This window comes from Lemur catta, chromosome 23 (genome assembly GCF_020740605.2).
Source record: "Lemur catta isolate mLemCat1 chromosome 23, mLemCat1.pri, whole genome shotgun sequence".
NCBI classification, from domain to species: domain Eukaryota; kingdom Metazoa; phylum Chordata; class Mammalia; order Primates; family Lemuridae; genus Lemur; species Lemur catta.
Window position 1 is genome coordinate 433,212 of NC_059150.1, and position 141,969 is coordinate 575,180.

Here is a 141,969-nt window from a genome sequence, read left to right on the forward strand (position 1 = left end):
TTATATAATTGTTATGTTTTATGTCTTACTTCTTCTCCAACACGAGATCAACAATCTTATAAGTGCAGGATAACATCCTTCGAGTACCCCCCATACAGCATCCCACCTCATATGGTAGCAGGATTAAGTTCAATCTCAAAACGATGGGGATTCACAGAGGAACTTCTCCCTTGCTCCATTATAAAAGGTGTTATTACTTGAAGTACGTGGCAGCAAGTCAGAGCAACTTCATAAAGAACATTTTGATTAGTCTTCTCTTAGGCATACATTTAATTATATATTTCTACATGTGACTAGAGCTTCTCTCTCCCTCCTACCTTCCATGTGGGTACTAAAGCTGAAAGTGTAGAGATGGATCACAGACTTCTTTCTGGTACTGAAAAGAAGACTGAAGTAAATCAAAAGTGGTCACTCCATGTGACAAAAACAAACACAAAAGGATCTGACGTGATACACAGAATAGTAATAGGAATGTACATGTTTCAGAATAACGTGCCTTCTATTCAAAGACTTCAGATATATTTAGATACTGTCACAAATGCATATCACGTATTTTTTATTCTTTGAAAAAAATCACTCTTTATTCGTACTAACACTGTAAAGCTAAACAGACCCTAAATTATATAATAAGCACTGTTCCTCAATAAGGAAAAAAGAATTTTTTTCAGATTCAGTACAAAAAAACACACAGGAATTCCACTCTGTTCATCCCAACTCTGTAAGTTTTACTGCCATTACCTACATGAGTGTGAGATGCTGCTGATCATTTACAACAACTCCCCATGTCCCCTGGACGGTGGCACTGCTGGCTGTCACGCAGACTGATGGTTTCCCCTGAGCAGCTCCCTATGTAAATTTCAGAATTCACTTTAACAGTCATTTGAACTGTCACAGTATGAATTATGGACTGAAGCACATTCTGCTTTGCTATTTCCAAAGGAAAGCTCCTTGTGAATATTAAACTAGATGTGGAAAAGACATTTTTAAATCAAATAACTTAAACTACAATACCTAGGGTTAGAACAGGCACAGAAAAACTATTTTGTTTCCATGGGGAGAAAAAACTTGAATTCAAATGATTTCTTATTTTTATTATAATAATGTACATATGTATATATGTAATGCCATATATATTCATAGCTATGACTTGTTTTTTTCTTTGGTTAGTATCTCCCTTATATGATAGAATTAAAATTCTTGGGGCCTTTCTATTAATATTAACATAAACCACTTGTGCTAAATAATGTAGCAAGATCCAAAATGAACTGAAGAAATGGCTTTTTCCCTATAAAGTCATATGTTATACCTGCAAAAATATAAGCATAATCATAAAACAACATAATATAGGCTATCTGGAGTAATCTGAGTGATTTCAAAAACGTCATTAGTAACTCTGGCTCTGCACCGGCTTAGGATCCAGCCATGAAGAAGGGGAAGACGTGATGCAAGACAGCCTCAGACCACGGCAGGACACAACGAAGGCACTGAAGCAGACACAGCAGAGACGAGGGATGCATGTGTTCTGTGAATGACTACCATGGCTAAATTTCAAAAAGCATTTTAGGAAGAAAAGTCAATTAATGAAGAGCAATGAATGTTGAGCTGAGCACTTCAAATTTCAAATAGCATTGACAACATACCATAGATTTTAAAACATGAATATGATATGCCTAATCATGTTTAAGAATATTATGATGAAAATACATGGGTTGAATGAGGCTTGAGTTGGGTACTGACCATCACGGGAGGTGGAGCACATAAAACAGACTCAGAATAATGGGGTCTGCTGCCAAGTGCTGTAGTATTTAAATAGGAAGGGATGAAGCACTACCAAAAAGAATAGGTGGAGCTCAGTAACCAATTAGGGAAACAAATACAAAAATAGTACAAAACTAAAGTAAACTTATGAAATAGAGGATATGGGATGATTATTGTGATACTGGTGGTGACAGAAAAATTGAAAAGATGTCTTAGTTTCAGGTTATTTATATGATATCAATTACTTAGCAACCAGAAGTTAGCTATAATAATTATGTGCTTACCATATATCTCTATCTATATACACATAGATATATTGTCACCCCCTTAGTATACACAGGGATTGGTTCTGGGGCCCCTGTGGATAGCAAAACCTGAGGATGTTCAAGTCCCAGTTACAAAATGGCATGGTATTTGCCTATAACCTAAGCACATCCTCCCATATATTTTAAATCCAGATTACTTATAATACCTAATACAGTATAAATGCTATGTAAATAGTTGTTATACTATATTGTTTTATATTTATTTATATTATTTTTATTGTTGTATTATTCTTTATTGTCGTAAGGGATTTTTTTTGATATTTTTCGTCTGCAGTTGGTTCCATGGATGCGAAACTCATGGATACGGGAGGGCGGACTCCATAGGGCTATAGAAACAACTGAATTCAGAATTCCTACAAACTTTTAATAGAGCATTAAGCTGTATGATATTTACTTTGGACAGTTGTGGAGAAAGAAAATGAATTAATTAATTCAATACATGTGAGGAAGAGAAAATAACCACAATTCAGGCTTTAGTCTTAGAATCCTAATGGAGGACACTCCATAAAAGGAGAGCCATCCTTACTTTTATTGGCTACATTTACATTTCAGGTTCTCAGCAAAGAATGTAACTCCAACCTTAATTATTAAGCAAAGCCATTTATATTTAAAAAGTATTTAAGAAAGATTACACAAAAGACTTACAATCCGCCAGCAACCTCATGTGTTCCTTTTTTTGTCCTACAAGATATATCTGAAACACATTTATGTGTGTGTCCTGTAGATCTACTTTAAGTGAATAATTCTCTCTAGTTATATCAGCAGATGGCAGTGAGAATGTCATAAGAGTCTTATGAAATTTGCTATTCTTTTATGGTAGGAGAGTGGGTAAGAATATTGTACACTAACCAAAGATCCACAGGAGCAATTTCCTTTAAATTTGAACAGAAAGGAAACCTGTATTTCTCCTGAACTACTAGTTTATTTCTCATGACTGATCATGTCTTCTTCTTTGCTCTAACTTTGTGACTCATTTCCAGTAACTATATATGAACTCACAGAATTCATATTGTGTACCAACTCTACACCTTGCTTGATTTTTCTCATTATTTTTTTATTCTTCTTTATTTTCTATTTATTTTATTCTATTGCATCTATTTCTGTTAACCACTGAAAATCTTCTTCAGAATAGATGAAACATACTAACAACACATTACAACATTTAAACTTTGTAACATCTCTACGAGAGAGTTTTCTTTATCACCATTACAGTGGTTGAGGAAAAAAATGAATTTCACACAGGTACAAATACTTTAGGGAGTATAAGTATAAATAGGAAATCCCAGGGTCCTACTGAGAAACACTGGAAAGGAAAAAAAAAATCCAACCATATCAAAAGAAAATAATTATTGTGAATTTACCGAAGTAGCAAAGACATGGATGACCCCGGCCAATTCTTTTGAAAGGGACTTTTTAAAGCAATCTTAGTTACTTATATGATCTTACATAATGCCTTTCTGATTTGTATATGCTCAGGATTCATTTATTTTTCACCTGTTTTTCTTGTTTTTTCTTTTTTTCTTTATTTTTTTTATTTCACCATATTATGGGGGTACAAAAGTTTAGGTTACGTATACTGTCCTTGTAAGCCATTATTTTTATTTTGTTCCTGGATTACTAATTACACTTAACCTATTTCAAATAAATAAATAAAGAATAAAAACACACACACAGACAAAACTTCTCCCTTAGTTGTTTTGCTAATTTGCTATTTCAATCTACTTTCTCCAGGCTGTCAAAAGCACAATGGTCTACACAATGTTTTTCTTCCAGAAAATATTACCAGCTTCAAAATTTCCATAACATTCTTTTTGAGCTAATCATTGTAATACTGGCCTATGGGGATGCAAAAACTGTGATTTTTCAGTCTTCAAAAGCCTTTACATTTGTTTGCATTTTGTTCTTTCCACTATTTAAATAACATTAAATCACATCTGCATATATTATAAACATCATTGGTAGGCATAATAATTAGATTCTGGTTCTAACTCTTATGGGTCATATGACTTGCAACAATTTATGTATTTCTGTACCTTGGGTGATTCATTTGTAAAATGGGAAAAATAACAGCATTCCCAGACTTAGTATAAAGATTAAATAAAATAATACAGGTAACATGCTTAGAAAAATGCTTGACACATAATTAAACTCTTAGTAAATGTTAACAGTCTTTATGATAAATACTATATTCACTATTATCATCCATTTTCACTTTATCTTCTACAATTTTATTAGAAATATGTGAAATAGCAAATGAACTCTTTTGAGGGGAGAAAGGCAAGAAATAGAAACAAAATACCGAAAGTTTCCATCTACAATTTGCCAATGTAATCACCACGGTGTGGCAGTGACTGAAGACATCACCATCATTCCTTAATATACTGTGCAGCTTGCTGATCACCCCATCTGATTCCTCGGGGATAGAGGAGTATTTGAATTTTTGACAGACCTGAGACAGCAGGCTGTCCATTATTACATCACACATCTGGCCTCTGTTGTTAATAACTAGTCGTTTGTGATATGTGGACAATCTACAAGTTTTCCCATACGGAGTTCAATGAGGTTGAAATGCATTAATCTGCTTTTATCCATATTCACACAGTGATTTACAAGATGAGCTAAGCGTGCCCTTGTACTAACAATTTATCATTATGATTCTGTGTAAGTCCAGTGCAAGAAAGCCAAGAACAAGCAGCAGTCCTCTATTTCTTACACTGAACTCTTTTGTTTTGTTTTTGGCTGTGTATGCAAAGTCCATTTCTTACTCATATTTATACGCTGTGAAAACTGGAAGTAATACAACTCTGAGTTCAAGGAATGCACACACAGAGGGAAATGATTCTCCCTTTTTAAAGTCGTGGCATAATTGCAATAATGCTGTGACTACTAAAGCATGGTTTGGAGAGAGGTCTAAGACTCTAAAGAGGAAAGGGGTCAAAGAGTTGGAGATCTGCTGCCAGCCACTGTCCCCTACAGACAAGCCAAGCTTGAGAACTGGATTTCTGTTTCTGTTTTCCTTCACTGCTTCTACTTGTCAGAAAAGATGAAGATAAATATGGTCTATCCGAGACAAAAGACAAAAGACAAAATTGTGGTGAGAAATCTCACTGTCCATGGTCTCCCTCTTTTGCTGATCCTCTTTTCCATCACATTCCCAAAGCATTTTCCCCTATTTCTTTCAGGCAACTAAGGCTTTCCAGGCTCTAACCTCTTCACCACCCCCCACCCCCCGACCCCAAAGCCGTGAGCTCGCCCGCCCAGGTCCCTCTCTTGGGACTCGTTACCCCCACCCGGGAGCGCTCCAATAAAGCCTCTTTACTTATCCCTTTCAACTCTGCTCGTCTTTCTTTCTCTGGCGCCGGCCACTCCAAAAAACCTTACATTTGGTGCCGAAACCCAGGAAGGTGCTTTGACTTTCGGCTGCGCCGCCCCTCTTGTGGACTCCGTTCTTAAAACGTTACAGTTCCTCCTTACCTTGAAATTACACTCCATCTAAGGCTTTCTGTGTAAGTCAGTTTATTCTAGTCTACACCTAGTTATTAAGGAGTCAAGGTCAGAAATTTCTATTAATAATTCACTCCTCTGTTTTCAGATGACCAGATACAAAGGATCCAAAGCCATTTCAGTGTTTTCTTGCCTTCATGGAGCCTAGGTTTTTATTCATCTGCTGCAAACATGTACATGATCATTCTTCTGCATGAGAGGTAGGCAATCAACTATCCCAGTAGCTCAGGGTCCTCCAGACACTGCACATACTTGGAAAAATAAATCATTAAGATAAACTAAATAAGTCAGTGCACCAGTGGTAATAGATTTATTTGTCTCTTTGGACTGGGAGGTGGAGATGGCTTTGGAGTTGGGAGGTGAAGAGATTAGAACCTGAAAAGCTCTAGTTGCCTGAAATAGGGGAAAAAATGCTTCGGGAGTGGAACAAATTATGAGGCCAAACAAACACATGAACAAAGCTTTAAGCTGGAGAGATAGTCAGGAGGTAGTTGGATACAGGGCATGCAAGGAAAGCTATGCTCCTAAGGAACTGAAGTGTTTGTTCATTGATAGGTGAGTATTTAACCAAGAAAACTACAGTGACATAATACATGATTTTAGAAAAGTTGTCGATATTAATGTTTTAGACAATAAAAACTAATAATTCTGTTTGGCTGACAAAGTAAAACTAATTATTGTGATATGGGTGGATTTCTGGTTTCTATACTAATTAGAATGAAACACAATATTTATAAATGCGTATCAGGCATAAATATTTAATATGGATTGTATTAAATGTTTGACAGATTAATGGTGTTCCATATTTTAATTACAAGAGTAAAATACATATTTATGCTCAGTATTTATAATTTGTTTGTTCATAAATTTTCATTGTTCACTTGCAACTTTAAAAGCCTGACATATACCACCAAGACCTCTACCAGAAAGAAGTTCCTGGCTCTGTTCACCCATCTCTACTATACCTAGGCAGCACACTCAACATCAGAAGGCACTTCAAGTCCCTTACCTTTACTTGCATCCCACCTTCTACAACTCCACCCAACTAATTTTGACTTTGTACTGAGGATGAAACTGTGTCAGTGCCCCAGGCCCACTCTGCTCTTCTCCAAGTGATTTTTGCCATAGCGGTGAATGACTACAGTAACGTAAGCCCTACTTTAGTCTCTTGAACTCCAGACCCGTATCTCCAAATGCCTCCTGAATTTCCTCAATTCCCTGAAAATGCCTTGCTCTCTCCTTCTACTGGCCCTTTAGGCAAGCTCCTCCTTAGCCTGAAACATTCTTTTCCCACTTCACCTACTAAGATCATCTCATCCTTAGACCTCAATCTCAGCATAGATTTCTTTGAAAACTTTACCCAAACCACCTTCTTCTCATCTGCCAGACTAGTCAAGGTCTTCCAATCATGCCCTCTGATAGCATTTTGCAATTTTTGTTTATAAGCTAGAACTGTAATTAAGTTCATATCTACATTTTTCCCAAATATAATGTCTATTTCTACTACTATACATTTCATGGAGATCTGAACGAGGTCTGTTTTGCTCACAATTTTATCCCTAGTGCTTAGGGTACTTCTTGATAATTAGTAGATGTGTAATGTTTGTGAGGGAATGATTCCAATGCTATTAAGGGTTCCTACAGAATATCTTTTAAATTTTGAAAAGGGAAGGACCAACCTCTCAAAAACTCTGTCACACTTTCTTCAGGGAGATGTTACTTAGCAAAAACAGAATTGGCTTTATTACTAAATAATATAGTGATTATTTTCACCTGTTTATTATGATGGTGCTCCACCAATTTTATATGAATCATACCAATTCTCTGACCCTGTATACTGTCCTACCCTATCTTTTTTTTAAGGTTCACCACACTGGATTACAAAAAAAAAAAAAGTTGCCCAAACTGTGTTTTTATGCCTACATAATCTAAAAATGAGATTTCTTTGAGAAGATGTCTAACATTCATATCTATTCATTCTACTTTCAAAAAGAAAAAAATTGAGCAGATAACTATAATATATTGTTATTTATGTGGATATAGTTTATCCTATTAAGTAGTTCACAATGTTTGCATAGATGTCTGTTACTTAAATTGCAACTGGCTTGCTGCCTGATGCTGAAGATTCTTGTGAAAAGAATAGTTTTTTTCATGACCCATTAAAAAATCCCACACCCAGGCCAGGTGCGGTGGCTCACGCCTGTAATCCTAGCACTCTGGGAGGCCTAGGCGGGTGGATCGCTCAAGGTCAGGAGTTCGAGACCAGCCTGAGCAAGAGCGAGACCCCATCTCTACTAAAAATAGAAAGAAATTATATGGCCAACTAAAAATATACATAGAAAAAATTAGCCAGGCATGATGGCATATGCCTGTAGTCCCAGCTACTCGGGAGGCTGAGGCAGGAGGATCCCTTAAGCCCAGGAGTTTGAGGTTGCTGTGAGCTAGGCTGATGCCACGGCACTCACACTAGCCCTGGCAACAAAGCGAGATTCTGTCTCAAAAAAAAAAAAAAAAAAAAAAAAATCCCATATCCAACCAAGGACTGTCAAAAAGTAAAATCAATTGTCTTTCTGACCATTATTTATTGTTTTGATTACTTTTGCAGAGAAAATTTTTATTACAAATTTAAAACTCAGGAAAAGCTTTAATTTGAGAACATCTTGATGAAGGATATTAAGTACTGCTCAAAAAAGACCAAGTTAACTTAATTTCATGCTGTAAGTGTATAAAGCAACTGGTTTCACCACAAAAAAAATACTGCTTTTTGCTTTATTTTCTAAAGATAACTTAGATAATCATGATGCCTAATAAGATGCCATTGACAACACAAAAATATTCTAATAAAAACAGATGAACCATCAATAACAAAATGATTTATTGCTATGGTCTGAATATTGGTGTCCCCCAAAACTTTCTATGTTACAACTTGATACTCAAACTGATAGTATTAAGAGATGGGGCCTTTGGGAAGTGATTAGGTATGAAGTATTCCACCCTCATGAATGGGATTAGTGCCCTTATAAAAGAAACTTCAGGCCGGGCGCGGTGGCTCACGCCTGTAATCCTAGCTCTGGGAGGCCGAGGCGGGTGGATCGCTCGAGGTCAGGAGTTCGAGACCAGCCTGAGTGAGACCCCGTCTCTACTAAAAATAGAAAGAAATTATCTGGCCAACTAAAAATATATATAGCAAAAAAAATTAGCCGGGCATGGTGGCACATGCCTGTAGTCCCAGCTACTCGGGAGGCTGAGGCAGTAGGATCGCTTAAGCCTAGGAGTGTGAGGTTGCTGTGAGCTAGGCTGACGCCACGGCACTCACTCTAGCCCGGGCAACAAAGTGACACTCTGTCTCAAAAAAAAAAAAAAAAAAAAAGAAACTTCAGCAAGCTCCCTTCCTCCCCTCACCCCACATAAAGATGCAGCAATAAGGTGCAGAGAGCCCTCACCAGACATGGAATCTGCTGGTGCTTTGACCTTGGACTTCTCAGCCTCAAAAACTATGAGAAATAAATTTCTGTTGTTTATAAATTATCCAGTCTAAGGTACTCTGTTATAACAGCGTAAACAGACTAAGACATTTATAAGTATATAAAACATTTTAATAAATAAGAACACAATTTGTAAAGCCATTAAACACACTGCATTCATGATTAACATCAGCAAAAAGAGAAAATCATGGTCTAGCCACTGACACATGTTATGACTAAATATATTGATAGTTTAATTTTCATTTTGTACCAGTAGTGAAGAACAAACCTATTTGTGTTTAGCCTTCATTTGTATTCAGTATTTTTCATACTATCTTTTAAATATATTTTTTGCAGAAGTTACACTGCTAACAGAGAAGCAAAAAAATGTTTAAATTGTGATAACAGCTGAAATAATTTTCTTGGTCACTCATCTGGAAGTACGTTTTTGCACCTATCCTCTAAACTAAGTTGAAGCTGCAATAGAGAGACTATTTATTAATAGCAGAAAGTTTAATCTCTTTAAAATGTTACATACCTTATGTGGAAAATGAGATTACTACATTTCAACCTCCTTGATTCAAGACTTATTACATATGGAGGTACTGTGAAAAGTTAAAAGTGCAAGACTCACAGAAGAGGTATTACTAATACACAACCAAATACAGAAAGTACATATATGATAGAGGGTAAATGGAATCAAATTTTAGAATGAATTCTAACTAATTTGAAAAGCTACATTTCAATTTATAAGAGTTAGTCAAAAGGAAAGAATCCTATGTGTTTTTATATAAAATACTGATGTTTGAATTGTTGGTAACTATTGAAAAACAATAATTTTTTTTTTTTTGAGACAGAGTCTCACTCTGTTGCCCAGGGCTAGAGTGAGTGCCACGGCATCAGCCTAGCTCACAGCAACCTCAAACTCCTGGGCTTAAGCAATCCTACTGCCTCAGCCTCCCGAGTAGCTGGGACTACAGGCATGTGCCACCATGCCCGGCTAATTTTTTTTTTCTACATAGATTTTTAGCTGTCCAAATCATTTCTTTCTATTTTTAGTAGAGACGGGCTCTCACTCTTGCTCAGGCTGGTCTCGAACTCCTGACCTCGAGCGATCCACCCGCCTTGGCCTCCCAGAGTGCTAGGATTACAGGCGTGAGCCACCGCGCCCGGCCTAATAATTATTAAATAATAATTTTTTCTGTATTCTAGCTATGGCACTATATATATCTACAATCTTTTTTTAAACACCATTACCTATTTAAGTTTTTAATTTTTATTGCCTATTTGTGGAGATTTATCTTAAGATAATTGACAGTGCTAAGAAACAGGATTGTCTGGGTTCCCCTTCTAACAATAAATATATAAGCCATTTTACAGATATTGCACGTGTGTAGTTCCACTATATAATTAAACAGTAAAAATAACATTTCATTCATTTTAATAACACTTAAAATTTAAACAGTGTATTTATTGAACTGAAGTTACAAACTGAGAATAACTACTATATAATAAATGGCTACTTTTCAAAACAATGTATAGTTTATTATGGGAAATAAAACTTGTAACTTATAAAATGTTTCAAATATCAATCTAAAACCCATTCCCACAACTGAATTTGATTATATAAAGAAATACATTTTGCAGTGTAAGATATCTAAAATTACATCTATTCTAAACGATATTCTAACATTTCCTCTATTTCATAAATACCTCAAACTGCTAATTGATTTTTACTCTTTTTTCAAACCCTTTTACGGTTTTAAGCACTACAATGCAATAGGTGACTTGCATGCATTACTTTTAAATGCCATCTATAAAATATAAAAAACATACATAAAATTATTGAAATTGAAACAAATGCCCTGATTTTTGAAAACTAGAATGGCCTTAATTAGATAAATTACCTACCCTTCTGTGGCTACAACTGATAATAGTCCATTAACAGTAATTGGAATTGTGACAATTTATTCACATCAAGCGCATTGTGTTTCAAACTTTGAAATTACTAAGTCATGATAACAAAGGAGAAAGACTTGTTTTAACTCTCTGAAACTATTTAAAACCTGAAACTCACCTGTCTTTAACTGCAGAAGAATACTCTAAATCTTTATTGTTTTATAAATCAAAGAAATAGTAAAACTGAAAACAATGGATTTTAACAATACGACTTTACATATCACAGAATGGTTTCCACATAAAACCAGTTAAATTCAGTCTCTAGTCATATTTGTTTCAATCATAGAATAACTATAAAGATACTAAATATTAGATTCAAAATATGTTGAATACCTTGAGCCATCTCTAATATAGTGACTTCAGTTATTTTATTTTCACACAAATGCTGAATATCCTATCTACAAATCCCATAGGATCTTCTTGACAGTCTTAAAATGGAAATGCTACAAGGATATCATCATAACATCAACAATACTGTCAATATTCTGGGGGGGAAATCACCTCTAATTAGATCTGTGATCACCTCCAGACAAAACACTGGTTCATATTTCAATCTACATTCTTCCCAAGACCTAACTTAATGAGGCCCTGAGATGTAGCTAGCAAGCATTTAAATATTAGCTGAATGAACAAATGGGCCATTAAAGACATTTTATACAAAACACTTGAATTAGATTTTTGGTTTTACTCAGGATTCCTAAGAAATAAATGTGCACCAAATATACAACAGATATCCCAAAGCATAAGCAATGTTCTCATTTAGTAACTCTCAAACTTACTTTATGACCTCAAAGAACTAATGTTATCCATGAACTAAATTCTCCGAACTGCTATGTCTAACTCTATTCCTTCGTGTGCTACTCAGAAAAGGATATCAGAATGCAAATGAGAGGTAATTATATAAGGATGGCATTAAGATAATAAATACATATGCATATCAGTATATATGCTTTACATATATTACAAATACAATACAGATCTATTATATGCACATTATATATATATGTTACATTTACATTATGCCTCTGTGTATGTGTGTGTGAGCATGTATACCTACCAAAAGGTGGTACAATATAAATTTAGGTGACCTACTTATCCAAGGTTGGTTTGCAGACAATCTGTGGTATGGAATACACACTTCCTGTATCCTAACAGGCCCATCAACATTCTCTCTTCAACAATACCTTTTCACCCACCTATCACAGGTCTCGCTCATTTTCACATGCCAGTCAACAATGTACTTGTAAGATTTAGTTTAATATTCTTAAAGTGATGAGCAAGGTAGAAAGCAACATTCCAGAACCCGAACACAATTCTCCCATCATTTCAAGGGTGTGACTCTCTAGATTCAGAACACAGCCATCTTGATTCAGCTTTCCCCAGAAGCTGATTTTGAGATAGGACTGAAGCATAAGTAGCTTATTTGGGACTGATCCTAGAAAATACCAGTAGGGGAGGGGAGGGTCAGAACCCAGTAAAGCTTGCAGTAGTAAGCCAGTTATCACTGTGGGCAACTAGAGCTTAGTCCCGTAGGACACAATATAGAACATGCTTCAGAATTATCCCAGCCAGGAAGCACAGGGAGCTAAGGTATTTATTTGACGACCCCCTATTTACTCAGTGGCACTCTGGTTTGTTCCCCAAGCAGGTTTAACATGCTCCTGAGGTTGGAAGGGGGTTGGGAAAACCTCAGGCAGGTCTTCACAGAAAGCAGCCCAGAGAATATGGGCAGAGCACTAAATATATCTGTTGGTGGAAATGATCTACCTATTCCTATATGAAAGAGTGCTTCCTTCTCCACTCTATAGGAATTGAGTCCAAGAAGAAAACTGAGTAGAATCAGATTACAACTAAGGCATAATTGCAAAGAGGAATTTGGGACATATTAAAGACAAAAGAGATGACTTTACTTAGCTCATATTAGTTTCGGATTTTGAAAAGAAAAAAAAAAAGAATTGCAAAGTGCAAATCAGAAGTGAGGAAGGGAGATAACAGTGAATGAGCACCTAAACTATGCTAGGAGCTGTAAAATTATTCTTCTAAAGAACTGAGCTCAAAAGTGATTTTTACACTGATAAGACATATTACCTGAGACAAGTATTCAATTTCCCAGAATCTCAATTTCCCAGTCCCTAAAATAATTACCTACTATTCAGGGTTTGTATGAGGATTGACTGAGATAACATAAAGCACTTGGCAGTGCTTAGTGCCAACTAAGTGTTAGTCCTGTACCTCCCCATCCTCCTCCTTGTCACAATTTTATAAGGCAGATAATATTATTCCCATTGAAAACATAAAATTACTGAAAGTCATAATGGCTGAATGATTTTCCCAAGGTCACTCAGCTAGTGAGGAAATAAGCAAAGGACTGAAATCTCTGATCCCAAGGATCTTGCCTTCAAAAATTAATAACAAAGGGAACCAAAATCAAATATTAATTTTTCATAAAGCCACAAAATTAGACAAATATTTTTAAACAGTTGAATGATTTTTAAATATTTAATAACCTATTTTCAGTTTTTAAGTTAAAGTTGGGCTAGCATAAACTTTTAATGTAGTAAAAATTTTAAATGATTGTGCAAAACTTTTTAAATACAGCAGCGATTCATTTAGTTAGTATTCAACTAGCTGTAATTCTTAATTAGTAAAATATTTCTGCAGCATCCTTAGAAAAATAAGGGCAACTACCTGAACAATTAACATCTTGGATACAATATTTAAAAAAAAAAAAATCAAACAACACTATTACCACTATATCCAAAGTATGTCCTCTATGTATTCAACCCATCTCACACTGTTTAAGATGAAGAATTCTATTCTATATGATCCTGAGGTTCTGAAATAAATATAAATTCAATCACTATGAACACTATGCCATATATGATAAGTCATTTAACTAGGCTACTACAGTTTATCTGAATGTCAATGCAAATTTGCTTACCTATTTTTTATCTTCAATTAACCAGAACACCTTACTTTATAAGCTTACTGATTAATTGGTATTAGTTCTTTAAATTTTAATCAATATATGTAGTTTTACCTTAAAAAAGACATTGAATCAAAATATCCCCTAGAAAATATCCATATCCCTCTAAAATATTAATACGACACCAAAGAAATCCACAATTGATGCCCAAGATAAAAATCCTCAGTGTGTAAGGACAGGAGTTGGTATTGGGAGCTGAGAAGATGAGGAAAAGAAACAGGGTGTATCATCTAGTAGTGAATGGGGCCGGGATTTTGGAATGGACCAATAATGGATCTTTATATACTTAAAATAGAACATCAATACCAAACGGAACTTCAAGGAAGCATTTTATTGAGTTGAAAGCCCCGTTAGCATACATATGTTATTCAAAACCAAGGACATGTGGCGTGTGATACATGAAATCACTATTCCAGAAAACACCAAATTCACTAAAACACAAAACGTGCTTTTTTAAATAATGAAACAGAAATAGAGGAAATTTCATAAGTTTACGCAAAACAGTGTTACTACAGATAAAACACACGAATAGTATTTTGCTAATAACGGTCTAGTTTTGAAACTGAGTTTTAATTCTGAGACATACACTGTTTAAAAACACACTAATGAGGGAAAGGCTTTGGCATGCTATGCAAACACCATATTTAACCACCCTCGCAGTTACCTGTTCCAAGTGGGCATTTTCTAGTGCAATGGCTGTCATTTTCACTGACTACCTGTTACATATTTAAACCATCGTTTACCTAAAATTCCAAATCTTTAAACAGCCCAAAATGCCTAGTGGCAAGCAGTCACCTAATCAAGACAGCACAGACAAGGAGCAGGTAAACAGACGCCGGAGATTTTAAGTTTCTGAGACGCTTTTTCCATCAACTCGGATACGTTTTCGAGTTGGATCAACCACCCCTAAGGAAAAACGGGCACATTATTTGGCACCGCCGCCGCCTGCCGTCTGGACGTGCCGCGCCTCCGACACCAGCCTCGCGCACATCCTAGGAAAGCGCTGATGGACAAAAGAACAAGCACCGGGTAAACGCAGCGAATGCATCGCAGGCATGACAAAGTGTGCAGGAAGAGAGTTCCCTGCCTACAGCACCTGCTCCAGAGTCAAGATGGAGAGACCGAGAGCCTTGCCCTCCCTCCCCCGGCCTCGCGCCCTCCTCTCCGCCTCCCCCGCGGCCCTCCCGCGTCCCCTCGTCCCCGGCGCGACCGGCCGCGCTCCGCTCACCTGTCGTCGTTCTGCCATCCCTGGTCCCCGAGCAGCAAGTCTCGAAACCGGTACCTGGGAGGCAGAGGGGGCACTTCGCTCTCCAAGTCAACCATCCTCCCTCAAAGAGTGGGAAACATCAAGCAACGAATGGAGGAGAGCGGAGGGGGAAAAAAAGAAAACGCCGCGGGGCCGAGGGAGGGAACTCCCGCAACGCCGCGGCCGAGAGCAGGGCGGGAGAAGGGGACGCGGACCGGCTGGCGGGAGGGGTCGGCGCGGAGCCGGAAGCCGAGGCTCGAAGGGGGCCGGCTCCTCTCTCCGCGGGGTGCGCCGGGGATGATGCAAACCCGGCCCGGGAGCAGAAGTCTGGCTCCGACGGGAGTCGGCGCTGCCAAGGAACCGCCCCCAGGCTCGGCACCGCCTCTGGTACCCAGGACTAGGGGGAGGCGGGAAAAAAAAGTTACTTCGCCGAAAAAAACTCGCGGTGCCTAGAAAGAGGGGACAGGGGTGGGAGTGAGCGCCGCGTGACGCTGAAGCACTTTCCTAAAAGGCAGGTAGAAGAGCCTCCCCTCAGGACTGCCTCGCGGCGGCGGTTACCTCAGGCGCGGCCAGGGCCGGCGTGAGCGGGGGGCGGTGGGTTTCAGCAGACGCTGCCGACGCCGCCCTCCCCGCAGTCGCCCTTCGGTGCCGTAGCTGGAGGCCCAGCCAATGAGACTCCCCCTCATTAGCATAACGCCGTGACGGCACGGGGGTGCCTTGGGGACGACCAATGGGGGCGCGCTAATTAGCGGGTTTCCAGGCTCCAGACCCTTCTCTGGGGGGAGGGGGCCGCAGGGTGCTTGGAGCTGTCCGGGGTGCGGCGGCGCCTTCGCTTTGGACGCCGTCAGTTTGGGTGGGCGGCGTGAAAAAATGTCCGTCTCGGAAGAGGGAATCCCCTGCTCTCAGCCCCAGGAAAGCCCCATTTTTTCTCACATTCTCAAGGAAAGGAGGTATTTCCCTCAACTCAGGAGAAAATGAAGGGCCACCTTGGGCCGCTGAAGAGAAACACTGAGGTGATGACTGGGGAAGCGCATGGAAACGCGCTCCCAGCAGCGTCGTGGGCTTCCAGGGCGGCCGGCCCCGGCCTGGCGTCCGCTGGCGGGAACCCTGCCGCCCGCTCCGGCCCACGTGCACGGAGCGCTCTTCCCGGCGGGAGCCGACTTCTCGCGGTGCCCACGGACAGGTGCCCCAGCCCGCGCCAGCCCGCGCCAGAGCACGCAGACGGGAGGACGGTGGCGCTGCCCCTGCCGACTTACCAATCGCACGGTTTTCGTAAAGGAGCAAACTTACTTAAAAAAAAAAAAAAAAAGATACCGTGTGAGAGACAATAATCAAAGAACAGGTTTGGAGACACCTGTGAGATAACCACACCTTTATGGTGGGGTCAGGGAAGACGTCGAAAATGAACTAAACCTTCTATATTCATTTGCAACCTGCTTAAGGTAAGGGAAGAAATGTGAAGCAAGTAGAGAGAATAATACAAGTAGACACAAAGTGGTTTTTTTCCTTTTTTTTATTTCAGCATATTACGGAGGGACGAAAGTTTAGGTTACGTGTATTGCCCTTGCCCCTCCCCCATCAGAGCTTCAAGCCTGCCCATCCCCCAGCTGGAGCCCATCGCACCCGCTGTGTGTGTGCGTGTGTGTGCGCGTGCGCACCATCCCCGCCCCACCTGCCCCACACCTGATTGGTGTTAGTCCCGAATGTGCTCTTGGGTGATGCTCAGGGAAACCAAGTTGCTGGTGAGCACACGTGGTGCTCATTTTCCCACTCTCGGGATACTTCACTTAGTAGAATGGGCTCCCAGCTCCATCCGGGGGAACAAAAGAGATTCTATATCACCGTTATTTCTTATAGCTGAGTAATAATACTCCATGGTGTACATATGCCACAGTTTACTAATCCACTCATGGATTGATGGGCACTTGGGTTGTTTCCACATCTTTGCGACTGTGAATTGTGCTGCTGTAAACATTCGAGTGCAGATGTCTTTTTTATAGAATGTCTTTTGTTCTTTTGGGTAGATGCCCAGTAGTGGGATTGCTGGATCAAATGGTAGGTCTACTTGAATCTGTTTCAGGTATCTCCATATTGCTTTCCACAGAGGTTGCACGAGTTTGCAGTCCCACCAGCGGTGTATGAGTGTTCCTGTCTCTCCTCATCCACACCAACAATTACTGTTTTGGGACTTTTTGAAAAAGGCCATTCTCACTGGAGATAAGTGATGCATTTCCCTGATGATTAGACATGTTGAGCATTTTTTCATATGTTTGTTGGCCATTCTTCTGTCTTCTTTTGAAAAATTTCTATTCATGTCCTTTGCCCACTTTTTGATAGGGTTGTTTGATTTTTTCTTGCTGATTTTCCTGAGTTCAAAATAGATTCTAGTTATCAGTCCTTTATCGGCTGTGTAGCCTGCGAAAATTTTTGCCATTCTGTAGGTTGTCTGTTTGCTCTCATGACAGTTTCTTTGGCTGTGCAGAAGCTTTTTAATTTGATCAGGTCCCATTTATTTATTTTTGTTGTTGTTGTGATTGCCTTTGGGGTCTTATTCATAAATTCTTTCCCTCAGCCAATGTCTATAAGAGTTTTTCCCACATTTACTTCTAGAATCTAATAGTTTCGTACCTTAGGTTTAAGTCTGTTATCCACCGTGAGTTGATTTTTGTGAGAGGTGAAAGCTGTGGGTCCTGTTTCAGTCTTCTACATGTGGCTATCCAGTTTCCCCAGCACCATTTATTGAACAAGGAATCTTTTCCCCAGTGTATGTTTTTGTCTGCTTTGTCAAAGATTAGATGGTTATAGGAGGATGATTTTATATTTGGATTTTCTGTTCTGTTCCACTGGTCTGTGTCTCTGCACTTGTGCCAATACCAAGCAGTTTTAATAACCACAGCCTTGTAGTATAGTTTGAAGGAGACAAAGTGATTTTTTAAAAATGCGTGGCTATGCAGAAAATAGTGATTACTTTGGCATAATTAATTTTCAGTGGAGGTCATGTAGCAGATGGTTTGTAAAGAAAGTTAGAAATGCAGGAAGAGATCCACAAAAAATGTAATATCAAGTAAAATAGAATGAGTATCTAAATCTGATGAATAATAGTTTCAATAGAATAATCATTCCCTTTGTCTCCATCTTCAAAATCCTACCCATGCTTCCCAACCCATCTCAAATGACATTATCCTCCATTAGGTGTCCTTATTCTTCCAGCTGTTTATGATGCCTTCTTTCTTTGAACCCCTTCCCTATGAACCCTTCATACCCCTTGTGAGTATCTTGCTTGTAATGCTTATAATATTCTCACTTGCTGTATGGTTACCGGTGCATTTTTCTTATGTCTCTTCCCCTCTCCCTGTGCCTTTTTACCACAGTACCTTCTAAATAGCCAAATCTCAACAAATATGTGTTGAGATGCCTTAAATACTGTTAGGAAATTAACATTTTTCCACATTTTCTTTCACTCCAGAGTTATGTGTTTGTTTATGACATCATTATTTAGCACGAACTCTTGTAATCACATTGCCAAATGAGAAAGTTTTATTACTACATTATTAGTTTGTGCAGATAGAAAGAGAGAAAGAAAGGGGATGGGGGAGAAAGAGAGAGAGAAGGAATATCCAATTTCTATTTTAGACCTTATCATCTCCTATTAAAATGGTTCTAAGAAGTTCCAGGTTAATATTTATATCATTATAGTCTTCCTTTATATATTTGGATGACTAAAACATCTGAAATATTTACACATCATTAACAGACTAAAAAGCCAGACAGTACAAAAAGAATAAAATAGCTATTGATTGTTAGACTCCTGAAATGCTGGTGGTTAGAGGGGAAAGCAACAACATTTTTCTTAATAGAAACTTGTGTGCCTTTATTTACACCTTTGTGACAATCTTAGGCCTTTGGCTTCCAAGTGCCGAGACAACAGTTCAGAGAGCTAAGAGTAGATTAAAAGGAAAAAAATAAATAAATAAGTAAAAACCTGCTCAGCTTATAGTGTCACAGCCTAGCTAGTAAGGATACAAATGGTACAAAGTTCCCTAATGTGCCAAGCCAAAGCAGTTGGAAACCACTGATGATACATTGATTTTCTGTGTGCCTTAAAATTGTTGACAAAGTGAAAAATCTTAAAATTCTAAATTTAAGAAAAGCAGAAGAATAATGCAATATAAGAAATGTTTTTCTGACACTTTTAAAATATAGCAATATTTGGGCATTGACACATTTAAAATTGGAAGATGCTTTTGCTCTCCTTTATATTTTTCTTTTTCAGTTTTCTGTAGGCAGACTTTTTTTGTCATTAATTTGGACTTCTAGTTCTCCCACCTGTCTTTCTACACTTTTGTTCTTGTCATGTCATGTCAGTCCCTGCTGTTAAAATACATTTTCCTTTTTCACGCTTTTTACCCTGGTTTCCTTTTTTCATTGAGCTCTTTTAATCTCCTATCTCATAGAATCTTTTTCTCCCTGTATGTGTGAAAGCTTTTATTCTACTATAACATGAGATTCAATTTTTGGAAACAATTTTAAACTTGGTTCTAAACATTACGATTTTTTTGCTTTACTCACTGGTATTCTTAAATCCCCTAATCAACATCTTGTATAGATTAGAGAAAGAGAGATTGCCCCATAATAACAAAAAAGTACTTTCCAAAATCTCCTGAATGATTATGCTTATAGGGTAGAGAGTAAGTGTTAAAAATGAGGATGAAGGAGAATGATTCCTTAGTTTTAGAAAGTTTATTATTTTTTTATTTTCTAGAAAACACATTTGAGAATATCTTCTAAATTTCTATTTTTTTAATAGAAAAAGAATTCCTTTTTTAAAAATTTCTGATTTCCATTACACTGATTGATTATACTAGTGTTTTAACATAAAAAGAAAAGATTCATTACCATGGATGAAAAATAATTTTATTAACAATTAACAAGTTACTGATACTTATCTTGTGAATAGTGAACAGAGTTGCAATCATAGAATAGGATAGGGATTTTTTATCCAAAACTCAAAAGTATGTGTACATCACATATATTATTTTTATGACAAAATTCCTCAAATTGTCAATGATTATGTTTATGCAGCCTTGTAACTACTATTTAAAAATGATATTTAAAAAGAAAAAACTTACTATATGTTAGAAAGCATCACTTCATAGATGCTTCATCTGTGTAGACAAATGATATAACCCACATCCATTCAGATAGCAACTCAGTGTAAAGGTGGATGTATGTTCTATTATTTTTTTCAGTAGAAATTTATTAAGTGGTTACTATGAATTGAACTTCTCATAGTCTAATGTGTGAGGGAGAGTAAGTGCAGGAGGACTGACAATCCAGAAGTTATGCTGGAATGTGGTAGGTCTCAATAGTGATTAGTACCGGCTGCTTTTTTGCTAAGGAGCACACAGAGACACATAATTCCAGTTTTGCAAAATCAGGGAATGCTTTATGAAAAGGCTGATATCTATATCGAAGAAGAAAAAATGAGTGGGTGAATAAGGTGGAGGCAGAAGCAGATAAAGTGTACAGGTACAAATAATAGCTAAAGCATGGAGGATTTCAGCTAATGAAAAAGTATCATGGACTTTGAGCTGGGGTGTGTATTTAAGTGGGGAGGGGGGCACAGAGGGAGGGGAAAAATGGCAAGAAGACTGGCACTTTTATTTATTAAGGACTGTGTCTGAGGAGCTTTGTGTACCACAACAACAAATTTGGGTTTTATTTTAAAGATGATGAAACTCTTAAGGATTTTAAGCAGGTAAGTGACAAAGCCCAATTCTTGCTTTAGAAAGCTCACAGTGTAGATAATTGATTGGTGGGGAGGACAAGAATGGAAGAAGGGAGACCATTTATGAGCTATACAGTATTTTAGGGGAGAGATGCCAGTAGTCTGAAATGAGGCAGTGGTTACAATGCAGATGGAAAGCAGAGGACAGACTTGTAGGAGTTAAGAAGACAGGCCTTAACAACTGAGAGATTGTGAAAGTTAATGGAGAGGGAAGAATCAATGATACTTTCCAGGCTGGGATGAGTAAGTAGGTGGAGAGTATCACTGTTGGATGAGATGGGAATACAGAAGTAGGTTTGAATGAGAAAATGATTTTGCTCTGAGCCATCTGCAAAAGGTCACATGGAGAATTCTAGAAGGCTTGAATATATAGGTCTAAATATCAGAAGCATATATACTTGTCCAAAGGTATGAAACTGGAAATCATCAATATATAGGTGGCAGCTGAAACTGAAGAAGGATAAACGCATGTGACTCTTACAACGTGAAAGAACAAGAGAGCAGAGACTGAGCCCATGAAGACGACTTGGGGAGAAAGGTGAATCAGAGAGGCGGGAACAAAGCCAGGCGGGAATTTGGGAATTCAACTTCTACTGCCAGAGTAGGCAGGCATGAGTTTCTCTATTTTCTTGATTAGTTTTATTTTTGACCCTTGATTCAAGCTTAAATAGATTGTATCTACAGAAATAAAAATGTAACAAAACCTGTCCTATATTCTAAGCATGTCTAGTTACATGAGCAGAATCATTTTTATTTCAACAATGCTGAAAAGAGGAAGTAGTAAAGAGAAAATGAAAAAGCAGAGTGTCACATTCAATTCACAAATTTCACCTTAAAGCATAGGTAGGCAAGTGATAGAAAGGAAGGCCATTTCAAGATTTATGAAGATATTCCAATAACTAACATAATTTACCCAACATTGCCAGTATTTTTTGTCAGCCATTCTAAAAACAAAACTTGTGGTCAAGGTGAAATATGTATGCAAATCTTGTGATGGAAACCTGTCAGGAGATAGTTATTGTTTTACTACATTAATAGTAATATACTCTGTGATCTTCGTGTTTCTTCTTTCCCTCTTTTCAAAACCATCTCTAAATATTTTATTCAACATTACTCTTAATGATAACACATATCACCTTCATTTATCTGCTTTTAAATCTTCTTCATAGTGACCGAATTTGGGGGAAAGAACATAGACCCAAATGGGAATTATTTAGTGCCAAATGTCTTTAATAACTTAGAAGTATGTTTTACTACAACAATCCAGAAATCATATCCACATTATTCTTCTATCTAAAAAACATATGCATTCTTTGGGAGGAAAAAAATCTCTATCTGGTTTGGAAAACTTTGGTTTTTATCTTGGATCTTCCCATATTTCTGTTGCTAGTGTCCCAAATTTTGCTCACGGATAAATTGAAGGAAACACCCTTGCTCATAATCATCCTTCCAGCCCAACCCTTGTCATCTCTGAACCTGCTAAAACAAGAAATGGCTACTACAACTTTGCCTTTCTCACGATACTTGGCAATTAGTAGATCATCAATAACTGTTTAATGAGTGAATGAGAAATTAAAACCAGTCCGTCCTCCATGTCTGTGGGTTCCTCATCAGTGGATTCAACCAATCCTGGATCAAAAATATTCAAAAAACAACAATAAAAAAATAACACAAATTAAAAACATAGTATAGCAACTATTAATATTTATACAGCATTTCATTTTATTAGGCATTATAAGTAATATAGATGTAATTTAAAGTACATGGACAGTTGTACATAGATTATATGCAAATACTGTGTTATTTTATATAAGGGACTTGAGAATACAAACTTTGCTATCTGCAGGGCCACCTGAAACCAATCTCCTATGGATACCAAGGAACAATTGTATGTGAATAGATCAAGTCAAAACTTTATGACTGTTGAAGCATAAAAACATACAACTGTTAATAATTGTGGGAAAAATTAATAGCTACAGTATAAATAACTAGTATGTGTCAGGTATAATGCTAGCAGGTTTACAACAACTCCAAAAAATAAATAACATTGTCCTAATTTGAAAGATAATGAGAAAATTTAGGCTCAAAATATGTCACCTATCGGGAAAATGCTAGGCCAAGCTTCAAATAGTTGATTTTCAAAGTATATGTCCTTCCCAACATATCGAAGAAAGAAGGTTTATGTTTCAGAACTAGCAGATATTGATGTTTACCAATTGGGAATCTAAATCATAAACTAAAATTATAAGTTTGCCCTTTTACTATCCTATTTATCCTCTGTGCTCCAGCCTCAATTACCTTCAGTCATATTGTGATGTAATAATAAATATATATTTGGTCTCAGCCCCTGGTTGCTGGCACTCAACTCCTACAAGTCTTGAAATCTCTGGAGTAGTGAGTGTCTTTTGTATGCTAGCGACTGGTGGCTGGGGGCCCCTAGTTAGTTTCAGGATGAGGGCTGGTCACTAGAAAGACCAAGCCAGTATTAGAGGGATGGAACTTTCAACCCCATCCCCCCAACCTCCAGGGAGGGAAGAGGGGCTGAAAGTTGAGTTGATCACAATGACCAATGACACAATCATGCCCAAGTAACGAAACTTCCATAAAAACCCAAAGGGACAGGTTTTGTAGAGCTTCTGAATTGCTAAACACATGGAGATACCTGAAAGGTGGCATGCTCTGAGGCGGCATGGACGCTCCCTGCCCCTTCCCACATTCCTGGTGGTCCATCCCTATCCTTTGTAATATTATTTACAGCAAACCAGTAAATATACGTAACCTGTTTCCCTCAGTTCCGTGAGCTGCTCTAGCACATTAACTAAATCAATTTATAGCCCATAGATCCGAAGCACAGGTAAAACAACCTGGGCTTACAAGTGCCATCTTAAGGATAGGGGGAGTGTTGTGAAACTGAGCCCTTAACCTGTGAGATGTGAGGCTGTATCTCCTGGTAGATGGTGTCAGGATTGAGTTAAATTATGGGACACCCAGTTGTTGTCTGCTGAAGAATAGATGGGTTGTTGGTGGGGAAAAACCTCCACACACATTTTGGTGAGCAGAGGTGAAGCATGCTGTGCTGAGTGAGAGTGTGTGAGAATAGAGAGACAAAAACCTTTTTTTTCACCTGAGAGCCTTTTCATCACTTTTTTTCCCTGGACTGTTCTTCCTCCATCCTCACATAGCCACTTCATAACTTCAGTATCACTTCATCTGACCTTCCTGATAGCACAGCACAAAGGTGCCACCTAATCACTCCCTGTTATATCACCAATTTTAATTTTATTTTAAAAACATTTATCACCTCTAATATATTGCACTTGTGTTTTTGCTTTTTTTTTTTTTTTTCCTGCTTCTCCATTCCCACTACAATACAAGAGCCACAAGGCAAGGGCCTCGTTTTATCTGGTCAGCATGCAGAACAGTGCCTGGTATATAGTATGCACTCAAAAAAAAAGTTCGCTGAGTGATCTAAAAGAAAGGAAGGAGGGACAAAGAAAGAAAAAGAGATTTGCCAAAATAATTATCAAAATTTTTAAATTCCAGCCTGAGAAAATTGTATTGTACCTGTAGACATTGTTTTTAAATGTGTACATGTGCATGTTTCCTATTTAGCTAAGTAAGGCTTGCAAATTTAAAAAGCACTTTGACAGAGCCTTATATTGAGGTGTAATGGGTCATTTCTTTTACAGGGTTTGATTTGAGAAGTAGAGTAATACTTACAAGAAGGAAAAAACATGGTATATTCTTGGCAATTGAAAGTTTTACTTCCATGTGAAATATTGTCTTTCATTTTTATTGATGATTTCTACTGAGAAATTTAATCTACAAGAGGAAAACTGTGGGTGATCCCTGAATTATGTCTGTAACGTATCAACAACTTACAGTTACTATCTATCCATTCCAATATTATAAATGACCTCAGATTCATTACTTCAGAATGTATCATAACTTGATAATATTTTATATTGATAGGATAGACACTTTCCTTATTTTGAAGATGACTAGACAGAAACAAAGAAAGCTAAAGTAAATCAGTTAGTAGCCATTTCGTATAATTAATACAAAAATCAGATTTTCCTGATTATTATTCAAGGCCCCAAAGGTACAAACTAACAGTAATTTTCATTGCAAATACTATGGTATAGACACAGAACATGACAACAAATCAAATTTTAGTAATGTTGCTTATTCATGGGAAATTAGAAAAATCTCACACTTTTTTTCATACAGTAGAGTGTTATATACATCAAGAGTGTTGGTGTACTATATATGAACCCAGAAGATCTTGACATTCATATATTTTCTTTACCTACAAAGATAGATTATAAATATTAATTATATCCCCATTATATACGAAATTTGGATAGTTATTTATTTTCAGGTATCTCACCACTTCAAGATATTAAAAGTTCCCTCTGTCTCCATTATCACCTTGATTTGTACAGTTTGTATATATAAATTATAAAAAATGTTTACTGTACATTTTTTGTTGTATAAAAATAAGACTGAAATAGAAAAATACAAATAGCGATTTTCAAGATATTGACTACTCACCCTTAGGGATTCAGAAAAGGGTGGGAGTCAGTAGGTATGGCCATAAGCAGCAACTATTTAGCCTCATGTGAAGATTATGTATTCAGTCTTCAGGAAAAGAACAAAATTATAGAACATGAGATGGTAGAGATACTTCATTGAAGAAGTTGGTATCTAAAAGGTTATATATTATTAGTTATTTGACATCTTTTTAGCTATCTGAGATTGGATTACTTCATTCATTGTGCACATCTATTATTTGAGAGTAGTGAGTCAACATGTATCTATTTTTCAATGTAAATGCTATCTTTGCACCCCAGATCACTCCAGCCTTAAAAGTATAAAAAAAATTGTATTTTACACACACACACATCTCAGCAGTTCCATCATTTAGGCTCAGAATTTCAGAAATGGGCATAGCTTTGTCTAAAACCTACCCCTACCCTTTACTTCCCTCCACACCTGGTCTCATTGCCTCCCCAGACCACCTCGCCTCCCTGCCTCACGTCAACCAACTCTCTGAGAAGCAGTTGTTTGGTGATCAATAGATGACTATAGAATCTGGACTACTTGGATGTGAATCCTGAAACTAACAATTTATCAGCTGCTTGACCTTGGGTAGTTTACTCACCGTACTTCAGTTTCCCTATCTACAAAATGGAATAATTAGAGTCCTCATTTGGGAGGATGGAATACATTAACACATCTAAATATTTTAGAATCATGCTTACCACATAGTTTGCTATTGTTATTATATGTGTTTTTAAAAATGTAGGCATCTACATTTTTAGAATTCTTATTCTTAATATAAACTCATCTTTGCTGTTTAGCAACTAATGAATTTAATTATGCTTTTCAAATTGTACACAACTGGTTGAACACCTTTGATTACCTCTGAAGAGATAAACTAAAGTATGTATCCTCCAAGCAATTGAAACAACATGAATGTACTGAAGTTAAAAAGAAAAAAAGAAAAAAATCTGGCTGCTCAGTGATTCTTCTGAACTCCCCTGGAAATAATAAATATGGATAATCACAAAAGTACCTTAAATATTCTGTAGTTTGAAGCCAGATCATGTAGGCATTTAAAATTAAAACAAGCATCTTGAATTATATTCACATGCACAGCAAAAAAAAATATATGTACCATATTGAGTTCAGATGCAACAAGCTGAACATGTGCTACAGAGCTAAATGAGTAATGCAATTTTTATACTGGTTCCACGCAAACTTTATGGTTGCAGAAAATAAGGATATGGCAAAAAAGCAATCTGGAAATGTCATAGGCAAATCAATAATTAAGATAAAAGTTCATCACCTCCTACTCAAATATCAGTACAAAATATATTGAAATACTGATTAGTATGCAGAAATACAAGATATGATATTTACAAATATTAGGACTAACATTTTTGACAAGGCATTCACCCAGATTAAGAAACAAATTAAAAAAATAACTCCAATTTGTCCTTTGCACTTTCTATTTCCTTTCTTCTTGCCTACAAGCCTACGAGCTCACTTGGACTTAAGCCCTGGGAAAAACACCAACTTGCACAGTGTGGTACAGAAATGCTGAGAGCCATTAGATGTTAATGATCTGACAGCCAAAAGTGAGTTTTCAACTAATTTCCTGGATCAGGAATAGATTATTTCCCTAGTAGTTGACTACCAAATTATCTAAGGCCATGATTTTTCTTTGGCTTATCTGTTTTATTCAGGCAACCCTTCAAAAATATTTTATACACAGAACATGGGTCAAACGAGGCCAAGATTGTGTAATGTAATAAATCAAAAAGCTTTATTTTTAAATTTCCCACCAACTGCTCTTTCTTTCTCAATTTGTTTTATTACTAAAAACTACTGCTAAGAATTAGCTCTTGATAAACTCAACAACAGAAGGACAGACTCCTAGTTCCTAGGTGAAGCTTGATCATGCTTTAAGGAGAAAACATAGATGTCCACATCATAACCCAAAGTAACAAAGAGATGCATATTAGAGATACTGCAGAAGCTGGATTGAACTCTGAAAGTATAACCAAGTTAACAAGTCCAGTAAAAAATGGAATGGGGATGCCCAATATAAGGGGAAGATTGTAAGAACAAAACTCAAGTAGACAGAGCAAAGAGCGGTCATAAGAAGAAGGACAACAACAAACATTAGGGTAAATAAGATCTATCCAATTAGCAGATTGTTAATTCTCAGACAAGGAGATTTTGCCACTATTCATAAGGGCTAGGGACCAAAATGTTCTGGTATATCACTTAGGATGTTCTTGATTATAGGTACCTGAATACTTTTTCTACAGTGTCATAAAAATTCAATAAATTTATTATTTCATATATGGAAAGATTCAGAGGTAGGGCATCTCTAGCTAAGGCTTGATGTAGTGACCTAAGAATGTCACAAAGGACTTCATTCCTCTGCATTTCATTGCCCTGCCTTCTACATCTCTCCCTGCGATTCCAAGATAGCTGTCAGAAGCTCTGAAGATTAGTTTATTCAGTTCTGACAGAAACAAGACATCTTTAAACCTAGGATTCCCAAAAAACCTGGAGCTATAAGAGTAAATCTCCCAAGTCTTGGTTTTTCAATCTACAACTAAAGAATAAAGATCGTGAAATAGTCCAGTCTGTATGATTCGGTTTTTGTCCAATCCTTTTCAGAGAAAGGCAAAACAAAATAGAATGAACTTCAGAGACCCTGGATATATTGTACTTAAAGTAGAAATGTAAAGCCTGCTCTGAGATCATATTGCAGTCAGGATATTGAGGTAGTGTATCCCAGTTAATCATATTGGACTTAACTTTTGGTTTACCAACATCCTGTCCCTGTATATAAAAGTCCTCTGCTTTTCATTTGATCATGGTGAGATTCTACCACTTGTTCCTACATGTCTGCATAAGCATGTGATCCAAGTTGGGTCAAACAGTATAAACAATGGGAAAGAGAAATATTTAATGTATGGATATCAAGAGAGAGAAAATCTTTCTTCCTGGTTTTTGACTAGGGGCTATGTGTGTCCTTATTGTGAACGGTTTGGAAATAACCAGGGTTTTGCAGCAACACAAGATTTATTTTTTAAGCCTTGGATTTTTTACTCTGGACATGACTAAATTAAGCACCACTCCTAGAATACCCAGTCACCAGTCATAGGAATCAATAAGTTCTCTTTTTGCTTAAGATGGCTCAAACTCAATTTCTATCACTTATATCTGAAAAAATTCCTAATAAAATATGACAGTCTCCTCAGTTGTGCCATGAACAATTACCAGTCATTTTTGGCCCAATGCTAGAATCTTTTCTTAGTAAAACTAAGTAGAATAACAACTGTACAATTTTTTCTCAGCAAATTTCATTGTTGTTTGGATGCTAATTTTCAAATCATTGGCATGAACTAATAATCCACTTTTAGGTCCCAGATTTTACATTCTTCAGTAATTATACACCCACTACAAAGCGTCAGACCACCTGATCCCATAGAAAAATAGAAAATTTCACAATAATAGCAGCCTTTCAAAGATAAGCAATTAAAAATATTTTACTGACCAATGTGTTTATCCAATTTTAGTGTATTATTTTTGCATCATCTTAACTGCATGAATTGAGGATTCTTTATACTTTTGCAGTTTTATCCACATTCTTCTGTTATGCCACTGAAACAACCACCAAGTATAAAAAAATATAGACTGCTACGTCATCAATAAGACTAGGAGACATCCACACCCCAAATTACAAATGACAAATAACAATTAGAAAAATGTATTGGGACTAAAATGAGAGAAAGTGTCAAGAGCAAGGGCAAACTCCTAAAAACACTTTAAAAAGTGTGAAGGTCCCTTAAAGTAGATGGCGCAGCTCTGAAAGGATCAAAGATACCTTAAGTGAAAGGTGTGAATAGGATACAGGTGTTGTAAAGTAAGATTGATGAGAGAGGGAATGCTGAATAAGAAGCTGCATAGACTTGCCATCTTTTCAGAAGGCAGTTGAGAGGAAAGCACATAAACTGCAATCACCGCAGACAGCTAATCAAAGCCCATGAGAATAAATTGGTAGATGCTAAATGATATGTCATAGACACCTGGAACATGGGGCTTTACTGTGAAAACTTGTAAAACTGTCTGCTCAGCAGACATGAAAAAAGTGAATAAGAGTGGAGACTTTTACAGAGGAGATGACAGAAAGAGATGTTGAAGCTTACATCTCTCACGCTTAATTTTATTTCATCAAATATTTAAACCAGATATATGTGTCCCATTCAAAATTAGTAAGGATCATAAAGAAATAAGCATGAATGTATACTCATAGCTAAAATTTTTTTTTTTTGGGGGGGACAGAGTGTCACTTTGTTGCCCAGGCTAGAGTGAGTGCCCTGGCGTCAGCCTCGCTCACAGCAACCTCAAACTCCTGGGCTTAAGCGATCCTACTGCCTCAGCCTCCCGAGTAGCTGGGACTACAGGCATGCGCCACCATGCCCGGCTAATTTTTTCTATATATATTTTTAGTTGTCCAGATAATTTATTTCTATTTTTAGTAGAGACGGGGTCTCGCTCAGGCTGGTCTCGAACTCCTGACCTCGAGCGATCCACCCGCCTCAGCCTCCCAGAGGGCTAGGATTATAGGCGTGAGCCACCGCGCCTGGCCTCATAGCTAAAATTTAAATAAGAAAAAAGCAATATAAGAAGAAAAAGAGGTTCAAAATATCACTAGAAGAATTACTATAAATCAAACGATAGTTTCTAATAAAGTCTTCTTAAATTCAGATGAATTAAAGAAAAAGAAAAAAAGTATAAGACCAGAAATGAAAAATAAGTTTACAGAGCTCAGAAAAGGATGGGGGAAATAAAACAAATACAGAAATAAAAAAATAAAATCAACATTAGAAGCACTGCATACATGCGCGCACACACACACACACACACACACATACACACACACACACACACTTACACATATTCTATATTTGGGGACATGAAAGGCCAACTCAATAGAATCAAAGTGGAATTTTAAAAAAGACTAATAGAACAAGAATTTTTCAGAAAAGGTATACCATGGAGTACTACTCAGCTATAAGAAATAACGATGATACGACATCTCTTTGGTTCTCCTGGAGAGAGCTGGAACCCATTATATTAAGTGAAGTATCCAAAGAATGGAAAAACAATCATCACATGTACTCACCAGAAAACTGGTTTCCCTGATCATCACCTAATGCACATCGGGGAAGGATACCAACTGGATATCAGACTGGGATGGGGGGTGGGGGGAGGGGATGGGTGTATGACTACATGATGAGTGCGTTGCACACGCTCTGGGGAATGGTCATGCTTGAAGGTGCAGACCAGGGGAGGTGGGGGGGGGAGGGGATGGAGGTATGACTACATGATGAGTGCCAGGCCCACTGTCTGGAGAATGAGAACGGACGTGCTTGGGACTCTGACTCGGGGGGATGGGCGGGACATGGACAATGTATATGACCTGAACTTATGTACCCCCATGATGAGCTGAAATAAAAAAAAAAAAAAAAAAAAAGAATTTTTCAGAAAAGGAGACAAAAAAAGGCTAATAAGTACATGAAGCCAGAGCTTTGTCCCAGAGCCATAGGAAAGGGCATTCCTCTCACTGTCACCCTATCTACTCTTTCTGTTTCACCTTGGGAAGGAAAATTGAAAAATAAAAGCTATATGGGAAAAATACACTTTGAAGGCCAAAGATACAGGCCCACCCCCCCTCCAAAAAAGAGAGAAATTTAATTGGAAGATTACAAAATGCACCCTCTCCCCACACCTTACCATCACATCAGTAGATTTCTTGTTGATTACAGAAGAAAGAATAGGAAGACACAGACTATCTTTGAGGAAGAATATTTAGGAGTGTCTGAAGTTAAGAAGGTGAACAAGAACACTAGAGGAATTGGAATCCTCTGGCACCTACAGCTGCAGCAAGCATTAAACAAAGCCTAGCTCCTAATTATAAATCGTCACAGTAGAGGCCCATTTACCTTAGTTCCTATTACCTGATATAATACATTTAGCATATGACAAAAAATTACAAGATACACCAAAAGGCAATAAGGAACACAGCCTGAAGAGACACAGCAAATACCAGAGGCACGTTCAGATAACATAAATGGTGGAGTTACTGGAAAGAATGTTTAAAATAACCGTGATTAATATGTTAAGGGTTCAGTGCAAAAAATAGACAACATGCAAGAATAGGTGAATAGCAGAAAGTTAGAAATTCAGAGAAACAATCAAAAGGAATTGCTACAAATCAACTAGAAATCAAAAACACTGTAAGAGAAATGGAGAATGGCTTTGATGAACTCATCAGTAAATTAGAATAGGCCAAGAATCACTGAGCTTGTAAATAGGTCAATAAAAACTTTCCAAACTGAAATTCAAGGAGAAAAAAAAAGTTAAAAGAAAAATAAACAAAGAACAAACAGAAGCCCATACTGGAACATTCCAGAACTCTGAGACAATTTCAAATGGAATAACATATGTGAAATTAGAATACCAGAAGGAGAAGAATCAGAGAAGGGAGCAGAAGAAATATTTGAAGTAATAATAGGCAAGAACTTTCAGAAATTAATGACAGACCTCAAGCCACAGTTCCAGGCATCTCAGACAACACCAAGCAGAATAAATACCAAAAAAGTACTTCTAAGTGTATTTCATTCAAATTTCAGAAAACTGAGGGAAAAACAAAGAGAAAAATCTTTTAAAAATCCAGAGGAAAAGGATTTTTTAAAGGAACAAGGATAAGAATTACAGCAGACTTTGCATCAGAAATTACAAAAGAAGAGAATGGAGTGAATACTTCAAGTGCTGAAAGAACAATCTACCAACCTAGAATTCTACATCCAACAAATTTATCCTTCAAAAGTGAAGGAGAAGGCTGGGCGCGGTGGCTCACGCCTGTAATCCTAGCACTCTGGGAGGCCGAGGCGGGTGGATCGCTGAAGGTCAGGAGTTCGAGACCAGCCTGAGCAAGAGCAAGACCCCGTCTCAACTAAAAATAGAAAGAAATTATATGGCCAACTAAAAATCTATATAAAAAAATATTAGCCGGGCATAGTGGCGCATGCCTGTAGTCCCAGCTACTCGGGAGGCTGAGGCAGTAGGATCGCTTAAGCCCAGGAGTCTGAGGTTGCTGTGAGCTAGGCTGATGCCACGGCACTCATTCTAGCCTGGGCAACAAAGCGAGACTCTGTCTCAAAAAAAAAAAAAAAAACAAAAGTGAAGGATAAATAAAGACTTTGTCACACAAACAAAAACTGAGGGAATTCATTAACAGTAGTTCTGCAAGAAATAAAAGATTTTCTTCAAACAGAAAGAAGATAATATAGGTCAGAAACTTGGACCTACATAAAGAAAAGAATTTTGAAGAAGGGATAAATGAAGGTACAATAAAATATTCTATTTTTGTTATTTTCAATCGATCAATTCTACAGGCTGGCAGTACTGTAAGTTACTATAGTGGTGAATACAGGATATTATGCATTCATCAAAGACCCACAAAACTTTATAGTTCAAAGAACAAACATTAATGTATCCAAATTAAAGAAAAAGATCAATTAGAAGGTTGGGGAATATCACAATGAAATGTAGATTATAACAAAAGAATTAACTGTATTCCAGATGTATGACATAACCTCACTGAAAGGTAGGGGGGAATGTGCTGACCTAAGTAACTGAACATTATTGAAAACTGTAAGTCTAAAGGCAAAAGTAACTGTATGTGAATACTATTCTAGTTGGTGAAGTTATTTTTCATGTGAATGTGGATCAATAATTCTGAAAATGCTGTATGTGTATACTGGGTTAAACAAAACAGATGTCATGTGGTAGAAACCATCTCACTGTGGGAAAGGGATGTCACAGACAAGCAAGGAGGAAAGCTAGAATAAACTATGTAGCAATGGTTAGAGTCAGAGACATTAGTCTGAACACATGTTTGGCTTTAATATAGATACAAATACATATGCAAATTTTTATAGATGTATGTGTATACATAGATTAGTATTCATACATACATTTCCTGGCTCTATTAGCTTAGAGGGCATAGAAGAAATAACACCTCAGTGTGCAACTGCACACTCAGCACCAAGCAATAAGCACACTCTGCACCCCAATCTTGGTTTCTAATACTATTCCCCAATGAGGAGGAACCAGGTTCCCAAAGGAACCAGGGCTCCCTGCAAAAATGAATGATTTTAGGGCTGAAGCATGGAACCTACAAGGTGAACCTGGATTATCTTGTAGTGTCACACAGTAAAGAAGTGCTAAAAAAGAAAATGATGGGATCAAGCCAAAAGTATGTAGAAGTCAACCTAAAAGAGTTCCCAATGGCCTAATCTGGAACAATTTGAGAAAAATAAGTAAATAACGTAGTATTGGATTATAACCCGAAGTATAAACTAAACATCCATGGGTTCATATTTAGATACATAAATGATTGAGTCAGTAAATAAATGGGAGAGAAGAAATAAATTTCCAGTACTGAAGAACTACAAATAATTTATGTAGATGCTTCCCATGCAAGGAGGTGGAGCTTAATTTCCTACCCTTTGAATATGAGCTGTGCTTAGCCACTTGCTTCCAAACAAATACAGTATGCAAAGGGGGAAAAAGTAACTTGACATTGTAAAAACCTGACAAACACTACTTCAGCCAGGAGATTCAGTTTAACATCATCAGTGATGTCATGTTGATATCATGCTACCCTTGATACGATATAATGAAAATGACACTTCACTTAGGTGATCTTCCTCCAAAAACCCATGACCCAAATTTAATCATGAAGAAAGCATCAGACCAACTTCAACTGAGGGACATTATTCCAAATGCCTGATCAATACTCTTCAAAACTGTCAAGGAAACAAGGAAAGTCTAAAAAACTGTCATAGTCCAAATGAGCCTAAGGAGGCATGATGATAATGTGATACCCCAAATGGAATTCTGGCATAGAAAAAAAGACATTAGGTAAAAACCCAAAGCATCCTTGTAAAGCATGGTGTTTAATTGATTATAACATATCGATATTGTTTCATTAACTGTGACAAATATGCCACAGTAAAATAAGATGTTAACAATAGGGGAATCCATATGAGGTATTCGGGGATTTTCTGTATTGTTTTTGCAACAGTTCTGTAAATTGAAAACTTACAGAAAATACTTGCTAAAATAAGAAAGGTTATTAAAGTTAATACAAGGAGAAATTAAAATATGAATATTCTTATGTCTATTAAAGAAATGGATTTCATAATAAAAACTGTGCCACCAGGAGAAAAAATAGTGTAATAGAAATTCACAAAAACTAGCCTGTTGAACACTTACTCACTTTTTCAAAATTTAATTTGAGTATCTTCTCTATTTTGAAGGCTTTTTTGTTCCATTATTTATGTTCCTTTTCTACTCAGTGTGGCACTTATTGGTGTATTTACATGTTTCCTTTATTTTAACATAAGTTTTGTAAGTCAGGAACTATCATTAATTTTCCTCTACATAACCAGTGCTCATCAAAAATAAGCATATGTATTTGCCAAAATGTGCTTATGGAGATTGAGGCTATGGAAGAAAAAGAACTAAGTACAAAGTATGGGAATGTTACATAGGAAAAAACAACAAGAAGACAAAACAATAAAGGAGACAATAGCCAAACAAGATTAGTGAGGAGTAAGAAGAGGAAAATTCAGTTCATGGAAGACAAGCAAGAGACATTTCAAGAGGAAAGGTCAGTAGAGTCAAATGCGTTAGAGACTATGGGGAATTTTTATCAAGTATTGTGGTTGCATTATGTACCCCACTAGGGTATATTCAAGTCCTAACTGCCAGTAATTGTGAAAGTGACCTTATTTAAAAATATGGTCCTTACACTGGAGTAGGTCTCCTTGTAAGAAAAAGAGGAGGGGGATTTAGACACAGAAATACAGAGACAAGCACACAGTGAAGAAGGCCATGTGTTGCTGAAGGCAGAGATTGTAGTGACACAACTGCAAGCCAAGGAATTACAAGGATTGATAACAATCACTACGGTCAAATCTGGAGGTGTTGTGGCCCTGCTGACATCTTTTCTTCAGAATTTTAACCTCTTGAATCCGAAGGGTGAGAAAATAAATATCTTTGTTTTAAACCACCCAGTTAGTGGTAATTTGTTACAGCAGCCCTAGGAAATTAACACATTGAAAAGGACTAAATGATTAGGGAGCTTACTGGGAGTGTCTCAAGATAATAGCTATTGAGAAACAATGGGAGACAAAACAAATTACAAATAAGTAGGAAGTGTCTGAGTGATGAAGAGATTAAGGTCATAATCATAAACCATTCTTTCAAAAATGTTTGATCAAAACAAAAACAAGTTATGCATTGTCACTTATATTAACAATTAAAAGTTTTTCATCAAGCATTTTGCAAGGTTGTGATAAAATACATGCTTTTATGTGCTATTGGGAGTTTGGGAATTAGGATAACATTCTTTAACAACCATTTGAAATGTCTTGCAACATAAAAATTCAGAGCGTCTGTGGCCTTGCAAATTTATTCTTATTTTAGAAATTTGCTTCCTAAGTATATTTTAGCCAATATTACATACATCCATTTTCACAGTTACATTCATATTGAAGTAAGAGGTACTTTTTCTCTTCTCTTCTCTTTTCTTTCCCTGCTGTGTAATGTAATTCAGCTTTTCTTTGTAGACAGCTCTATGTGCAAAGAATCAGGATACCATTTCGTGTCACTAAGGTCCATATGTAGATCAATCTTAACGTAAAGACTAGACAAATACTTCTATCTGGCTCCAACTATCCCTGAAGCCTGTACTGTTTTGGCCATTAGTTAGGTGTTGCTAGTGGAGGGATTACAACTAGCAGCTCCCATTATGTCTTAAGGATAGGTTTCAACTGACTTTAAACATTGGTTTTGTTTTTTAAAATCACTTTATCAAGATATTATTAACATATAAAAGGCTGTTTATATTTAATGTTGAGCTCATTTTTAAGAACAAAAGAAGGTATCTATTACAAATCTCATTGTAGGAATGTCTTGGTATAGCCAATATTTTTTCACTATTAATGCCTTATTAAATTTAAATAGTGTAACCATTTTAAGATGGCAATTTGTTTATGTCGAACCATCCTTTGCATCTCTGGCATGAAGCCCACTTGGTCGTGGTGGATTATTTTTTTGACATGCAGCTGAATTCTGTTTGCTAAGATTTTACTGAGAATTTGTACTTCTATATTCGTGAGGGATATTGGTCTATAGTGTTCTTTTATTGTTGCGTCCTTTCCTGGCTTTGGTATCAAGGTGATATTGGTTGCATAGAATGAGTTGAGGAGGATTCCTTCCTTCTCAGTGTTATGATGATTTGTGAAGAAGATCCCAAAGGCAATCAGGGCAACAACAAAAATAAATAAATGGGACTTGATTAAATTAAAAAGCTCTGCACACATCTAAGGAAACAATCAGTAGAGCAAATAGATAACCTATGGAATGGGAGAAAATATTTGCATGCTATACATCCCATAAAGGGCTAATAACCGGAATCTACAAAGAACTCAAATCAGCAAGAAAAAAATCAAGCAACCTCATTAAAAAGTGGGCAAAAGACATGAACAGAAGCTTTCCATTAAAAGGTAGACTGATGGCCAATAAACATATGAAAAAATGCTTAACATCTCTAATCATCAGGGAAATACAAATCAAAACCACCGTGAGATATCACCTAACTCCAGTGAGAATGGCTGTTATAAAAAAGTCCCAAAACAATAGATGCAAGTGTGGGTGCAGAAGGAAAGGAACACTTCTACACTGTTGGTGGGACTGCAAACTAGTACAATCTCTATGGACAATAGTATGGAGATCCTCAAGGAACTAAAAATAAATGTATCATTTGATTCAACAATCCCACTATTGGATATTTACCCAAAGGAAAAAAAGTCATTTTATCAAAAAAAAACCCCCAAAAAACCAAAAACAAACAAACAAACAAACAAAAAAAAACAAACCACTTGCACTTGCATTCACAATTGCAAAGATGTAAAATCAGCCCAATGCCCATCAATTCATGAGTGCATTAATAAAATGTGGTATATGTATACCATGGAGTACTACTCAGTCATTAAAAAATGGTGAAAAAAATTGTTACTTTTGTAATAAGCTGGATGGAACTGGAAACCATTATCCTAAATGAAGTGTCACAAGAATGGAAAAAAAAAACCCACCACATGTACTCATTATTAAGTTGGAGCTAATTGATCAACACTCTGTACACATAAAACTCAACAGAAATCAAGCAGATGGGAAGGGAGAAAAGGGGATGGGTAAATTCACACCTAACAGGTACAATGCACACTATCTGAGTGATGGGCACACTTATTACTTTTACTCAAATTATACAAAACTAATTCATATAACCAAAATTTTTGTACCCCCATAATATTCTGAAATTTAAAAAAAAGAAAAAGAAAAGTAAAAAAAATTATTAATGAGTAGGATTTCTCAGTAGAGTTAATACTTTAACAGTGGAACTAGCAGCAATTATATTGTTTTTGATATATAAATAGAATGTTTCATCTAATCTACTAAAACCTGGTCATGTGCCCAGTGTGATTTTTACATATGTTTTATTTCTTTTGCTTGTTAATTTAAAAATTAATTGTGGTAAAGGGAATAGACATTTTTTTATGCTGGGAGAAAATAGAAATAAAATAATAAGTATCAAAATTTAAACAAGTGTGGATTCTCAGGTATCATTTTGAATTTGAATTTCATTTAAATGATGATGTACAAGCTAATCTAATTGCTTATATTAACTAGGTTATTTACTACTTGCTTTCAACTAATAAATTATTATTAATCATTTACTTTTAGCCATTTACTAATTACACATGATAAGGCATTTTATTTTTCCCAAGAAATGATTACTTCTATCTGATATGTAGCAGTACATAATTTATTAGGTATTTTTAGAAGGATAACTTACAGAAAGCATTTATACTCTAATAAAATAGTATAATTAAACAAAATATTAAATTGTGTCCCTATGATTCCTCATTAGAGACTGGAAAATACCAGATCTAAGAGTTTCCTCTGTGTAGAACCAAAACTGGTAACAAAGTCTGGGAATAATATACACTTGGAGTCAGATAGGCAGTGAGCTTAGTGTTTAAATATTCAACTGTGGAACCGGACAGCCTTGGCTCAAATCTCAAGTGAGCTACCACCTTAAGCAAGTCACCTGAACTTCTCTGAAATTCAGCACTAAAAGGGAATGCTGTAACTATATTATAGGTTTTTGAGGGAATTAAATTAAATAATACATTTAACATAGCATCTGACACATATAATCATTACTTAGCAATTAGTAGTAGATCAGTAGAGCTTGGAAAGTTGAAGCAGTGTCAGTGCAGGACCAAGCAAGTGGCTTTGCTCAGAGATTCCTACTATAGCCTTGGAAAGACTCATAAGTTTGCATTTATGTTGTGTGTTGTACCCTGGGATGATTGTCTGAGAACCTAGGAAAGAGGATGTTAGGAGAGGCAGCTAATATAGGAAAAGGAGAAATAAATTTTCTCTGGAGGTTTATGAAGCTTTTTGCATGTGATCCAAGATAACTGGGGAAGTTGCCAAAGATATGGTAATTTTTTTCTTTCTCCTTTGGATGGTGGAATTGTTTGAGGAGCTTGCAATCTAGTTCTGGAAATGTGCCTAATAAAATAAGTGCAATAAATATGAATGTAGACCTTATGTGTTTTCAATTCCTCACAACTAGCAGTAAAAGAAATCTAAAGTCATTGTTCTTCACTCCGGTGCAAGTTATTAAGTTGGATTGTGCTAGCAGTGTCCCCTTGGGAAAAGGTAACTGTACTAGTTTCCTTAGGAGTGGGAAAAGGAACTTTAGAATGTTTAGGGCTTCTTAATACAGGTGAGGAAAAATTCTAAAATCAATCAAAAAGATGAATTTTATCTTAGGCCATGCTTATATAGGATATTCTGAGCAATATTTGTCATATGATTAAAGAGGAAAGATAACAAGGAAAGTTTTCAGGATGTTTTGAGCTCTTTTTATCAGAAAAGAAAGGAGACTATTCACATTTGAAATCAGTAAGGGGAGGAAAATTTAACCGCAAATCAGGAAAAGTGACAGAAAATGACAAGCTGATCATAGTTTGAATTAATTAGAGAAAAGATAAATGGACTCTTCACAAATCTTCTCTTCTTTTTTGTAACTGTAATTTGTATTTTGTTTTAATTGGCATTAGTGATGCTCTTAAAGTGCTGGCGGTTATGTGAAGGTGCAAACAGAAAAGCGTGAACCATGACAACTGAAAAAATAAAAATCAAACAGTGAATTACAGATGAATGAATATTCATACGTGAATTATGACATATCTGTGACATTAAAAATAAACTGTTTTACCTAACATATATACCTACTAGTTCATTATTAAAATTATAATGTGTCATATCCTGCCATTTCAAATAAATATAAAAATCAGCATATGGAAAATACTGCCTTCTTTTCCATCCCTTTTTGAACATAATAGGCACCTAGTTTAGACCACCATATCACTTAGCACTGTCTTATAAAAATTTGTATGATGATGGAAATGCTCTATAGTTTAGCTGTCTAGTTTAATAGCCACTACTCACATGTGACTATTGCATACTTGAAATGTGACTATTGAAATTGAAAAACTTATTTTTCAAAATTTAAAAAAAAATTTTTTTAAATACTGTAAAGGTGATAGTTAAATAATTTTATCTCTAATATGATAGTTCAAAGACAAAACTATTAAGCACAACTATAGCTACAGTAAATTGTTAGGGGATACAAATTACCAACAGATGTAACTTTGACATCAAAATTATAAAAGATTGGGAGGGGAGTAAAAGTGCAGAGTTTTTGTATGTGATTAAAGTTAAATTGTTTTCAGCCTACAATAGATTGTTAGAAGATGTTTTATGTAAGCCTCATGGTAAATAGCCACAAAGCAAAAAAAAAAACAAAAACAAAAAAAGAAAGGATTCAAAGAATACCACTATAGAAAACCATTAAACCACAAAGGAAGACAGCAAGAGAGGAAGATAGAAACAAAGGATTCATAAAACATCTAGATAACAAATTATAAAATGGCAGTCACAAGTCCTTTTACCTATCAATAATTACCTTAAATCTAAATGGATTAAAATCTCTAATTAATACATGAGTGGCAGAATAGATTTAAAAAAAAAGTTAAAAGATCCAACTATATGCTGCTTACCAAAGACTCACTTCACCTTTAGAGACATAGACTGCAAGAGAAGGGATGGAAAAAGATATTGCATGCAAATGGAAACCAAAAGAGACCAAGCATAGTTATACTTATGTTAGACAATATAGACCTTAAGTTAAAGACTGTAAAAAAGAGACAAATAAAATCATTATATAATAATAAAGGGGTCCATTCATCAAGAGAATGTAACAATTGTAACATTTTTGTCTGAATACTCTTTTAATTATTTCTTCATATGACACAATCTTATAATATTTTCAGTATAAATAAAATAGAAAAATAATTCAGTTTTTCCTCTAGCATGCTTGATTTAAATTTATTACTTGCTACTGAAATATTCAAAAAGTCATTTCAGGTTCACCACTCATGATTTGTAATGCCTATATATTTTTAGGATTGTTGTCAAATTTTGAAAAAAATCTGTCAGATTTCCTTAACATAATGAACTGCAAGATTTCAGGCCATTAAAAAAGTTCTCGTGATTTGATTCATATTAAATACTCTTCTTGGATTGAGTCATTGTACAGTAGCTTGTTCTCAATGTCTTCATTTCAAAGACATGTTGTAAGTTTTATGGTATCTTCATCAATGTCAATATATCATGCATGAAATGAGCAAGTTTTCATTTTTATGAGGCATCAATGAGAACTGAATCACCCACTTAAAAGTTTACACTTCTGGTCATTGTCTCCATATCTTTAAATCTTGTATCTCCTTCACGACCCACAGACTTCTGGTGTCAGACACTGTGGAACATATTCGTATGTGCTATGTCTTCAGACCCAGCACTTTTGTGTCGTGATGCCAATTATTTAGCACAAAAGTGGTAGGAATATTCTTAGAAGCCATTCGGACACTTGGAGGGATATCAGCTGTCACCAAATATAATATATAAAACTGTGGATACAAAATATACTATACTAATCTCAAACTGATAGCATACTTTTCATGACTTCTCCGTGTATTCTCGAAGTGCCAGACTCTCTAGAGTCAACTAATTTGGTGGAAGTACAATGAAGGGGAAATCAGGGTAGAATAAGACAATAGCTTATCCTCTTGCAAGTAAGACAACTTTTCAATTGTTATGAAAATATATGACCATGCAGAAACATCACTAGGAGCCCTCTCAGGTCCTTGATGATATCTGTTGAAATGAGAATCCCTGAAGCTTAAATTTTAATTGCTTCACAGGAAATCAAGCTGACTATAATTATCAGTTTTACCCCTTTTCCTTCACATTGAGATGCTGTGTAATTGTATTATGAATTCATTCATTAATCTACTTAATTTGTATCCATTCTTCTGAGGCCTTTTCCCTCCAATTATTCTAACACAACTGCCAAAGTAACGTCACATGCATTTTTTTCCTCAATTAGTTCTATCAAAGATTCTTATTGCTCATAAAATAATTCACAAATTTTTGATCTGGGATTTAAAATTCTCCTCATTCAAAGCTCCTTTTATTTCTTCCATAACTTCCTTGTGCAAAATCACTACTCTTAGCATTGATCTTCTAATCAATTCTATAGTAGTCCCTATACTTTGCTACTCTTCAGAGTCTTTACTCAGGTGTACTCTTCCCTTAAACCACAATGTAATATCCAAGTATTGTGGATGCCACCCCAGATCAAGCCCAGCGTTCAGTAATTTCTCTATCCTCCAACCTCCTTGGGAACATATTGATCATAATAGTCCTTTGTTACTTAGTATAGCTATTACTTATTTCTAATTTTTAAAATATGGAGTTTTTCTCTAATACAAATTTATATCTCTTAAGTCTTGTAAAATTTACCTAATTTCATGCCTTAAATATGCATAGTAGACATTTGTTGAGAATTTGCCAACCGGAATATTGAAAATAAATCGTATTCTGTCCAGACTTAACAGTGTTAGTAGCTAACTATTTGCTATCTGCTCTTACTAAGGGTAAAATAATACTATATAATATGTTATCAAGTAATGATATGCTGGTAATTTTCTTATGTTCTTCTAAATCTTTTTGTAATAAACCTTTTGGGTCTTAAAAATATTTATGAAAAGTAAAAAGGAAACAAAAGCACTCAACTGATGCCTTAGCCATCAGTCTTTGAAATCAAGTAGAAGAGAGAAAAAAACAGTAAAGTAATACAACAGAAATATATTTGTTGAAATTAATTCAGGACCATTATTTCTACTTGAATAGTAGAATTGCATTTTACATTCAACATTTGCAAATAAGTTAAAAATTTCTATAGTACAATCACTACATCACTCTTGCATATACTTTAAATTCTCCATAAACGTATATATGTGTGTTGTGTGTATATTAAAAACCTTTACAGTAATATATGTATAATTATAAAATAAATAGGTAAATGTGAAGCTGTGACACATACACTAGAGTACATATGTAAATATTTTACCATATTTTAAAATATGTAAAAGAGTTGGCAATTGAGTTTATATAAATATATCAGCATAGGAAGCAAATCATTTGAGAGGTAGAACTGTGCAAGTTAAAAGTAAGATTCTGGGAATCAGACTGCTGGGTTTGTTACCTGGCTCTGGCAGTGTCTTGTGACCTTAAGGGAATTGCTCAAATGTCCTGTGGTTCAGCTCATTCATCTGTACATTTGAGATAGCAATAGTCTCCTATTGTATTGTGTTGTCATAAGTATTGAGAAAATGTGCTTAGATCTGTGCCTGGTATATAATTAACATTCAATAATATTGACCTTGATAACTTTCTAGACCACTCAAGTGTTAAGTTAGTATTACTATTAGATAAGAAACCACTATTAGAAATCTAAAGCAGCTAAGATATTTGGATTCATACTCAGACAGATAAAATGAAAGAAGAAATAAAGATGAAGTTTAAATAATCTATCATGTCAACATATGTGTTACCAGTTAAATCAAATTACACTTCAGAATGATATCTAAGAATTCATAGTTGCTTGATTTTTAATATATACTATTTTATTTGTTATTTCTTTCAGAATAAAAGACTAACTCTAGCTCTACAACCCTTTTTATTTTTTTCAAATGCACAAGCAAAAAGAAAATAAATAAAACATGTAAAAAATCACACTGGGAACAAATTTAGAGATAAGGGAGGAACATTTCATATGATAAAATAACCCAATCCAAGAGATACCACAATTTTAAATATATATGCAAGCATCATCATAGCTTTAAAATATATAAAGAGTGACAGCATTAAACAGAAATATACAAATCCACATTCATAATGGGAAATTTAATATACCTTTCAATATCTGATAAAATAATCAGACAAAAACATTAATGTGAAAGACTTGAACAAAGAAATTACAAACTTGTCCTGCTGACATAGGTAGAATATTGACTATAATGGGTCATAAAGAAAGTCTCATCACATTTTAAAATTTGATAATTATTTATTAGAGTTTGTCTTTTGACTACAACAAAATTAAATAAGAAATCAATTAAAAAGATAACTAGAAACCCCAAATTCCCAGAAATTGACACTTCAGAAGAAATTAAAAAATAATAAAGAGGGATTCTAGCTATTGTAATGCAAAGAGCTTAGTGATACAGACTCACACATATCCAGTACCTGATTTATGACAAAGATGACAATGTAGCAGTGCAGTAGGAAAGAATGATATTTTCAGTAAATAAACATCATAATTGGATATCCATATTTTAAAAATGCATCTGGAGCCATTTATTACACCATACACAAAAGGCAATTACAGTTGCATTAAAAATCTTAAATGTGAAAGAAAAAATAATTGTCTTAGAAGAAAAGCATTGTGTCCTAGGAATGAGCAAGGCTTTATTAAACAGGACACAGCCAGGAGTGGCAGCTCACACCTGTAGTCCCAGCAACTTGAAGAGGTGGGAGGACAGCTTGAACCTAGGAGGTTGAGACTATAGTCAGTATGATCACACCACTGCACTCTTACCTGGGCAACAGAGTGAGATCTCTCTCTCTAAAAAAAAAAAAAACAAAGAAAGAAGAAAGGAAAAGAAAGGGAAGGGGAGGGGAGGGGAAGGGAATGGAAATGAAACAAGATACAAAGTGCACTGATCATAGGAGAAAAATTTGAAAATCTGCACTATTTTAAAAATTAAGAAATTCTGTTTATTAAAAGGCATATAACACTGACTGAAAACACAACCTATAGACTAAAAGAAGGTATTTACAATACATATGTGTAAGAATGTTCTCATATCCAGAATATATAAAGAATTCCTACAATGTAGTAAGTAAAAGACAACACAATAGAAAAAATATGCCAAAGGCTTAAATAGACACTTCATCAAAGAAGATATTTAAATGATCAATTAATACATGAAAGTTGTCCAACTTCATTAGTCATCAAGATAATTTATATTAAAACCTCAAAGAATTATTGCTATATGCTCACCAGAAAGGCTAAAATTACAAAGATTGAAATTATTAAGTGTTGTTGAAGATACAGAGCAACTCATACGTTGCTGATAGGAATGTCAGTTGTTATAATTCATTTGGAAAACTGTCTGATGTTATCTGTTACGCTTGAACATATTCATAAATTATGTCCTAATATACCACTCCTAGCTATGTACTCACCAGATATATAGAAACTTGTTTACCATGAAACGCATAATGTTCATAGGGAAACAGTGGGCCCTGCTCGATGAAGAGGCATAAGACCCAAACCAAAGTTTCTGATAAAACCAGAGGCAGTGGAGAAGCTGGCCAAAACCAGCTAGAACCAAGATGGCAACAAAAAATGACCTCAGTTACCCACACTGCTCATTGTACCCTGCTTATAACTCATTAGCATATGAAAAGAAACTCCTGTCAACACCATGACAGTTTACAAATGCTATGGCAACTCCCGGAAATTACCCTTTAAGGGGGCCCTTGGTTCTGGTAACTCTCCACCTCTTTCCCAGTAATCTTACGAATAACTCTCCCTCCCCTTAACATAAAATTAAATAGATAGTATAAAATAAGACCCCAGAAACTCACAAAGTGCTATTCTCTGTTGCTCTGAGAGATAGTCACTTGCCTATGGGGCAAGCCTTCCTTCTGTTTCTTTGGTACTTCAGTAAACTTGCTTTTGCTTTACTCTTTCTGGTTGCTCTTGAATTCTTTCTTGCACCAAGCCAAGACCCGACTTGGCCTTCAGGCCAGGCCCTGGTTTTGGGGTCCACTTTTGTGTATCAGTAGCAGCACTATTCATATTAGCTACAAACTGGAATCTACTCAAATGCTCATTAACAGGCACACAGATAAATAAAATGTGGACTATTCAAAAATGGAATATTTTAAAGCAATAAGAATTAACACATCCAACAATAAATACATTCAACAATGTGGTTGAATGGCCTAAACATAATTTTTGGTGAAGTACTCTAAACACAGGAATACATAGCTTCTTTTCTCTTTTATAAAGTCCAAAAACCAGTCAAATGTATTACACATTCTTAGAGATCACAATAGCGGTCACCGTGTTGGGGGGGTGGGAAAGAGGTCGGGTCGCAGGAATTATTGACTGAAAGAGACTGGGGTTCTCTGGGAGATAGTGATGTTCCGTGTTTTGACCTAGATACTGGTTGCATAGGTGTCTTCACCTTCTCAGTGTTCAGCAAACCTTTTGCCTATGTTTTCTTTATGCATATTGTACTTCAATATAAAGTTTTAAAAATCAGCATGAGGGGATGGGTTTGTTAACACCTAATGGGTACGGTGTGCACCGTCTGGGGGAGGGACACGCTTGTGGCTCCGACTTGGGTGGGGCAAGGGCAAGGCATGTACCCTAAACATTTGTACCCCCGTAATATGCCGAAATAAAAATAAATAAATTTTTTAAAAAGGCATTTCAGTTAACTGATTTTTGAATTCTTAAACCCATTTTTATCAAATGAGAGTGAGCCAGTTTCTTCACATGTATAAAAAGTCTTTAGAAAACTGATTTCATGAGTTGCTGGAAAAGCAACCCCCCACCAAATCAGCCAGCACTACTTTTTTGGCAAAGTTTACGCATGTTGTCTGGGTGCTGATTGTGAAAACATGGCCTAAACGGAAGTGTTGTAAGTGATTTTTTAAAAAGCCTCTGTTATTTTTTGTACAATAGACATGAATAGAGTTTGCATAGTTGGAGGGTTTATGAAATCCAGAGGATATCACCAGCTGCTGCTTTGCACATTCCGAGAACCTGAGCACGTTCCAGCGGAGAACATGCCTAGGTTTACAAAAACAGCTCCCAGAGCAGGTCGCAGCTTTAACATTCAGTGGAGGTGCAGTGGAAAGCAGGTTCAAACTCTGGCACTGCTGGGGTTTGTGGTTGATTTTCTGTTTACTTTGCAAAACTTTCTGAGGGGTGGAGCATCTAGTTTCAACTTACTTTTGGAGCAAGGACTTTCCTGCACTAATCACAATTTTCAGAAGAGAAGAACTGGACTGTGAGCAGTGTCAGCTAGTAAATGTACTCCTAAAAGATTTTAAAAAATGAAATTTCTGGGGAAGATTATTTGGCTTATATTATGGACTGTTTGTGTGGCAGAAGGTAAGATTAAAAGAGGAAGACATTTTCCTGTAATCATATTATGAAACATTTGCTAATGGTGCTTTTCACAGTGATAATAAAATTTTGATTCAGAAAATGTACTTTAATTACTATTCTGTAGCTTAGTATTTGAGTGGCTTTTGACATTAAGTTTGAAAAATATAAGTACTTTATGTGAATGGTATATCGGATTATTCATCGTAATTTTATTTAATGCAAAATTTAAGAAAATGCTATAATAAATGTGTTTGAAAAACTGTAATCTGGAATAATCATTTCCCTGTGATTATCATAAAATATGATTTACTTTCTTTGCTTAGAAATTTCACCAAAATGCTTTATGTGAAAGTATTAAGAAGTATGTGACTATACATAGTCAATGAGAGGCTTCAAATCATATAATTATTAACTTTGTTTCAGATAATTTTAACTCTTCCTAAAGAAAAACCCATTTATCATTTACAACTGATATTGGTATGGCCTTAAAAGTTTTGTAGACCAGCATGACTTGTATTATCAGAATGAAAATATATAAATTTTAAACACAATTGAATATACTATATTTATAACACCTAAGTTGTTCAATAGGCTTTTTTTCTCTGTAGTTATATATAAGATATATTCTTGAAGAGCAGTTTTTTAGAGTAGTGAATAAGAGTATAGTTTTTTTTCTAATATCCCTAAAATAATTTCTGTATTCATAATTACATTTAATTCTATCACTGCTTCTTGATAGATTAAAAAGTTTATTCTTGGAGCAAGTTTGCTTTCTTAGTTCATGATAGGTAACTAGTTATGTGATAGATATTTGATCAACATTTTTAAACCAAATAAATTACATATTATTTATAACTTCCCAAAACTTTTCACTTAGTCAACACATTTGATTGAGCACCTACTACATAGCCTCTAGGAAGTAAAGAATATTAGCAAATAACACAAAACCTCTGTCCTTAAGAGTCTTCCAATCTAGAAATGAAGGCAGATATGTTTCTTATAGTTGTGCCCTTTGGTGTTTTTTTTAAAAATTTATTTAAATGTTTAATATTTCCTGAAATATTGAGCCTGTTTTCAATTATATGTTCTAATATGTTATTGCTCGACTTCTAGCTTGTAAACCTTATATTCAGTCACTTTTTAAATGAGGAAGGCAGTCATCTTCTTACATGTATTAAGTGTTATAATTAGGATTTAAAATTTAAATATTTGTATTGGCAAAGAGTTCTAGAAAAATGTTAATGTTATCAATCATAACAAACATCTTTTTCTGTTTCTGTCCATAATGTTTTTCTCTTTTCTTACTTTATGGGAATGCTTTTAATGTTTCACTATTTACATACTGTTTGCTCAAGTTTTACGTAGATATCATTTGTCATTTAAGGGAGATTTATTTCTAACTGATTTTTAAAAATGAAGAATTAATGCCAAGTTTAATTAAACTGCTTAAGTTATTACAGAGTGGAATTTGTAATATTATTAAAATGGAGTGCAACAAAGTATATGTGATAATTAGACAACAGTGATTTGAACTCTATAATGATTATTACTGACTGTTTCACTTGTATTTTATTTTTCATCAATATGCATTTAAATGTGATATCAGTTTCTGCTGGTGAAATGAGCATTAGCACTATACATGTGATGATGGAAATGATACAAATTTGATTATTTCCTAACAAGCCCAACTTAAGAATGTAAAGCAATGCTTGGGTCAGCCTCATACTTTTCATAAAGCACATAAATGCATAAACCAGCAGAGAAAAATTCTATGAATTTTCAGTGGATATACAACTCCTATTTTATTCCCTGTTTGCCAAATAGTCTCTGAAACTAAACTACTTTAAGACGTCAATCAATTCTGTCAGTCTACCACACCTAACAGAATGTTTATGCAGCAGAGTAGTTTGATCATTAAAAATATATTCACATATATTTCAATATTTGCTTGTGTTTTTGTTTTCTACATTGAACACTGAATGCTATATGGAGATATTGAGAAAAGACAGTTTGAATACTATCACAATATGCTTTACTTAACAAGACAAAATTTTAGCATTTCATAAATTGCTTCTGCCCTGCTAAGAGTGAATGTTCTTCAAAAAATATTATTCACTCCTAAAGAAGAATAATAACCAGCAGGAATAATTTATAAATTCAGATTTCTATTTGTTTTCCCTTTTTAATTTATTGAGGACCATGTAGTAATTCTTCATGCAATGCACTCTCTGTGTTCGTATTTCCAGTTCTGTAGGAACGTTAGTTTGCCTTGTAAAAGGTCCTGGCTCAGGGAGTCACCACAGGCTACCAAGAATTGGGCCAGATTTACAGGACAAAGTTTAAAATAACAGTTTCTCAATCATATCCCATAGTTTCAGCTTTTTAGACTATGTTATGACCAAGCTTTTCAAACAGATTTTTTAGATTTAAGGTCCAACAATTGCGTAATATATGAAATTAGGCCATGGCCCAGAAATTCCAGGATGATTAAAGTGAATAAATTAAAACTTTACTGAAACATGTCCCAGTAAATACTGGCTATGTTGTTTCGGGAGATAAGTGTTCTGATCCTGGAGACTTGGAGGCAAAAAAGTTATTTCAGGCCCCTAAAGACATCACAGATCAAAGATTGAGGGATTCCATTCTAATCAGAGAAAGGACAGTTCTTTTCTTTATATTATTGTTTCACACACAAGATAGTTTCAAATTTTAGTTAACCTTAGTATGTAAGATATAATAGTATACATGTTGTAAAAATTAATTATAAATCAATAAAATTACTTATAAGGATGTGCGAATGTTACATATTATTGTCTAATTCAGAAAACTTGTGATAATGGTTTGTAATCCTAAATCTAAATTCTACGTTTGAATTTTAGTGTGATAAATAAGAATTCTCCCTCCTTCCACAAAACCCGCACATTTTCAGAGATAGTAGTATGGGTTTTTGTATGGTATGATTTAAAGCTGTGCAATGGCCCAATTTTCTTCAATATCTTCTCCCCTGCTAAAATGCTTTACAGGCTGATATTGATATTATTAAATACTATAAATTAAACCAATCTGTAATTTACATGGAATGACAAATACACTGAATAAATACTTTAGGATAATTAAATTTTATATTATTTACCATAATTTACTGTGAATTATTATAGTATGATAACTTCCCTGCAACAGTTTTGGTGGGGCAGGATAGAAATGAATGATGATGAGGGTAAGAAGAATAGGAAGAAGCGATTCTGGAAGATGAGGTGCTCCCAGATAGGACAGATCTGCCGGATGAAGTGCTTGCAGTCAGTGCTACGGAAAGGGGTAGAGAAAATGCCCACAGGAATGGCACGAGAGTGAGACGTCTGCCAAGGCAAGCCTTACTTATTTTAAGTTTAGGCATATCCTGGGAATGCATATGCTATTCTTCTGCCTGCATATAATTTTAAACTGAAACTGAAATATCTAAGTATTGCAAACTAAAATTATTCTTAGGTAAAAATAAGTTCCCAAATGTAAGTTCAAGAGCAGATTAGTAAATATTCTTCATTTGTGGCCTTTGGTTGCTAAGGGTCTGATCCGAAGTCTAAGTTGACCCACTTTTATTTGCTCAGTCCCTGATTATTCATTCTGCAGTCTTTGCCACTTTTCTTCTTCCCAGCTATGCCTCCCCCTCCTCCCTCCCCCACCATTCCCCACCTGCCTAGGCCTTTGAGATTGTGCCAACCAATCTATTCTGTGCTAAGTTAACCAATGTGTACTTTACCTATTTCTTAACAACTTTAATGAGTCTCAGAACACACTACATGAAAAGGGCATGATGTAATTGAAAAAGAAGTGTTACATTTTAGCTTAAGATTATAACGAGATATAAAAATGGCTCAGAGAAAGTAACTAAAGAGGAAGAAAAGCCCACAAAATAATATAAGAAAGAAAAAAAGAGATTAGAAAGAGCACTTTTATTTGTTTTGACATTTAACTTAGAAAGGCAAGTTTCTCATAAACCTTGTTAACTGGAAATGGATAGAAAAGCAATTACAGAAATATACTTTCAATGGTTCCTAAACGGTTTTATTTTGTGGATAAATTAAATAATTTATGACTTCAAAACCCATAACATAAGTTTAAACTTAGGACACAGAGACCAGATGTACAATGGAATTATAAATGTTAGAGTTTCCTGGGTTTATGCATCAGAGCTTTATGTGCACTAAACAGTTGTCCCCTTGTCTTCTCTTATAGTTTGCATTTGCCACTGTCTACTATTCCCTTTACACAGGTTGCCCATAATCTATAGATATAATGGAAAGTCTTCCAGATAGTTTCATTTGTATTGATTCATTCATTTGTTCTTTTGTTCATTCAATGATCACTTTTTGTGTGGGTGCTAAGTGCTAGGGACGATGACAAGCCCTTTCCAAAGGGAAGTCATTTAGTGTGGAAAACAAAAAGAATGAGTACTGTATTTTATTATATTAATATATTGTATTTTATTATATAAACTCTTGTGACTGAGATAAACAAAAGATATAAGATCATTTAGGTAAGGCAAGGAACCCAAATTGGGTTGGGCGAGTGAAGTAGGGTAGGGTTGGAGAAATGGCTTGTAAGAGGTGAAGAGAGAAATGTCAAGGATGAGATGGCATCTGAGGAGGTTTTAAGGGTTAAGTAGGAGTTAGCCAGATAAGGAGGACAAGGAAGACATTAAAGACTGAGGAAACATCAAGTCTATGTAAGAGAACTAAAAGTAGTTTTGTAAAACTGGAGGAGTAAAATCATGTCCATATTTCTAATTTTTCCATCAATTTAACTGCCACTAGTACTACTTGGTAAAACTTGGTGCAATGTGTGTTGTTTTTGTCCATTTCTTTTTTAATACTTATAGCCAAGATTCCATTGACTAATCAAATAATAAATCTTTCCTGCTACTTAATTTTCAAGGTACTCATTTTAATGTCACCCTGTGGCTAAGCTCCTTTTTGTGGCAACCAGTCAAGCCTAATGAAAACTCATTCTCTATATATTAACAATTTATTTTAAGAAGTTAACATTGTGACTGGAGCAATAATTGGCATTAGAAAATAGCTTTTCTGATACTACACATTTTAAGAAACTTGTGGAATTTCAGCCTGTGTTCTGATAGGAACTTGTTTCAACCCTAATTATGACATACTTGCTATTCTGCCTGATTTCTTATGGCTGTCACCTGTTCTCCTATTTGCTTTTTATGTTCCTGGCATTATCTTCATGCTTCTTTGCACTGTTAAAAATTTTAAAAAGAAATTGTACAATCATCTCTTTAAATTTTAAAAATATAATCCTATTTCTCCAAATGCTTATGTAATGCAGCATAAACTCTACTCTGCTTTTTCTAGAGTTTATTTCTTTAAAAAATTATTTATTGCAATTATTCTCTTCACACAGGTGTATTTATTACTTCTCAAATTACCCTTAATTATTCCTGAGTTTGTGCGGATTTTGGTATATGCAGGGGCCCTGGAACCAATCCCCTGCATATAATGAGAGATGACTGTAGAAATAATATCACTATATATCAATGAGAAGCTAGGAAAGAAATTTAATGCAAAATATCTATTTTTGCTATTTCCATTTTTTCATTTGCTTTTTTTCTAAGTTGATTTTGTAGTTTTGCTTTATAATATAATCTAAAATCTACCAAGTTTAGAAGTAGGCTGTTTCAAAAATAATATCTCCTGTTCTTTTCTCCCCAAAATAATTTTGAAGAAAATAGAGTAATTGAACACAGAGACCAACTTTAGTCTACCAAAGCAATATGTACAAATTTGATTAAAGTTTTCTCAAATATGTATTTTATCATGATATATTTCATTTGAATAAAAACACTTTTCAAAAACCAACTTAGAGACAAATTGACATTGAAATAAGTAAATAGTTCTGTTTGTATACGAATTATAAGTAATTAGCTCTGTGTTTATATGTTAATAAGTAATTAGCTCTGTATTTATATGTCAATAATATCCCCTCAAAATTTGAAAACTAGGTAAATTATCATTATTAAAATATCAAGTACATTTGTTTTTAGCTTTGACAAAAATTGTATAACCATGTCCCTCAAATTAAACGAAAAACATTACTATTCTTGTGTAACAGTCAAACACATTCACACTCTTTTTTCATGGACTGAAAATAATTTTAAATTGGAAAATAAAGCCATGTGAATAAAAAGTTCACCCAGGTAGTGTTTTGTAAACATTAATTTACAATTAAAGAACTGTAAACATGCATGAGGAAGTATTGTTTGAACCCAAGTAAATACTTACATCTGAGAAGTTCAGTTTACTCATTAACCTAGAACCAGAAAAATGAGATGGCAAATTTTTTTAAAAAAGTTTTAAGATAAATCATACCTCAAAAAATGTTTCCATATTTTTGAAAACATTTTTTATGTTGCTTATTAAATAAGCCCCTTGTCCTATTGTCTTCAAGAACTGCCAGTTTAAGTCAAGCAAATGTGGTGGTTGTACATACATGCAGACAGTTTGACTACTTGGACCAAAATAATTTTTCATTGTCTAATTAGAAATCTTTGAGAATGTGGTTTAACTGAGCTTGAACATTTGGTTCAAGTCAGGCAAATAAAAGTCATGTCATAAGATATGCCTAATTATTGTTATAACTCAATACTTTAAATATTTTTGCCTTGACATGAGCTGATGATACTCAGTACATTGAGGATTAGAACAAAAATAGACAGGAAAATATATTTGAAGTGAGAAGACCTGGACATTAATGAAAATTCTTTTACTAACTGTGAAAACCAATTCTTGGAAGCTGACATGTTGATGGTGGGAGGGATAGACAAAATCCTAGTAAACAGAAAATTAGTTGTAGAATTGTGAACAAGATTGTGAGGCAAGTAAAGTAGGAGCTAAGAAAAAAGAGAGATAGGGCAGTAGCATGTGGAGACATCAGATGGGCCCATCTTGGGGACTAGAAATAAGTGGACGTCTTCATACTGTGAGTCCTCATGCATTCCAGTCGAGGCCTGGAAGACGAGACAAAGTCAGTCATCAGAAGTCTGCAGTAAAATTGTTCCGGGAGGAGAAAACAATGTGTGTAAAAGATCTAAGACCAAAAAATATTTGAGATGCTAGACAAAATATAAACAACAAAATCAAAGTGGCTTTCGCAGGGTGAGCAAATGGGAGATGGGACAAGATAAGATTAGAGAGAATGGCAAGAGCCAGATAAGGGGTTCCCAGGCCAAGGTAGGAGTTAGGTACATCTTATAAATAATAAAAGGAGAAGTCATAGAAGAGTTTGAATCACAGGTATGATGTGATCAAATTTGCAAAAATCACTTGTGGCTCTTTGCAGAATAGACTGGAAGAACAGGGAGAATAGTTTGCAGGCTGTTTCATGATAAAGTTGGCAGACCATCTGAACTAAGATTTTAGAGATGATAGCAGAAAGGTGGGGAAATAGAGTAGGGGTGATAATATCTTTTTCTTACAAGAAGAGTCAAGAAATGCCATTTAATGTTGATGGAAAAAGCATTAGAATTTTAAGTATTATTTGAAGTAAAAAAGGTAATCAATATGAGATTTCTTTATGTATAGTAAACATATACATAAGATAAATATTGTGAGAAGCTGGTGGGAAGATTATGTGAAAGTAATATATCCTTGTCTTTTACATATGGTTGTTAAAAGCAATCAACTACATTTGAAAAATCAAGAATTAGGTGTATAAACTTATTATCTGGAAATAGCCAGAGGAAAAGCACTTGCCCCTGGGAAGTGAGAGGTCTGAAGTTTTTTTTGGTGAATGGATTAGTTCACTCTTTTGGTAGAGGCATTACTTTAATAAAAATAATTTAAATCAAATGAATTGATAAGAAAAGTTCTATTATTCTTCATTGCATTAGCTTAATAGAAGCAAAGGAACTAAATTTATCAAAATGTTAAATAGTTGTGGAAAATAGTTCTCTACTCACAATGTTGGCATCTACATTTGAAATTTAACTTATTTATTTTTCCAGTGTTCTGAACACCATCAAGCGGATATGAATTTTGAAAATAAGTAACACACATGTTACTCTGTGATTAAACAGAAGTTTTCCATGTAAAAAGGTGGACATGAAATTTGCAAACTGAAACAAAAACATGGGCTTTTGGCGGCGGTGGTGGGAGGTGGAAGGGGAATTGCATTGCTTTATGATGGGATAATGGCACCATCTAGTGGACTAAAATGTATTTACTTAAATTACAAAAATCAAAGCGTTAAGTAGAATCATATTACACAAATTCACTAACACAAATGTATTAAAATTTTGCAAAAAATTCAAGGGAAAATCAGTGTATATGACAGACTTCACATGTGTTTTTATTTCATAAAACATATATTCTAGGGAGCTTTCTGTTTTATGAAATGTTGCAAAATGTTTTTGCATGGAAATGTTTCATAATGGGAGTTGGCTCAACTGATTATGTTCTTCCTGCCTTTTTCAAAGAAATCCCATAATAGAATGTGAAACCATGGCCGGGCGCGGTGGCTCATGCCTGTAATCCTAGCCCTCTGGGAGGCCGAGGCGGGTGGATCTCTCGAGGTCAGGAGTTCGAGACCAGCCTGAGCGAGACCCCGTCTCTACTAAAAAAAAATAAGAAATAAACTATCTGGACAACTAAAAATATATATAGAAAAAATTAGCCGGGCATGGTGGCACATGCCTGTAGTCCCAGCTACTCGGGAGGCTGAGGCAGTAGGACTGCTTAAGCCCAGGAGTTTGAGGTTGCTGTGAGCGAGGCTGATGCCACGGCACTCACTCTAGCCTGGGCAACAAAGTGACACTCTGTCTCAAAAAAAAAAAAAAAAAAAGTGAAACCATTATTATAAAACCAAATAAGAAAAAACATTAGCAATTATAATAATTAACAAATGCATATAATAAGTATCTTAGAATTTGCCATTTTTAAAAGTAATTATGTTGGGGTTTTATAAGTCATTCTAATATCAGAACAGTTATACCTAAATTAAACAGTGGGCAGTATTAGACAGATTTGAAAAACTCTTCTAATATTGCTCTGCTCTTCTAGCCTCATTGACTCTTAGCTCATCTAGTGTATTTTCCAACCATTTGTGTCTCCATGTTGCACTCAGTGTTATTTTTTTTGTCTGTCCTCCAGTTCATGAATTCTTTTTTAAAATGTGTTAGTCTCCTATTAAACAGTCTATTGATGATTAAAATATTATTTTTTTATTTCTAGAAATTGTATTTGGTTCTTTTACAAATTTGTTTCTATATTATCATAGTTTCCTGTTCCCAGATATCATTAGTCAATCATTTCTCTTACATTTTTAAAACGTAATTAATATTATTGATTATATTCTATACATGTTTATTCAAATATCAAACATCTGTTCTGTTCCTTATAAAGTTTGTAGCCCTTGAGTGCTTTCTTTTTCTTTAACAATGTCTTTGACATTTGTAGGAATAATTTTATGCTTAGGAAAATATTATCTTTCTCAAGATAAAATTACAATTTATCTTTTTTGGGTCCTAGGAGCACTTTCAATCTGAGACTACCTTAAATCAAATTCAAGCTTTCAAGTTCCCTGATCGCCTAAGCAATTGAAAGCTAATTCCTAAATCTGTGTGAAGAGTGGTTTACTTCTAATATTTCCTTATCCTAAGGGTGAATCCATTTAGTTTCCCAACTTTGAATTTTGTTGCTTTAGCCTAACAGGGCTATCAAAAAGTAAGTTCATATCTTCTCCATATGACTAATGCTCTCAGTGCAGAAAAGGCCTGGCTGCCTGTTTTCCCCTCTGGGTATGCACAGAAAGGATATATACAGCGACGAATGCAGATTTTGTGAGATATTTATGTGCATGATGTTTATCCCAACATTTTCAATAATGGATATAAGTAAAATGTTAAAAAACATGAACATTGTCAAACTGTGGTTCATCCATCTGAAGAAATATTATCTGGCTTTTAAAAATTGTGTTTTGGGAAGTATTTAATAATGTGTATAAATATTTATAGCATAATTGTAAGAGGGGAAGGTAGTACAGATTTTCTTTTTAGTGAAATTACATTAGATTAGGGACCAGAAAACTGACCTGTGGGCCAAATTCGACCACTGTCTATTTCACAAAGTTTTATTAGAAGACAGCTATGCTCATGCATTTATATATTATCTATGGCTGCTGTTATGCTACAATAGAAGAGTTGAGTACAGAGACCTATGGCACACAAAATCTAAAATATTTACTATCTCGCTCTTTCCAGAAAAGGTTTGAGGACTTTGGGCTACATTATTCAGAAAAATCTTTCTCACTTAGGACACCTTAAAAACAGGAAAACATATTTTTTAAGAATAAAATCCTTCACAGAAGCATTTAGAAAGCTGACAAGATAGTGAAGAATTACCAGAAAAAAACCACCAAAACCCAAAAATCTTCAGTAAAATCAGAACACATAGAGGCAGCACATTCAGAGCAGAAATTCATTACTGGAAGAATAATAAGGGGAAGTTTCTGCCTCTCTCTGTCTCTGTCTCTCTCTCAGTGAGCACCGGGGTGGGAAGAGGTGTGTGTGATTAGCTCCTGTGAGTCAGTAGGAGCCAGCCCCAGCACGCACTGTTCATTCACATTGGAATTATTACATCTGTTAAAGTAGCCCTTTTATTAATGTGAAAGGACCCTCTTTTTATCTGGTAATACTTTCCACCTTAAATTATTATTTTGCCTGTTACTGATATATTAACATCATTCTTCTTTTGGTTAATATCCTCCTAGCATACCTGTTTTCATAATTAATTTTTAACTTGTATGTCTAATTTTATTAAAAGCATTCATCATATACTTGAGTTTTCTTTTTTGCTTTTATCCAGTCACATAATCTTTGTATGTTAATTGGAGTGGTGAATCCATTTACATTTAATGTAATTACAGATATAGTTCAGTTTAAGTCTAACATCTTGCTATTTATTTTTGTCTCTTTTTTCTTTGTTCTTTTATTCCTCCTTTCCTCCCTTTATATTAAACAAATAATCTTGACTATCTCACTATATCATTTCTACTAGTTATTTTATATATCTCAATATTATTGTTTTAGTGATTACCTATCAATTATAAGCATACTTATATTATTAGTTTATCCTAAATTAATACTTTTACCACATCCTAAATGATTCAAAAGCATCACAACAGTTTAATTTCCATTGTCTTTTTTGTTCTTTGGCATTTTTGCTACTATTTTTCCATATTTTACTCCTGAATTTATTGTAAATACTAGAAAACATGGTCATTGTTGATTTAAACAATGATCTTTTTTATTATAGTAAAATATACATACTATAATATTTATCATTTTTCAAGTCTTTTTATTTACCCATATATCTATTTTCTTCAGTTATGCTTATTTCTTCTTGTATTTCTTTGCTTATATTTGCAATCAGTTTCTGTCAACCCAGAGAACTTTCTTTAGTATTTCCCTATAGTTGTATCAGCTATTGTTGAATTCCCTCTGCTTTTGTTTAAGAATGTGTTTTTGTAAGGCAGAAGCATCAGCTAAGATTTTTTTAAAAAAGGAAAAAGAATGTGTTTTTATTCTTTCTTTTTTTTTTTTTTTTTTTTTTTGAGACAGAGTCTCACTCTGTTGCCTGGGCTAGAGTGCCGTGGCGTCAGCCTAGCTCACAGCAACCTCAAACTCCTCGGCTCAAGCGATCCTCCTGCGTCAGCCTTCCAAGTAGCTGGGACTACAGGCATGTGCCACCATGCCCGGCTAATTTTTTCTATATATATTTTTAGCTGTCCATATAATTTCTTTCTATTTTTAGTAGAGACGGGGTCTCGCTCTTATTCAGGCTGGTCTCGAACTCCTGAGCTCAAACGATCCACCTGCCTTGGCCTCCCAGAGTGCTCGGATTACAGGCGTGAGCCACCACGCGCAGCCTATTCTTTCATTTTTTAAGTATATTTTCACTGGTTATAGAGTTCTCTGCTGACATTTAACTTTCCACACTTCAGTAATGTCAAGACATCATTTTCAGGCTCCCATATTTACTCTTACAGACTTAGCTGTTATTTTTACTGTTCTGCTGGAAGAAATCTTTTTTTCTCTGTCTTCTTTTAAGATTTTTCCTTTATCTTTGGAATTCAGCAGAGTCTCAGTGTAGTTTTGCTTTGTCTGTACCATTTTGGGGATTTGCTGTGATTTTGAATCTGTGAGTTGATTTCATTTGTCAAATTTTGAAACCTTTGAGATGTTAAATATTGCTTCTGTCCCTTCTGTCCTCTACTTTTGGAATTCTAATTAGACATATGTTGTATCACTGAACAGTGAGTGCAGAGGCACCTCTCATTTTTTATACTCTGTTTTGTTTGTTGTTGTTGCTTACACACTTTTGTCTTTCTATACTTCAGTGTGGATATTTCTACATTAAACGTTCTTTAAGTTTAGTAAGTTTGTATTCTGTTGTGTCTATTTGACTTTTAAGACCATCCAATGAGTTGTTATTTCAAATATTTATTGTGCAATTTTAGGGTAGCATGTATTTTTTTTATAGAGTCCATTTTCTTTTAAATATCTTTTTCCTAATTTTGTCCATCTTTTTCCTGTGCTTCCTTTAATATAGTTAAGAAAAGCTATTTTAAGGACCTTAACACTGATTCTAACATCTGGATCTAAAGTGTCTGCTTCTAAGAGCTACTTATTTCCTCTTCTTGGTCACCTTTTTCTGCTTCTTTGCAGTCTTTCAATTTTTATCCAAAGTCATATTTTTTTTTTAGAAAATAAATGTAATGACCAAAGTTTATATTATTTACTCCCACCAGCAAGAGTGTTGGCTCTTTCATGATCCACTCAGGAATTGATCTCAGATGGGTCAGGGTAACAAGTTTAGTTTGAGTCAGTCCACTTCTGGTTTCAAAAGTCTCAAAGAAAAGATCTTCTTGAGACCCAAAAGGCAATCATGGCAACAACAAAAATAAATAAATGGGACCTTATCAAATTAAAAACTTCTGCATAGCCAAAGAAACTGTCAGAAGAGCAAACAGACAATCTATAGAATGGGAAAAAAAAATTCACATGCTACACATCCGATAAAGGACTAACTAGAATCTATTTAGAACTCAGGAAAATCAGCAAGAAAAAATCAAACAACCCTATCAAAAAGTGGGCAAAGGGCATGAACAGAAACTTTTCAAAAGAAGACAGAAGAATGCCCAACAAACACATGAAAAAATGCTCACCATCTCTAATCATCAGGGAAATGTAAATCAAAACCACAATGAGATATCACTTATCTCTAGTGAGAATGGCTGGCCTTTATCAAAAAGTCCCAAAACAATAAATGTTGACGTGGATGAAGAGAGACAGGAACACTCATACACCGCTGGTGGGACTGCAAACTAGTGCAACCTCTGTGGAAAGTAATATGGAGATACCTTAAACAGGTACAAGTAGACCTACCATTTGATCTAGCAATCCCATTACTGGGCATCTACCCAAAAGAACAAAAGATATTCTATAAAAGAGACATCTGCACTCGAATGTTTATAGCAGCACAATTCACAACTGCAAAAATGTGGAAACAACCCAAGTGCCCATCAATACATGAGTGGATTAATAAAATGTGGTATATGTATACCATGGAGTACTACTCAGCTATAAGAAACAATGATGATCCAGCACCTCTTGTGTTTTCCTGGACAGAGCTGGAACCCATTCTACTAAGTGAAGTATTTTTCCAAGAATGGAAAAATAAGCACCACATATACTCACCATCAAAATGGTTTCACTGATCATCACCTAAGAGCACATTTAGGAATAACATTAATCGGGTGTCAGGCAGATGTGAGGAGGGGAGGGGATGGGTGTATACACACATAATGAGTGCGATGGTCACCATCTGGGGATGGACATGCTTGAAGCTCTGATTCGGGGGGAGTGGAGGCAAGGGCAATATGCGTAACCTAAACTTTTGTACCCTCATAATATGCTGAAATTAAAAAAACATTAACAAAAAAGAAAAGACTTTCTTGGGTTATTTTTATCAAGAACCTGGTTGGTATCTTCTTATTCTATCCCAAAAGACTATAATATATATCTGCTTTTCTGCTGTTTTGACATGTGCTCTTAAATCCTTCCCTGAGTGACTTTCAAATATGGAATAATTTTGATGAGAATACCTTTTGTGTATTTCAGGCAGCCCCCTGCTCTTATTGTGTTTTTTTTTTTCTCCTATGAGACTATGGAAAATTTCAGTCTGCCTTTAAGAAGTTACTTAGGGTCTAGCAAAGCACCCTGATTCTGCAAAGTTTCAGAATTTTTCAAGCTAGACACAAACCTTCCAAAGTTTGCCTGGTTCTTCCTTCCCTCATTACCGTTTTTCCATCCAGGCTGAATGGAGGCCTGATCTTTGATCTATATTCAGAGCTGGCAAAGATAACCATGTAAGAAATGGCCAAAACCATGTGTTTACTTGAAACAAGTTCTTCCCACTTGGATTTTGTTCATTTAATCCTCTTTGCTCTCACAATTTGCTTTTAGACATAGATACATACAATTTGTTGTTGTTTTTTCAATTTGCAGTAGAAGCATTGTTCTTTCCATCCTATTCTACCTTATTTGGAATGTTTCCATATAATTTTATAGCATCTTACCATGCTTTACTTTTTCTAACTAGAACATGTCTATCTGTAATGCATATAACACATCTTTTTGATTACCTATTTAACAACTGGTTTCCCTACTAGAATGGAAACACTTTGAGAACAAGTACTTTGTTTTATTTTTTTTTCTTTTGAATTAGACTAGTGACCAATAAGTATTTCCCAAATTAATGAAAGAATAGTAGAATGCTCTGCAGCAATTAAGAATAATAAAGTATACCTATTGCTCTGGAAAGTTGTTTTTTTTTGTTTTTGATTTTGTTTTTGTTTTTTTTTTTGAGACAGAGTCTCGCTGTGTTGCCCAGGCTAGAATGAGTGCCGTGGCATCAGCCTAGCTCACAGCAACCTCAAACTCCTGGGCTTAAGGGATCCTACTGCCTCAGCCTCCCGAGTAGCCAGGACTACAGGCATATGCCACCATGCCCGGCTAATTTTTTCTATGTATATTTTTAGTTGGCCATATAATTTCTTTCTATTTTTAGTAGAGACGGGGGTCTCGCTCTTGCTCAGGCTGGTCTCGAACTCCTGACCTTGAGCGATCCACCCGCCTCAGCCTCCCAGAGTGCTAGGATTACAGGCGTGAGCTACCGCGACTGGCCTGGAAAGTTTTTTAGGTTATTTTTGCATAGTGGACACTCTTATAAAATTATATGGATACAACTTTTATAAAGTGAAAGGCATATATTATATATATATATATATATATATATACGTGTGTGTGTGTGTGTGTGTATATAAAGACATACATTTGGATAGACCTGTAACTGTATACATATTTTAAAGGCAAAAATGACTGAAACACACTGTATATTTAAATAGATATTTTAAGCACTTAGTTTGTTTTTATTATTTGTAGATTGTAAAGAACCTCCTCCAAGAAAAAATACAGAAATCCTGACAGGTTCCTGGCCTGACCAAACATATCCACAGGGCACTCAGGCTACCTACAGATGCCGCCCTGGATATCGAACACTTGGAACTATAATAATGCTATGCAAGAATGGAAAATGGGTGGCTGTTAACCCAGGAAGGATATGTCGGAGTAAGCACTTCACATGTTTGTGAAATTTATGAACGTTTTCAGTTGTAAAAATACTTAACATTTAATATTATAGCAATATGGGCTGAATTATATTGTTATTGTCATTTAAATGCAAAATAATGCATCATCATTTTTTGAAAAGGATGCTAATCCTCCGAAATTCAAGAAACAAACATACAGATGAATTCAATTATAAAATAACAGTTTTGCCACTTTCAATTTTCCTTATATTCAATGTTGTCCTCTAATATAATACCAAATGTGCTTGTCCCCCAGCTCCTACATAAAATGTGTTCCCTGTAGTATATACTAATAATATATCTTTTTTTTTTTTTTTCATTTTAGAAAGGCCCTGTGGACATCCTGGAGATACTCCCTTTGGTTCTTTTCAGCTCACAGTAGGAAATGAGTTTGAATATGGTGCAAAAGTTGTTTATACATGTGATGAAGGGTATGTAGTCAATATAAAAAGAGGTTCATAATTAAGATAGTAAATAGGAACTGTACTAATTAATATTTTTAAGGTTACCCTATTTATCTATGAGCATTTTATAAGTAATATACAAGTAACCAAAAAAATTAAACTATGATGGAAATGATTACATTTGTATACCATATTATATTTTTAACATTGAAAGATTTAAATTAATTATAACTCCTCTGATTGAGTGTAGTTATAGGATGGTGGGGAAACAGTATGCCCATAAATAAGGACTCACTCAACAAGTCTTCACTACATTCTTTATGTACAGAATATTACGGGAGTTCAATGTGTTAGGAAGAATGGGAATTGTAACAAAATTATATGGAAATTATTTTGACAAAACTTTTTAAAATTTAAGGGAAGCAAGATCTCTTCTTGCATATAAGTTTTACTTAGAACTAATATTACTTATTTCATGATCTATAAATTATTCTTATCACATGGACAAAAAAAACACTGGAGAAATGCAAATCAAAACCACAGTGAGATTATCACCTAACCCCAGTGAGATTGGCCTTTATCAAAAAATCCCAAAGCAAGAAATGATGGCGAGGATGTGGAGAGATAGGAATACTGTTACGCCGCTGGTGGGACTGCCAATTAATGCAACTTCTGTGGAAAAGAATTTGGACATACCTCAAAGAGCTAAAAATAGAAATACCATTTGATCCAGCAATGGCACCTTTAGGCATTTACCCAAAGGAATGGACTCAGTGAGAGTTGGGGGGGGGAGGGGCATGCCTCAAATCATGGTTTGGGTGTGGCAAAGTCATAACATGTAACCAAAATGTTTGTACACCCATGATACCCTGAAATAAAAATAAATAAATAAATAAATAAATAAATAAATAAATAAATAAAACCCTGCTCTTTCAGAATCACTGACTCTGTACCTTCTAAGCAGCCACTGGGTTTTCACAGCTAATCTCATCACTGTACCTTCTCAGTGCTCTTTCTTCCCTATTATTCTCTGACAGGTCAAAAATTATTTTGAAGAAAACTTTATCCATAGGAAAACCAGGATCAGATCACTATAATTTTATACTACATAAATATAGACAGAATCAAAGATTACAAATGATATTGTATTATTCTTGCCTCATTTATTTCTTTTTTTAAAAATTCATTTCCGAATATTATGGGGGTAGAAACATTTTGGTTACATAAATTGCTTTTGTACCATTTGAGTCAAAGTGTGCCCATCCCCCAGAGAGTGGGCATTGTACCCATTAGGTATGAATTTACCTATCTCTTCCTCCGCCCCTCACCTGCTTGATTTTTGATGAATGTTATTTTCATATGTGCACAAAAGTGTTGATTGATTAGTTCCAATTTAATGGTGAGTACATGTGGTGGTGTTTTTCCATTCTTGTGATACTTAGAAGAATGGTTTCCGTTTCCATCCAGGTTAATACAAGAGCTATTAGTTCACCATTTTTTATGGCTGAGTAGTATTCCATGGTATACATATATCACATTTTATGAATCCATTCATGTATTGATGAGCACTTGGGTTGTTTCTACATCTTTGCAATTGTGAATTGTTCTTCTATAAACATTTGAGAGCAGGTGTCTTTTTTATAGAATGTCTTTTCTTCTTTGGGTAAATACCCAGTAGTGGGATTGCTGGATCAGATGGTAGTTCTACTTTTAGTTCTTTCAAGTATCTCCATATTGCTTTCCACAGAGGTTGTACTAATTTTGAGTCCCACCAGCAGTGTATGAGTGTTCCTATCTCTCCACATTCATGCCAACATTTTTGGTTTTGGGACTTTTTGATAAAAACCATTCTCTCTAGAGTTAAGTGATATATCATTGTGGTTTTGACTTGCATTTCCCTGATGATTCAAGATGTTGAGCATTTTTTCACGTTTGTTGGCCATTAGTGTATTTTCATGTGAAAAGTTTCTGTTCATGTCTTTTGCCCACTTTTTAATGGGATTGTTTGATTTTTTCTTGTTGATTTGCTTGAGTTCTTTATAGATTCTAGTTATCAGCCCTTTATCAGATGGATAGCATGCAAATATTTTCTCCCATTCTGTAGGTTGTCTATTCCTTCTAATGATTGTTCCCTTGGCTGTGCAGAAGCTTTTTAACTTAATGAGGTCCCATTTATTTATTTTTGTTTTTGCTGTGATTGTTTTTGGGCATCTTCTTCATAAATTCTTTCCCTAGACCAATGTCTATAAGAGTTTTTCCAATACTTCCTTCTAGAATTCTTGTTTCATGCCTTAGGTTTAAGTCTGTTATCCATTGTGAGTTGATTTTTGTGAATGAGAGATGTGGATCCTGTTTAACTCTTCTACATGTTGCTATCCAATTTTCCCAGCACCACTTATTGAATAGGGATTCTTTTCCTCAGTGTACATTTTGTCTGCTTTGTCAAAGATCAGATGGCATATGAGGATGGTTTTATATCTGGGTTCTCTGGTCTGATCCATTGGTCTATTTGAAGCAATACAATATAATAGTTGAAGCTCGGGTTTTGGAGTAAGCCTGCATTTCAAAATTCTACCACTCAATATTTATGTGTTTTTTAAAAAATATCTCTTTACTCCCATTTCTTCCCTTACAAAACAGAAGCATATCATATGCATCATGGGATTGGTGGGAGAAATAAGAAAGACACACACTTGAAACCCTTAGAAGAGATCCTGGGATCCTATAGACACTGAATAAGTATTAGTTCTTAACAATTTAATCTCTCCTTGGTCATCACCTGTCAAAGTTTTTTCAGACATATTTTAGTCCAAACTTCAATCATTACTGCTGACCTTATTACACATAACCAAATAGGTTAAGATTTTTCTGAGCCTGAATTTTCTAATTTGCTACTCTTTTTACCTCTGAAATATCTCTTTTATTACAGGCTAGTCTTCCCTTTTTAGGTTATGCACTTGACCTAGTAAAAGGAATCAAAATTTATTGATCTAAATCCTCTGGCAATGATTTCAGATTTTTGCACATACCCCAAGGAACTTATATTTAAGTATAGCAGCTTATATTCGAAGGACAGGCATGACGAGATACTATCATTAGATAAATTCAACTTTGGATGGGTTGGATAAGCAGACCTGAAACATTGAGCATGCTCTAGAAAGAATCTCTAAGATGGAGATGGGAGATGTAGATAAGAACTGAAAATAAACCACACACTGGAAGCTTTTGGCTGGCACTATCTTTGGTTATGTAGAAAGACTAAAATGTCTACAAAATATCAGAATTATGGAGGGCAGGAATATGGCATAAGACTGGAGAAGGGGAAACCTATGGTTATCTATTGGTTACTATGATGTTTTTAACTTTTGTTTTGGTGGTGATTCATGGAACTTATTATATTACCGAATGTAGCTAATTAACTAATTCAACAAAAAATAAGAGTACTGTGCATGAAACAATAATTAGTCTGTTATGAACTAAGGATTATGATTATTCTAAGTCCATGCACCAGAGGGCCTACTGGCCCTGAAAGAAAGGCAGATGGGGTGGGGGATGGGGAAAGAGAAAGAAAGAGAGAAATTTACTAAATCTAAGACAGAAAGGAAGGAAGGAAGGAAGGAAGAAAGGGAGGGAGGGAGGGAGGAAGGAAGGACGTACAAAGAAGAAAAGAAAAAAGGAGGACAAAGCTACATATGATGTTAATTTTCTTTGAAATGGAGTTTCTGGGCATTCAGGATGGTATTGAGATTAAAACTGCGTATAAACACACATTATCTCACCACTCTGTTATTTTTGGGTTTTCAGGTATCAAATGATAGGTGAGATTAATTTCCGTGAATGTGGAACAGATGGATGGACCAATGATATTCCTATATGTGAAGGTAGATGTAAACTACCTAAAATATCTAAGACTTTTCAAAATGTCTTACATTAAAATATCCTTAAAGTCTCTAATTAAATATTTCTTATTCAAATTATTTTTTTGTTTTTTAGCATGGTGCAGAATGGGAATCTAGACTTTTAATTACTACCTTGTTTGTTATTTCAATAGCCAAATATGAATATAGCCTGTTTTCATACAATAATCAAAGTGTTAGACATTGGGAAATGTAAAACTAATTTTTCTTGCCTTTTGGATTCTAATGACTAGAAATACATATAAATATTACTAGCTTAATGAAGATCAGAATTTCAGGTTTAGCAGTGAAGAAGCACTCACCCAAAAACCACCCAAATGCAGGGATCTCTGGTATCAGCTGTGATAGAGAACACAATTGAGACATCTCTCCCTCATTCCTCACCAAAGGAGGTTGTCCTATGGTCTTAGCTTTACTGAAAAGAGGCATGAAGTAAGGGAGAGCTCTGATATTTTTCAGTGGTCCATAAAGCAAACAGTGAGAATGAGAAAATATAGATCCTGTCTTCACATTTTGAACTAATAATCCAAATCTCTAATCATCATGGAAATAAAGGAAATCAATCAAAATAGTATTTCCTACTTCCATGGTGAGTATTAAGTGGAGAGAGAGAGAGAGAGAGAGAGATGTGATAATCATTCAAAAATTCTGTCAACTAAAGAGAATGGAAGACTTTTCATCTATGGAAAGGAAAGGAAGGAGATTAATGTTCTAGGGAACATCTACAGCAAAATCACTGGGGATGCTTGTTAAAAAAACAAAATTTTTGGTTACTAAAAGAGATCTACTGAATCAGTATCTTTGACGTGATAGGGCAGGGAGATAGCCCAAGAATTTTCATTTTAACAAGCATCTGGGGTCATTCTATAGAAAAATAAAATTTGAATACCACAATCTGAGAAATTAGAATATATTAAGTAAAACCAAAAGAAGTACTCAAATTATTTTGAACACTGATGTCAAAGAGGATAGAAAATTAAGGACAATTTCTCTATTGAAGTAAATATTGTCAGAAAGATTGCTTTTGCATCTTTTAGGAATGTAGTGTTATATCATTCTGGGACATAAATGGAAATTTTGCATTTCAATATCCCAAGCTTCACATTTTTTAGTTACTGAAGAAACACTTATTTGTTATTACAAAAATACAAACTAGTGTTTAAAGTAGTAATTTTCTTTGTCCACTCCCACAGAAAAGAATCGGAGGTAAACATACTCGTTTTTTTTTGTTGTTGTTTCTTAGCAGTATTTACCTCTTGCCAACAGGTATGTCAAATGGTTCTAAAAACCATTTAAATAATTGCTTCCAATTTTATCTTGCTGATGATTTTATACATATACACATATTTTTCATGATAAAGCTTTAAAATTCTATTGGAAAAAGTTGCATTTATTTTTTTCAGTTATTAAGTGTCTACCAGTGACAGACCCAGAGAATGGAAGAGTTGTCAGTGGTGCAGCAGATCCAGACCGGGAGTACTCCTTTGGACAAGTGGTGCAGTTCGAGTGTAATTCAGGCTTCAAGATTGATGGACATAAAGAAACACATTGTTCAGAAAATGGTCTTTGGAGTGAAGAAAAACCAAAATGTGTGGGTAAGAGACACTTACTGTTTGAATATTTTTAATTTTTCTTGTGAAAAATGCATTTTAAAACATTGTCCCTTCTAAAGAATGTAAATAATACTACTAATAGCTAATGCTTATTTAGCACTTGCTATCTCTCTGTAATTGATCTAAGTTCTTTCTGTGTGTCATCTCATTTTACATTTAAAACAACTCTATGATTTATTTAGTCTTATCGCTTCTATTTTATAATTGAAGAAACTGGTGCAAAAAGGTTAAATTATGTACCCTAGATTACCATGGCATAAAAGTTAAGATTTAAACTTAGGTTGTCTGACATTGAAGTCCATGCTGTAACTATAATTACAGTGTGATTGTCTCTTAGGCTGAAGTAGAATGCTAAGTATTTCTGCTGCAAGTTGTAATACTGACTTCTGGAATAGACATTTGTTTTTAATTTTGAAACCCAAAGATTCATTATTTATTTCAACTGATGCATCAGGATGACATTCTGCTTTTGAATAACACTCCGAGGAAGTGGCCTTGTTTTATATTTGTACTGCAAATTTACTACAAATGTTGCTGAACTGAATTGATTGCACAAAATAAATCTTTGCCTCTTAAAAATAGTTTTATAGTAAACTGTAAGCCAACATTTCTTTAGTTATAATATTACTGACCTGTGCATTAAGATCAATAAATCAATGATTTTGGCTTTGTAAGAAACATACTCTGTTTAATAGCACCATACTTCATTTTACTAGTACTTGTTTGGCAGAAATTTCTGCCATATTTATTTTTTAATATCTAAAATGTTCAAATTATTTACACTTTTTCAGTCTAGTCTACCATATAGTCAGATGCAGACAGAAGCATTTCTCTTCTTAGGAACCCTTTTTAAAAGTATTATTTCAAAATATTAAGGGGGTACAAATGTTTTTGTTACATGGATACCTTGTATAATGCTTAAGTCAGGGCTTTTGGTGTGCCTGTCACCAAAAGGGTGTTCATTGTACCCAACAGGCAAGTTTTATCTCTTATGCACCCCCACCCTCCCCCCATCTTGGTTTCCAATATCCTTTAACTCTCTTTGTGTCCATGTGTACCCATCGTTTAGCTCCCACTTATTAGTGAGAACGTGTGGTGTTTGGTTTTCTATTTCTGAGAAACTTCACTTAGGATAATGGTCTCCAGTTCCATCCAAATTGCTGCAAAAGACACTATTTCATTCTTTTTATGACTGAGTAGTACTCCACGTTATATATATAACAACGTTTTTTATCCACTCTTGAATTGATGGGCACTTAGGTTGATTCCACATCATTGCAATTGTGAATTCTGCTGTGATAAAAATTCTAGTGCAGGTGCCTTTTTGATAAGATGACTTCTTTTTGGGGGGAGAGATATCCAGCAGTGGGACTGGTAGTCTACATTTATTTCTTTGAGGTTTTCCATAGAGGTTGTGCTCATTTGCAGTCCCACCAACAGTGCATAAGCGTTCCTTTCTGTTTGAATCCATGCTAGCATCTATTGTTTTTTGACTTTGTAGTAATAGCCATTTTGGTAGGGGTAAAGGGGTATCTCATTGTAGTATTAATTTTCATTTTCCTGATGGTTAGTGATGATGAGCATTTTTTATATGTTTGTTGACGCTTTGCCTATCTTCTTTTGAAAAACTTCTGTTTGTGTCTTTTGCCCACTTTCTGATGGGTTGGTTTTTTTCTTGCTGATTTGTTGAGTTCTTTGTAGATTCTGGATATAATCATTTGTTGGATGTATAGTTTGCAAATATTTTCTCATATTCTGTAGGTTATCTATTCACTCTATTGATTATTTCCTTTGCTGTGCATAAACTTTTTGATTTAATTAAGCCCCATTTATTGATTTTTGTAGTTGCTGAATTTGGCTCTGGGGTCCTAGTCAAAAATTCTTTGCCTAGGCCAATGTCTAGAAGAGTTGTTCCCATGTTTTCTTCAAGAAGTTTTATGGTTTCATGCCTTACATATAAGTCTTTTATCCATCGTGCACTAATTTTTGTATATGGCAAGAGATAGGGGTTCTGCTTCATTCTTCTGTGTGTGGCTGTCCAATTTTCCCAGCACCATTTATTGAATAGCGCTTCCTTTCTCCAGTGTATGTTGTTATCTGCTTTGTTGAAGATCAGTTGGTCATAGTTATATGGTTTTATTTCTGGGTTTTTTAATCTGTTCCATTTGTCTATGTCTCTACTTTTATGTCAGTAACATGCTGCAAAGTTGAAAGCATTCCACTTAAGACCTGTAACACAACAAATGTTTCCACTGTCACTGCTTCTATTCAACATAGTATTAGAAGTCTTATCCAGAGCAATCAGGCAAGAGAAAGAAATAAAGGGCATCCAAATTGGGAAGGAAGAGTTTAAACTATTCCTGTTTGCTGACAATATGATCTCGTATCTAGAAAACCCTAAAGACTCCACCAGAAGACTCCTAGAATTGATAAATAAATTCAGTAAAGTCTCAGGTTATAAAATCAATGTGCACAAATCAGTAGCATTTGTGTATACTAATAACAGTCAAACTGAGAGTCAAATCAAAGACTCAATACCACTCACCATAGCTACAAAGAATATAAAATATGTAGGAATATACTTGACCAAGGAGGTGAAAGAGCTCTACAAGGAGAACTACAAAACGCTGATGAAAGAAATTGTAGATGACACAAACAAATGGAAAAACATCCCTTGCAGAATCAACATTGTTAAAATGTTCATATTGCCTAAAGTGATTTACAGATTTATCACATTCCCCATGAAAATACCAATGTCATATATTTCACAGACTTAGAAAAAATAATCCTATGATTCATTTGGAACCAAAAAAGAGGCCTGAATAGCAAAGCAATCTAAAGCAAAAAGAACAAATCTAGAGGGATCACATGGCCTGACTTCAAATTATACTACAAGGAACTCTTTCTAACACTAGTTCTTTGTGTTAAAAACTAATATTTTTATTGGGCATAGCAAATACTGTATACTTTAGAGGTTCATGGATAGAGTTCTCATTCTTATAACTTGATTTTTGTGGTTAGTGAAACTTCTTGGAATGACTGATGCCTTAGATAAGTCTTAAAGAAAGAATAAAATTTCTTTTATTTGAAAATGAAAGCACATGCATACCAGTCAGAGGAAGTTCATGGAGAGGAAGTGGAAAGACAGTGAGGCTTCAGTGAGCAGTAAAGTCCACTGATCCTTGTTTATTGTTCATAGGGGCCGTACGTAGGAAGCAAGTAGAGCATAAGTCAGTGATGTATTGAAGAGAGGCCAGTGCTAGGTGCTGGGGTGCTACATGCACTGTGCTGAAGAACGTGGCTTTTATTCACACTATTTTGGGAATCAATGAAAGATTTCAAGTGGAGCAATTATGTGAACGATCACTAAGTTATACACATAGAGAATGGATTAGAAAAGTGGGAGAACAGGATTCGGGGAACCAGTTACCATTGATTGCCACAATCCCACAGAAAATTATTTGAGAGAAGTTGTGTCAAAGATGATGGCCATTTTTTTTTTCAGAAATCCTGGATGGATGGTGAAGACACAAGAGCAGAAGGTCGCTTACTTTTCAGAGATGTAATGGCAATGAGTTAAATGAATTTCTTTGAAAAAGTGTTCTGTTGAGGATCACTGTTTCATTAATCACTGGAAAATGTATTATTTTTACAGGTCACTCAGTGAAAATACTTATCACAATAAACCTATATCTCTATTCAATTGCATATATACATTTGATGAATTTTACTGGCTGCCAGTTATTTCAAAAGGACTAATTTATCCTCAAACTAAGTAAGATTAGAAACATAATTTTAATCAGAATTTTAAATTCCTTCAAAAATAAGCATTACTAATAACAGACAAATTGTTTATCAAGCAATCAAGTCAAAACAGAACTTTGGTTAGCTGATTTATCTATGGAAACAAAATTTCCACTTTTTATATAATTATATTTTGATCACAGTCCATTGATTTGTAAAAACATTTTGGAATTTCCATTAATTTGTAAAAACATTTTGGAATTTAATGCCTCTATTTAGAAATTTCCTGCAAATTACCAGAAGTTAGAAATGGATATCCATTATCTGGGAAGAATATTTATAAGGAGAATGAACGATTTCAATATAAATGTAACCGAGGTTTTGAATACAGTGAAAAAGGAGATGCTGTATGCACTAAATCTGGATGGAGTCCAGATCCTTCATGTGAAGGTAATGTTATATTTATTTTCTGTCTCTTTTGTTATAAATTTTATCAATTATTTTAATTAATATAATTCTTTTAATTAAGCAATTTATTTTTTCTGAAAACTAGTGTACTAATTTTCATAGGAATCAGCTTTTAAAAAGATCATATATCATAGAATTCTATGTGTGTAAGGTCCTTTCTGAGATGAATTGATATGATCCTCTCACTCTGAAGATAGACATAAGCAGGGTCAGCAAGTTTAAATAGCTTATTAAGTAGTTAGTTCATTGTCAAAAATATGTTTATAGTAGAGCCAGGACTATGGCTATCTAATTCCTAGTAATATACAATTCTCAAACAATTAGATTGCTCCTCCAATGCCCGGAACTTATTTAAATTATATTACTATTTTAAAAATATTTTAAAATAAATTCTAATAATACCACCAGATGAGAAGACCCTCAATTGACAATGGAATTAGGTGAAAGAAAATGGAGATTTTCATGAACAACAAGCCTAGTACGAATCAACAGTGACTGTGGGAGGAAACCTAAGCCTCAGGTTCATTATGGAAGGATGTTGTACCAAGCCAAAGAGTTGATCTCAACTGTGGATTTTGCCCACCAAAAAATATGTCTAGAATAGTGTGTTCTACTTAGTCTACCTCATTTAAAAAGGGATGGTTTCAAAGTATCATGGCCTGGAAGAGAGAATGTAGATAGTTACAGAGTTTAAGAAATTATATTAATATCATAAGAAGAATACCAAGAAGATAACAGCTATAGTGTGCTAATAACCATTTTGAGATACTTGCAAACGTTTCTGGAAGGGAGTGAGTTAGCCTTTGATGAGGGCGGCTGCATTATGGGAAAGGAGGAACAATGTTGTCACACGTGGTCTAGTAACCTTATAAAACAATGACTTTTTACAGATACTGCCATACTGTTGAGGGGAAGAAGAGTTGAATTTTTAAGAGCTTTCTGAACTTTAAATCCTATGACTTGTAATTACATGTATAAACCTTGTTTTAGTGATCCTCTTTTATAAAAAGCAGAATTAATTTTGGGCTGATTTAAGCCCACAAGTAGCTCCTTGGAAAACATACCTTTCTTTACAATGGAGTGATGTCTACTTTTAGGCACTGTTAAGAAAATATAATTTAGAAAAATATTAATGAACTCAAGAAATGATAACCCACATTAGATTCGTGTTTGGCTGATGGTGTGTGGAGTCCAGCTGTTTGTCTTCATGACGTTCCTGGCTCCAAAGCAAAGGCAGTGCCTGCCCCAGTGCTCTGGCATCAGTCTGCATCAGACGCCCTTTCAAATACACAGTTAATTCATGTGTCCAATCATCAAAATGTAACTTATAAACCACTGATTTTATATCAGGTCCTTGTCCTGCATTGAGGGTAAACATCACAATAAATCATCCTTCCAGCTTCCAGTGAATTCCAAATAAGACTTTGGGAATTCAGCTTTATTTGGACGTGTGACTCAGTACAGCATGATTGCCTCATTGAAGATATCTGATTATTTCATTTCTTTTTCTTGGTCATTTAGCTACCTACTTAAGATGCTTGCTTAGCACATATTTGTTTTCACAGGAAGAAATCTCTCTGTTTTTCCCAGATGTGTTGCCACATTCCTATGATTGCTTCTTTTGAACACTTGATTCATTTTTATTCACACACACACACACACACACACACAGACAGACATACATATATATATATAAATCTAATGTAAGACATGTACATATTTGGGACTTTATTTGGGGGCATACTGTCAAAACTTTTATCTATGTATCCAATAGGGAAAGTGTCTCTCAACAAGTCACTTACAGAAACAATTAAACATACCTAGACCTGATAATTAAAAGCTACCTTTGATTCAAATCCATCTACTCCATCTACAAACCAGATTTTCTATTGATTCACAGCATAGAGTGCTAACCTTAAATCAGGATTCTTACTTCAAATGACCAATGGTTGTTTTTAATACTAGGAAAATATGGATAGTCCTAAATATTGTTTTGGATAAAGGTACCTGCTCTGGCAATGTTTTTATGGCACCATTTATTTTTTAAAAGTTTATGAGGGCAGGAAATTAAGCTTTATTAAGAGATTTATGTCTACTATTTGAGAGTAGAAATATATAACCAATAATTAACACTTGATAGAAATTTGTGTCTGAATGAATATTCAAGTGATGAGAAGAAAGGAAAGTGGGGGAATTTTTAGGCATCTGTCATGGGGTTCTTGCATCACAAATTAAAGTATTGAACACAGTAGGAAAAATATGTATTGAAAAAAGGATGATGATTTAGTTTGTCATATAATAAATTGGGTATGCTTTTAAATTCTACTCATGGGCCTGTCGAGTATGAAGCTGCAGTTGTATATGTGGATTTGGATGTCACCAAAAAAGTTATTAGCGTAATGGGAGTAGCTTTATATCATGGAAGTATCTTTTTTTTTATTTCAGCATATTATGGGAGTACAAAAGTTTAGGTTACGTATATTGCCCTTCTCCCCACCCCCGAGTCAGAGCTTCCAGCGTGTCCATCCCCCAGACGGTGCTCATCACACTCATTATGTGTGTATACAACCATCCCCTTCCCCTGCCATCTGCCTGACTCCCGATTAATGTTATTCCTAAATGTGCACTTAGGTGTTGATCAGCAAAACCAATTAGATGGTGAGTACACGTGGTGCTTATTTTTCCATTATTGGGATACTTGACTTAGTATAATGGGTTCCAGCTCAATCCAGGAAAATACAGGAGGTGCTAGATCACCATTGTTTCTTATAACTGAGTAGTACTCCATGTTATACATACACTACATTTTATTATTCCACTCATGTATTGATGGGCACTCAGGTTGTTTCTACATTTTTGCAGTTGTGAATTGTGCTGCTATAAACATTCAAGTGCAAATGTCTTTTTTATAGAACGTCTCTTGTTCTTTTGGGTAGATGCCCAGTAATGGGATTGCTAGATCAAATGGTAGGTCTACTTGTATCTGTTTAAGGTATTTCTGTACTGCTTTCCACAGAGGTTGCACTAGTTTGCAGTCCCACCAGCGGTGTACGAGTGTTCCTATCTCTCTTCATCCACATCAACATTTATTGTTTTGGGACTTTTTGATAAAGGCCATTCTCACTGGAGATAAGTGATATCTCACTGTGGTTTTGAATTACATTTCCCTGATGATTAGAGATGTTGAGCATTTTTTCATGTTTGTTGGGCATTCTTCTGTCTTCTTTTGAAAAGTTTCTGTTCATGTCCTTTGCCCACTTTTTGATAGGGTTGTTTGATTTTTTCTTGCTGATTTTCCTGAGTTCTAAATAGATTCTAGTTAGCCCTTTATCGGATGTGTAGCATGTGAATATTTTGTCCATGAAAGTACCTTGAATCACACAAAGAATGTAAAAAGGCAAACATCAAAATCAAGGACAAATACTCATGTAAAATCAACTGTAAGGCATAGATACTCATCATACAACACCTATAGGGGCTTAAAGAAAGACGTTTCTGAGGTGATGATAAACATTAATGTGAATATCTAGGGCAGAATCATTCCAGACACAAGAAATGGCAAGTGCAAATTGTGGGAATAAGCTTGGCATGTGTGAAGGACAGACAGAAGGTCAGAGGGGTAGTAGTATAGAGAGTAAGTAGAAAGATGGTAGGAGAGGGAATCTGAGACGTAAGCAGAGTCTAAAAATTAAGTAGAGTAGAAAAGAAACTAGAAACAAACATAAAATAAAATAATAAATTAGAAAATAGAAGTATTGTTTAGAAAAAGACAATGAGAAGCAGGAAAACATAAAAATATAAGGCACTGGAGAATTTCCAGAAGTCATGTAGTATGTAGAATACAAAGCATTTCTGGATTTGGAAATTGGAGCATGTTGGTGACTTTTATTGGAGAAGTGGCAGCACAATGGTGTCAGAAATGAGATGATTGAAGAATAAATGGGAGGTAGGAAAGTGGAGATAGCAATGGTAAATGGTATTTTAAGGGTTTTGGTTGTGAAGGGGAGAAAAAATGTATTAGTAGCTAAACTTGAACAAAGGGTTGAGAGGAGTTTAAAATTGGAGAAGCATGCATATCCACTTAAGACAGAGTGGTTGATAAGGTAAGAGAGAGAAAGGAATAAACACTAGCTCAAGATCCATGGGAAAATGAAAGATTTGAAGCTAGCTGAATTTGAAAGAAACATCTTGCCATCAAAGACTGAAGAAAAAGAAACGACAAGTCAGAATAGATACAGCTAATGATGAAGGAATGTTAAAAAAATCAATGTAGGGAACTCACTACTAGTAGTCTAATTGTTTTGTGCAAATGCAAGATTTATCTGTTGATTAAGGAGAAATTGGGTTAGGTGACTTGAAAAAAATGAGGAGACTATGGATCACTTACCATGGATAATTGAATAGGAAGTAAATTAGAGGCATATAAATGGATTTCAGGCAATGCTGAATGTTCACCACAGCTTTTTAGTGCAAAATACAATATGGCACCAATATAGATGATTATATGACTTTTCTACAATACTAAAAATGCATTATATTTTATTAGAAAAGCAATTTTTGAGATTGATCCATTATTGAGTTATAGCAGAGTTGATGGAGAGGAATGAGAAGGAGCTTTATTAATTAGGAAAGGCTCAGTCAAAGGATATAGCAAACTAGGGGTTGCATGTCAAATACAGCCTGCCCCCTTTTTGGAAACACGGTTTTATTGAAACACAGCCAGTCTTATCTCTTTATGTATTGTTATGGCTACTTTTGTGCTATTAATATAATGGCATAGTTGTGACAGAGACCTTCCTTCTATCTGGCCGTTTACAGAAAATGTTTTCCAAACCCCGTACTAGGTTATACTATTACAGTAAGAAAAATGTATTGAAGTATCTCAATATCTTAAACTAAAGTTTCTTTCCTATTCATGCTCACTTCCAATGTAGGTCATAAAGGACTCTGCTCATTGTGTTAATAGTAGGAATCAGGTGAGAGAGGCATCATCTTTCTATGTCCTTCTGTAATCACTGCAGCTATGGGAAAGATAACATAAAAATTCACACAATGCTTTTAAAACTTCCTCCCTGAAGTGAAAGATATCACTTCCACTTTTATTACATTGCTCTATGCAATCATATGGCCACAATTACTTCAAAGCGAAAGCGACATGAAATCCTGTCAATTGTCTGGAAGGAAGAGACCACGAATATTCGTAAACAGTCCTCGCGAAAACAACAGAAACCAAGGAAGTGGAAGAAAGTGGAAGGAGTAGTTGAAGTTATATCTAATCAGGTCATTGCCAGATATGGAATGTCATGAGGTAGGGGATGACTTCTTAGAAAGAGGAATTAAGAGCCCAGGAGGCACAAATACTTCAGATGAGAAATACAGTGAAGAGAAACATGAGTGATACAGCAGGAATGGTCTGATGTGTTCATTTTAATGCTATTTTATACTGTACTAGGGACAAATGAATAGCATCCACTTTTTAATTTTCATATACTTAGATAATCTTAATGAATACTGATTTCTACATGATCTACATATCATTTTTTGTTTCAGAAGTAACATGCAATACTCCTTATATTCCAAATGGTGACTTCTCACCTAAGAGAATTAAATACAGAACCGGAGATGAAATCAGATACACGTGTAAAAATGATTTTTATCCTTCAAACCAGGGAAATACAGCAAAATGCACAAGTAGTGGCTGGGTACCTGCTCCAAGATGTACCCGTAAGTTCCATTCACATCTTGACTCGCTTCTTAATTCTGAAATTACGTTGTCTTAAACACATAAAAAATGGGGGCATAATAAAATCAAATATCTGTCTTATTGTATGTATAAAGTAGAGCCTTGAGAAGCATTCTTTACTTTTCAAAGTAACCAATTTTAAATAGCGTAAAAACAGTTTTGCAAACTAAAACCTCATTTTTCCTACTCAAAATTAAATTGATGCGTATGTATGTTTATGAATGTCTATTTCACTAATTAACAAAGTTTTTCCAGTATCTGAAATCAAACACTGGGTAAAAATAGTGCCATTTAACACATAGTACATTAACTATTTTTTGCATTGTAACAAATTTGCCTGAAAACATACTTGCTTAAAACTGCAAACCTTTATTATATCACAGTTTCTATGGGTTAGGAATTTGGGAGTGGCTTAAATGGGTAGCTGTGAGTCAGACTGTCTTCTTGTGCTGCAGTCAGGACAGTGGCCCAGGTTACTGTCATCAGAAGGCTCAGCTGGGCTGGAGAATCTGCTTCCAACAGGGCTCACTCACATAGCTGCTGTCAGGAGGCCTCAGCTGGTTACCACTTGGGCTTCCCCATGGATTGATGGGACGGCAATAAGTTTCCCCAGAGCTCCTGGTCTGAGTGTAGAGGAAGCCGTGTGGATACCATTATTACCGACTCACACACTGTTACTTCAGCCGTGTCTATTCTTTACACGTGAGACACTAAGCCCAGCACATACCCAAGGGGAGAGAAATTAGGCTGCAGCCTTTGGAGGGAGGAGTGTTGAAGGACTTGTGTGTAATTTCTGACAACCATCCCATGTAGCAAAATGCCACTCAAATTAACAGAGTATTTTTATTTGTGGGATGTTTCCTTTGCCTATTTTTATGTTTCTTCCATCTCTACAATCATATTCCTTTTCTTTCTATCTAGTGTGTATCAGTTTAATGGTTTAGGAGAAATGCAGTACAAATTCACCATTGGACTCATACCGGGGATGACAATAGTGAATCTGTGTCAGGACAGGTTCACCACACTCCTGTATGCCAGGCTGAATCTATTAACATAAAATTTACCAGTGATAGCTATAAAATTCAGGACCTGAGTCAAAGAAATTACAGTACAGACATATTAGCAACAGGTAAAAATTAGTGAAGATTTTAATCAATTTCAAGATCCATTTGAATCAACGCTATGATAGAACCACCATAACTGCTAATCAGACCACAGCCTACATTGGCAGAAGTATAAGTAGAATGCAAATGTTCTAAGTCCTTCCATTCTCAGTGCTGAGCAGACGTCATGTGGGATGTTATGTTTGCTTCAGGGGACCATTTTGTTTTTTTTGTTTTTTTTTTTTTTTTTTTTTGAGAGACAGAGTCTCGCTCTGTTGCCCGGGCTAGAGTGAGTGCCGTGGCATCAGCCTGGCTCACAGCAACCTCAGACTCCTGGGCTTAAGCGATCCTACTGCCTCAGCCTCCCGAGTAGCTGGGACTACAGGCATGAGCCACCATGCCCGGCTAATTTTTTGTATATATATTTTTTTAGTTGGCCAGATAATTTCTTTCTATTTTTAGTAGAGACGGGGTCTCGCTCTTGCTCAGGCTGGTCTCGAACTCCTGACCTCGAGCAATCCACCCGCCTCGGCCTCCCAGAGCTAGGATTACAGGCGTGAGCCACCGCGCCCGGCCCAGGGGACCATTTTGTAAAAGGGTTAAAGACAGATTCACATGTGCCCAATGAGAGAGAATGGTGAAGGAATTCAAGCCTGTGATAATAATAATATCTATTTTTAATTATGCCTCCTTTTTGTACCTTTTGAAAAGAAATCTCAATGGACTGTTTTATTCTTTTGATATTCTTGAAACACCGTAATAAGGTGGATAACCGTACTTGTTTTGGAATCAAACACCAGATTCCAAATCTCTGCTCTACAAATTAATGGGCAATTTACTTGAGTTCTTGAAGACACAGTTCCTGCAAATCCAAAGACTCAAGCTTGCCCAAGGCAGAATTATTCTTAAATGATACATGTCTTGATAGATCATGATGAAATTTGTAAAACCCAATGGTAAATAGAAAATATTCCAAATCTTTAAAAAGTAGTGGGGAAAAATGTAGAATGTGACTTAAAAAAATGAAACTCAGCAAACATTTTAATTTCAACATTGGAAGCTTCAAATAAAGTGGGGGAAATTTTTTTAATTATAAAATAAATGGACTGTTGGCCAAGAAACTACAGCTAGAGAGATATCATTCACTAGTCTTTGTTAAAGAAGGCATTTATGATATACAAAGATGGCAAGTTTATAATCCACATAATAAGTGTGTAGAAACTACTTGGAAAATTCCTCTAATCATGCAAAAAAGAAACTGGATCACTGAATTTAAGAAACATGAAGAAGATGATAAAGAATATTTGATGTGCCTATGTGTGTGTTGAAATTCTTTTTAACACATCATGTAAGCTTTCTTGAAATAGAATCGTATTTCATGGAAAAAAACCTAATACTATTTTGACATTAAAAGTACTAGATTATTTCTAAATAATCTCATGAATAGGCAAATTTTTAAAAAATATAACCTATTAATATAGATTATTAATAGGTTGTATATAAACCTATTAATACAAGAAACAATATAGCACTTTAAGGCATATGTCTAAATTATTCAATATACATTAATAAAAATAACTCAGCAAAATGTAATGTTATACATTATTTAAAATATTTTATGACATTAAAACATTTTTTCTACAATTAATATTAGACAAATAAATGTTTAACATAATTTTAACTATTTCGATATTAAGAAATATTCCTAGTCCATTTATTTGGTTAAATAAGGAATGGAAAACTTGCCCCAGTGACTTTTTTGAGGCATGAATTCACAATGTTATTTTCCTGTGTGGTACTATCAAAGGAAAATCTTTGTATTTCTCCATATTTCTTACATTGTCTTCAATAAATAGAAAATAACCTAATGAATTTAATTGAAAACAAACAAATAAAAAAGCTATCTGCTTTGCTCTGAGAAGAAAAGGCAGGGCTTTGATTTCTGATGAAAATAGAAAAGAAAGACATGAGCTAAGTGCTAAAGTCAGCACATAGCGTCATTTACTCAGCTGGGGCTACAATACGTGTACTCAAGGGAGACATTAAACAGGTCTGTACAGTTTTCTTCCTGGACAGTATTCCTACAAATTTGTATAGCATGTGACCCACAAGACAAAATTTCATCTTCATTTACAAAGACCTTTTCACATATCTCAGTCATCTGAGTCTCATGACTTTCTGTTGACCTAGAAACCCTAATGGAACAAGTGTAATTATGCTAATAAGAGGAATTTAATCACTGGTCAAAAAATTCATCTCTAATGTGACTGTTCATTAAGTAAAACATTATTTTTTTTTTTTTTTTTTTTTTTTTTGAGACAGAATGTCACTTTGTTGCCCGGGCTAGAGTGAGTGCCGTGGCATCAGCCTAGCTCACAGCAACCTCAGACTCCTGGGCTTAAGCGATCCTACTGCCTCAGCCTCCCGAGTAGCTGGGACTACAGGCATGAGCCACCATGCCCGGCTAATTTTTTTGTATATATATTTTTAGTTGGCCAGATAATTTCTTTCTATTTTTAGTAGAGACGGGGTCTCACTCTTGCTCAGGCTGGTCTCGAACTCCTGACCTCGAGCGATCCACCCGCCTCGGCCTCCCAGAGCTAGGATTACAGGCGTGAGCCACCGCGCCCGGCCTAGTAAAACATTATTTATACTGTTTTTTAATTTTTTATTGCAAGTGAAACCTTGTGATTTTCCGCTAATAAAACATGGACGGCTATACGATGAGAGAAATAAGAGACCATACTTCCCAGTAGCTATTGGACAGCGCTTCTACTATCGCTGTGACCAAAATTTTGTGACTCCTTCCCGAGAGACCTGGGAATACATTCATTGTACACCAGACGGATGGTCACCAAAGGAACCATGCCGCAGTAAGTAAATCTCTCTACCACTGTGTGCCTATGAAGCTTCCAAAGACTGGGGAGAGGAGAGCACGTGAGTCCAATTAAGTCTTGTATGACAGAAATGGGGCCAAGGAAAGAGGTGTTCAAGCAAAAAGACCAAATAGGACTTTTCCTTTATGAAGAGGTCTCCATGAAAATCATATGAGAAATACATGTGTGACTTTACAAGAATATCTGTATAGTTTGTACATATTTTAATTATAAAAACTAACAATAAATAACATTCAATATAGATATACCTTCCGGCACAAACATTTGGTAGTAGCTTCAGCTTTTCTTAAGATGCCCATTATTTCTGGATATTTATGCAGTCTTGTTTATAAATTGTAAAGATAATTTTATATTGCTATTTTGACCAAATTTCTGTTTCTCATTTACTTTATTTTTCATTTTTGTGGTCCTTAGGAATATGTTATTTTAATTATGTGCAAAATGGACATGATCCAAGTCATCCAAGGACATATATACAGGGTCAATCTGTAAATGTCGATTGCTATTCTGGCTACAGTCTTGCCCAGGAGCAGACCACAATGACGTGTACTGAGAATGACTGGTTCCCTCCTCCCAGATGCATCCGTGTCAGTAAGTAAACTTCTCTGAGATCCCAGTATGTGTATAATTTTCTAAGGCTCATCTATAGTAACTGTGGCAAAATGTTTATATCAACTTCTTGTTTTGCAAATGGCCCTGTTTAGTTTTATATTTTTGCAATTGCATAAAAGTTGATATATGTATTTCTTGGTAAGTGTATAGCAAAATAGATGTACCTATCAGTAGACATTAGTCACAAATACAGTAAAAGAATTTGACCACGATACTTGCTGGTTAAATTATCATATTAATATGTACATTAAAATAACTTAACCTTTTGACTCAAAATGATTATAAAATTATGGTTTAAAATAGACAATAAATACAATGATAGCCAAAATGTCATTCATGTATTCAAGCATTGATATGACATTGTTACAGGAAAACTATTTGTCACTGAGTTTCTCTAGGATACATGACTAGGAACGGGTCTTCTGGGACATTGTGTATGTTCTCCTTTTAGAAAGTTTCCTATAGTACTTGTTCCAGTATCAATAGTTCCTTCTGGTTTTACGTCATTGTTAATGACTGGTGATGTAATATTTTTTTATTATTTTTTTTTATTTCAGCATATTATGGGGGTACAAATGTTTAGGTTATTTATATTGCCCTTGTCCCCCCTCCCCGCCCCCTGAGTCAGAGTTGCAAGCGTGTCCATCCCCCAGACGGTGCACATCACACTCATTATATATGTATACATCCATCCCCTCATCCCCCCTCCCATCTGCCCAACGCCTGATGAATGTCATTCCTATCTGTGCGCTTAGGTGATGATCAGTGAAACCAATTTGATGGTGAGTACATGTGGTGCTTATTGTTCCGTTCTTGGGATACTTCTCTTAGTAGAATGGGCTCCAGCGCTATCCAGGAAAATACAAGAGGTGCTAGATCACCATTGTTTCTTACAGCTGAGTGGTATGCCATGGTATACATATACTACATTTTATTAATCCACTCATGTATTGATGGGCACTTGGATTGTTTCCACACCTTTGCAATTGTGAATTGTTCTGCTATTAACATTCGAGTGAAGATGTAACATTTTAATATTTACAAATTGAGTGGCTATAAAATGTTATAGCATTGTAGTGTTAATTTACATTTCTTTTATTAGTAATTCAGTTTAGCATGTTTATTCATAGTTGAACTGGCATTTAATTATTCCAATCTATAAAATGCAGTTTGATCTTTTGTTAATTTATCTTTTGGGGAGGTTTTGGTACTTATTTGTTGGAATCTTAGTAATTGTGACTATTAATTCTCTTTTAATTATATGTAATACAAATGCATTTCTTTCTGTGGTTACTATTTTTCTTTTCTTTAATATTTATTGTGAATATAAATTGTTCATTTTACCAAAACTTATCAATCTTTTTCCATAGTTAATGTATTTGTTTCTGTTGAAAGTAATACTTTTCTTTAAAAACAGAGACATTGTACTGTATTTTATTGTAAAATGTTACAGTATTTTCTCTTCCCTTTTTATATTTTTAATTCATTTTATGTTGATTTAATTCATGATAATAACTATATTTCCTTTTTAAATATGGGAAACCCAACATTTCCTCAGAAACTTTTATTATATCTTTCTATAAAGTATATTATATATTTATATGTATATAAAATGGCTGTTATTCTGAATGCTCTATGTTACACTATTAGTACATAATTTTTCAGCCAGTAACCTCTATCTTAGTTATATAGGTTTATAATAAGTATGGATATCCAGTGATGACCTTTCATCCTTGTCTTTGTTCTTTATCAGTCTCGTTTTTGAGTCTCCTCATTCAGTGTCTGATGATACTATTATTTTTATTTTTTTCTTGGTAGACTTTTCAAATACAGGTTGATGATGCATCTTGGTTTGATATGTAATTTCTCCTGATAGCAGCAACTCAAATGTTATGTTATACCTCTTGCTTTGGTTTTGGAGCTGGTAGTGTCAACCACGTATTTATCTCCTTTCTTTCTCTCTCTTTCTTTCTTTCCCTCAGTGAATCATATCTCTCTGGATCAAGTTATTAATAAGAATTTTGCTATTTTACTGTTAATGCTAGGCCCTGTACTTTAGTCAGTTATTTATCTACTTTATGGTGATCATATAATTAACAAGTCTTAGCTTTATCTTCATAATAAAATGTCAACATTCTATTATCAACATATATTCAATCATCAATGAATCATAGAACTTTTCAATGGAATCAGATCTAAATCTCTCATAATCAGCAGAGAACAAGCAGAGGAATTCAAATATACTTGAGTAGTCAGTAGATATATATTGGAGTGCGTTCTGAGTGAGTGGAAATTGGTTGTGATTTCTTTTGAAACAGTCCCTGAAAAGAAAATATTAGCCAAATGGATCACAGAATACCAGTTTCCTTTAATCTGTTGTAAGCTTGCCTTAGTAATGCCATTTTGACAGATGCTTTTGAAGGTACAGTAGTCCCCCTTGTCTGCGGGGGACCAAAGGTACAGTAGTCCCCCTTATCCATGGGGGATACATTCCAAAACCCCCAAGTGGACACCTGAAATGGCGAATAGTACCAAACCCTATATATACCATATTTTTTGACTAATAACCAGGAAGGCTACTAAGTGACTAATGGGCAGGTAACCAACAGGGTGCGGCTACACTGGACAAAAAGTGGATGCATGCCTTCCAGAGAACGGAGCTGGATGGCACAAGATTTCATCATGCTACTCAAAATAGCACAATTTAAAACTTATTACTTGTTTATTTTTGAATTTAGCACTAAATATTAAATATTCCATTTAATATTTTTGGATCATGGTTGACCATGGGTAACTGAAACTGTGGAAAGAAAAACCACGGGAAAGGGGGACTCCTGTACCACTTTTTCAGTCATCTATAGTAGACAGTGAACCCCCAGGATTTATCAGTATTTTTTAGTGGTGAAAATTGATGATTAAATCAAGAATCTCTGACTATTACTAGACCTATATCTGACATTCTTAATTAAAACAAAATTTTTGATGATCCTCCAGGTATCACTTTTTAGAAATTTACATACAGTAAAATCATTTTTAATTTTTGTTACACAGTTCTATAATATTTGAGAAATACACTAGTGATGTAAGCCCCATTACAAACTTTAGCAGAGGAACAGTGTCTTTGCTGCCAACACGTCCCTCATGCTGACCTTTGTAGTCACATCACAGTCCACCTCTAGCTCCTGGAAACCGCTGATGTATTACTGATACCTGCACTGCTGCTTTTTCCAGAGAGTAACATATATGAAATCTGTTGAATCTGGTTTTCAGTTGGCATAATTCATATTGTTAAGTATATCCATAGTTTGCTTATTTATTTAATTGTTTATGTTGGTGAGTATCACTCCACTGTGTTATGTACTACAGCCTGTTAATCCATTCACTCATTGAAGGACGATTGGGTTGGTTCTGGTATTTGTGAATCATGCTGCCAAAAAATATTCACCTCTAGTTTTTCATATAAACAAAATTCGTTTCTCATGGCTACTTATCTAGAAGTGGGTTTGCTGGATCAATGGCAAGTATGTGTTTATTTTTATAAAATACAGAGAAACAATTTTCCTGAGTTACTTTCTATATTCATATACCCAATGTATGGGAGTTCCAATTGTTTCACAGTCTTGCCAGCACTTGGGACAGTGAGGGGTTTTTCTCCCATTAAATTATCCATGGTAATATGTGTGTGGTGCTATCTCATTCCTTGGATATTGATGCTGCTGAGCATTTTTTCTGTGCTTATTTGCCACCCATATAACTTCTTAAGGTGAAGACTGTTCAAATCTTTTGCCCAATTTTCATTTATTTGCTTTGTTATTGCTGACTTTTGAGACTACTTAGTATCTTCTGGTTACCAATCCTTCATTGAGTAGATGTTTTGCAAATATGTTTTCCCATCTTTAGCTTTCCTTTTCATTCTCTTAACAATGTCATTCATTGAGCCAAAGTGTTTAATTTTGATGCTATCCTGTGTATCACGTTTTTCATTTATGCTTTATGCTTTTTGTGTCATCTAAAATCTGTTGACCTAAACCAAGCACATATACTATTCTAGAAGTTTACATTTCACATTTGGGCATATGACCAATTTGAGTTAATTTTTGTATGAGGTATGAGGAATAGGTTGAGGATTATTATTTTGCAGTTGGATACCTTATTGTTCTAGTACCATTTATTGAAAATACCATTTTTTCTCCCTTGAATTGCCTTTGCTCCTTTGTTAAATAGCAATTGACTCATATATATGAGTCTATTTCTGGATGCTGTCTTCTCTTCTATTGTTCTGTGTGTTTATCCTTTCACCAATATCATGGATCCTTTTACTTAGTATAGCTTTAGCTAAATCTTTAAATCTGGTAATGTGAGTTCTCCAGCTTCTTTTATCTTTTTAAGGAGTGTTTTGTTAATCTAGTCCCTTTGCCTTTCTGTGTGACTTTTAGAATCAGTGTGTTCATCTGGCCAAAACATTGTGCTTGGTTATTGATTGGGACTGGGATTCATTTATAGATCATTTGGGGGAGAACTGATGTATAACAATATTGAGTTTTTTAATCTAGGAACATGATACATCTCCTTATTTAGTTAGATCGTTGATTTTTTAAAGCAGTGTTTTGTGGTTTTCAGCATAAAGATCCTGTATGTATTTTGTTAGATTTGTAACTAAATATTTTGTGGTTTATCATGCTTAAACTACAATTTCAATTTCTTTAGTAGATATAATTTGTTCATGTTATCTATTTCTTCTTAAGTAAGCTGTGATAGTTTGTGGGTTTAATAAGTTTGATAATTCATCCAAATTGTTGAATCTATTCACATGTTATTGTTCATAATATTCCTTTATTTTTCTTTTAACATATATGAAAAGTGAAAGTGTAGTGATGCCATTTTTGTCATTGCTGATATGGCCAATTTTTCATATGTATTTTTTTTCCTAAGTCTGTCTAAAAGTTTATTATTTTAGAGATCCTAATAACAAGCTTTTGGTTTCATTCTTTATATGTATATTTACTTTTTTAGTTTATTATTTCATCTTTGAACTTTATTGTTTTCTTTCTTCTGCTGACTTTGATTTTAACTTCTTAAAACTTTGAGACCTTCAGACTTTCTCTAAAGTTTTAAGGTGGAAGCTAAGGTCAGTGAAGTAGAACCCTGTTCTTTCCTAATGCAGATATTTTGTAAGACCAATTTATTTCATACTGTTTCAGTGTCATTCCCCAAATTTTAATATGTGGTTTATCCATTGGTGTTTTGCTGGAGTAGGGTGGATTGCCAAAAAGGTTTACTGGGTTTTTTGGAAGGGGAAGTGAGAGTATTGCCAAAGTCTTTTTTGTTTCTTGCTCTTCTCCCTGTTTTTTAGCTAAAAGAACAAGCTTTGGAACTTTTTAAGTTGGTAGGTTTTTGTACTTGGTGTTGGAGACCTTGAGAATTACCTGTATTAAGTTTTGGTTTAAAAGGCTGTTTGTTATAGATCAGCTTGGTCTTTTCAAGGCTTGGTTTTAAACTTTATTAAGGCTGGTGTGAGACACATTTATCCTAGCACTAGTTGTTTAGAATATTGATAAAGCTTCTTCTGGTGTCTTTACTAAATGATCTGGATGTTCAAAGGCATCTTTCAACTCTGATCAAATGTGAATGTCTCCTAATGTTGTGTATTCCCTGGGAATCTGTCACCTTCTTGTTCTCTGGTGGTTGTCCTTCCTCTGGTAGTTATTCTTTGTCCAGTCTCATTGGAGTTTTGCCTATTCTACAGTGTGTCAGTATTCAGCCCCAGATTTAGGGAATTACTGCGCAAATCCATAGAGCTCTTTCACTCCATAGTTTCTTCCTGTCTGGCTCCCTGCCCTGCAAATTCTAGTGACCTCAACGTCTCTGAGAACACTGATTTTCATTTCTTCTGTTCAGCAAGACTGCCATTTTCTGCTTGGATTCTTTCTGCCTGTGCTGTTGTCTGGAAAATTTCTCCAAGTTTAATGTCACTTTCACCATAGAGCCCCACTCAGTTGTCTCTTTTGTTTTCTATTTGATTTCTGCTCATATTTTTATTTTTTTTAATTTATGCTTATATTGAGTTTTGTTTGCTTTCTTTTTTCTAATTTCTTATAAACAACAATTGATTTTTGGTTTTTATTATTTTCTTTGATAGCTATTTAGTAAGTTTCCCTCTAAGCACTACTTAGTGTCATCTCACAAAGTTTTAAATATGTCTTTGTTATCATTCAATTCAAAATATTTAATGTTTACTCTTTTGATTTCCTCCTTTCCATGGGTTATTTTTAAATGAAGCTGAGTTCTGAGAAAAAAAGCCTAGTAATTGCCAGTAACTTTTACAGTCAGTTTTACAGAAATAGTAATAGAGAAATAGTAATACAGAAATAGTTTACTCTTTCAGGTTAAGTTATACCTAATTTGAAGAATTTTTATTTTGGCCTTGGAGGAGAAATAAACGTCTTTGGTCTTTCTTATCTTCTTGGAACTCCCTGTGTCCCTATGGTTTGATGCACACCATAATGATGACATTTCAAATTCTGGGAGCCAAAGGCCATGGCAGCTACTCTGGCAGATTTTCTAAGATCGTCACCTCCTCTCAGATGTTCTAATTGGCTAAATAAGTTCTGGGATTACTTAAAATATCCACACTAGGCAAGATTTAAAATTCCCAGGAAAGAACACATTGCCCACCGAGTTCTGGCATGCTGTAGGATTCTGTATTCATTAGACAAACAGATTTCTAATTATTTCTTAGAAGAGATTGTAAGTGTTTCAAATCTTGCCTTGTTAAAGAAATTGAGAAAGGGTCTTGATATAATATCTTTGGAAACTTGTAACTTATTTCCTTTGACAGAAAAACTTGGATGATTATGATTATCTAGGTTTTCACTTAACAAATGACTCATTTTTTATACTGTCATATTATTTAAGTTCTTACAAAAATGTTGTTGAACATATGCTTATCTTTTCCTGATTTTATCCCATTTAGAAACATGTTCAAAATCAAATATAGAAATTGAGAATGGGTTTATTTCTGAATCTCAGTTTACATATACCTTAAATAAACAAGCACAATTTAAGTGTAAACCAGGATATGTCACAGCAGATGGCAAAACATCAGGATCAATTACATGTCTGAAAAAGGGATGGTCAGCGCAACCCACATGCATTAGTAAGTTAATTTATTACATTAGTTGTTATTGTACAGATGATACGCAAAAGTTCTGTTCTATTCTTTTTGAGGGGGCTGATGTGGTTTTACTTGACAAAATAAAGACTTTGAGAAAAAAGTGCACATCATTTTTTTCCTTTTAAGTTTAATTACTAGAATATCAGTCTATCTTTGCATGCAAGGTTTTATTTTTTATTTTCTTTCACTTTAAAGCATCCTGTGATTTAGAAACTATTTAGGAAGCTTTATGTACATTCTGGTGTAAACTCATTTATTTTTAGCTGAGACCTTGATGACAATTATATATACTTGTTTTACGTGATGATACTTTTATGTCAAAATCTTTGCTCTTAGATGTTAAGAGTAATGTTTTTACTGAAGGTATGGACCCATAATGCGTAATCTCATAATAATTTATATGCTTGACATTGTAGGATAGGTCCACTTGTGATATCCTTCCCCTTAGAAAATCTTCACAGTTATACAGATAGCGGAGAGACAGAAATGTTTCTAGACGGTATAACAATTTTTGCTGTGTTGAAAGATTTCCCTTCCATGCTGTCTAGATATTTATAAAAATTTTCTAAGAACAATTCACTCAGTTTATGTTATTTATCCCAAAGCCTCTTAGTACTATTTTTGAAATAATATTTAGTATACTTTCTTTAAGTGACATGAACACTTAAATATCCATTCATACAGTTCTTGGTTTTTTTTAAACTATGCTGAATATGGAGTCTAGCTGCAAAAAGATGTTACCCTTCATTGAATCTTAAATTCAGCTCATGAAAAAAATAATTCCCCTCATATAAAACTCATTTTATACTAAAAGTACTAAATTTTGATCCATACTTATTAGAAGACTCTCTTATTATGAAAAAGAAAATGTCATATATAATAAATGCATTGACCTTTTTATTCAATTAATTTATTTTTCTCTTTTACATATATATCATAATTACTAATGAGCCTCACATGTTAACTTACAAAATGCTATTATGCTTTCCCATAAACAAAGTAATATACACCTGCAGTGGCCTGTTTTGTTCCTAATATTTTCATAAATGCGCAAGTATAATTTAATTGAGAAAAATGTTCTTCAGATAAATTTTTCAGAATGTTTAAATGATGAGAAAAATGCTATGTGGAAACACTTTTCATTTTTAGTAACTATTTCAGGACAATATTTTATCATTGGTAATCTTAGATTATTTGAATACCATACTTAATTTATTAGTATATACTAATCAATAATGCTTTTTCTTATTTGAATGGGAATTACTCAGAGTGTCCATTAATTACATTAGAAATGATATTCTCAATTTTATTCTGTACTAGAATCTTGTGATATGCCAGCATTTAAGAATGCCAGAACCAAAAGTAGCAGCACATGGTTTAAGCTCAATGATGTCTTGGACTATGAATGCTTCGATAGATACGAAAACAGGCACAAACTCACCACAGGTTCCATAAAATGTGAACACGACGGCTGGTCGGATACACCCATGTGTTATGGTAAGTACTGTGTTTTCAGGATAAAAATAAACCTGTATGTGTTCCATTTTTAAAAATTTGAGTTGTGCAGGGCCATTTTTAAGGAGCAATGATTAAAATCATGGTATCTCCTGATTTAACACAAACTTGGAGGAGAAGCGTTTTGAAACTGAAAGAAAGACATCTATCTTTAAAATAGTACATTAAATTAATGTTTCCTATGAGCCATTTACCTCAGAGCTTTGTCATTAGAGTATAATTCCTTTGTTACCCAAAATGCAAGCTTTCAAATTATTTAGAACTGGGCGCCTCTTACCAAAATTATTCTTACAAGTTCCTCAGCTGTTTTGTTCCTGAATTTCAGCTTTACACCTTGTACCTTGAGTGTTAATTTTTGTACTTCCTGAGTGTAGCTCTTTATTTTCTAACTTTGACCAGTTCTGTGGACTATTACATGAATGTCTTTTATGTTTGCCAATCAGCCATCTGTTTTCCAGGGTTAGAAGAGGGCTTGAATCCATGGGAAAATGAGTGTATGTAAAGTGTTCCAAGCCAAAGGAATAGTAGGTGCAAAGCTTTGAAATATAAATACCAATTTTCACTTAAAGAATTAGTATTTTTAATGTAAGACAGTAATTTCATGCTTCAAATACTTAAAACATAACATTAAATTTTACAAATGTCAGTGATTTAAACCAGATTCAGTGTAAAGAACTTGAATTTACAAATTAATTTTTAGGACAGATATAGTGCTGTTTAATACTAGACTATTTCTCCAGCATCCCATATGAATTTAGAGACTATATAAAACCTAATATGCTATGCAGCAATTTTTTTTAAGTAAACAGTTTTATCTAATGTCCCTCTGTGTATGACTCACTCCGTACCTACCTTGTTTTTACACGGCATATATAATTTTACTTTGGAAATGATTGATTATATATTCTCATTAAATTACTTTACGTTCCTTTTTAGAAAGAGAATGCAATCTTCCAAAAATACATGCACACTTAGTTCCCGATCCCAACAAAGACAGTTATAAAGTTGGAGATGTGTTGAAATTCTCCTGCAGACCAGGACTTACAAGAGTAGGACCAGATTCAGTTCAGTGCTACCACTTCGGATGGTCCCCTAACATCCCAACATGTAAAGGTGAATATTTATTTTTAAATTGCTGAAACAAGAATTAGAACTTTGAATACTAATATTTTTTCTTCTCTTAATTTTCTTGGGCTTCCAGTATCTATAATGTAATGCATTAAGTCAGAGATATACCTGTGAAGGACATGTGTGGTGGGGGTGTGTACCTCAGCTTCCCTTATTTAAGTTAATCTCCAGTTGTTTCTTGAGAAATGTATTGGAAGTATTCACAGATACATATATGGTGGCTGTCTCAGTCTGTTTTGTGTTGCTATAAGGGAATATTGAGGCTGGGTACTTTATCAAAAGGTTTTATTTGCCTCATGATTCTCACGGCTGTAGGGTTCAAGATTGGGCATCTGCATCTGCGGAGGGCCTCAGGCGGCTTCCACTCATGGGGAAAAGGAAGGCGACCCGCTATGTGCAGAGATGACATGATGAGAGAGGGGGAGGTGCCAGCCTCTGTTTAACTAATTAGTTCATGGGAACTATTGGAGTGAAAACTCACTCACCCCGAGGGAGGGCATGAATCTCTTCGTGAGATATCCAGTCCCATGGCCCAAACATCTCCCATTAGGCCCCACCTCTAAGATTGGGGATCAAATTTCAACATGAGGTTTGGAGGGGACAAACATCAAAACCGTAGCAGTGGATGAAATTGGAGGGATTTGTTTTGTTACTTTTCATTTTGCCTACAATGCCACCATTAATATTGTACAGTTAATATAGCCTGGGCTTTAACTCAGGTTTCACTGAGTGTGTCTAAACAATATTTAAGCAGCTTAGAGCCAATTCAATTGCATGTATTTGTTAATCAAATTTAAAATATGGTGATCAAATGCTTGCTTCAGTGATATCAGGTGTATGTTCACGAAGTTACAATGAAATGGTTCCAGGAATATGAAAATTAACACATTTTCATAACAACATTTTGTACTCCATTTGCACACCTCTTTGAAGTATCAGATTAGTGAACATATTTAAAAACTTTTAATATGCCTCCAAGATGCTATTTCAATATCAGTAATAGAACTTGGAAGTATAGATCTGGTATAAATAACATTGTTTTTTTTTATTGTTTAAGGATGCTAAATAAATTATATAATGAAGAATAAATAAAGAAGAAAATCTCTCCATTTTACTGGATTTTTAAATTGTAAAACAGACAATTTAACTATTATTTACATAGTATTTCTACTGTAGAGCAAGTAAAATCCTGTGGTCCACCCCCTGAACTCCACAATGGAGAATTTAACGGAACAAAGAAAGCGGAATATAGACACAGTGAAGTGGTGGGATATGACTGCAACCCTGGATTTCTGATGAAGGGGACTAGTAAAATTCAATGTGTTGATGGAGAGTGGACGACCTTGCCAATATGTATTGGTAATGTATAAAATATTAATGTTGAAACTTAAATTAACATTGTTTTGTATTTATATAAACATGAAAATTGTGTTTCAACAATAAACATATTTTTGTGAAATTCACCTAGGGGAGGAGAGTACATGTGGAGAAATACCTGAACTTGAACATGGCTATGCCCAGCCTTCTTCCCCTCCCTATTACAATGGAGATTCAGTGAAGTTCAATTGCACAAGAACATTTACAATGATTGGACATGGATCAATTACATGTAGGAGTGGAATGTGGACACAACTTCCTCAGTGTGTTGGTGAGAATACATTTCTCCAATCGACACGTAACGGTTCAATATTTTTATTTCAAGAACAATATTTGCAACCGTATTTTTGAAATTTAGAAATATGGCTGAAAATATGAAGTCTTCATTATCATGAAACCAGACTTTTGTTGTTTATCATTTAATGTATGTCTATAGAGGAAAAAATACCCTAGGAATAATAGAATTTTAGAAATCCTTCATTTTTTTATATTAATATTTTTTTATCTTTAAATGTGTGAAGCTAAATTTTACTTATAAATTGTCATATGATTATATATGAGTACCAATTACCAAGAAAATATAACTATTTTACATAAATGCCATTCTTGTTATTATATGCCACTCTTTCTTTCAGGCCCTGGAAAACAAAGAAATAAAGTTGACAAAATACGTACTTGCTACTCTCCCACAAAAATCTTGCCTTTCTCAAAGCTTCTCAGTGTGATCATTTCTCAGTTTGTTTCAAATGTAGCAAAGAGAAGCTAATGTGCTTAGGTGGGTGGTCCACAGGTCCTGGTGGCCAGTTACATAGGTCAGTGACATGAGACAGTCAGGGGATGGGCTGGAAACAAGTCCTATTGATGGACTTCACGCTGTAAGTGAATAATCCTGCCCTTTTGATGATCAAGTCTTTGATGACTAAGTGGAAGGACCTTGAGGACCCTCATTCACTGTTCTCTTAAAGTGAGTTCTTCCATAGAGTTTTCCTGAATCCTGCGTTCAAGGAGACTCCTGTAGTCTGGTCTTATTCATCCAATTGGTCAATTAATTCCAGGCAGAGCTCCAGACAGCAGGGATTCATGCCTTGTTTTGCTTATTGTTGCATTCCCAATACTCAGAAGACCAGCTGCCATAAAGGAGACACACAATAAAAGTTTGTCAGAAGAATCAATATGTTTTGTTTATTCCTTAAATTTTTGCTATACACATTTCTGTCAAAGGTATTGCCAATCCTTCAAGACCTAACCTTATTTTTTTCCTCTTCCATCTTCACAAATGATTTCACCACATTTCATATGGGGGAGGAGGTGGGCAACCAGGGAAATATAAGGCATGAGAACTCTCAACTTTGCATTCTAGCTTACATCAAAACTTCTACTTCAGTTATTATTTCCTCTGATGTCAGAGTTTGCCTTCCCAAGGTTAATCTTCTAGCTATATTCAGCTTAATATAACCAACCCCCTTCCAGCTATCATAGGCCTTAGTCCAATTTTCCCCTCTCAACGTTTGTTTTGTACCTTGCACTCCTCTAGCTTTTTCACTCCTGCCTATATGGTTACGTTAACCCAATAAGCAAAGAAATCCTACCGGAAACCTGTCTGTTCCAGGGCACAACCACCACCACCACCACCACCACTCCTCTCGACACTGTGTCTTTCTTCAGTTCCCATTTCTTACAGAATATCTTGTTTAGTCTTCCTCAATCTCAGGACCAGTCCGAAGAAGGGGCCTAATTCTCAAGTTTCTAGTGTGTTTTGAATTAGGCTACTTTATTTTTTTAAGGGTGCATCATAAAATCATTACCATTCTTTGGCAAATTTTTTTAACATTTTTTTACTCTCTTCATCCTCACTTGACTCTGCTTTAAAAATCATAACCAACAAATATTATCAGAGACCTACGTGTATATTTTATCAAATTCAAAAGGACTGCCATATTCAGTGAGTTTTGGAAATATATAGGTATATAAAAACCTTCTATAGTCCATATTTCATTCATAACAAAGCTAGCATACATTTATTATTATGGCATTATAATATTATTGGATTATATGATGATTTCCTTTATATTAATAAAATAGCTCCTCAAAGACTCTAATATATAGAAAAGAGGTCATACTTTAAGCACCCAATTTCTTATTCTAAGTATTTGTCCCTTTTTTTGTGATCACAAAAAAGATCTGCTTAAATATTAATCATCTATATGTTTTAGGTGTATTTTTCTTATTTATTACAGTATGTCATTTGAAAAATATGTTCAAATTAGCAACTTCTTCTATTCTCACAATGTTTTATTTTAATGTTTTAATATTGTGGATTAAAAATAATATAATGGTGTTTGCGATAAGGAAAACAAATGAATATGAACATTTGTACAGATTTGAAATATGGGACCATATGTAGTCATGTGCTGACTGTTCACTATGTAGATCACCCAAAACAGTAAGCCTGTATATTCTTCCAGTTCCCAAAGCACAAAGTATCTTCCCGACAGACTTTGTTTCTGAAATTTCAAGGACGGAATGCAGCGCTTTTGTTTACAGACAATAGTTCATCTCATGCAGTGTGATCAGGAATAACTTGATTGGTGGAATTTATGAGAATAAGTCATAATTTTATTATGCAGTTACTATTAATCTATAGCTATTTTTATGTAAGAGTTGTTTTGATTCTTATAATTAGTATTTTCATGGTAATATTTTCATTTTATAGCAACAGATCAACTTAAGAAGTGTAAATCATCACACTTAATTTTAACTGAGGACAATGCACAAAATAAGAAGGAATTTGATCATAACTCGAATGTAAGGTACAAATGTAAAGGAAAATCAGAACACAAACACTCAGTCTGCATAAATGGAAGATGGGACCCTGAACTGACCTGCACAAGTAAGGTCTTATGTGCAATGTTTTCAAAGAGCTGTTCTGTTTCTCATTTGTGAATGTAGTACCTTTGTGTCTTTTAAAAAACATAGCTATTTATTATCACAAATGCTTCTTAACCTGGAAGGTAATTTAGAAACTAATGAAAACATGGTTTCTGAATACTAATTGTATCATGTGCATTCATTACCTTTCATATAAAAAAACACACATAAACTTGATGGTTTTAAAATAAAATCTGGACACTACGTGTACGCTTTACTGTTGGGGTACCATTGCTTCTAATTCCTTTTATTACAAACAAATGAACCTGTGCCTATACCTGTGCCTGTGCCTTTAACTGGTCTACATCTGCTTATGTGCGTGTGTATGTAGCCCTGTCTACCTGTCTGTCCATCTGTCTACCAGTCTATTTACCCGCTTGTTTATCCTGTATCTGTCTCGCAGGCTGAGTCAAATTGACACCTTCAATTCCACTTGAATAGTACAGGATTTCTTCCAGTCTTCCCACTTCTCATATCTGTCGTTTGCTGCGCAGTTGTGGGGTACCTTGCCTCACTACCCTCAATATTTTTACCAATATCTGACAGTCTAGAATATAGAAAAAGCAGTGTCACTGCAATAGAAAAGCCAAATTTACGCTCTACGTTTCAACATATTTAGAGTCTTTAAGAAAACAAATATTTAAATGCACTGAGGTGCATGTGTTCTACAGTTTTTCCTTGAAGTTTTATACTTTTAGCTTTTATATTTATGTTTATTGAAATGATCATATGGTTATTGTCCTTTCTGTTAAGGTTATATGTCACATTTACTGATTTACATATGTTAAACCAACTTTGCCTCCTTCGGATGAATCTCACTTGGTCATAGGGAATGATGTTTTTAATAAGCTATTGAATTTGTTTTACTCATATTTTGTTAAGAATTGTTTGCACCTCTATTCATCAGGGATATTGGCCTCCAGTTTTCTTTTACTCTTTTGTCCTTGTCTGGTTTTGGTATCAGGGTAATCCTGGCCTCCTAGAATGAATTGAAAGAATTCCCTCCTCTTAGAATTCTTGGGATAGTCTGAGAAGAATTGGTATTAGTTCTGTTTTCAATGCTTGGTGGCATTAGGCGGTGGATTTGTCCAGTCCTGGAGCTTTTCTTTGTTGGGAGACTCTTTATTAGTGATTCAATCTCACTACTTGTTATTGGTCTGTTCAAGTTTTTTATTTCTTTCTGATTCACTCGTAGTAGGTTGTATGTTTCCAAGAATTTATCTATATCATTTAGTAAGATCTTCCAGTTTGTTAGCATATATTAATAGTTGTTCATAATATTCTCTGATGATCTTTTGTATTTCTGTGGTATCAACTGTAATGTCTGCTTTCTCATCTCTGATTTTGTTTATTTGAATCACACCTTTTTTTTTAAGTCTAACTGAAAGTTCGTCAATTTCATTTGTCTCTCCAAAAAACCCACTCTTCATTTCATTGATTTTTTTTTGTATTGCATTTTAGGCTCTCTTTTGTTTATTTCTGCTCTGATCTTTATTATTTCTTCCCTTCTACTAATTTTGAGTTTAGTTTGTTCTTGTTTTTCTGACTTGTTCAGGTGCAATATTAGGTTCTTTTTTTAAGCTCTTTTCATTTTATTGATACAGGCATTTACTGCTGTGAGCTCCTGCCTTAGAACTACTCATGCAGTATCCTATATGTTGTGGCGTGTTGTGTTTTTATTTTCATGTGTCAGGAATTTTTTAAATTTCTCTTTGATTTCTTCATTGGCACATTAGTTATTCGGGTGCATGTTGTTTAATTTCCATATATTTGTAAAGTTTCACAGTTCCTCCTGTTATTGATTTCCAGTTGTATACCGATGTGGTTGGAAAAGATTCCTGATATGATCTCTATATTCTTAAATTTGTTTTGTGCCCTAACATATGATCTATCTGGGAGGATGTTCTATGTGCAGTTGAGAAGGATGTGCATTCTGTAGTTGTGGGATGGAATATTCTGTGAATGTCTATTAGATTCATTTGTCTAGAGTGCCATCTAAATCTACTGTTTCTTTGTTGATTTTCTGTCTGGATGATCTGTCCGTTGCAGAAAGTGAGGTGGTGAAATCCCCTATTATTATTGTACTGCAGTTTCTCTCTCCCCTTAGTTCTAAAAATTTTTGCTTTATGTATTTAGATGTTCAGCTGTTGGGTGCCTGTATATTTGCAATTATTATATGCTCTTGCTGAAAAGATCCTTTTATCATTACATAGTGACCTCTTTGTTTCATTTTACCTTTTTTGATTTAAACTCTATTTCACCTGACATAGCATAGCTACTCCTGCTCTCTTTTGGTTTTTATTTGTCTGGAATATCTTTTTCCATGTCTTCATTTCCATTTTATGTGTTTCTTTACAGCTGAAGTGGTCTCTTGTAGGCAGCATAAAAGTTAAAAAACTGCGGTCATGCTTTTGGATTCATTCAGCCTATTCTGTCTTTTAATTGAGGAATTTGGTCCATTTTAGCTGAGGTTATTACTGGTACATTAGGACTTACTTGTGACAATCTGTTAATTGTTTTTGATCTTTTTGTAGATTCTTTACTTTTGTGGCTTGGTGGTTTCTGTGTTGCTAACCTTTGATTCATTCCTCTTTCTGGTTTGTGTGTCTTCTGTAATTTCTTTCTTTCTTTTTTTTTTTTTGGTACAATGGGACTACCATAAGGAATCTTGTAGTTATAATACACTATTTTCAATTTTAAGCTGATTAACAACTTAACTGTGGTTGCATAAAAATACTCTAGACTTTTACCTGCCCTCCACAATTTATATTTTTATTGGATTAATTTACATCTTTATACATTGTATAAAATATTTATATATTGCATGTTACTAGGTATACTGGAGGTTTGAAAGATTTACATAATACCATTGCAGTGCTAACATGTTTCAGTTTGATTAGAAAATAACTTACACTAATGAGTTTTGTACTTTCACATGTTTTCATGATAGTAATTGTCATCCTTTTACTTCAGATTGTAGCACCCCCTTAAGCATTTTTTATAAGACTAGTCTAATGGTGATGAATTTCCTTTTTTCACAATTTTGGTAATATTTTCAAATAACCAATTAAATCCTCTCAATTTTCTCCATTTACTCTTTCTATTTTTAGCTTTCTTATACTTTACTATGGTTAGCTTTTCTAATTTTCTCTTTTCTATTTTTCTTTGTCAGTTTCCTCTTTTTCACTTATTCTATTGTTTTTATTCCTTCTAATGACTTGATTTTAATTTTCCTTTTTTCATTTTTAAAGTGGAAAATTAAAACAGGGAATTAAACTATCATACTTTCAAAATGTAAAACTTTAAAGCTCCATCTTTAAGTACTGCTTTAGCTGTGTCCCATAAAGTTACATACATGTGTATAAGTATATATTATTAATTTATCTGCCATTTCACATATTTTCTTGTTTCCTTTGTAATTTGTTCTTTCACTCAACAATTATTTAGAAATTTGTTTTAAAATTTCCAAATATTTTTTTATTTCTAGAGAGCTTATTTTATTGGCTTCTAATTTATAGACTACTGTTTTTATAGAATACTGTGCATGATTTCAATATTTTAAAATTTATTCATTTTTTATTGCATAGCATGTAGTTTATCTTGGTAATGGTTCTATTTTCACATAAAGATACGTATATATTCTAGTTGTAAACGTAGGCTAATGTATGTCATAATGTTCTTCAATTTATATCCCCATCACTCAAATTTGTTGAACAACTTCTTACTCAATCACACTATCACAAAATACTGCAAATGACAATGAGTACAGTACACATCAAAATCAATAGGATACAGTTGAAGCATGCATTAGAAAAACATGCATTAGAAAAGAAAGAACAAAATAAAAGCAATAGCTATTACAATGAAAAGGTAGAAAGCAACATACAACTAAAGAACATAGAAGGAAAGAATCATTTAAGCATAAATAATTTATCTTTAATAATTAAAGAAAACAAATTAATGAGAATACATTTAAAAATATGTCAAAGTATTTTAAACCAGAAATAAGATAAAATATTTTTCATAAAATGTGAAAAACTTTTATTGCCATAGGCAAAAACAGAAAGCAAGAAGTTATCAATAGTCGTTAATGAAGATTATTTGGTTAAGTATCTGCCTAAATTCATAACAAAATGTCAGACAACTGAAAGGATTTACAACACCTCCCAGGACACACTTACATAAGGCTTTCATGAATTAAAATATACAGTGCAATAGAGAAAGCGAACTCAGGAAATGATAGAGAGATCTGAATGCTTCCAGGTCAATCCAGAGGCCTCCCTCAGTCGAACAGGACATGCTTCATCTTCAGATTGTGAACCCAACAAGATAATTCAGAGGTTTTTCAGTTTAATAGGAGCAGACACACGTTTAGAGAGGTGACTTTTATATCTGATCACATAACTAAGTTCAGTCTGTGCAATAATCCATTAAACTGAGTGCGTACCATCAATGACATACCCCTAAAGAGTGTAGAGAAGGTAATAAAGGGCAGTTCCAGGGAGTTTCTGACTTTGAACAGCGTGATGTAACCCATAGTGAAGATATCTAATGCTTCTATTGGCCAAGTACCAGTACCAAATTATTAACTAAATGCAATTCTTCCTCTGGCTAATCGGCATCCGTTGGCAAACTACCTTGTAAGGGTTTTAATCCAATTCCAGAGCCATTTGATCATATATATCTCTAAAAAGACCCTGATATCAGTTTTTATTTAATGTTCTTATTAAGAATGTATAATACAGTTAAAACATCCTAGAGATTAGAAGTAATTAAAAATCTTGCCTCTAAATTATGCAAGTTTATTTATACAGCAAATAGATGGACAAAAGTATAAGAAGGATGATAGTATTAAAAAGATGATAGTATTAAACTGGTATACAAGGTGAAAAGTATAACATGTAAACATAGAACATAAGAATCATATGATCATTTATGAAACATAGTTATTGACTTTTCTGTTTATTTAAAATTATCTTTTAATATTTTAGTAGTAATCAAGAAGTTTAATTTTAATATTTTTTAGATGTACCAATACAACTATGCCCACCTCCACCTCAGATTCCCAATGCTCAGAATATGACAACCACATTGAATTATCAGGATGGAGAAAAAGTATCTGTTCTTTGCCAAGAAAATTACCTAATTCAGGAAGGAGAAGAAATTTTATGCCAAAATGGAAGATGGCAGTCAGTACCACAATGTGCTGGTCGGTAGTATATAACTTGCTTTACAAAATCCTTTCAAATGATGTTAATAGTCTCCTGTGCTTTGTGTAAACAAACAAGATGAAGATCTTTCTCTATCACTTTATTCTGACACCATAAATTATGATCTAGACACATAAATAAATCACCATTCTTTCACTGGTGTGGACAAAATACAGCCAAAATCTTTCGGATATTATGTAAATATCAGATAATATTTTTGTTTATATATAATTTACTCCCCGTGATGTATAGGACACGAATGGAGGGCAATATTGAACAAGAGGATGGTGACATAAATATTATAAAGCCACATGTCTTTGCAAGTTTCCAAAATTTTCTGTTTGTAAATAAGGTTATTTGTTCAAATACACTATTTTAAAATCCCAAATAGCATTTGATTTTATATTTCAATTTATTCATTTTATTTGTGCTTGACCCTTTGATTTCTGCTCTTCATATAGAAAAAGTTCCATGTCCTCAACCACCTCACATAGAACATGGAACCATTTACTCATCTAGATCTTCAAACGAAAGCAAAGAAACAGTCAAACCCAAGCTTTACCCACATGGTGATAAATTAAGTTATGTTTGTGAAGATGGTTTCAGGATATCTGAAAAAGCTGAGATAACGTGCTACATGGGAAAGTGGAGTTCTCCACCTCAGTGTGTAGGTGAGGACAGTAGGAAAACTCAAATTCTGTTTACAGTACAGTGCATTAAAGGTAATCTCTTATGTGGGGAATAGTACGGAGGTTCCTCAAAAAACTGAAAATAGAACTATCATGTGACCCAGCAATCCCACTGCTGGGTAGATACCCAGAGGAGGGGAATTCAGTCTATCACAAAGATATCTGCACTCCCATGTTTATTACAGCACCATTTACAATAGCAAAGATTTGGCATCAACCCAAGTGTCTATCAGAGGGTGAATGGATAAAGAAATTGTGGTACCTATATGCAGTGGAGTATTATATAGCTACAACAAAGAATGAAATCCATCATTTGCAAAAAGATGGCTGGAACTGGAAACATTATGTTAAGTGAAATGAGGCAAGCACAGAAAGACAAATCTCACATGTTCTCACTCGTACGTGGGAGCTAAATATTAAAAACAATTGATCTCATGGAGACAGAAGGTAAAATGATGGTTACCAGAGGCTGGGATGAGGAGAGGGAAGAGGAAGATAAAGTAGGGATGGTTAATGCATGCAAAATATTGTTAGTTAGATAGAATGAACAGTATTGAATAGCATAACAAAGTGATGATAATCGACAATAAGTTAGGCTATATTTTAAAATAACTAAAAGAGTGGAATTAAAATATTCCTAAACAAAGACATGATAAATGCCTGTAGTGATGGATACCCCAATTACCCTGATGTGATTAAACTAACATTGTATGCCTGTATCAAGACAAGCATGTACCCTAAAAAGACATACAACTATTATGTACCCATAATAATTAAGAATTAATAAATTAAAATATATAATCTCTTGTTATGAAAGTCAGGGGACAGAATAATTTAGATTACTATATATATAAAACAAAAAACCATTAGATATTGTACCATTGAAATTTTTGTATAATTAAATCAATCATACTTTAAAAATGCCATTGGTACATTTTAGAATCACATTTTATTCTGGCATTTCTCTTTTTTAAAAACAGTATGACATATAGTGAAATGAAACCTATCTATTCATTTGTTGTAGTGTTTTCTTTGCCACCAAGTTTAAACTTTTTTAGGCCTTCCTACAGTATCTCTTCTGATTTCTTATACTATGTGACACTTTTCTTAGAATTATTAATTCTCAGTGTGTATCCAATTACCACTAAGGATTGGTTAGAGAAGCATTGGTTATGTCATTCTTAAACATATTGACATTTTTAGTTTCAAGCTCTTGCTCAGTTTGTGACAGTTAGCCAGATTGACAGACACCAGAACGGTGGTTTTAGGAAACATTCGTGTGCCTTCTAGGTGATGTCATAATAACTTCTGTGTTATCGTTTATTCTCAAATCAAACTACTAAATATGAAAACTAGTACATTAAAATAAATTTCTGAGATGGTAAAACATGTATTCATGCATTCATTATTTCTTTTAGGACTTCCTTGTGGGCCACCACCTTCAATTGATCATGGTGTTATGTCTGCTATGTTACCCAGTTACCAATATGGAGAAGAAGTTACATACAAATGTTCTGAAGGTTTTGGAATTGATGGACCTGCATTTACAAAATGCTTGGGAGGAAAGTGGTCTCATCAACCAAAATGCATAAGTACAGTATATTTTATTTTATTATCTGTATGATAAATATCCTTAATTCAAAGTATAAATGACAAAAATAAGAAAGTAAGCAATATTTATAGAATTTAACACGGTATTTCTTGAAGGTTCTGGATTGTTGCTGAAAATTAGTGCTCTAGCAATAAAAATGTTTGACATCATAAGCCAAACTACTGAATTTTCACATCATCTGGTGGGAACTTTCAGCATCCTCTGAAGTACATCCTCAGACTTCTCATGTCTGTTATCTCTGTTCTTAGAGCACAGCAGCCCCTACTCATGCTCATTATTATTCTACCTTCTGTCAGCTTACAGCTGTCTCTCTGTAAATATACTTTCTAAAATACTTAAAATAATTATTGTTGGTAATGCATTTGACTGGAACAAAAATAGAAATGCCTAGGTAATGTAGGTGGCTTATATAGGCAAAAAGTCATCTGAATGCAAAAAGTATAATCTCAAGCATTATAACTACCAGTATGTCCTCAGGCTTCTGATATCATTCCCATCTTTTACTTTTGATAAATTTAAAACAACGTAATATAATTAATTCAAAACTGCTAAAATATTTTGTCAAGTTCTAAGAAAACTATCGTATGGTATTCATTGGTTCTACATGTAGCTAACTATTATTTTAGACTAGAACTATTGTATATAATGTCTTTTGAAGGATTTACAGAACACATACATATTTCCTCTCTTTCAGAAACAGATTGTCTTAGTTTACCCAGAATTGATAATGCCGTACTCACAGGAGAGGAGAAGACTTCGTATAGTTCAGGAGAACAATTGAGTTATAAATGTCAACCAAATTACCAGTTGGATGGATCCAACATTGTCACATGTGTTAATAGGAGATGGGTAGGAAATCCAACATGCAGAGGTACTTTGATGAACTTTTAAATTTATTAAAGTGTCTGGGGCAATAAAATATAGAATATCTCTAGCTCATTTAAAATGGACATAGATTAACATTTTTAGGCCAGGACAAAGGAAGTTTATGCCTAAAAATAAAAGGATGGAACTGGGCATCCAACTGTCAATGTATAGCCCAGTAGTTCTCAAAGTGAAGTCCCCGGACCAGAAGCATCACCATCTTCTGGGAAATTGTTAAAAATGCAAATGAAAATTGATGGGCTCATTCTAGACATCCTGAATCAAAAACTCTAGGGATGGGGCCCTGGGACCCTGACACTGTGGCTACCAAGTCCTGCAGAGGATGCCAGGTGCACTTCAATTTGGGAAGCATTGCTATAGCCTCTTACTACCACACGTGCACGTGAAACTCTCTGACGGATTACACATCATTCGGCAAAATACCCCCAAGTACTGGCAATTAAATTATGAAAAGTTATTTTTATAATTATGGGCTCATTTTTCTGTTATTTTCTCACATCTCCAATTTGGATCCTTTGATCGATCATCTTTTTCTTCTTTTAACTAGGATATTCTTTGAGGTGTGTTTTTAATTCTTGACTTATTCTCTAAGGATATGCCTCTTTGTGTTTGTTTTTAAGAGGCTAAAATTACAACTAATAAACAGGATGATTGCAAACCAGAATCTTGTGCCACATAATCTAGTTGTTTTGATTTTTTTTAACTTGATAAATTCTTGTTGTATTTATAGAATTTGTAATATTTATTCTACTCAAACTCAAAGAGAAATGTCCAGGAAAACTGTAATTTTCACTGATCTCCAGCAGGAAAAACAAAAGTCTATCAATGTTCTAGTGAGGCAGGGAGAAGGGAGATGAGAACGTGGAAGCTTATCACTTACAAAAAGTTACTGCTTTGTCTCCAAATTTTCCTCAATATCACGTGTAAATTTATTCCAATCAACAAAATGTTTTATGACAGATTATCTGTTGAATTAAAATCCCCCTAAAAATGTATTTGCAATCCTATTCATTGATTTTCTACTTCAAATGAACACTGGCTGGGAATGCTTTTTTCTTTCTATTCAGATATTTCCTGTGTGAATCCACCCACAGTGAAAAATGCTAATATAATATCAACACCAATGAGCAGGTATCCACCTGGTGAGAGAGTACGCTATGAATGTGAGAGACCTTTTGAGATGTATGGGGATGTAGAAGTGATGTGTCTAAATGGAACTTGGACAGAACCACCTCAATGCAAAGGTAGAATATTATATTTCTCCAAAATATTTTGAGAATATTCTAGGGGTAAAAGACGTTGATGTCAATAAAATAAGTAATTCTTGTGGAATATATTTTTCAAATTAAAATAAAATGATGGCACTTAAAATTTGATTCTTTTGGTGAACTCAACCAAGCAATATGTTATTTTCAGGAAAAATTCAACCAGAGTAAAGGAACAATTAGAATCTGTAATCATTTTTATCTTAGGCATTAAGACAGATATTTCCTGAGGAATAAAAGTGTAAAAGACACATTATGTACAACTGCCAGCCCTAAAAGATAGCCATTTTGAGATGCATAATAGGCAGTTGAAGAGAGATCCTACAATGGGATACAAATTTGGGTGTCTTCAGTATATAGATTATACTGGAGGTATGTAACTTACAGAGCTTCTCCCAGAAACTATTATATTTACAAAAAGAATTCTTAGCACATACTCATGGGTGCTTGATTGTTTAGAGTTCAAGAAATAAGGGAAACCAACATAGGAAATTTGGTATTATCCACTTCCATTTTTTAAAAATGAATCTTTGCCTGGTACGTTTTTTCCATTCCTTTACTTAGAATATACCCATGTTTTTATGTTGAAGTGAGTTTTATGTAGATAGTGCATGGTTGGGTCTTGTTTACATATCCATCATGCCATTCTTGGCCTTTTAACTGATGTACTTAGAACATTTACATTTAAAGTAATTATTGATATGGTATGCCTTATGTATGTTATTTTATATGTTTGTGTGTTTTCCTCTGTGTCTCAGACCTGTTTCCCTATTCCTGCCTTCCTTTGGGAAACATTTTTAAAGAATTTCATTTTTATTCATCTTTATTACTTTTAAGTATATCTCTATAGTTTTATTCCATTTAAAACAATTATTGCTGTAGATATTATATATATGTAACTTCTCACTCTCTACCAGTATTGAAATTTTACCCTTCAACTGAAATATGGAAACCTTACTTTCATTTAGATCCATTGACTCTCCCCACATTTTGAATATACATGCCTTTGGTATTTCCTGTACACACATTGAGCACCACATGATATGAAATAATTTTGCTTCCAACATCAAACATAATTGAACAAACTCATGAGAGAGAAGACCGTCTGTTATATGTACCCCTCTTTTATCGATTATATTGTTCTTTTCTACCTCCTGAAGTCTCTCTTTCTGTCATCTTTTTATTTTTATCTGAAGGATTCCTTTAGTTAATCTTTCAGGGTAAGTTGGATGAAGATAAATTCTCTTGGTTTCCCTTTGATTCTCTATTAATCTCCTTATTCCTAAAGGATAGTGTCACTGGATATAAAACTTAGAGTTGACAGTCCTTCTCTTCCATGATCTCTTGTAGGAAATGCATAGTTTCGATCTAGCTGCTTTCAAGATGTTTTTATTTTTCGTTAGGTAGTTTAATGTGTATTGGTATGAATTTCATTGAGCTTATACTGTTTGGAGTTTGTTCAGTCTCTAGAATATGTAAAATTATCCCGTATGTCCAATTTGGGAAAGTTTCAGCAATTATTATTTGGCTTTTTTTTTTTTTTTTTTTCAGCCCAACACCTTCTCTCCTCTCTTTTGGGATCTCTGGTTTTTGGTTCTGTTCTAAAGATCTCTGAAGTTCTGTTCATTTTTTAAATTTTCAGTCTATTTTGAGACTGGGTAATTGATATTGTTCTGTCTTCAAGTGCATGGATTTATCCTCTGGTCATCTCCCATTCTGTTATATTATTAAGCCTATCCAAGGAGCTTTTAAAGAAATTCTGCTATACTTTTCAGTATCATAATTCCTCCTGGGATTTTAAAAGTGTTGTCAATTTCAGTATCTATGTCATCTCAGTATTGTCTTTTGTTGATTGTCTTTCTTTTTTTGAGATTTCCCTGTCCATAATATGATGAGTGAGTTTTAAAATTATTCTTGATATTGTGCATATTAGATTTTGACATTCTAGATTTTATTTAAATCATCTGTTTAACGGTTCCATTACTGCCATGGTAGGTGCAAGTCCAGTTTTCTCACTTAGCCCCTGCTGACCCCACAGGAAAAGGGAGAAATGTCTCATCACTTCATCACGTGGGTGGAAGAGCAGCTTCCTAATTTGACCTCTGCTTGACAGGGGGTGTGGAGAGTGGGCATTGGCTTTTTATGATGTTTTCCTGTAGGAGGCAACATATTGTTAAAAAAAAAAAAAAGAAAGAAAGAAAGAATAAGAAAGACTTGATCTTGCCTAGTTGCTTCTTTTCTGAATATTTGGCTAAAGAGAATAGAGATAACACACTGTTTTGTCATCCTTGAGTCCCGGGAAGTCTCTCACCAGATGCAATTCTCTGCATCTTTCAGAGTTCTCTAATGTGAATTTTTTTTTCTTTTTTTTAAATTATGTTCAGTAGTTTGAGCTGTACTTTGCAGAAGGAGTAAGTTTCTCATTTTGTACATATCAGTAAGTCAACCATTCCCTTTTACCTTCTATAAATTTGTATTCTTTGAATTTTTTCAGGGAGCTGATGTTTCTTCTGTAATCAAAATGAAAACCAAGAGAAAAAAATGACTAAAGACCCAATCATCTCTACAGCATGTTGTGTAGAAAAACAGGAGACTTTGTCTTAGCTGTCTGTTCAGCATTTTTTTTTACTTAAAAAGACATTTTGTACCCCCATAATATGCTGAAATAAAAAAGACAAAAAAAGACATTTCTTAGGCCTGGAAATACTGCAAAGCAAACACCCTTCTTAATGCATTATGTGTGCGTTCAGTGAGAAAGAAAGAAGGCCTTAAAAATGTAGCAGTTCATTTAATTAAAATTTCTTCCTCTATTTCTTTAGCAGAAATCACAAAGGTGCTGATATTATGTAAAGTGCTGTATTTCTGTTTACCTTATTTTAAACTGTATTTTGATTTGCTCTCTCAACATATCAAATGATATTTTTTAGATTCTCAAGGAAAATGTGGGACCCCTCCAGCTATTGACAATGGAGACATTACTTCATTCCCATTACCGGCCTATGCTCCAGGCTCGTCAGTTGAGTATCAATGTCAGAACTTGTATGTTCTTCAGGGTAACAAGCGCATAACATGTAGAAATGGACAGTGGGCAGAACCACCAAAATGCTTAGGTAAGTACTTTAATATTCCCATGGATCCTGGAAGAGTCAGTGTATAATATTTTGTTATTGATAACAGAATTTTCAGGGATTAACACACAACCATTCTGCTGAATTCTTGCCTATCAAATATTTATATGTGAGAAAGTATAGTTTAGAAAATACTTTTTTAATTTTTATATTTTATGTTAAAACTTTTTGTTTATAAATAAAAGTGATATATATTCATGATGTAGGATGTGATGATTTGATATATTTATAATACAATAATTATACCACAATCAAATTAATTAACATATTCACATCACCTATAGTTATTATTGTGTCTGTGTGGATGCATGTGTGTGTGTGTGTGTGTGTGTGTGTGTGTGTGTGTGTTTTGTAAGGACACTTAAAATCTGCCCTCTTACTGAATTTCAAGTAAAAAATGCAGTATTATTAGCTAGAGATATCATTTTCTACGTTAGATTCCCAAATCTTATTCATCTTATAACTCCAAGTTTGTACCATTTGAGCAACATCTTAGTCAAACAAAAACAGCAATGATAGGTTCCAAAATGCAAGGATTTTGATATAATTATGAATCTTTGATAATATCCAACTATTCACACATTAAACATAGTACCTCATTTATACATCATTTACTATTTTAACTATTATATGATGTTTTTACAGAGTTGTTTGGGAAAGGGTTTTGATGAGAAAGAATTCCTGAGCCATTATACAACACAACTAAATGTTTTATGTTCATTTTTTCCTACTTTCAGAAGCGTGTATAATATCAGAAGAAATCATGGAAAAATATAACATAACATTCAGGTGGAGAGAACAACAAAAGCTTTATTCCCGAACAGGTCAAAGTGTTGAATTTGTGTGTAAATACAGATACCATCTAGCACCAGGATCTCAACCACTTCGAACAACGTGTCAGGATGGAAAACTGGTGTATCCCAGTTGTGAAAAAGACACACCTGATTATTGGGGTTAATAAAATGCACACCTTTATTAAGAATTTTAGTTATTAATCCAGTTGTCAATTTTATATTTCAAGTATTGTTAAAATTCATTTTTATTCATAAATAAGATTTTTTTGTCAAATTGTGATGATGTAATTATAATCTGAGACCAGTGCCTCACTTCTTAAAAGCACCACATTAAAACTTGGCAAATCAAAGTGCTATGTATCCAATTTATAAAATATCTGTGGTAAGAAATTTGATGCAATTATATCACAGTCCATTTTTATCTATCACTCCCCTAAATATTGCAATACTTTCTACATAGTTTCTGAGGCTGTTTCACAGTAAATGAAAAAGATATCGTCGTCTCTGTCTTGAAATTATATCACTTGACACACATGTAAAAATCACCCTAAGTCACACCTTAAATTAGTAATAAGATATGTCATTACTCCTTATTATTAATGAATAAATTGACAAAAATGAAATGGATAAATGTTCATAAGATGTGAATCTAGCACAGTTAATAAAGCAAACTAATCATCAAGAGGAATTTAAGTTTACTTGGGTATATAACTGTTACAACATTGACATAGAGGAATGAAAACCCTCTATTAGTTATAATACAAGCACACCCACACGAACGTGCATGCACACGCACACACACGCATTAATGTTTATAGAAAAAAGTTGGCAGGAAATGCAATAAAATAGGTAAAATTCTATATTCGTGTTTAGAGATAATAGGGGTAAGAGCTGCTGTTGAACACCTTTACACATATCGGTATCCTCTGATTTTTCTAAATTTAACATATGTCACTCTTGAACCACAAGAATCATTTACTTTAAAATAAATATGTCTAAAAAGCAAGGCAATACAAACTGAGAGCTACAAAGACCTCACTGGTCATGATCTTAAGGTCAGATAACATTTTAACAATTTTTGGTTAGAAGAGTTTTGGAAAGTTTAATAATGAGATTCTGAAATGTAATTTTTATGTTCATTCATTTCAAACAGTATCAGTTAAAATAATTTTTGGCCAGAAACATTTTTAATTTCTAAAAGAACTAAAACTTTTATGTGAAAATAAAGATATTAATAATAAAAGTATTTTATTGTGATAATTGATTATGTCATTGCAGAATCAAGTAGCTTGTATACTAAGGCTGTTCCAATGTTAGTAGTCCTGATCTAGATAAATTGGTTGAGTTGCAGAAAGTCAGATTTTGCAAAGTTAAAGGAAGTTTATAATAATTAGGAAGTTCTCTTTGTAGGTAATATTAACACTTATGCATATACTTATAGGACATTTGGGCCACCATAATAAATTATCATAAACTGGGTGGCTTATGAGAAACAAAATTTACTTTTATACAGTTGTAGAGGCTGGCATGTCCAGGATTAAGATTCCAGCTGATTTGACATCTGGTTAGGGCTTGCTCTCTGTGTCAGAGATGGTGCCTTCTTGCTATGTCCTCACAATGTGGAAAGGACAAGAAAGTTTCATGAAGTTGTTTTTTTTTTTCAACTAAGGGCACTGATCCAATCCATGAGAGTGAAATCCTGATGAGAAAATCACCTGAAAAGGCCTCACTTTCTGCAGAATACCACCACCATGGTGGTTAGGATGCACCATATGAAATTTAGAGGGACATTAACATTCAGAACATAGCATAGCATAAAGTTAAAAAAAGATACTCCATGCAAATGAAAACTAAAAGAAAACGGGGAGTGGCTATACTCACATCAGGCAAAACAGAATTTAAGTCAAAATTGTTAGAAGAAACAAGGTCACAATATTGTGATAGAGGGTTACTTCATCAAGAGGCTATAAAAATTATAAATATATATACACCCAACATGGCAGCAATAAAATATATAAAGCAAATATTAAGAGATTTGAAGGGATAAATAGACAGCAAAACTGTCAGAGGAAGGGATTTCAACACCCCACTTTCAAGAACAGATAGATCATCTAGACAAATATCAATAAGCAAACATTGGACTTGAACTGTATGTTAGACCAAATGGACCTAACAGACATTTACAGAATAGTCCATCCAACAGCAGTAGAATATACATTCTTCTCAGGCACACATGGAACATTCTCCAGGATAGATTATCTGTTAGGCTACAAAACAAATCTTAAACCTTTTAAAAAGATTGAAATCATATCAAGTATCTTTTGCAAGCACAATGATTTTAAACTAGTAATAAATAACAGGAGAAATTTTGGAAAATAAAAAAAAGACATGGAAATTGAAAAACAGGCTCCTGAACAACCAATGAGAAGATGAAAAATTTCAAAGTGAAATTTAAAAATAGAGAAAAAATGGAAAATCAATGTACTAAAACTTATGGGATGCAGCAAAAGCTTTCTAAGAGAGATATTTATAGATATGAATACCTACATGAAGGAGAAAGAAAGATATAAAATAAACTACCTAACCTTATATCTCAAGAAATTAAAAAATGAAAAACAAACTTAACCTAAAGATACCTGAAGGAAGGAAATAATAAGAATAAGAGCAGAAATAAATGAAATAGAGACTGGAGAAATGATAATGAGGATCAACAGAACTAAGAGCTGGCTTTTGAAAAGATAAATAAAATTAACAAAACTTTAGCTAGAGTGAAAAAAAGAAAGAGGGAGGTCTCAAATGAATAAAATTAGAAATGAAAGCACGCATTACAACTGATAGTACAAAAATATAAAGGATCGTAAGAAACCACTATAAACAATTATATGCCAAAAAACTGGATAACCTGGAAGAGTCATATAAATTCCTAGAGACATACAATGTGCCAAGACTGAAACACGAACAAATAGAACATTAGTCCAGACTAATAATGAATAAGGAGAATAAATAATTAATAAAAAGGATCCCATCAAAGAAAATCCCAGACCTCATGGCTTCCCTGCTGAAATCTACTAAACATTTAGAGAATCAACACCAATTCTTCTCTAATTCTTCCAAGAAAACTGACGAAAGAACACTTCCAATTTTATTTTATGAGGCCAAAGTCATCCTGACACCAAAGCCATAAAAGGACACTACAAAAAAAGTTACAGACCAATATTCCTAATGAATATATTAATAAATGCAAAAAAATCATCAATATACTGACAAAAAATGCAACTCCACATTAAAAAGTTTCATTAACCATGATCAAGTCTAATTTATCTCTGGGATGTAAGGATGGTACACATGTACTAATGAATAAATGTTATTCGCCAAATTAACAGAATGAAGCACAAAAATCTTATGATCATTTCAACAGATACATAAAAAGCATAGGAGAAAAATAATATGCATTCATGACAAAAATTCTCAAGAAATTGGGTATTGAACAAATTACCTCAGGAAAATAAAGGCCATGTATCACAAGCTCAAAGCTAACATTATACTCAATAGTGAAAAGATGAAAGGTTTTCCTTTAAGATCAGAACAAGACAAGGAAGCCCACTCTTAGCACTTCTTTTTCACATAGTACTGGAATTTCTGGCCAGTACAACTAGGCAAGAAAAACAAATAAAAGGCATGTACATTTAAAAGGAAGAAGTAAAATTGTCTTGGTTTGCAGATGACATGATTGTATTACATATATAGAAAACTGGCATCCCTGGTGGTCTAGTGGTCAGGATTTAGCACTGGCTCTATCTCATCCATAGAAAACACAGGGACTCCTCCAAAAAATTGTTAGAACTCATAACCAATTCAGTAAAGTTTCAGGGAACAATATCAACATAAGAAATTCATTTTTGTTTCTATCCACTAAAAACAACGTCTCAAAAAGGAAAGTAAGATAACAATTCCATTTACAATAGCATCAAAAAGAATAAAATACGTAGGTATGAATTAAACCAAAGAGGTGAGAGCTCTGTACTTTGAAAACTATGAAATCTTGATGAAATTAAAGAAAACACATACAGTTGAAATATATTCCATGTTCAAGGATCAGAAGAATTAACAATGTCAAAAATGTCCATAATGCACAAAGCTCCAGATTTCATGCAATCTTTATTAAAATTCTTAGGATACTTTTCACAGAAATAGAAAAATACCATCATAAAATCAATGTAGAACTACAAAAGACCTCAAATAGCTAAAGTAATCTTGAGAAAAAAATAAGCTGGCAACATACTCTCTGATGTTAAATTATATTACAAATCTATAATAATCAAAACAGTATGGTCCTGGCCCACACACAAAAAAAGACACATACACCGAAAGCTCCTAAATAAGCCCATGCATGTACAATCAGCTATTCTTTGACACAGGCACAAAGTATACACAGTGGGGAGAAAATAGATTCATCGATAAATGGTGTTGGGAAAACTGAATATCTGTATGTAAAAGAATGAAATTGCATTCTTATTTTATAGCACACACAAAAATCAACTGAAAAGAAATTAAAGACTTAACTGGAAGATCTGAAGTTATAAAATTCCTACAAGAATGTACATGGGAAAAGGTCCATGATCTTGATCTTGGCAATAATTTTTTTTTTTTGGATATGATACCAAAAGCACAAGCAACAACATCAAAAATAGATAAATAGGACTACATTGAAATAAAAGTATTCTGCACAGCAAAGGAAACTATCAACAAAATGGAAAGGCAAACCACAGAATGAAGCCATATATTTAATAAAGTGTGCCAAAAATAAAATAAAATATAGTTAAAATTTTAAAAGTTTACTGTCATACAGTAAGAGAAGGTAAGGATCACCATCAAGGTGACTTCAAAACCAGTTATAACAAGTTTGAATTACAATCGTTATGGCACAGCTTAAAAACACAAAGGAGAAAGTCTGAACACATTTCATGACTAGTTGTTGCATATTAACATCCTTTTTTTAGGAAAACAGAGCTGTTTAAGCTCGTTTTTGCCTTATAAGTGATTGATTTAATTTCATTAACTCATGACAAAAAGGATGGATGTCTTTTTGTGTTTATGATTAGAACAGTATTTGAAGAAATCAGGATAATTTGAGTTTTGCTTACATGTTTATGGGCACTGAACTTGGAGTATATTGAAGCTATGGCTTCCATTTTCATTTTTATTAAGCAGCAGTTAATATCAAAAATATACAAGAAACTCATACAACTCAATAGCAAAGTAACAAATAACCTGACTAAAGAATGGACAAAACACCTGAGCTATTTTTTGGGAGAAGGCATACAAATGGCCAACAGTTACATGAAAAGGTGCTCAATATTACTAATCATCTGGAAAATGCAAATAAAACCACAATGAAATACGACCTAACACCTGTTTGGATGGCTATTATCAAAAGGCCAAAAGGTAACAGTGGTGATGAGGTTGTGCAGAAAAGGGAACTCTTATACAAGCTGGTAGAAATGTAAATTGATTTAGCCACTATGGAAAATAGTGTGGTGGTTCCTCAAGAAATTAAAAATAGAACTACCATTAGGATTCAGCCATCCTACTCTGAGTATATAGGCTAAGGAAATAGATAAGTCTGTCAAAGTAATATCTTTATCCCCATATTCATTACAGCCTTGCTCATAATTGCTATGATATGGAAACAACATAAATGTCAACAGATGAATGGATAAAGAAAATGTGATATGTATATACCATGAAATACTATTCAGCCTTACAAGAGAAGGAAGTCCTGCCATTTGTGACAACGTGGATAAACTTGAAGGACTTTAAACCAAATGAGGTATTTTGATGTGGATTGCATTGAATCCGTAAATCACTTTGGGTAGTATGGACATTTTCACAGTATTGATTCTGCCAATCCATGAGCATGTTTTTTTATTTGTTTGTATCCTCTGCCATTGTCTTCCTCGGTGATCCATAGTTCTCTTTGTACAGATCTTTCACCTCCTTGGTTAAACACATTCATAGGTATGTTATTTTCTTTGTAGCTACTGTGAAATGCATTGAGTCTTTGATATGAATTTCAGCTTGACTGTTGTTGGTGTATAGGAATGTTACTGATTTGTGTACATTGATTTTGTGGCCTGAGACTTTGCTGAATTTATTTATCAATTCAAGGAGTTTCTTGGCAGAATCTTCAGTGTTTTCTAGATATAAGTTCATATCATCAGCAAAGAGTGTCAGTTTAATGTTCTCTTTCCCCATTTGAATACACTGAAATTCATTCTCTTACCTGATTGCTCTAGCTAGGACCTCAGCACTATGTTGAATAGAAGTGGTAACAGTGGACACCTTGTCTTGTTCCAGTTCTGTGGGAATGCTTTCAACTTTTCCCCATTCAGTATGATTTTGGCTCTGAGTTTGTTATATGTGGCTTTTATAATTTTGAGTATGTTCCTTCTGTGCCTATTTTGTTAAGAGTTTTTATCATGAATGGGTGCTGAACTTTGTCGAATGCTTTTTCTGCATCTATTGTGATGATCATAAGATCTCTGTTTTTGCTTCTGTTTTTGTGGTGAATCACATTTATGGATTTACATATGTTGAAACAACCTTGCATCCCTGGGATGAAGCCCACGTGGTCATGATGGTTTATTTTTCGATGTGCTGGTGAATTACGTTTCCTAGAATTTTATTGAGGATTTTTTGTATCTATATTCATAAGGGATATTGGTTTATAGTTTTCCTTTTCTGTTGTGTGCTTTCCTGGCTTTGGCATCAAGGTAATACTGACTTCATAGAATAAGTTGGGAAAGATTCCTTCCTTCTCGATGTTATGAAATGATTTCTGCAGTATGTGTACCAATTCTTCTTTGCAGGTCTGATGAAATTCAGCTGTGAAGCCATCTGGTCTGGGATTTTTTTCTGCTGGAAGATTCTTGTTATTGCCGCTTTGATTTCATTGCATGTAATGGGTCTGTGCAGGAGTTCTATTTCTTCTTGATTGAGCCTTGGGAGGTTGTGTGTATCCAGGAATTTGTCCATTTTGTCAGTGCTTTCAAGTTTATGTGCACAGAGATTTTTATAGTATTCACAGATGGTATTTTGAATTGCTGTGGCATCAGTTTACAGATTCAATGCAATCCTCATCAAAATACCAATATGTTTAACCATGGAACTACATTTTTCTCCTACGAGACAATTTCTAATTATGTATTCACATTCCCTGAAGACTTTTTCATAAATGGAGTTTCAAATAATTAACCTAGGTAAGATATTCTGTATATGTATCCTATTCATAAAATTCATAAAGTATTTATGATAAGAAATTAGATAACCTAACTTATGAGCCTACTTCTATGTATCCCTCTCGGAAGTTTCTCAAAACTCCCTGACATAACTGCAGAGGCTTTCTGTGACTCCCTATATAAAAGGTATTAAAGAACATGTAATAAGCCTGAATCTTCAAGTTAATACCCCTTCATGCACATGTGAAAACAGACTAAATCATCCCTTATGCTTGAACAAGGATCTCAATTTTTCTTATCAGTCTCTAATATTAGCCTACTCTTCAATAGGTAAATGTACCAACAATGATGAAATGTAGGCCTTCTACAAATTCTGTAACACCTTTAGAAATTTAAACAAATCCTAGAGGGTAACTTAGATTATCATTAAGAAAAATATACAAAAATAAATTTGGAAATTAAGACAAGTTAGAGTAATGACATTATACTATGAAGTATAAATATTGTACCTAAAATGTATTAAGTATATAAATAGTTTAAATAATATTTATAGAAAAACATAGGCTAGTTGTACGAAACAATGTTTACAATGAATATATTTAGGTTTGGAGAGATTATTAAGTTCTTTAAAATGTTTGCATTTTCCAATTTTTCTATTTTTTACATTCATTAGATTTTAATTAGAAATATACACTTTTAAAATAATGAGGATAAAAAGAAAGACAATGAAAGCTGAGAAAAACCTCTAATAATGATCTTGAGACTTAACAGTTTCTTAGTTTTTTTCAATGTACAATAGTTACTGTAAAATATTGAGCAAAATGATTTTCAGATTAAATAATTTTTATAGATCTATCTTTAAGTTTGTTGTATCTTTCATCTACCAGGTGAAATCTGTCAAGTGTCTCTCTGGTGAATTCCTTACTTCAATTATTGTAGTTTTCTTTTCTTTTCTTTCTTTTCTTTTCCTTTAAGGTAGAGTCTCACTCTGTTGCCAGGGCTAGAGTGCCACGGTGTCAGCCTAGCTCACAGCAACCTCAAACTCCTTGGCTCAAAGGATCCTCCTGCCTCAGCCTCCTGAGTACCTGGAACTATAGGCATACACCACCACACCCACCAGCTAAATTTTTCTATTTTTAGTAGAGCTGGGGTTTCACTCTGGCTCTGGCTGGTCTCAAACTCCTGACCTCAAAGGATCCTCCCGCCTTGGCCTCCCAGAGTGCTAGGACTACAGGTGTGAGCCACTGCACCCTGCCCAGGTATTGTAGTTCTCAACTCCAGAATTTCCAATCAGTTTCAGTTGATAATTTCTTTTTATTGGCATACTCTATTGGATGAGTCATTGTCATAATACATTCCTTTACTTATTTTTTAATGACAGATAAAATTGTGTGTATTTATTATGTACAATATGATATTTGGAAAAATATGTATATTATGGAATGGCTAAATCTAGCTAATTTACACATGTGCTCCCTCACAAAGTTATCATTTTTTAGATGTGGTTTTCTTTAGTTCTCTGGACATATTTACAACAACTGCTTTGACATCTTCATTAGCTTGTGACAAAATCTGGGCCCCCTCAAAGAATCTTTCTATTGCCTGGTTTTTGTTTTTGTTTTTTCCTGTGTATGGAGTACCCTTTCTTCTTTCCATGTCTTATGTTTTTTTGCTGCCGAACTAGGATATGTGTTGAACATAAAATGCTGGAAATTTTAGATTACACATTGTATCAATTATGAATTATGAATCCTTCCTGAGCAAGGGCTTGTTCCTGCTGCTAGGTTTCGTTTGCTTATTTGTTTAGTGACTTGCCTAGACTAATTCTGTGGAGTTTGTTTACCTAGAAGTGTATGGATTTTGATGTCACTGCTCGGTTTTTATTTCTTGGTGTTTTTTTTCCTTTTTTTTTCTGTTTTTCAGTCTGGCTTTGTAGAGGTCACCCCTCAGTCAGCGTACCTTAGTAAACAACCAACATTTGGTCAGAAGTTGTGTTTAAACACATTGAGCCATACGCTCTCCGCCTTTTGCCTTTGGATCTGTGTGTGATTTGCGAAATGCTTTCAAACTTCAGGGACTTCATAAGTCTGCCCCCCAGTTAGCAAGAGACTGCTGGTTTACAGGGCTTCTCTGGTTGCTCTGATGGGACACAAACATGTACTTGTCCATGGACTTCTAGACCACCATAATTAATGTCATCTTAGAGGGCTCCTTTGGGCTGTCTCTTTCTTCAAATTTTCCTGTTAAATTTCCAGCTGGCTGGCCATTTTGTTGCTCACAAGTAGTGTCCACTAGCGATACTAGTCTTCCCTGATGGTTTCCCACTGTAATCTCCTTGTATTCAAGAGTGTCTTCGAGACTTGGGCATGGCCCTTTCCGAGTTATAAAAGCATCTCCCTGCAGCAGGGCAGCAGAGCTGCCGGGGCACAGGGCGGCCGCCCACCCAGAGCACAACTTCTGAGCCACAGGACTGGGCTGAGGGACAGGAGAGAATTAACGTAGCCACTCTTTTTGACTGAGATTAATGGAGAATTTTTGAACAAATGCCTCTCAACAATACGCTGTTTGGCCAATTTCAGGAGACTATAAGTGGTTATTTTTAAAAATTTTATCCAGTTCTGTTGCTGCCTCTTGGGGGGAGATAATATAGCAACATTCTCACACGTTATTCTTATAGTCCTACCAGGTCAAAATTATTTTGAAATATAACTTGTTAATTCAAAAATGTTAGGAAGCATTATTTGGCAAAAATCATTATTGACTAGACTTTTTATAATCTATAAAGTGTATGAAAACTATTAGGAAGGAACTTAATTCTTAGTGCCAGTTTTCAGAGGAATTTACAGCTATAATAGTAACGGTTTAGTATTAAAATGAGGACTGATGATCTACACCAGCCTGTTTTTTGAAACAGCTGACTTTCTGGCTAGGCAGGAGAAGTGGCTTCATCTCCCCTCAATGCCCAATGGTCCATTTCTGAATGTCCCAAACGCAGAGACTCGATGACTACAACAGGGAAATTGAACAGCTATTATTTTGCTCAATTAAATATCAGCTGATGAATTCAAAGCATTACTATGAAAACATTGATAAGACACTATTTAGTTATTTCACACAACCCATGAACTTTGATGTTTACAAAAGGACATTGCTAAACTAGCTTCCCGGTAGTGCTCTGAAATTCAAAGTCAGGTCACAACTATCCGTGAAAGCAGGATTTAAAGCAACACTATCAATACTGGAGGAGTTTTGGTTGTATGCAGTTGGGATTTTCTAGCATGTTGCTCTTAATCAATGTCATTCTAATCTTGTGGGTATCCGTTGTTCGGGGACAAGGTAAGTTGAAAACAGATCTGAATATTTTAGTCTCATTCTCAAATGTGTTCATTGGTTGTGATGTGTGTGTGTGTGTATGTGCGTGTGTGTGTATTTGTAAAAGAATAAACAGATAAGAGCATTTTGAATGAGGGATCATAATATTTATTTGTGAAAATATTTTCTAATATGCAATTAAGGGGAAAATAGAATAAAACTAATTTTATTTCTTCTCTAAGTTCCAAAGTGTGAATAGCCACCAAATATAGAATTTGAAGAGGAATTAAATGATGAAAAATCTGTTATAATAAAGCTAACAAGGGAAAGAATTGGTGTGATTCTGCCTAAACTCTGCAATGCCACTGACTAGAAAAAACATCCTAGAAACGTTTGTCACCTTCAAAATGTCTCTAGAATTTTATTTTCATAAAAAAAATTTAATACAGTTAAAATAATGGAATTCTGATATCAATCTAATTATCATTCAACAAAGGGGAGTATCTTTTAATAAAACAAGGGTGTATTTTTGTTTTTATATGTAAGCCAGTAAAATGCCAATAAAATGCTTTTTCTGAGCTTTTCAATATATTTTGAAAATGAAAAGAAATCATATGTCACTTCTTGATTAACACTATAAACTATTTCTTGCAATATTTAAACTGTCCCATCTCACTTCATATTGAAACAAAAGCCACCATATGGAAATAATCGCAAACAAAACCTCTAACAAGGTCTAGCTTACTGATTAAAGTACGTATATAAATGAAGTTTCAATCACTATACTTTACTCTCTGATTTCTCAAAAGTATTTATTTTACTGTTCTGTTGCTCGCTAGTTTCCCCATACGATTGAAGTTTTATTTGGACAGTTTCTCTTCAGCCCTGACATTAGAGAAAAATATGCATAATAAAAATTCTTTCCTTTTTACTTATACACACAATAACATGGATGCAACTCAAAATAGTCATGCTAAGTGCTAGAAGTCAGACGGAAAAGACCCCATGCTGTGTGGCTCCGTGAGGTGAGACATCCTGGTAGGCCCATCTGTGGGGACAGGAGGCAGATGTAGTGGCTGCTGGGCTGGAGGGGGACGCGGTGACCTGCACGTGGCGGGAGACACCCAGTGCAGTGACGGGAGTAATCTCCACCTGGTTGTGCTGAGAGTTCCACAGCCCAGTGAACCTGCTAAGAACCAGTGATTGCTACACTTGAAATCAGTGAATTTTGTGGCATGTAAATTTTACATCAGTGAACCTGTTTAAAACCAAAAGAAATCAATGCACATTATAAATATATACACTTTTTGTCAATTTTTTAAGATGTAGAAAAACTTAAAAATGCTTCTCCTTTAGTATTTCCCCTGAGAAAAATTGCAAAACATGATTTCTGTGGGCAGGAAACTCATTTGTTTCCACTTTTAGCATTGAGTTACAATCCCCGGAGAGCAGTTAGCTGATGAGGGAGAAACACTCGCTCTCCAATGACGGACAGCTGAGGCTCAGTTAAAACCACCGAATCCTCTGGGTAGCTACAGTGAGGGCTAGATCCTCACCCTCTCCCCGAGGAGCCGTGTGAATGGGTGTGTTTCCAGCGTTTCCAGTATATTTTAGGTGCTTTAAACGTCTGTTAGAAATGGCATAAAAGGGGATTTCTAAGTGGAAGTAAAAGCAGAAGGTAAGTGAAAAATGCAAGTAACATGTAGAATTTCGACAACTCCTAACCTAGAAAAAGATATTCAAGCTTCAATCCAGTCTCTTGGGGAAAGTTCAGTAAAACTCTATCTGAGAGTCGTCCAGGTACTAAATGTTTTGTGTGTGCTGCACTTTTGAGAGACTGTCCAGACAGCAGAAGCAGCACACCGAGGTGGCACTTTTGTATAAATAGAAAACTTGGAAATTCTCAATAGCTGAACATGCAGAAGTTTCCCGAGGGTGGTGCCCATCCCCCGTACCTCGCCCTGTGCCTCTCTTCATCTGTATGCTTTGTAAATTAGTAAATGTAACAAAGAAAAAAAAAAAAAAAACCTGAGAAAACTGCATGCTTTCAGTAGCAAAATATTTATCAAGCAATAGATTATGCTTCACGTTGCACCAAAGAAGCTGGAAAGAAAACGAAAATCCCCACTCATTGCAACGGATAGTTCCCTATGAGGAATGCAAAACATAGACAAGCAAGTGGATTGCCAGCCTATAAATGCGTGTGTGTGTGTGTGTGTGCGTGTGTGTGCGCGTGTGTATGTGCATACAGTCATGTGTTGCTTAAGGAATGGAAATGTTTTGAGAAATGCATCGGTAAGCCATGTTGTTGTGCACTTACACAAACCTAGAAAGCGCAGCCTGGTACACACCGAGGCCGCACGGCCTAGCCTATTGCTCCCGGGCTGCGAACCTGCACGGCGTGTTACTGTCCTGAATACTGTAGGCAGTAAGCATTTGTGTGTCTAAATATGTCTAAACATTTAAAAGATGCAGTAAAAATATGGTACCTGTTTTATCATCTTTAAGAAGTAAAAAATGGTGCACTTGTATAGGGCGCTTCTCATGAGCAGAGCTCCCAGGACTGAGAGTTGTCCTGAGTGAGTCGGTGAGCGAGTGACGGGGATGTGAAGGCCTTGGCGTCTCCACACCCTGCCGTGGACTTTATGGACACCGTGCACTGAGGCCACGCCGAACCGATAGAAATATCATCTTTCTTTCATAACAAATTACCCATAGCCTGGGCAAACCTTTTTACTTTATAAGCTTTTTAATTTTCTTAACTTTTGACTCTTTTGTAATAACGCTTAGCTTAAAACACAAACACATTGTACAGCTGTGCAAAAATATTTTTGTTTTTCTATATCCTTCCTTTATAAGCTTTTTTCTAGTTTTAAAATTTTTTACTTTTTAATTTTAAAACCGCTTTGTTAAAAACTAAGACACAGACACACACATTAGCCTCGGCCTACACGGGCCAGGGCCATGGATGTCACTGTCTTCCTCCTCCACATCTTGTCCCACTTGCCAGTCTTCCGAGACCATAACCAGCACGGAGCTGTCGTCTCCTGTGACAACAGTGCCTTCCTCTGTGATCCTTCTCCAACACCTGTCTAAGGCGATTTCACAGTCAAGTTTTCTTTTTATAAGTAGAAGAGGTACAAGCTAAAATAATGATAGAAAGTACTGTGTAGTAAATAGGTAAACCAGTGACGTAGCCATTCATTGTCATTATCGAGTAATATGCCCCGTGCATAACTGTGTGTGCTATACTTCCGTAGAGCTGGCAGCATGGCAGAAATGTTCACCCCAGCATCATCCCAAGCGTGTGAGCAGTGTGTCACACTGTGATGTCGTGATGGCTGTCACGTGACTGGGAAAGGGGGATTCTTCAGCTCCATTTTACTCTTCAGGGACCACCATTGTGTATGCTGTCAGTCACTGGCCGAAACATCCTTCCATATGCGGCAATGACTGCATGCGTGTATGTGTGTATATAAATGTGCATACGTTTATATATATATACACACATAGGTATGTCGCAGAAGACAGATATTCATAAGGTTATATTCTAATGTAGAGACAAGAAAAATTATAGTTTTGGAGTGAGTGGTTCTGTGTAGGAGCCCTGCAAAAAGCAGTTAACGTTCATAGCTGGCAGCGTTGCTGATGTGCACAATGAATATTTGATGAATGTTGTAGAATGACTTCTGAAGATTGGGTAGAATATAATTGGAGAATGGGAGCAAAGTTATTCTGGATAGCAAAAATATGTAGGTACAAATACGTGGAAATAAAGTACCATAATTCTGGGGGAAGGCACAGAGTATCTGAAAAAGAATTATGATAGGTAATACTGCCAAGATACAAGTGAGTCTTTTCCCCAATATCTTCTTCAAAAGTATCGAATGTTAATTTTTGAACAGTGTAAATAAGAAACTTCAAGTTTTGCAAGGTTAAATACCACAGGAATTAATAATTGTAAATATTGTGCAACATCAAACATTACTTCTAGGTAGATGAAAACAAGGAAATACCCTGATTTGTCAGCTGAATTTCTCCATGTTTTTTTTTTAAATAAGGAGAAAAATAAATCTATTTGTTAAACAGAAATACTATATTGAGGAAATAGGTTGAACTAAAAAACGAACTTAACTGTTGTCCTCAGAAATGGAATACAATAGCAAGAGTGAGCCCACACGTAAACTGCAGACTTGGGTGACGAGGGCCTGGTCGTGGTGGGGGGCTGTGCCTTGTGTGTTGGGGGTGGGGCAGTGGTGTATCGGAAGTTTCTGTACCTTCTGCTCAATTTTGCCATGAATCTATTCTAAAAAAAAAGTCTAATACCTAAATATACAAAAACACAAAAAATAGACTAGAAAGGCATAAAAATTTCACACATTGTCTAAATTGTTTAAATATATCTTGAACCATAGTGTGTATGAATGTTTGTCTTAAGTGTCTATATACATATGTACTCTAGTTCCTTAGCAACCAGGAAGGATTGGTTCTAGGGCCCTCCTCATCCCCTGCAGATACCAAATTCTGAGGGGGCTCAGGTGCCTTCTACAGAATGGCTTAGTAGTTGCATACAATCTTCACACATTCTCCCCTATAATTTAAATGATCTCTAGATTACTCATTATACCTAACACAATGTAAATGCCATGTAAGTAGTTGTTATACTGCGTTTTATTTTTGTTATTTTTATTGTTGTATTGGTATTTGTATTGTTTTTTTTCCTTTTTTCCAGTACTATTGATCCATGTTGGTTGAATACACATATGCAGAACCGTGGATGTGGAGGGTCGATTGTACACACACACACTGTGCACCCACACACACTATGCTAGAGGATATAATTATATGAGAAATTCACCTGTAATTTTCTCTTGGTTCGGCTGTTCTTAGTGATTCTTTGTACTGTCTGTATTAACTTTGTAACCAGAAAATAATCAAAATGATGATATTAATAAACAAAAAAAGAAACTACCTTCCCAACATCTTTACTGCACCAGAAAAATATAGAAAGGACAGAGACTTCTGGTGGAGATACTCCCTATGCCTGTCAATAAGAATAAAGAAAATAAGTGAATTGAGACCAAAACACAACCCTATAATCCCTCTACCACACACTGTGTAGATCAGGGAGGTTTGCTACTTGTTAACTCTGTCTGATTCTTAAATTGTTGTGTGGGGCTTTTGTTCTTGAAGATACTGCAAAAGTTCATACTTCATATCACTCCAACATGTAAATTTCATTTTCAATTGACAATGGCCTCCTCAAATACTCTTGTCCTGTTAATTAAAAATCTTTGCTTGTTCCTGACTAGTTGAGTATCCTGGAAGGCATTTAAGCTAAACGAAAAGAAAAATTATCAGTAAGATGATTAAAATCTCATTTATTGATTCACTCGTGTAGATTAGTATTTTGATTCTTTGGTTTTATTTTTTCCAGTGGGACTTTGTGATTTTCCAAAAATAAACCATGGAATTCTCTATGATGAAGAGAAGCCATTTTCCCCGATTCACATGGGGAAATTTTTCTACTACTCCTGTGAATATAATTTTGTGTCTCCTTCAAAATCCTTCTGGACTCGTATAACGTGCACAGAAGAAGGATGGTCACCAGCACCAAAGTGTCTCAGTGAGTAAATCCCTGGTCGCTGGGTGACTCTTCGTTCAGTGAATAGAGAGGGACGTGCTAGACAGAATCACAGGGTCTCAGCAGTCTCAGACGTGAGGACAAGGGGGGCCAGCAGAGACTGGGCATGTCGTCCCTCATCCGTCTTTTTTGAAATGCCTTTTATGAAAATCAAAAAAAATAAATAAATGTGTCAACTTTCTCGCATTATCGAAAAGTACTGTGCATATTGAAATATTTTACTTTTAAAAAACTGATGATTAGTATATTTGACTACTAATATTTCTTTCCTACTATTTCTTATATTCATTTGGCAGCAGCTGGAGTGTATTTTTCCCTTTAAAAAAGTCATTGTATATTCATGAATGGATGCACGAGTGTATGATGTATGTTGGCTAGAACAGCACTAGGGCAATGGAAAGCTTTCAGCTCCAGTTTAATCTGAAGGGGCCACTGTTGTGTCTGCAGCCAGTCGTTCACCAAAAGATCATTTGTTTTGTGCCACATGCCTGTATCTATGTATGTATATAAGTGTGAATATGTTCACCCACACACACATATGTGACCCATAAGAAATATATTCATAAGGTTTTATCCTAATGTAGAGACAAGAAAAATCATTTTGTGCTTTTGGAATGGTGGTTTGGTGAAGGAGGCTGGCAAACAGCAGTTAGCATTCTCAGCCAGCAGCACTGCTGACGTGCGTACGAATATTTGATGAATGCTGCAGAATGAAGCCTGAAGGGTAGACAGAACGTCCTTGGAGGACGGCAGGAAAGGGCTGCAAACGTACTGTAGTCCTTCAGCAACCAGTGGTTCTGTTTGATTTACAGTTCTCTCAAATATTCCAAAGTGAGGTTTAATATTTTCACTTTTATATTTTCTATAAATCCCTTTCTGGTCCTTTAAACTGTATCTATATTAATTTTTCAATGAAAGTAGAGAGCATAACCACATGATGACAGGTGTTTTAGGAAAGAAAAGTAATGGGAGACAGAACAGAGCCAACAAAGGAGATAGTAACAGTCTTTCTCCTGTAAGTGACGTTTATGAGAATTAACAGAGAAATAGACATATGAATGGATATTAATATTTTTTACCTAGAAAAGTTTATAAACATAAAAACTCCTTATAAAAAAACATAGAACAACAGCATAAAATATTTTCCCTCATTTATACATCTATAAGAAAAATATATACTTCATCATATACATAGTAGCACGGCCTAAAATCTTTTGAAACTTTTTATACTTGATTTCAGTTTTGAAAGTTTACCATTCCTTTTAAAATATTACAAAATGTATTTTTTTTTACCACTTCCATCTTGAACATTAATCGATTTTTTGGTCCTTAGGACTGTGTTTCTTTCCTTTTGTGGAGAATGGTCATTCTGCATCTTCAGGACAAACACACGTGGAAGGTGACACAGTACAAATCGTTTGTGATAAAGGCTACAGTCTTCAGCATAATCAGAGAACCATTTCATGTGCAGAAAGTGGCTGGTCCATTCCTCCCAAATGCAGACCCTCCAGTAAGTAAAATGCTATTCACACAGATCCTGGTATGTTTTGTGATTTTTTTTTTTAAAGAAATAAATCTATTATCAGGGGTTAAATATAGGTTTTGCCACATATTTCTATCATTATTCATTTAATTTTTAGTTCCAATTGTGTCTAAGTAGATTTGAAAATAACATGATTTCCCTACCTATATAAATCAAGTGTATGTACTAAGTGGAAACATTAGACAAGAATTCACTCGGAAGGCGTCCATTTACGTTAAAGGAATACTCATGTGTTGTTTATATCATGATTATCAAGTTAGGTGACAACAAATGATGACAAGACTAAAGTATTAAAAGGAAAATAAGTCCAATTCTAGTTAAAATGTCTTATAGCTAAGACATTTTTAAAATATTTATCCTTATTTAAATTCATATCAACTCACTAAATCATCAATTTCTAAGTTTTAAAAAGTTCATACTCATGAGAGGTGTGTTTATTGTGAGTGGCTTAGAATTTGGGAAACGATTCCTTTGGAAACCTGCAGTATACACGAGGGCCCTCCCAGACCTGAGTACACTCCTGTCATCCTCATGTTTATCATCATCCCCAGTAATTGTTCTTGCCCAGCCCGGCGGGGTGCATCCTTCGCCGGCACAGCCTAGCACGCAACCAAAAACTCAAGGACACCCGTGAAAACTTCCATAGCTATTTTTCTCCATAACACTTTCTCTCTGTCACTCTGCCCAGTAAATCCAGCCACCGTAGTCTTGAACACTGGGATCTTAGTGGTCTCAACCCAGGTGCACCCCTGGGCTCCACATGGCTTGTCCCTCGCTGCATGCAGTCTACACAACGCCTCCGGCCAAGAGCTGAGATGGGCGTAGACAGTGCTTTGGTGACTGGTGCTTTTGAGGTTTTCTTCTTGTCTCCCCCACCATAGTCCTGTGCCACCTGGTTTCCAGCGTCTTGGAAATATATTTTGTACAATTTTCTAACTTTTTTCCAGTGGGAAGATATATTGATCCTAGTTAGTCCATGCTATCAGGAAATGGAGTCTCCAGTACACTTTAAAACATTTTCTGTGTTATCAGATATTATTACATATCTTCAATTTTTAAATGTAAACCTCTGAAAAATAGCATCTTTTAAAACAGCTTGAATTGTGGTCGCTTTTCAAAAGCCAGTTATGTCACGGCCTCTTTCAATTACAAGGGGCTTAAACATGACTAACACTTGCAAAAAAAATGAAATAACAAATTTATTAACTTCATACCGGAAAAGTCCAGTAATTGGATAGGGCTCAAGATTTATAGGCTTCGGTATAGTATCAATACTTCCATTCCTCCTCCATCTCATGAACAAGCTCTCTTCAGTTTGTGGGACAATGGCTAGTGTCAGCCCAACAATTATATTGTAGAAGCTTGAAAAATTAAGTCAGACCACTTGTGACCCATACAAGCTGACTCCTATGTACAGTTTGTAAGACTCTGTTAGCCTTTGAAGAGTAGTTTTGCTTTGGGATGCAAAAAATGTCCCAGGCTTAGTTCATATTTTCCCTGCTCCAGAGCTGGGATCGGCCACCTCTCCAAGGAGTCCTGGCTCCATTTAGGAGGCAAATGTATTTAGAAACTAAGTCGCCAAAATTAACCTGTTTCAAAAATGTAGCACATTTTTATTTATTTAGACAAAGAGCATAATATGTTATCATTCAAGTTCTCAGAATATTGCTGCCTTCCCTTTATGCCTGTTACTAAATATTCCACAAATACAATACAACCTACCAAGGCTACCAGAGTAGCAGCAGGAAGTCAGAGTTCCCAGACTGGAAGTTTTCATCCCAACGCTCTGTCGCCAAGGTTGAATGGTGACTCAAGAACACATGCACAGTCGGTGAGGAAAACCAGGCCCGGCCATGGCTCTGAGAAAGGTTACTCCGTGCCCATGTGTAAATGATCTCACCTATTTGAGCTAAGAGTAGTCATCTGCAAAATGAGGATGTGAAACCAGTAGGTTCCTTTCACTTTTATCTTTAACAATGATTCAAACTTTAAAGATTTTGTTGTTTCTACCTATAGAGAGAAGCTCATATTTTCTGCCAACTGTGTTAGATTTATTAATGAATGTTTAGAGACAGATGGCTCCAGAAAAAGATTAGAGCGGCAAGGGAGGAAACAAAAGAGACTGGATAATGAAATAATGGAGAAAGATACAGAAGGATGAACAATCACTTGAGAGAAATACAGGAAGAGAGCAAAGAAAAAGAAAAGATCTAGGACAAGGGTTCTAAACTTTTTCCGAAGTTTGCACACTTTTTACTCTCATAAACAAGTTGTGGAAATGCTGATAAAATTATTATTTCATTCAACTAATCACAATATGTGGATTTAAATTTTGTGGCAATATTAACATTGTACATCACAGACTTTAAAAAACTGTTTTGGGTTTTCCTTAATGTTAACTGTCCTAGAATGAAGGCACATTTTTGAAATAGTCATGCATACATTTTATATGCAAGCAGCCTCATGCCTTTATTTGGATCTGCAGAAGAGAGGGAACCATGCCTTACATTAATTTTTCTTACAGATAGCAAATAAATCTTTAAGCAACCCTTTTTATCATATCAAACTATTTTTAAATGCCACCATGATTTGCTTACAACAACCTACCTTTGGTTTGGTTTTCCCAGTGTAGCAAGGTTACTGCCACTGGAAGTAATCAACGTAAAACCCTATTAGCCTGTGTTCCAAAGTAGGTAGCTACATACCACAGTTGTGTAGACAGCATCCCCCAAAGGTATATAGAACAAAATATGTACAATCTCATTGTAACCCTGATACAATAATAATCAATTATATCTTTTTATCTATTTATACATACTCATATACATATATAGAGAGAGACAGAGTTCTAGCTGACATTAATTTTCATAGGTTCTGACAAATAAGAAAAATTTTACAAGTTGTTTCTACTTTATGTCTCAGTGATACCAAGCTGTAAACCCACATTAAGACCACATTGAGCAATTTCTATAATTTTTTGTACCTTTGTTTTACTAGAATTTATGACATTACTGATTAACCACCTCGTTGATGCTTATTATTATCATCATATCCAAATACCATGTTCAAACAGGTTGTTCCACGTGTTGGCCATTTTTAAATTATTAAATAAAACAAGTAGGTTTTTCCTAAAGGGAATAGAGACATGAGGCGTAGCTGGAAAGCGGGTGTGGAGAGGCGAAAACGTTACCTTGTCGAGCTGTTACATTTCAGCATGTTTGTAGGTTGGGGAATGATTATTAGAGAAGAAGAAATTGATACCATGAAAGAAAGGAGATAATGTATGGAGCAAGGTCTTTGATTAGTTTAAACGGGAAGGAGTCTAGCACCCACGTGAAGTCTGAGAAAGCAGGGACAGCAACTCAATGAAACAAGAAATAGGACAATTTATTTGGGATAAGACTACACATTTGGTAATTCTGTATTCAGGTCCTTGGTCGTATGTAAAGGGAATTAGATCATTGCAGTGGAATGTATCCCAGCCAATCTTAGCGTGAAGTTGAAACATTGATTGACAGGGAAAGATGCCTACAATATTACTTGGAATAAAAAAAGTAAATGCAAAAGAGTGTCTGCAATTCATATCAGCAAAAGTAAAACTTTATGATCATATACAGGTAGGTACATGCTATTTCCATAAAACAATAGGTGCCCCTGAGAACACAAATGGAAAAGAATCTATTTTCACCTTTTTCTTTAAACAAAAATTGAATTTCAAGGTGTAGAGAGGGAAACTAGACCAGAGATTTACGTATCTGTCACTCATGCTTCAAATAAAAACTGTTCTTAACAATTATCTGCCCAGTATTTTTGTGAATTTTACTTCAGCATGAAAGGAAACGCTCTAACATGTTTGGACTGTTAGACTTTGTAATGAAAATTCTATAGTAAATTATTTAGGTTCTCAGAAACCCACTTTCTCTTGAATCCTTGATCCCTGATAGGAAATGCATAGTTTCTATCTAGCTGCTTTCAAGATGTTTTTCTTTTTCTTTACGTAGTTTTATTTTAATGTGTATTGGTTTGAATTTAATTGAGCTTATCCTGTTTGGAGTTTGCTCAGCCTTTAGAATATGAAAATTTATGCCTTATGCCCAATTGGGGGAATTTTCAGCCATTATTTTTTGGCTTTTGTTCATCCCAGCACCCCTTCTCCTTGCCTTCTGGATCTGTAATTTTTTGTTTTCTTCTACAGATCTCTGAGGCTCAGTTCATTTTTTAAATTTCCAGTCTATTTCAGACTGGGTGATTCACACTGTTCTGTCCTCAAGTTGATGGCTTTATCCTCTAGTCATCTCCCATTCTATTAGGAAAGCCCATTCAGTGAGGTTTTTAAAATTTCTGTTATACTTTTTAGTTTATTATTCCTCTTGGGATTTTGAAAGTGTTGTCTATTTCAGGATCTATGTCACCTCAGTGTTGACTGCTTTGATTGTCTTTTCTCTTTGAGAATTCCTGATCTGGAAATCAGGAAATCATATTAATATATGATGAGTGATTTTTTTATTTTATCCTGGATATTTTTCATGTTAGATTTTGAGATTCTAGATTTCATTTAAATCTTCTGTTTAATGGGTTCCGTTGCTGCAAATCCAGGTTTCTCACTTGGCCTGTGCTGGCCCCACAGGAATAGGGGGAGGAGTGTTGTTACTTCATCGTGTGGGTGGAGGACCAGGTTTCAGGGGGTGTGGAGGGTGGGCATTGGTTTCTTATGATGTTTTCCTGTAGGAGGCAAGATATTGTTAAAAAACAAAACAAAAAAAAACAAAAAAACAAAAAAAAAAGAAAAGAAAGAAAGAAACGAAAAGAAAAAAAGAAAGAAAGAAAACAGGAAAAAGAAAGGTTTGGTATTGCCTGGCTGCTTCTTTGCTTCTTTTCTTTGCATTTGGCTGAAGAGAAGTGGGGTAACACATGGGTTTTTTATTCCTTGAGTTTAGAGGTCTCTCACCAGACAGAGTTCTCTACATCTTTCAGAGTTCTCTTATGTGTTTATTTTTTTGTTTGTTTATTTGATTACGTTATGTTGGGGAGTCTGAGTTGTACTTAGAAGAAGGAGTACATTTCTCATTTTGTCCATGTCAGGAAGCCAGCCATTCCTTTTCACCTTCTATAAATTTGTCTCCTTTAAATATTTTTAGGCAGTTGATGTTTCTTTTGTAATGAAAATGAAAACCAAGAGAAAAATATCACTAGAGGTACAATTAACTGTGCAGCATGCTGTGTATAAAAAACAAGAGACTTTCCCTGTTTCTCTCAGCCGTCTATCTGTTCGGGATGTTTTCACTAAGACAGATGTTTCTCAGCCCTGGACTACGGCAGAGCAGACATCCTTCTGCACCTTCACGTGTGCTTTCAGTGAGAAAGAACCAAGAGCTTCAATAATGTAGCCGTTTATACGATTAAAATTTCTTCTAATTATTCCTTTCAACAGAAATCACATAGGTGTTGATATTATATAAAGTACTGTATTTCTGTTTGCCTTATTTTAAACTGTATTTTGATTTGCTCTCTCAATCAATTAAATGATCTTTTTTAGATTCTCAAGGAATATGTGGGACCCCTCCAGCTATTGACAATGGAGACATTACTTCATTCCCATTACTGGCCTATGCTCCAGGCTGGACAGTTGAGTATCAATGCCAGAACTTGTATGTTCTTCAAGGTAACAAGCGCGTAACATGTAGAAATGGAGAGTGGTCAGAACCACCAAAATGCTTAGGTAAGTACTTTAATATTCCCATGGATCCTGGAAGAGTCAGTGTATAATATTTTGTTATTGATAATAGAATTTTCAGAGATAAACACACAACCATTCTGCTGAATTCTTGCCTACCACATATTTGTATGTCAGAAAGTGAGAAAGTATCGTTTGGAAAATACTACTTTTTAATATTTTTATATTTTATTTTCACCCTTTTTGTTGGCAATTGAAAATTATATATATTCATAGTGTAGGCTGTGATGATTCTATATATTTATAATGCAGTAATTACCACAATCAAATTAACACATTCACATTGCATGTAGTTCCTATTGTGTATGTGTGTATGTGTATCTGTGTGTGTGTGTGTGTGTTGTAAGGACACTTAAAATCTGCTCTCTTACCAAATTTCAAGTAAAAAATATAGTATTGTTAACTATAGATGTCATGCTCTATATTATATCCCCATCTTTTTCCTCCTATAACTGAAGGTTTGTATCATTTGACCAACACCTTAGTTCAATGAAAACAGCAATGATAGGTTCTAAAATGCAAGACTCTTTATATAATTGATGTTATGAATCTTTGATAGTAAGATCCAAGTATTAGCACACATTAAACATAGTACCTAGTTTACATGTTGTTTGCCATTTTAACTTTTATATGATGTTTTTACAGAGTTGGTTTGGAAAGGGTTTTGAGAAAGAATCCCTGAACCATTATACAACAGTACTAAATGTTTTGTGTTCATTTTTTCCTACTTTCAGAAGCGTGTGTAATATCAGAAGAAATCATGGAAAAATATAACATAGCATTCAGGTGGAGAGAACAACAAAAGCTTTATGTCCAAACAGGTGAAAGGGTTGAATTTGTGTGTAAATACAGATACCATCCAGCACCAGGATCTCAACCATTTCGAACAATGTGTCAGGAAGGGAAACTGATGTATCCCAGTTGTGAAAGACACGGCTGATTATTGGGATTAATAAAATGCACACCTTTATTAAGGATTTTTGTTATTAAGCCAGTTCTCGATTTTATATTTCAGGTACTTTTTAACTCTTTGTTATTCATAAGTAAAGATGTTTGTCAATTTGTGATGATGTAATTATAATCTGAGGCCAGCACCTCACTTCTTAGAAGCACCACATTAAAACTTGGCAAACCAAAGTGCTATGTATCCAATTTACCAAAGTATCTATGGCTAGAAATTAAATGCAGTTATTTCAGATCCTATTTTTATCACTTTCCTAAATATCTCAAAGCTTTCTATATAGCTTTTGAGGCTCTCTGTTTCACAGTAAATGGAAAAGATTCTATCTCTACCTTTGAAATGGTATCACTTCACAAACATGTAAAAACCAACCTAAGTCATACCTTATATTAGTAATAAGATATAAATCATTACTCATTATCAATAAATAAATTTACAAAAATGATGAAATGTGTAAACTTTCATGAAATATCAATCTAGCACACGATAAAGCAAACTAATCATAAAGAGAAATTAAAGTTTAATTGGGCATATAATGATTACAACATTGACATATAAAGTGATAAAGACCCTGTATCAGTTATAAACAAACCCACTTGCATGCACACACACACACACACACACACACAAACACACACTCAATGCTTTGCGACCTGAATTTATGTTGAGATAAAAATTGTTGGCAGAAAATACAATAAAACACGTAAAATTCTGTATTTGTGTTTAAAGATAATAGGGGTAAGAGTTGTTTAACTCCTTTATACTTATCAGTATTCTCTGAGTTTTCTAATTTTAGCATGTATCACTTTTAAACCACAAGAATCATTTGTTTTAAAATAAAGATGTCTAAAATGCAAGACAATACAAATTGAGAGTTATAAAGATGTAACTGGTTGTGATCTTAAGGTCGAATAACATTTCAACAATTTTTGGCTAGAAGAGTTTTAGAAATTTTAATAATGAAATTCTGAAATGTAATTTTATGTTCATTCATTTCAAACAGCATTAGTTAGTTAAAATCATTTTTGGCCAGAAACATTTTTAATTTCTAAAAGAAGTGAAACTTTTAAGTGAAAATGAAGATATACATAATAAGATAAAAATATTTTATCATGATAACTTATCTCTTATTGCATAAACTCAGGTGGCTTATATACTAAGGCTGTCCCTTTGTTAGTGATCCTGGGTTAGATAAACTGGCTGAGTTGGGAAAAGTCAGATTTCACAAATATAAAGGACATTTGTTATAATTAGCAAGTTATCTTTGTGCATAATGTAAACAGTTGTAAATGTATTTATAGGACATTAGGGCCACTATGACAAATTACCATAAACTGGGTGGCTTATGAAAAGCAGAAATTTATTTTATAAAGTTGTAGAGGCTGGCATGTCCAAGATTACGATACCAGCTGATTTGACTTGCGGTAAGGACTCACTCTCTGTTTCATAGACGGTTCCTTCTCACTATGTCCTCACAATGTGGAAAGTGCAAGGAAGCTCCATGAGGTTTTTTTTTTTTTTTTTTTTTTTTCCTTTTTTTTTAATAAGGGTGCTAATCCAATCTGTGAGGGTGAAATTCTCATGAGCTAATCACCTCAAAAGGCCTCATTTTCTGCAGAACACCACCACCATCAGGATTAGAATGCACCACATGAAATACAGAGGGACACTAATAGACCGTAGCAGAACATGAGGTTAAAAATTCCATACAAATGGAAACCAAATGAAAATAGGGGATAGCTATACTCACATCAGACAAAACACAATTAAAGTCCAAATTGTTAGAAGAGACAAAGTCATGGACACGCTTGAGGCTCTGACTCAGGGGGATGGGCGGGACATGGACAATGTATATAACCTGAACTTATGTACCCCCATGATGAGCTGAAATTAAAAAAAAAAAAAAAAAAGAAGAGACCAAGTCATAAAATTTCAGTCTCGTTGATAGTTGTTTTCAAAAATATGCTCTGTGAATATTCAAAGAGATGATTGGTTTTTAGATACAGTATATCTTCTATAGTTCACTTTCTGTACTGTATATCTGATAAGAAGAAATAAACTGATTTTGTTGAAATATTTAGTAAGATGTTAATACGTTTACAGTGTTCAGCCTATGCACATTGTGGAAACTATCTTTTATTTCAAAATATTAATGGGGTACAAATATTTCTGTTACCCGGCTTGAGTCAGGGATATAAATATGCCCATCATCTGAATAGTGGTCACTGTACACAAGAAGTGGGTTTCCCCCCACCCCTCCCAGCTCCCTGATTGATTTCCAAAGACTTTCACTTCCCTTTGTGTACTTGTGTGCCCACTAGTTAGTTCCAATTTATTAGAAAGTGGAGATTCTTGAGATTCTTTGAGATACTTTGCTTAGGATAATGGTCTCCAATTCCTTCCAAATTGCTTCATAGGGCATTAATTCATCCTTTTTATGGCTGAGTAGTACTCCATGGTGTGTGTGTGTGTGTGTGTGTGTGTGTGTGTGACATTTTGTTAATCCACTCATGAATTGATGGGCACTTGTGTTGATTCCAGATTTTTGCAGTTGTGAATTGTGCTGCAGGTGTCTTTTTGATAAAATAACTTCTTTTCCTTAGGATAGATACCCAGTAGTGGGATTGCTGGATCGAATGGTAGGTCTACTTTTAGTTCTTTGAGAAATCTCCATATTGTTGCCCACAGGGCGTGTACTAATTTGAAGATCCACAATGTTGTATGAGCACTCCTTTCTCCCTGCATCCATGCCAGCATCTATTGTTTTTGGACCTTTTAATAAAAGCCATTCTAACTGAGGTAAGATGATATCTTATTATGGTTTTAATTTGCATTTCCTTGATGATTAATGATGTTGAGCATTTTTTATATGTTTTTTGGCCATTTGCCTTTCTTTTGAAAAGTTCTGTTCCTGTCTTTTGCCCACTTCTTAATGGGGTTGTTTGTTTTTTTTCTTGCTGATATGTTTGAGTTCTTTGTAGATTCTGGACAATAGTCCTTTATCAGACGTTTTGTGAATATGTTCTCCCATTCTGTAGGATGTCTATTTGCTCTGTTGATTATTCCTTAGTGTGCATAAGCTTTTTAATTTAATAAAGTCTCATTTATTTATTTTTGTGGTTGCTGTAATTGCCATTGGGGTCTTAGCAGTAAGTTCTTTTCCTAGACTGATAGAAGAATGTTCCCTAAATTTTCTTCCAGAATTTTTATGATTTCATGCCTTACATTTAAGTCCCTTATCCATCTTGAATTATTTTTTGTGAGTGGTGAGAGATAGGCATCCTGTTTCATTCTTCTGCATGTGGCTATCCAATTTTCCCAGCACCATTTATTGAATAGAATTTCTTTTTCACAGTGTACACTGTTGTCTGCTTTGTCAGAGATCAGTTGGCTGTAGGTAGATGATTTTATATCTGGGTTCTCTATTCTGTTCCATTGGTATATGTTTCAGTCTTTGTATAACATCAGTGCCATGCTGTTTTGGTCACTATAGCCTTCTAGTATGGTTTGAATTCTGGTGATGTGATGCCTCCAGCTTTGCTGTTTTCACTTAGGATTGCTTTGGCTATTTGTGCTCTTTTCTGGTTCCAAACTAAGCACAGCATTATTTTTCTAGATCTGTGAAATATGACATTGGTATTTTGATGGGGATTCCATTGAATCTGCAAATCACTTTGGGTAGTATAGACATTTTAACAACATTGATTCTACTGATCAATTAGCATGATAGGTTTTTTTCATTTGTTTGTGTCCTCTGTGATTTCTTTCTTCAGTGTTTCATAATTCTCCTCGTAAATATTTTTCACCTCCTTGGTTAAGTATATTCCGAGGTATTTTATTTTCTTTGTAGCTATTGCGAATGGTATTGGTTCTTTCCTCTTTGACTCTCAGCTTGACTGGTACTGGTATATAGGCATGCTGCTGATTTGTGTACATTGATTTTATAACCTTAGACTTTGTTGAATTTATTTATCAATTCCAGGAATCTCATGGTGGATTCTTTGGGGTTTTCTAGATATAAGATCTTATCATCAGCAAAAAGTAATAGTTTGGCCTCCTCTTTCCCAATTTGGATACCCTTTATTTCTTTCTCATGCCTGATTGTTCTGGCTAGGAGTTCCAGCACTATGTTAAATAGAAGTGGTGACAGTGGACACCCTTGTCTTTTTCCGGTTCTTAGGGGAAATTCTTTCAACTTTTCTCCATTCAGTATGATGTTGGCTGTGGGTTTTTCATATATGGCATTTATAATTTTGAGATATATTCCTTCCATGCCTAGTTTGTTGAGGGTTTTTATCATGAAATGGTGCTGGATTTTGTCAAATTCTTTTTCTGCATCTACTGAGATGATCATATGGTCTTCGTTTTTGCTTCTGTTTATGTGGTGTGCCACATTTATTGATTTATATATGTTGAACCATCCTTACATGTCTGGGAAGAAGCCCACTTGTTCATGGTGGATTATTTTTTTGATGTGATGTTGAATTCATTTTGCTAGCAGTTTATTGAGGATTTTTGTGTCTATATTCATAAGGGATATTGATCTGTAGTTTTCTTTTTTGTTGTGTCATTTCCTGTCTTTGGTATCAAGATGATACTGGCTTTGTAGAATGAGTTGGAGCAGATTCTCTCCTTCTCAATGTTATGGAATAATTTCTGCAGTATGGGGTAACAGCTCTTCTTTGTAGGTTTACTAAAAATTGGCTGTGAACCCATCTGGTCCAGGGCTTTTATTTGTTGGAAGAATTAGTATTACTCCTTCAATCTTGCTGCTCATTACTGGTCTGTTCAGGAGTTCTCTTTCTTCCTGATTGAGTCTTGGGAGGCTGTATGTTTACAGGAATTTTTCTGTTTCCTCTGTGTTTTTGAGTTTATGTGCATAGAGATTTTCACAGTATTCACAGAGGATATTTTGTATTTTGGTGGTATCAACTGTAATATCTCCTTTTTCATTTCTGATTGAGGTTATTTGGGTCCTTTCTCTTCTATTCCTGATTAATCTATCAAGAGATCTAACAATTTTGTTTATCTTTTCAAACAACTTTTTGTTTCACTGACCTTTGTATTTTTTTTCCATTTCATTTAGTTATGCTCTTTTTTTTGCTTCAAAATACTAAGGGGATACAAATGTTTTAGGTTGCACGGATCATTTTTGCAATGTTTTATTCCTGGCTGTGGGTGTGCCTGTCACCCAAATAGTGTTTATAGTATCCATTAGGTTGGTTTATTCTCCTCCCCTTCTCCTCCTCCTCCCTGGTTGCTCTCCACTGAGTTTTACTTCCCTTTGTGCATTTGTGTGCTCATCAGTTAGTTCCAATTTAATAATGAATACATGTAGTGTTAGTTTTTCCATTCTTATAATACTTCACTTAGGAGAATGGTCTGACTTTTGTTATTTGTTTTCTTCTGCTGGCTTTAGGTTTGGTTTGCTTTTCCTTTTCTATCTCCTTGAAATATGATATTAGGTTGTTAATTTGTGATCTTTCTGACTTTTTGATGTGGGCATTTAGGGCTATGAATTTTCCTCTCGGGTATGTTTTTGCTGAATTCCATGGATTTTGATAGCTGTGTCCCCTTTGTCATGCAGTTCAAGGAATCTTTTGATTTCCATCTTTATTTCATTATTGACCAAATAATTGTTCAGCAGCAGGTTGTTTAATTTCCATGACTTTGTGTAGAATTGAGTGTTTCTCTTGGAATTGATTTCTAGTTTTATTCCACTATGGTCTGAGAAGATACATGGTATAAGTTCAATTGTTTTTAAATTTGTTGAGACATGTTTTGTGGCCTAAGATATGATCAGTCTTGGAGAATGTCCCATGTGCTGATAAAAAGAATGTATATTCAGTGGTTTGGGGGTTAAAATGTTCTGTAAATGTCTGTTAGGTCTATTTGTTTAGTGGTCCCATTTAAGTCCATGTTTATTTATTTTCTGCTTTGATGATCTGTCAAGCTCTGACAGTGGGCAGTTGAGTCATGTGGCCCTGCCAATCTGATTGGGAGATTAGAAAACATAGTCTTTCACTCTGGGTGGCCACGTGCCCACAAACATTGGCAAGGGAAGGAAAGGAGCTGCTGGGGTGGGCACTTAAGAGTCTCTGCCACACACTCGTCTACCTAAATCACAGTTACAGGAGTCCTAGCAGTTTAGGCCAAGCAAAAAACACAAAAAGTATTTGATGCATATCTTTGAGACATTAACCCACAATGGAAAGTGACTATCTTCAAGTGTCTAAAATAAAAATCAAAAC

At 34.9% G+C, this 141,969-nt stretch overlaps 2 protein-coding genes across 5 annotated transcripts; both read left to right on the forward strand.

Moving 5' to 3' along the window:
• The first annotated feature begins 47,064 nt into the window (after window positions 1-47,064).
• On the forward strand, window positions 47,065-111,636 carry LOC123626997 (complement factor H-like). 3 transcript variants are annotated; one of them, XM_045536309.1, is made up of 22 exons: window positions 47,193-47,366; window positions 62,875-63,060; window positions 63,406-63,511; window positions 67,289-67,365; window positions 68,805-68,996; window positions 73,038-73,208; window positions 78,777-78,950; window positions 82,751-82,945; window positions 83,384-83,560; window positions 90,555-90,737; window positions 92,076-92,252; window positions 93,207-93,383; window positions 94,575-94,757; window positions 94,867-95,046; window positions 97,489-97,665; window positions 102,730-102,912; window positions 103,375-103,584; window positions 105,021-105,194; window positions 105,909-106,085; window positions 107,167-107,343; window positions 110,292-110,474; window positions 111,230-111,636. In XM_045536309.1, exons 1-22 carry the CDS (start codon window positions 47,309-47,311, stop codon window positions 111,448-111,450), a joined length of 3,738 nt encoding a protein of 1,245 aa, XP_045392265.1. In that variant the 5' UTR covers window positions 47,193-47,308; the 3' UTR covers window positions 111,451-111,636. The 3 variants fall into 3 exon arrangements, with proteins under 3 accessions (XP_045392267.1, XP_045392266.1, XP_045392265.1); XM_045536310.1 differs by lacking the exons at window positions 105,021-105,194; window positions 105,909-106,085; window positions 107,167-107,343; window positions 110,292-110,474; window positions 111,230-111,636 and having other exon boundaries at window positions 47,084-47,366; window positions 102,730-102,916; window positions 103,375-103,520; XM_045536311.1 differs by lacking the exons at window positions 94,867-95,046; window positions 97,489-97,665; window positions 102,730-102,912; ... (4 more) ...; window positions 110,292-110,474; window positions 111,230-111,636 and having other exon boundaries at window positions 47,065-47,366; window positions 94,561-94,648.
• Window positions 111,637-121,705: 10,069 nt separating this feature from the next.
• Window positions 121,706-136,163, forward strand: LOC123627000 (complement factor H-related protein 2-like). Of its 2 annotated transcripts, XM_045536315.1 has the most exons (5): window positions 121,706-121,860; window positions 127,274-127,462; window positions 128,814-128,990; window positions 134,560-134,742; window positions 135,492-136,163. In XM_045536315.1, the coding sequence occupies exons 1-5, from the start codon at window positions 121,782-121,784 to the stop codon at window positions 135,695-135,697; spliced, it is 834 nt and encodes a 277-aa protein (XP_045392271.1). In that variant the 5' UTR covers window positions 121,706-121,781; the 3' UTR covers window positions 135,698-136,163. The 2 variants fall into 2 exon arrangements, with proteins under 2 accessions (XP_045392271.1, XP_045392272.1); XM_045536316.1 differs by lacking the exon at window positions 127,274-127,462.
• The last annotated feature ends 5,806 nt before the right edge of the window (window positions 136,164-141,969 follow it).

Excerpts from the sequence above, each read along its gene's own strand:
- LOC123626997 (XM_045536309.1), top strand. The coding sequence starts at position 47,309 with ATGAAATTTCTGGGGAAGATTATTTGGCTTATATTATGGACTGTTTGT. Across the intron at positions 63,512-67,288 it reads GTTTATACATGTGATGAAGG|GTATCAAATGATAGGTGAGA; the intron begins GTATGTAGTCAA and ends TTGGGTTTTCAG. Across the intron at positions 83,561-90,554 it reads TCCCAGATGCATCCGTGTCA|AAACATGTTCAAAATCAAAT; the intron begins GTAAGTAAACTT and ends TATCCCATTTAG.
- LOC123627000 (XM_045536315.1), top strand. The coding sequence starts at position 121,782 with ATGCAGTTGGGATTTTCTAGCATGTTGCTCTTAATCAATGTCATTCTA. Across the intron at positions 127,463-128,813 it reads ACCAGCACCAAAGTGTCTCA|GACTGTGTTTCTTTCCTTTT; the intron begins GTGAGTAAATCC and ends TTTGGTCCTTAG. Across the intron at positions 128,991-134,559 it reads TCCCAAATGCAGACCCTCCA|ATTCTCAAGGAATATGTGGG; the intron begins GTAAGTAAAATG and ends GATCTTTTTTAG.